We start from the raw sequence: 144,179 nt of genomic DNA on the forward strand, positions 1-144,179 counted from the left end.
TCTGGCTCAGGGAACCGCCTTAAAGGCATTTATAATCAAGAAAAATAATAATTTCCGTACGCCACTCAAATTTATATACAGTCGGACCAAGCTAACTCTGCATGGCATTTGCAAAGACAAAGTGTGGCAATGTCATCATCAATGTCCAATATTTATAAAAATAAATGAAGTTTTTAGTGCCACCCCCTTACCTAATTGATTCTGTTCAAGCCGGTGCTAAGTCAGCATAGACGTACTTTGCTCTATACATAATCAATTTAACTGCCATTAACGACATCCCTCAAAATTCAACTTCAATTCCATCAACATTTTGCTTATCTTCAGTGATCTGCGAAGTAGCAGAGCATTAGATCCATGGAAATAGCGAGTAATATCAGCAGCGCCCGACAGTGTAATTCCAACGCCGAACAAAGTGCTAATTAGTTATTGATTTTGTCGTTTCGGCAAGGCCTGCCATGCAATGTTCCGTTCATTACAGTTAACTATATTAATGTTAAATTTAATCAGTTTCATAAACTGACTGATGAATGGTAATCTTTTTTTACAAGTTTTACACTACACTCTTTTCAATGTTGATTATTTTTATGTTATTTCTACTCAGAATCACGAGCTGTTTCGATCCTAATTAGGAGAAAAAAAGTGTCCTACAAAATGTCATACAAAGTCTATGAAAAATGGTAATGGAATGGAAATAAAAATCTTGCGACATTTTTGTCCTATTAGGACCGAAAGTGCTCGTGATCCTGTCTTTTGTATAATTTTCATATAATTTTAGATAAAATAGCACATATGGCTCATCCAATGAAAAGCGATCACTGTAGGCTATGGAGTTATTAAATTTATTTAGTAAATATAAAAAAGTTACGATCAATTTTAGTTACCAAGATTTTATTTGCAGTTTTTTTTATTTGTCTAGATTATGGTAAAACAATTTTTTTTAATTTGTGCTCAAAAAATATACCAACTCTGAATATAGTTTGCCTCTTTAAAGGGGCCCACTGACTATCAGTCCGCCGGACGATATCGGCCTGCCAGTTGTTCGGAACTGTCTATTTTTTGTTCTAACTGACAGGCCGATATCGTCCGGCGGACTGATAGTCAGTGGGCCCCTTTACCTTCTGTCCCTGATGAATTGAAAATATTTAATAATATTCATAAATGGCTGCCTTTATAGTCGTCGAAGCGCAAATAATGCGAAACGATACTTTGTACGGTTTTAATTAGGATTGTGACTGACTTCTGATACTGTCAAGGGAATTTATTAGTAGGAAATTGTAAACGCTATCTATCTATTTGTTAGAGATCAATTTTGTTACAAGTAATGATATTACTATTGCCAGTATAGTGATTCGAATGAAATAAATTGATTGAATATGGAATTAAACTTAATCATTATCATTAAGGCGCCGTGAGATCAGGTTCTTCTCTCACTCTTACTGAGCGTGAGCGTGAGCGAAACGGCTGTATGGGCCCGGGATCGCGGATATCATTGTTAGTTTTTTTAAAAGTTATCGATGAGTTCGGTCAAATGGTGGTCAATGCTCATTTTTAGAAGTAATTTTCATACTTTTAGCTTTCGTGTAAAAATTGTTACAAATTTTTAATGGCGCGTTTTAGACCGCGTTTTACCCGTTTTAGAACTTTTTTTCTATCTAGTGAAAGTTGTTTAATCAGCTATTCATATTTTTGGCTACCGTATTATGACCAAAAAAAAGCGCCACGATTTTCAAACTCTGCTAGCTGAATCAACTACACGTTAAGAATAGTCGTAATGTTTTGGACTCGTACCTAGCCTACCTGAAGTGTCTACGTTTTCGTAGAAAACTATAGAAATATTGTAAAGAAAGAACGCTGCCAAACCGACACAAAGAGCAAAACGGCGTTAATGAAACAAAACTAAAATATTTATGGCACCACAGACTTCTTTAAAATATTGAAATGAGAAGCAGTTTGCGCGCACTCGAGACCGTCTGGGCAGACTCTCTGATACATATTAATGAGCTGTATGCAATTTAAATTATTTGCAACAGTTTAATATCGGAGTTTTAGCTAAAGTTAAAACGAAGACGGGATAGCGGTTACATCAGTAGTATCTGTACTGCCAGATAATGCCCTGAATCCTGAATGTAATTATTTTTATTTTTATAAAAACTATTATAAGTTACTTTAGATCACTTCTATATCGCTTTTTAAAGGGAAAAACACAATGAGATACACAATGAAATTTACAGTTGCTTTCCCCATAAAAATGAATTTGAATGTGGACACCTACTTAGTTCGTTTTCCGCTCGTTCATTCTTTCTATTGCTTTTTCGGTTACTTTATATCAAATGGTTTTAAAACCCCTATCAGTAGAGTTACAAAATTGTCCCCTGATATAATGAACCCATTTCCTAAAAAAAAATTTATTCGTTTTGCGTTTTACCGAGCAGGCTTAATCTAATTGACAGGCTATAAATTTGATCTGGCTTTGAATTTCTTCGCTTTTGACACTGACAGATCATAATGCAGATCAAATTGATAACCTGTTATTACAAACAGAATAATCTTCCAAGTCGAGGCATACTCAAGCGATGCGTGCATATTTTGCTGCAATCGTAGAAATTCGCCCATATTTAATTTAATATTAATTCTGTTAACTAAAAAAACTGTGTTCCATTTTAGTATGAAATATTGTTTTCCTGGCAATATTGTTAGTTCAAGCGTGTTTGGCGTCCTGCAAACAATTTGCCCCAGTAACAGTATATATAGGTACTTGCTGGAAGCTGACCCGCAATTTTCTACCTACTGGGCAGAAATTATCGACTACTGTGTTTAACTAGGTACCCTAGTAGAGAGGGCCTTCATCCTAAAAATATAATAACTTTTTGGATGTCTGTGTCTCAAACACACAAAAACGTCTGATGGGATTTTGATGAAATTTGCCGATTAAAATAGTAACTATGTCATGGTAAAAAATATTTATATTACGATAGTCTTCAGCACACTTCACTGAGCTCGAGACGGGACATGTTAACATTCCATATATTACATACTTTACATTGACAATTAAGCTTACACATTCTTACTTTCTCATTAGAAAAACGTGTTGGGCTCTAAATTAAATGAACTGAAATGCGTTTAAATATTTGCTTAACATATGTACAGATAAGATGGTAGAGTCAATAGTACTATGTCCAGATAATGTCAATTGAAATTGTAAATATTTAGCCTTTAATAACTACCTTATAAATTACATTTCATTATAGTTATTTAAGTAGTATTAAGATAATATCAATACCTTATACTAAATAGTAGGCATGCAAAATACTATAACACCTATTTACATTAAATGACATATTTACATAATCAATTACAACAATTTATTAAATATTTACATTGAAAATAGAGCCAAGAATGTAATCAATAAACAACAAATAATAAATTGTTACAATATTAATAAAAATCTACATTTAAACATTCCTTAACGCTATAAAAATTGTGCTCGCTTATAAATATTATAATTGCCAGTCTAAATTTAATAAGTGGCATGTCTCTTAACGATTGTGGCAGTTTATTATATATTGTGTATGTCATCCCATCGACGTTCGACATTATTTCGATAAAGAGCCAACTTGTTTTTTGTACCGAGAAGTTTATTTAACCGATTAGCTCTAGCATTTGGATTTACTTGAGCTATAAAAGTAAAGTATTGTTAATATTTATTTACAAAAATGCATATTTCTGCTAAATATGTATGCCATGAAGAGTTTTAAGTTTTTTAAACATTGGCTTACACGATTGTCGTGTACCAATACCGCTTAATGTTCTGATGCACTTTTCTGGGCTTTGAATATTCTATCAATGTCAACAGATTTACCCCAGATTATAACGCCATTTCGTAACACAGATAACACATAGCTGTGATAGGCGTTTAAAGCGGTGTCTAGGAATGCGATTTGTTTATCTAATATCTAGGAGTGCGTTCATAAATCGGTTCACTTTTTTAGTGCATACAAGGTAAATATGTTTCTTCCAGTTACAGTGTTTGTCAAGAGTTAATCCCAAAAAGACAGTCGAATTAACTATTTCTGCTTTATTATTATTGTACATTACATTTAAAGATAATGCTTGGCTCTTATTTGTTCTAAATTGTACAGCTTTTTATTTTATTTTATTTATTATTTTACAGGACCTTTATATTGTTGTACATATCGGCCCTATTAAGTCCGCTTCTTATAGTTTCAGAGCTTACAACCATAAAATCCATATGCTTAAGTGAATATTTAAAATGATTATAATCTATTTATTAAGCATAACTTCAGCCAATCTATACACCGTTTGCGCCGTGTCCGATGTTGGGTTACTAAGAATGTGTATGAAGGTACCGATGTCATATGCCCATATGGCATTAGATTGGCTGATGTTATGAGTGCCTCCGCTATTGTACAGCTTTGGTTTTACCAATATTAATTTTAAGATCATATATATTCAATAAATTGGTTGATGGCTCAGGCTATGGCTCTAATAGTTTCATTTATTTCATTTTCAAAGGTAGGTATTCCCGTTCGTACATTTAAACAATATATATAGACGTGTCATCAGCAAATAATATACATTTGTGTGTTGTTACATCGGGAAGATCATTAATATCTAAGATGAAAGTCCTTAGCGATAAATAAACAACGCGGCTGGTCCCTGTAGGCTCGTGTGAAACAAAGCGGACGCCTACAGATATTTACGCTATTACGTCGATAGTGAGGGTGGACTCATACATTTTACAGCGCTCTGCCTAGTAGGGTGACCAAGATAAACGGCGACTTTTTACTAGCGAGGGCAACGCTAGCGTGTTTTTAAAGATCCGTCACATGACCGAATGAGAGACCGTGACATTCACCGCAGCACAAACCGCAACACATAAAAATCCAACAATACGACGCTAGCTATAATATTTTTGCAGCATTAAACTTTTGATTAAGTATATCAAGTTCATTATTTTTTATCACCATCAGCAATCAGCATACGATATTTAGTTGACTCATTATAAATATGAATCAGCTTATATTTTTAAGAGCACCTACAATTTAGAGACATGTGTACGTGACCCGACATTTATTTACTTGACTAGTTCTAAATGGTGTCTTTGGAAACAATGTATGTCAAGCTACAATCATGTACTTATCTACTAACTTTTGGTCACCCTAGAGTCCTATTGTACGCCTGTCAGCCTTTATCTCAGGCCCAGCCGAAGGCCCTCGGGCCTCGGCTTAGCGACGATAGCTGACTGACACCAGCGTTACAACTTTAATAGAAATAACGTATTCACACATCCGACGTTAACATTATGGAATGGAACCCTTGTTTATCAAACTTGTGACCTGCCTCATTTTGACAGTTGTCATTTTCGTTTCATTCAATATGAATGGCGACTGTTTTAACATTGTTGCGACACAACTGACTTTTTATCAATAAACAAAAACTATATTGATTTCTAACTCTCTAGATATATGATGAACTAGCTGTTACCCGCGACTTCGTACGCGTGGATTTGCATGTTGGTGGTTATATAAGTCATAACATGACATAAATAAAATGGATATGTTGCATGTATGATGGGTGTGTTGTTGGGTATGTTGCATGAGCATAGAACATTATGCAGCAAAAGATATCAGTAGGGACGGTTAAGTGGTTAAAAATTATACAATGCATGAAATTTGTCTTTCATAATTTACGAAGTTTCAAGCCCCTACTAACTAAAAAAAAATGTTCTCGATACCCACTCAACCCTCTTAGAAGATTTTCAAGTCCACTACTTATTTAAAAAAAATGTTCGCTCCCGATGCAAACTTAATTATACAAACTTCAAAAACGGTGAAATCAGTTTTCGTCTATTTTAATATAATGCCCTTTTACCAAGTTTCAAGCTCCTACCTTAAAAGAAAACTTGTACCACATATATAAACTTAAATACCCCTTTTTAACCCCCTTAGGGGTTGAATTTCTAAGAACTTTGAAATAACTTTTTTTGTTATCTTATTATATATATAGTTTAGAGCGTACTGCCAAAGTTTTTACACGAGTGGTCTATGGGTCAGTTTTACGCAGCGGGCGTACAATGCACTAAGAGTGCAATACAATAACGCATTCAGGGCCCTGATGCGGCTCCCTCGTTATTGCAGCGCGTCGGGCATGTTTGCAGATGCGGCCGTCGACGATTTTTATGCTATAATACGCAAAAAGTCGGCGTCCGTTATACGACGTGTGCGAGGGAGCGGCAACAGGATCCTGCAGATGATAGCGGACAGGCTGGACTCGCCCGTTCTCGGCCGCTTCATGGATCTGCATGTCATAAGAAGGAGTTCACGGGATGCATGAAGCGGCGGAGGGGGTGGCCGCATCTTATATGTTTTTGTTTTTTTGTTTTTGTAATTTTAATTTAATTTAAATTTAGTTTAGTTTTCCTTTCCTTTTAATAATATTCTAACATAGTTCTTAAGTAAAGAGTTACTAACCATATTATGGAACCTATGTTTTCTGAATTAAATGATTTTTATTTTTATTTATTTATTTTATACAATGCTTTTCTAAGAAGTTTCAAAGCATTTGTAATAGATTCAAAGTTTCAACCCCTTTTTAACCCTTTTAAGAGATGAATATTTTAAAACGCTTACATATATTACTTTTCTTGTATTCTAATAATATGCCTTTATAGAAAATTTTTAGTGCCGCACTCAAAACAAGGTTTGATCTCCTTACAAACTTTCAACCCCTTTTTCACCACCTTAGGGGATCAATTATCAAAATCGCTGAAATTACTTTTCTTGTATTCTACTAATATGCCCTTATACCAATACTCAAGTCCCGCACTCACAAAAATATTTGATCTCCAAACAAACTTTCAACCCCTTTTTCACCACTTTGGGGGATGAATTTTTAAAAACGCTGAAATTTGTTTCTTGTTTTTTTAAATATAAAACCGTTTTGCGAAGTTTCAAGTTCCTAGCTTAAAATAAAATTTGAACCCCAAGACAAACTTTCACCCCCTTCTTAACCCCCTTAGGGGTTGAATTTCCAAGCACGCCGAAATTCCTTTTTGTAATCGGCTATTATGCCTTTCCAAGAAGTTTCAAAGGATTAAAACTTTCAACCCCTTTTTAACCCTGTTAGGGGATGAGTTTTAAACAGGCGCTGAAATTAATTTTCCTATATACTAATAATATGCCCATATACAAAGATTCAAGTCCCGCACTTGAAAATTTTTTTGTCCATACAAACTTTCAACCCCTTTTTCACCACCTTAGGGGATGAATTTTCAAAAACGCTGAAATTACTTTTCTTGTATTTTAATAATATATCTTTTCCCGACGTTTCAAATTCCCAGCTTAAAATAAAACTTGAACCCCATACAAATTTTCATCCCCTTTTTAACCCACTTAGGGGTTGAATTTCTCAAAATCCCTTCTTATTTCTTGTACACAATATAAATGTAACCTATTGTACAAATTTCAACTTTCTAGTTTTTATGGTTTCGCCTCTGCGTTGATGAGTCAGTCAGTCAGTCAGTCAGTCAGGACACGTACATTTATATATATATAGATTAACTGTACCTATTAGAAAATCATGAAATATAATGTACAATAAACTTCAGAGATAACTGACCCCTCCTACACATAAACTTGTTTGAAGAGGGTCAATTATCTCTGCAGCTACTATACATAAAAATACCTTTTTGGGGTTCTGTCCCAAAAAGGTACAAAAGGAACCCTTATGGTGCGACTCCGTCCGTCCATCTGTCTGTCACATCGCTAAATATCTCGAGAACTACTACTTAAGCTATCGATTTGAAATTTGGAATAGTCATGAAGAACGCTCTCCCAAATATATTGAAAGTGTAATGCTTTAATATTTTTTTTATTTTTACTTTTACTTTTACAATTGCCAAAATCTGACTGTATGGAATGTTATTTAATTTTTTATCTTTTATCACTTTTACAATGTTATTATTCGATGATTATTATTATTATTATCTTATTTTATTTCTTTACACAAATTACGGTAGATATATTATAATGAAATGTTTTAATAGGTATTAGATAGTAAGTTAAACATTGTTGTTGTGCCCTAACAGGGTGTCATGAATTTACTAACTTTATTTGTAACACCTTATTTTATGTATCATGACAGTGCAATAAATGAAATATGAAATATGAAATATTAATTATGGAAAATGCCCATAAAGAGGGGGCAAAATTTCAAAGTCTAGTTGCTAGGTCGAGTGGGATATCATTTGAAAAAGTTCAAACGGAATATTACAAAACATTTTTTTATTTTTTTCCATGGTGAAAACAAATTGACTTATGAAGGAAAATGTAAAAAAATATACCATTCCCCTTATCTCCGAAGTTTATATTTGTTGATGTCAAAGCAATTTATTTAATGCATTTTTGTAAACTGTACATGCTCGTTCATTTTCATAAAAATTGTCTATTAAGCTGATTTAGAATAAACTTCATAAATATCTTGATAATATTTCATTCCACTAACAGAGCATAATGGAATATGCAGTATCCAATAAAAGGTTCGGTCCCTAGTAAAAAATGCATGCGCAATAAGCGAGCGATCCAATATGTATTGTGCCCGCATTCTGAAAATTTCCTTGATACAGCTCACCGGCTCGGCTTACTAATAGCCCACTTGTGTAGGAATTTAAACACTTCATGGCTCTGCTTTATTACTTAGATATAATTATTTCATAGATATAGGTCGTGTGGTATACATAACTAATTATTAAAATACTTCAATAAAATCCAAATATCTATGCTCAACCTCAACATTTTAGCTAATAAAAGGCACGTATTTAACCGGACAGCTAAGTATTGGAATTTGGGTAGCTTAAAAATAAATAAATAGATAACCTAAAGATAATACCTACCTACCTATGTTGTTACCTACATATTTATACCTGTTCATACCTATGTACCATTTCTTTAAGTAGTGTGCAATAAAGCTTTTTTTATTGTTTTATTTGTATGTATTTCCATCTCGGGACCATGGCGAGGGGTAGGCGGTCAAACCCGATAAGTCTACATATTTTGTCACTTTAATGAGAACTCTACTGTACACACCCCACATATAGTTCTAATTTAAAAAACCCATTTGCACGACTTATCGGGTTTTACCGCTCACCCCTCGAATTTGGGGTCCCGGACCTTTGGGAGGCGTACGAGGGGCCGAAGCCAACAGCGCAGAGGCCTTTTAAGACAAGTTTGATGTTAAGAGTTTTGAACTGTTTTTGTTGTTTTGTGTTTTGTTTTGAGTTTTGTTGGGTCAATATAAGTCTAAGTTTGATGTTACGTAAATACACCAGCTAGAACCCGTTCACGGGTACAAATCGGTCCGTAAATCGGTGTCAGCTGTCGTAGGGGGCTATTCTAAATACAGTGGAGAAGAGTGCCGGTTATGGTGTTGAAGTTGGCTGAGAGGTCCGGTCACCTGCCATAACAATGTTTCTACGTTATCGAGGCAGGCGGTGACTCGCCGCTAACTAGATGTGCCCTTGAAACTGCCGTCGTAAAGACGACCAGGAGCAACACCGGTGTGAGCGGCTCAGGGGTGTCGAGCGGTGTACGCCGCTTTCTACCCTGGCTGTTAACAGCCACTGTGCCAACTCGCGTCATATGCATCTTTCACTTCCACCCCTGAAGCATATAGTTCTAGCAACTCTCTGGACGGCCAATGAAGGCAAGCCAGTGGGTTTATTATTATTATTATTTTATTCATCATCTTTCTTAGGCTAGGGTTTTTATAATATGAATATAAAAGCAAAAATATAAAAAAACTTACGAAACAACACAAAAAATATACATATAAACACATTTTGCAAAACACCGAACCCAGGTTGCTGCCAACAGCGGGGCAGGGCCCTAGCTGCCGGTAGTCAGGGCCGCAGAGTGAGGAACCGACTATACGCGCCCTGACCCTTGATCCAACCACTCAACGAGAGTATCTGTAGGTGTTGGTCGAGACTCTTCGCTATGAGACCGTTCGCTGACACGACCATCGTGATCGTCGAATCAACGTCCCACATGGCGGTTATCTCGTGAGCCAAGTCTAGCCTTCTCGGCCTTCACGAGATTCTCAACATGGGGGATGGTGATGTCGACGAGCACGGCCCTCCGTTGCGATCGATCTATCAGCACGATGTCAGGCTTCTTGGCTACAATAGTCCTGTCAATGATGATAGAGCGATCCCAATAGAGCGTGGCACGACCATTTTCGAGAACTGGCACAGGTGAGTACTTGTAGTACGGTACTCCGCGGTCCACAAGGCCGTATAGAAGAGGAAGTTGCTGGTGAATAATCCTGGCTACGAGATTATGTCTGTGCAAGTACTCGCCGTTAGCAAGATGAGAACAACCGGAGATGATATGCTGAGTGACTGACCGGGACGGCGGCATGCCCGACAAATGTCGACCGTACTGTCCGGATCAGGTTATATTTCCGGTAGTTGTTCGTCATCATTAACTTCGTCCGCAATTTTTCATGGGCGGCACTATTATTTAGATCCTCAAGCAAACAATGAATACCAATGTATTTGGTCAAAAATCAACAACTAAGTCCGAATGATGGACTACTAGTGCACTCTGCTACGAAGATCGTCTTATAGAAAAGTTTTTTTTTCTGGATGACATGGGTTTAGATGTAAATCTTTAATTGGAAATAATAGGCAGGATACTAAACTACAATTATAGTACACAATTTTATTTTTTTCATCGAGTTTTACATTTTTATAAGAATTTCCGCCAGTTAGTAAAAAAACCGCTTTTCATGTTATTTTATTTTAATTCCAGTATTATTTCGAAATAGAATTATATTGCACACAATTGTATATGGGAGACCATTCTAAAGGTTAATTAAAATATGAAATGTTTTTTATTAAATATTCTGATAATATTTGCTATCAAAATAATAGCATAGAATTCTGATACGCTAGACTTATATTGACCGGGATATAGACCGTGATTACCTTTTGTATTATTTGTGAGCTCCCGATATTTCGACGCAGTTACATGCATCATGTTCACGGGTGATGATGCATGTAACTGCGTCGAAATATCGGGAGCTCACAAATAATACAAAAGGTAATCACGGTCTATATCCCGGTCAATATAAGTCTAGTGAAACTAACCGTGAATCATTCAAAACTCTAATTCTGATACGGTTAACAATATTAGATGAATTAGATCCTCCTTCTTCGAATCGAATCGAATCGCTTGGCCGTTTCGAATTCGGTCGAAGCGACCCAGCCACACGTGTTTTGACTAAGGTGTAGAGTTTGTGAAGTTAGGACGTGTAGAATAAAAAGCTTGGCTGTACATGAGATCTGATAACTTTTTGACAGATACACAATTTTACACGCAAATGTTTTTGGTGGAATTAAAATATACTTGATATGATAACTATATAGGGAACAAATCAAATAATTTTTATGAAATAAGTATTTTGATTTGCGTTTTTAAGTAGTCACACTACTATATATAAATTATAAACTAAAATAGATCATCCATTAAAAAAAAATTGACCAAGTCCACCGGTCACTTTTTATTTAATTAGTGTATGATATCTATTTCAGTTTATAATATACTTTTTTTTTAACGTTTAATGTATATTTATTTTCACGTCACAATAAATAAAACAGTAAATAGAAAGTCCATGCATAGATCGTGATCGGCAACGCAGGCTTCGTCAAGTGGACACAAAAGCAAATCAGCAACAGGCTTCGTCATCTACTTACAAATGATGTAATCCGCAACAACTTAATATACTTGATAGTTACACATAATGAACGGTCAGCAAAACTATTAGCTTAGCTTAGCATTTGTATGCAGGGGTGCTAAGCTAATAGTTTTGCTGACTGTACATTTCACACAGTAGCAAGAAAATCGGAATCAGTATGGCAGCAACTATTAAAGGTTTCTAGTAGTGATGTACCGACTATTGATTTGGCCGACTAGCCGACTAGCCGACTAATCGGCGCTCGGATGGCCGATTAGTCGGCCGACTAGTCGGCCAAATTCATAAATCATTATTTCTCTTTAAAGTTTACATTCAGATGGTCACTGCAGCAGCTTTGTCTAAGTTAGGATGCATTTGTAAAACAATTTTCTAGCTCCTTTCGTCGTTTTAGCTTTTTGCGCGTAATTTAATGCATTTTATTTCACATTTTAAGCAATTAAATTACAATTTAACCAAGGAAATGCATATGCTACAAGATATTACGGCATTTAATATTCTAATAAAAATGCATAAAGTTTGTATTTGAAGGAAAAATACAAAATTTATGCATGAATAAGCCAATTGCCATTTGAGCATTTTGAGCAAAATAGACTTTTCTTAAGAGACTCGCGTTTTGTGAGGTTGTTCTAGTAATTTAATTGAAGACGCCTCAAATAATAAAAATTACATAGGCACTGTAATAAAACGTTTGTAGTTGTCATTGAATAACAATATTCCATGCCATTGAATGACAATATTCGTATGCACCCTTAACAGGTATAAAGTATAATTAATTTAATTGAATAAAATGGAAATTTTATCAAATGTATTTGCTGTTTAATTAGTTTATGACCTGTTTTTCTGTAACTAATAAAAGGCCGACTAATCGGCCATTTTGGCCGACTAGTCGCCGACTAATCGCCGACTACAAATGTGGCCGGATAGTCGGCTTTCCCGACTAGTCGGCGACTAGTCGGTACATCCCTAGTTTCTAGATATTTCGACCCACGCTTGAATAGTGGTGAACAATGTAAAGCAGACATTAACAAGTAGGGTAGGGTGCAGATAAAAGTGACAAGCGAGGCGTTCTAACGACCGACGCTTCCGTCGATAGCGTAATGACCACACCGACTGTGATGTTGATGACGATTAAAAATGTCCGATGAGTTTTAAGCGATGCTTGCGAGTGCTGTGGTAAATGGCACTCCCGCTACTGCCATTATTTCTTAAAAGATTCAAAATGATTGGCTAGAAGTTTCTATTTAATTGCAGTTACTGAGATTAGTTTAGGAATGTAATTAGTTTGTACATCTAATTATCTTTTTTGTGTTTACAAGCTCAAATTTCAAGCGCTCTTGCTATTTCTGCTTGTTAAATGAACTCAGCCTTGCATTAATGAAGGTAATCTGTATAACTAAATGTAATTTATATTATTACACGTTCTTCTTTTAGAGCGAAGAGTATCATGTCAAAAGGTAAACTAAAATTGCAAAATCGGATCCAAATTAAACTTTTATAGGTCCCAGAACACAAAAAAGCACCATGCACATTATACGTCATTAAACAATCGCCAACCGCTGGCGCATTGTTGCATAAATAATGTTTTGTTCGCACGAGAGTAATTAAAAAATTTGGAAACGAAAACTGAGCCTGCGTTTATACATAATTGAGGCCAACAAGAAAGCTCTACCGAATGGATGAGGTAGGTTTTTAATGACTTTTGCAAGGAGGCAACTCTTACGAACAGGTTTTTACTATACCTATCACTTCAAGTAACATACATTATCTTTGGTAACTTTTTTTCAATTGATTATATTTAAAATGTACTTACCGTACAACCGTTTCCCGCATCTTGCCACATTAAAGGATATTCCGGTGCAAGGGTTGGTACTGGTAGCCTAGCGTGTGAATTTCAAACCAGAGGTCGCGGGTTTCCAACGCGCATGGTCCCTATAGGGGAGAGAAAAAACTAATACAAGTCACAATACCTATAGGACAAAAAATTTCAGTAACATTGGTGTTACTCGTTTTTCCAAATAGCCGGCGGCACATCTCCGTAATAAACGATGAACAAGATAAAACGTCTTACAATAACATTTTTAACCTCACACGTTCTTCCCGTTTGCTGCCTGATTTTAAGCTTTATCAACAAGACTCATGGCAGTTATTCCAAAATTTGTTGTTTGCTAAGATATGCGGTTTCTTAAAAATAACGTCTTGCAATATTATCTGAATGTTAAAAAATGGCACCGCTTAGTTTCCATGGCACGTCGCCTGCAGCCGGAATCATAAATTTACGCCAAAAAACTCATTTTCGTCTGCTATCGTGACTTCGTGACGTTTAAAATATGTTTGATTTTGGAGGAGTGACGTTTGGGGTTGGTCTTGAGACTAAATGAAAGACGTTATGTTACGTAAATATTTACGTATGTGATGGTTATTTGTATTTTAATATCTTTGTAGGGTTCCGTAGGGACCCTTATAGTTTCGCTATGTCCGTCTGTCTGCCCGTCCGCGGCTTTATTCCGTGATCGTTAGTAGTGCTAGAAAGCTGTAATTTGGCATAGATACATAAATCATGCATGGCGACAGAACGGTAAAATAAATCCTACAAGATAATACATTTTTAGGTTACCTCTGTTTTTTTTTTTTTCGCTTTAACCCAATGGTGTGGGGTATCGTTGGGTAGTTTTTTCAAAACGAATACGGATATTCAACAACCATTTTTTTGATAAAATTAATATTTCGGACATAATCGCTCCGAAAAAAAAAAGTGTGTCCCCACTAACTTTTGAACCATGGATCCAACGAATACGAAAAAATTCGTAATACAAAAGCTTAATAGATACTTTCAATGAAAACTACTATTAGTTATAGCCTTATCCGTCTGATAATAAGCAATTTATATCTGAATAGGTAACAGAGAATCGAATGACGGTCCGACTTCTTTTCAAAACAAAGTCGAATGAAAATTACCTTTTCCATGGTCAATAAAAATATATATACATGTATCAAATAGGTTTTAAATGCAGTGTGGCAGCCTATTTCACTATTCCAATTTAATTACTGTTCGTAATCTGTGAAACGGAACGAGATTATTATGAACATTGAGATATGTACAGTCAACCAATTTGATTCCTAGACCACTATAATAGAACATTGTCGCTTTAACTACTAGGTACATGACATACATCACTCAATAAGAGCCAACAGGAGGTGAGCCCGTTTTCAATTTTGAGATTTCAAGTTGAATATCGCCGTCGCGCTGACGGGGGCGGTACCGCGTAGCGAGGGACTATCCCAGTGTGTGTGGTGCACGCACACAGGCGCGCACGCATTTTGCGCCCCTCGCCGGCCCGCTACGCTATAGCTATAGCTATGCATACCACATACCACGCTATGCCCAGTTCTTTTCTTACAAATTTATTCTTCGATTATAGTCGTCACTGGCTTTAATTGACGTCAGTATTTTAAAAGTAAAACTCCCTTATACCTTGACTTTAAACAAAGTATTTTACTTATAACTTACTTGGTTCGTATGAATTAAGTGACATACCTAATTAAAAAAGAAAGCTATAACTCCCGCGGGAACAATATAGGCCTTTTCCCTTCAGTACACCTGCATGAAATAAGATCTTTTCGAGCAAGTGTGATGAAAAACAAATTTGCCGCTCTCCGGCTACACTTATAAACAATATACTTTCAGTGTTATTGAGGTACAAAACGTTAAAACCCGCGCGATCGCCAATTTTCCGTCGCAAGTTTCTCGCGGCGCGCCATATCTTTTGTTCTTTTTCTAATTTCCTCGCTTGTAATGTGTCTGTATAATTTTTTTTCGCGAATCGCTTACACTGTCAACAAACTTTCACTTTCGCGTATTCTGTGTAGTTGCTACAAACAAATTCTTTTTTTAGATAGAAAGAGATAGCAATACAATGGCGGGAAACAACGTGCCTCTCTCAATTAATAAGCTTCGAATAACGGTCAAGTCAAATTAATATGGTAATATTCAGACAGCTTTTCTTCTATCCTTGTGTCGTGACTGTACTGAGAAGGCTGCGCCTGTTCAAGTTGGCAATTAAACTTTGTTGCGTATTATAAGTAATAACAGAGTGGGTATTAAAAACTTGAAGTGAGTTTCTGAATAATTTGCGGTTTGTTGACAAACTGGGTATTACGGAAATTAATGAACTATGAACATGACACAGAGATGTGCAAATGTAATTACTGTAATCATTTTGTACTTAATGTTTCGTAATAGATTACCTATTTTAATTGGTACCTAATTAACAATTGTGTCAAGGTTAGGTACTAATTCATTCCATCCCGATACCTGTAGGTAAAAAAAACTAGGTATTATGTAGGTACCAGCTGTACCTAACCAAACGGTATTCCGTATTTACAATTTGTTATAATCAATGTCGTAGGTATTGATACATTCCGCAGTGATTTTGTGCGTGCGACCCATTCTAAAATAGGTACGATAATTGTACTATTTACGTTTGAGTACAGTCCAATAGTCTTCTCTTCACGGACGCTTTGTACCTTCTTCCAGGCACTCCTATCCTGTGCTATTTGCAGGCAAGCCTGGGTCTTAGGCCCTGCATGTGCCTTTATTGTTTCTATCCACCGGGTAGGCGTTCTTCCTCTACTTCTCTTACCTTTTACGTGACTGATCATTATCAATACCTTTAGACTATATTCCCGTCTTGCCACGTGTTCGAAGAATCGAACTATGCGCTGTGTGAAAAATAGTGGAGTATAGTGTTCGATCTTTCAGCCGGTTAAAGATTGATTCGTTTGTGCGGCGCGCGGGCTGTCAACTAGATCTCCAGCATTTTCCGCCAGTCCAATTGTAAAATAATAATAATTAGAGAAATGCGTTTTTTCATTAATCGAACACAACCCTAACTCCTAACGTATTCAGTATTCAGCAACTATTCTAAACACAGAAATTAATTTTGGTTTCGTTTGTTGATCCGCCTGCAACTGGCGCCCGGTGAAACCACATGAGCGTAATTAGTATCGGATAGTTAAATTCGAATATTCCCTTGTCATTATGCATAAATTGTTAATAATTTTAATTACGACTGACTATTACGCAGACAAAATCATTAAATTCGATGACCTAATTTTTAGGGAGGTGGAAGGCAGCATCAATATTACATGCCTCATTTTTAAGCAATTGTACATAGGTAGTAGATTAGTCTAGAATAATATTAATAGGTTGTGATCGACTGCCGAATTATAATATTTATTTTATCTCAGATTAGACTTCTTGTGTAAATAAGTAGTCTTATAACGAAAACATATACTATACAAAATTAGGTACCGTTTTCATTATAAATTAGGGTGTTCGATATTTCTATTTTTGGAAAGATGTCTTTTTGTCTGCATTTACCATTAAAAACTAAAAAAAGCTTTGAAGCATTATGCTAATAAGCAACGGCTAAGCCTATAAGCGTATCCATTATCTGATCTTCGCAAGTTCAAATTGAGAGCTTAATTCTCTGAAAATGCACAAACAAAACATCCTTTAAATAAATAGGTATCATAAAATCACCACTCGGCAGAATTCCAGCCTCCTGAATAAAAGTACCTCCAAGCATCTCTAATGTATACTTATTCTTATTTCAACTTCAACAAAGCGTTTTCAGCGATTACACCGTCTACTAATAGTTCTTTTTATTGCGACCACTTTGGGAGTTTGGGTGAATCCGCGCTCGAGACCATTGCACATTACGCGGTCTTATGCTGGTCTTAGTTTTAGTACTAATAATGACTTACCTACTACTAACTCTAACTTAGCACTCGGTTTAATGTATCCTATAGTAGCTGTATAAGTAATACATAGCTGTATCTATTAAAATGGTTAAGGATTATGATGATGAAATGTATGTTTTGTATTCAGGTACCCGTTTTATTAAAATATGTATTATTAATATATTAATATACCTGACATTATAATAATAGATTACAGATCGAAACACTGGAACAGATACATTTCAATATATTTTGTAATAAAAATGGTGTACCATTCTTTGTTGTTACTGATTGGAGTAAGTAGTTAGTTTCTAGGATTCGTACAAGATTTTTTATTGTACGCCGGGCAGAATTCCCAGCTTGTATCTAACGCGCTAACGCTCGATTAACTCTTCCACGCGGCCGAGTCCTTATAAACCTTTCCCGTTCTGGACAATCTCCGTTAGAGTAAGTACATACGGGTCCTAAGTTAAAACAACAAAGAAATAGAAATATAAATAGTTTATTGAAAAAAGTATTGTACAGAGGTTCATCTTATAGGCTAAGAGTTGTTAGTACAGGAAAGTGGGTTACAAATGCCTGAACTAGGAGTTCCTGTTTCAGGCAGCGAAGGACAAAATTTATCACGTTCTTAATATTATTCACTTAATTATAAATTATCAGTAGTGTTTGTGGTTGAGCACTCACAAACCAGATATTTTTTTCTAGTGTATACTAAACTCGCTTTATACCGCAACAAATGCATATTCCGTACCAGTTACCAAAATATAGACGATAATCAAATTGCCAGAGGCCAGTTAATGATCTACTACTTAGTAAAGCTCCCAGTTTCTCAAAACCTTTCATACACTTTTTAAACTATTAAATGGTTAAATCGAGTGAATAAAAGTCGAAGTTCTGAAAGTGACGGTGCTGAAGGAATACTACAGAATGATTTTTTCATTGTGATTGACATCTGTATATACAATATAATTTATGTATAAAAATGCCGGGGGATGGCAACAACCATTAACGATTTTCCAAAATTAAATTTTTAAGGAAAATTTATTTTTAAAATACAACATGTTTTGTTTATTCTTCAAAAAAAGAGATTTCAAACCTGATAGAAGTAAAAAAATTGTATTATTAAAGTAAAAATTTTTTTTGGTAGCAATCGTGATTTTTGCAATTATCATTTTTCTTAAATTTGATAAACAAAATGTTGTACACAGAAATACATATAAGAATTAGAGATTTACAACAGATATAAATTTCGTTTAATGCTATGATCATACGCACCACTACGCTACAAATAACCACTATTTCAATGAATCATGACAATAATATTTCCAAGAATAGGTTACAAATCATATGTATACCTACAGTATAGTAGGCAAATTTTTTGAGTAGCTACCTAAATGACCCTGCGCACAGTGTATACTGTATAGGTAAAAATAGGTAGGTTAGGAGTAAGGAGGTAGGTTGCTTAGTTAGAAGTTTGGGGCTAGGTTGATCTGTTTTATAATATTTATTAATTATTTAAATACCAAAGATAGATATAACTCCGTAATAGATAGATACAGTCTAAAATCACGAAAATTTGATTCTCGATCAGATTGCGCCACTACCTTTGGCCTACTCTCCTATAGAGGGCGTTGCCGGTTTCGTTTGTTATTTAACAATTTTAACGCATATCAGTGAAAGAACACGGGTCAAAATCATATAAAACTAATTAATGCAAATTCGTTTTAATTAGATAACCGACGCGACAGTGTGTCAGGCAAACAGTTCGTTTCCAGTAGGATACGGCTTTCTTACGTAAGTGCCACTTGTAATTTTATGCTCCTCTGATAATGCCGAGAACGCCTAGTACAGGCTAATACCAGACGTAAATTTCCTTTTTTGTTTGAACATAAAATACAAACTATTAACATGTAAGTGCAACTCATAGACACAGTATATAAAACGTGCCTTGTGTCCACACACGTAGCCATATTTTATTTAAGTATAAAATTAATTTAGTGAAAACAAATTTACACTGGAAATATTATCCTGAACCAAACTCTGAGTACCAAAACAGGTAATGAGTTAGAGGCAAATTCGAACCTACACTGACATGATTCAAATATTCTAATGTCAGTATATGTTCGAATTGGCCTGTTAGTTTTGATATTATGCGGTAGCGACACGTTATTCCCGCCATACATAGTAGCGGGTAAGTTTTTACGAGAGCTCAAAACTTTGATTTACGGTCGTTCTTAACTATGTCGCTAACTCGATTGTTTCTAAGTAGTAAATTTAACATGACTTTAACGGCATTAAGTTAGCAAAGGTTTTTGGGTTCGATTTTATGATAATATAAGTAATATATGTAAGTAAGATATGTACAGACATTGGAAAGTATACCATGCATAGTATGCATAAAATAAGAAAATTTGTTGACCGAGCGAAAGCAAAGATCTTCATTTAAGCTTGGTCAAAAATTCGCTCGTATGTCCGGATGTTCTCGTCTACAGGTAGCATTTTTCAATAGATATTTGTGAAATTTGGTGAGTAGGTTCGATGAATATAGGTATAAATATTTTTTTCTGTCGATTCACATTTTGATTTTTTTTTTGCGGCGGAGCTACGTGAGTGTAAGGTCTACAGCTCACAGAGGCACTAGTAATAAAAGTCTCGAAAAAGTCTTCGATGAAATTTACTGTAGGTAGCTTTTAGGGGTTTGCAAAAACGAACAAGGTGTATGTAGCTTAATCGCACTTAAACTATCGTGAGACATATTTCAAAATATTTATCAGTACGGTTTTTACTCACTATTTTTTAACATGTCGCCAAAAGCGACTAAAAATAATAGTGAGTAAAAACCGTACTGATAAATATTTTGTATGTAGCTTAATTTTGTTTTTGAGAATATTCATGTTTCCGAGTTTTCTCAGTCTAACAGTTCGTTATGCATAAATATAATGGTTTAAAAATAAATTACTTACCCTCATTGTTCTTATTTGAAGTAGAAAAGTCCGTATACAGCCTTTATTTGGGTGGTCGCACTCATCGCAGAATGTAGGTATTTATGTATAATACAGAATAAATGAAGCGTGTACAAGGGTCAGTAATTAGACGGGCTGCGTTGGCTGTGCGGCCAATAATTATTACTAATGTACACGCGCTATCGTTAGCGGCAAATGTTGCGCTTAGGGACGACGCACATTGCATTGCAGTTGGTCAAATTACATCCAAGAATAGCTAACAAGGATTATCATCGTCGTTCGTCGTCATCGTTTGAGATTTGAGGGCAGAAGGCGGAGCATCGTTTACCGAGCGAGAACGCTACACAAGGAGGTCGTGGATTCGGGCCCGGGCTAGGGCTATTTAATTCATTGTTCGTAACATATTACTAAAAATATTAGGTAAGTATTTGATACTTATTTGCTAAATACTCTTCGATAAATAAATGTTTCTAGTGTAGGTAGTTCCGATGTTAGTCGTTTTCTTAAATAATCATTTTTGGTTCAGGCTCCTCCGTAGAAAAAGCACCGCAGCAGCGGCAGCAGACCGTGACAAAAAGCCGGAAAGATGCTAAATAAAAGAAGATAAAACGGAGCTTATGAAGACAAAAATTGAAGTGACTTAAAAAATGTCCGAGCTAGAAAACGAGTAATACCTATACAAAGAGTTCGTTTAAGTATTAGAACCTAGAGTTATGTCTCGCATCTGGACTAGTTCTGTCCCTCAAGCACTATTTTAATAGTCATTTAGATTCATAATTATTTTATTATTATTTATCTCCACGGGACTTAAACGCGTAAAATAGTTTTAAAATGTACCTCCGACGTTTCGAGGACGGCGTTGTGTCTTCTCCGAGACCACGGGGACAACGCCGTCCTCGAAACGTCGGAGGTACATTTTAAAACTATTTTACGCGATTAAGTCCCGTGGAGATAAATAATAATGAGTAAAAATCGTGAAAGTTTAAATCAGTATAATTATTTTAAATTGTAAAAGCCTGCTTTGGAATAAATGTGTAAACCAGTGCTTCGATTTTGCAGGATATCATGAAATACACGTCATTTTACAATATTTATGCTAAAAAAAACGAATGCAAAAGATACATTTGAGTTTTGTAGACTGCGCCTCATATTTTCCCCTTACTTTTGTACTAAAGTGCAGTGTCCGCCAGCCCTAAGGCCAAATGTTGTGCTCCCTAATGGCAGCTCCAGTCCATTAGCTGCCCCTGTCTTATGGTCGCCAGCAATACACACTAATTACAAGCCGAGCCTTCAGGAAAACAATATAATATTAGTAGCTGCACAAGTAATATCTACGCCTAATAGCTTTATATGAGAACAATTCGAACTTGTTTGCTACCAGTGAAGCACTAGGTTTTTAAGAACATGTGCCAAACTGTATAAAATAAATTAAAAATATCGGTGATAGCGATACCTTAGCAACAGAGAGAACTAAATGCACGTTTATTGCAAGTAAATTAATTACAAAAATTTACCCGTTTTACTTATTTTCTTTTGAAACTGGTGCAAAAACGAATCTCAACGTGTCGTTTCATAAAAGAAAAAAAATAAATGGGCCCTCGGAATATGTTTTGCAACACCTGGAAGCCGGGAATAACTTTTCCCAACAAAATAGGTTAGAAGAAAGCGTTATTTTTGTGTTTAAAAACTTTCCATGGAGAGAAAAAAAATAACATAATAGCATGCTATTTTCTTGTTTTTCAATAATGGCGTTTGTTTCATGTCTTACAGAAAAATTAACACTTTATGCTTGCGGTGTCGCTTATATTATTACAAATTATGGACAAACACAGATTTCCACACTGTTCGAAACTGTAACATCCTTAAATCGACAAGGGAAAAAAAATCTCAAAAAAACTATGTTGTATCGTTTTTTTGTGTTATTATGTGGTTTCGATTTTTGTTAATCCTGTTTTCAATCCGGTATTATAGGTATCAGGTATAGGTATAGGGCCATTTTACTTAAAGTATAAATGCATACTATACTTTTTTCAGATTTGGGAATTTTTGTTATTAAAAAAAAAATCCTAAGACTTATTTTTATTCCGTTACCATTTTTCATAGACTTTGCATGACGGTAACGGAATGGAAGGGACGAAAATGTATGGAAATTATAGCACACTTTTTTTCTCCTATTAGGATCGAAAATCGAAAGAGACTATTCTTAGTAGAAATAACCTAAAAATACCCAAATAAAAAAAGTAGGTAGTGTATTAATAACTTTAAATAAAATGGCACACTGACAGTATTGACTGCACAGTCTATGGTCAAGGAATTTGATTTCTGTGCCACTTTATCACAATTTTACAATGACAGAAATACTTACGAGATTCCTAGCGACTTTTATACGGTAGATTGTTACTGTGACCAGGTATGAAGTGGCAAAGAAATCAAATTTCTTTAGGTAGGTGTTCTTTAGGGAAGGGGAAAGAGGGGTGAAACCAGATAGCAGGTAAAACCAGACAAATTTATATTTCACATTCGATCTATCGCTGACTGGTTACTTTGTTGAAGGTACTTAATTATGTTCTTTTGTGTTTTGTGTGTTTGATTCTTATTTCAATACCTTATCCAAGCAATACTAAAGTGGTCAAATAGTTTAATTACTCACACAACCTCGCTGGATCCAGTTAATTTGACGTTACGCATCGCTTTTGTTACAGCGGAAACTATAAAAATCCCATCAAAAACATTACATGAAAAAAAAAGTCTCGCTATTATTAGTATTAGTACCAGTAAGAGCACCCTAAATTCATGTACGTAAGTACCTTCGCCTCCGTTTCGTCGGAAAAAAAAATATGACGACAATAAAAGCCAATTAAATGATCTTATCGGTGCCGAGACATGGACGCTCACGAGGCTGTGAATAAAATACGAGTTGCAAGAGAGCCATTGTGCGCCCCATACATAAGGGCCGAGTAAGGAATATCGAGAATATCAAGATCCGCCACCGCACTAAGGTGCGAGACTTGGGTCACGTCATTATCTAGCTCAAGTGGAATTCCACTGAACGATGACATTGTGGGCGGGACATGTTGCCAGACAGGGTGATGGAAAGTGGACCGGATAGGTAGCCGCTTTCAAATTAAAGAAGCGCCTGGTGGACACCAGGCTCCTTGCTTTGTTAGCTCGTTGGGTCGAGTGTCGACTCGGAAGACCGCAGGATACTTCTGGATGAGACTGGCTCAGGATAGTCAGGACCATTTTATAGTACATTTCAGGAGGTTTACAACTTTAGAATCTTCTTCTCATTTTAACGCTTTCGCGGTTGCATCCTAAAGGCGCCCGGATTCCGCTTTGGAACCCCAATCCCAAAAATAGGCTCGACCACTAGTTTTTACAAAAACATGCTATCTGATCTTTCAACCTAGGGCCCGGTTACCTATCGCAACCTCGAGACATTTCTAGTCCAATGTTTCATTTGCCGAATTTTCATTTGTCTAAAAGCATTTTTTTTTTCAAAAACCGTCTCATTTTCAGAAACTTCACAAATCTAACCTAACCTTTGCTATGGGATACTGGTACATTGTTTAATTTAATTAGCGCAAAAATATTAATAGACAGCCAAATTTAATTATATTAAGCCTAATAACTAAATGCTGCTGTTTCATATTCAAAATGCCCGTAAAATAATATATGTTCTAATAATAGGGAGTCTCTTTGGATGGGCCTTACGCATGTTACATACCTATACATACCTAAAAATTATATTTAAGGAACCAGTGAGTGCAGAAATACAGCTAAACGTACATTTTGCCATCGCAATTGTACTCATTTACGTATACAGGTAAATATAAGTAGGTACATTTAAGGTACACATAGGTTTTAGATTTAATTTAGTTTTATTTTTAGGTTTATTTAGTTAATAAGTTATTCTGTATGTTTGTCATGTAGTTATACCTATCTGAAATAAATTATTATGTCATAATAGGTACACAAACAAGAAAAATGATGGCTCTCCCGTTCTATAATGTATGATTTAAAATTATATTGTCAAATAACGCCCCTGGTTTAGACATCAAGTGTAGTCTAATTCTGCTTAATTTTCGGAAACCATTTGTTTTATTTTTATGTTATGGAAAGGCAAATTCAATGAGGTAGGTAAGAGAAAAGTAAAATAAATATGAATTGGACTTAAAACACTGTGCTGAGGGCCTACTGAGAACCACGTTCGATGTGTTACCTCCCTGTCACACTTACGTACGAATTTACAAGTACGACAGAGAGGCAACACGTCGAACGTAGTTCGCGGTAGGCCCTCTGATTACCAAGCTGCGTCACAGATTCGTTCTAACGACACCATGGACTGTCAACGCAATTTCAATGTTCGCTCGCTAAGTTGCGCTCAGACTGCCTGTAAACTGCGACTAACTGAATAAAACCAAAACAGAATAATAACAGCGGGTACGATGCTAAAAACCGTATTTACTTACGACATTTTTAACTAAGGACTGCTAAATATAGTTGAGGCTCGGTTGTCGTCAGTTTCAGTGCAATGTTTTGGTAGCTTTGCTTTATAAAAGGAAAAGTTACATTGATAGATGTCGGCACCAAACTATAGATATAGGCTCTTGCTGCGTACTCGAGCGACTTACCATTTTTTTAAATTTTCTATTTAAATGCCACTACTAACTAGGTATATTTTATAATGATTCTTATACCTATAATACGGCTCGTTATCTATTTGCATTATTAGGATGCCCTGTGTAGGTAATTTTTAAATTAGAAAAAAAATGAAAACAATGAAAGTCGAAATAGTGCCACATTAGCTTAATCTTAATAAGTATGTACGTAGTAGGTACTTACTTACCATTAAGTACGGGTTTCAATAACATTCTATACGACACTTTGAAACAGTGCCAGGCAGACTAATCGAAAGCAGGGGTGCGAACCTCCTCCTTTCGGGCATTCTCGGCTCCGCTCGGCTCAGCATTGCTCCGAGCAATTATTAGGGTTGACACAACTTGATGTCCCTTGGCATGCACGACCACAGATAAGATAATGACATGAATTTTGGCAACCCTAAAAAGCCGAAAGGGATAGTGCCATACATTAGAAAGGGACAGCATGATTCGTCCCTGAACCACTGTCAAATTTCGGTTTTATATGAAGTGTCCTTCCTATACGGTAGTAGGTACTTACTATTATTAATTCTGTGTCGAAAGGAAGGAATGTATCGCTGAACACTGGAAACGTACGACGTTTTGGAGTGAATAGCGGATGTATGACAGCGGATATCTTTTCAAGGATTCCTTTTGAGAGGCTGATCCGATGATCAATGCTTTGTGGGCTTTTGAATGCTAATCGTTATTTCTGTAGCTGTTGAACTTATGCTCTTCTGATAGAGGTTTTGATTATAGACAGACAGAGTTTTAGTGCATCAGCAGCTCTGCAACATTAACGTTGCTGCAGTCGCCATCCAAATGTCACCTTTACTGAAGCAAGAAGTTTGTCTCATTCTAGGCTTAAAACGACCTAATTATCTGTACGGCAAACTGCTTGGATTCTATTCCGTCCAGCCATTTTAGCGTAATTAATATACAAACATCCTAATATAAATACCACTATAAGCAGTCGGGCTTTTTGTACAATTTTGTCAGCAAAGTGCGCTTAGAACTAAAGAGTGCTTTTTATCAAAGCTTCAAGCAGTGTGTGTGTGGTTTGCATTACGCTAATGACACTCCATTTGCTCAACTTAGCCCTCAGTGATGATTTACTAATGTACCGTTTTGTAGTAGGTATTCCGCAGTAAAACCGTTGAAACTAACAGAGTAGGGGAGATCTGGGCTGGAAGTTCCCGGGGTAAGGTGATCCGACGGTAATAATTTTGTAAGGAAGAAAGATCAGAGTGTCTAGCCAACGTGCCAATCGTTTACGCTCCGTAGCGTAGCGTAATCATTTATCACGCTTCCATATTAGTGTGACAGAGACAGTTGCGTTTCGTTCGCTTCGGAGCGTAAACGATTGGCACGTTGGTTAGGCACCCTGTAAATTTGAAGTGCGTAATAAATTTCAGTTAACGCGCAGCTTTGCGGCCATTTTGGTTACATTGGGAACGATGGTTGTGTCATGTGTGTCTGTTTTCAGGGGTTGTCAAAATGTTACATTTGTAAATATTTTTGTGTTTAAGCTAATTGGTACATACATATACCTACATGGTCTATAGACATGTCTATTATGGACCGATTCATGTAATACTTTAACTTTACTGTAGTGTAACATGTTGTAACTGTAGTGACACTAGTAAGATTATTATTTAAGTCGGTATTTGTAGATTCTTCGTATATAAACTTAATTTGGGTTGAGAAGTTCCCTTCTGAAGGGGCTAGTTGTTCCCAAGAACTACAGTTACATTGAGCTCATTTCACATTTGTACAAAAAAAAACTTACTTACGACGATGCATTGTGTTGTAGGTTTATCATCATGTATAGAATTACATTTTTTGTTTAAATAGTTAAAAAAAAGAAAAGTGTGTGGTTTGCTCACTTAATTACGATGGTGAACGATTTATCAACATGTGCATGCGTTTATTTATTATGTGCGTCGGGTTGGTCTTGCTTAATAGTCACTGTATAGTCATGTGTCAGGTAAAAAGTTATGTAAAGTCCTTTTGTATGGTACTAAATACCTTTTTATTTTTTGTATAGCGCTCGGATAACACATTCATTTACACACATTATGTACCGTATAATGCAATTATCGTGAAAAAGTTGTCAATGTAAAGTAACTTGCGTTTTCGAAAACTGTAAACAACTGCAAGATTAACCTTTCTTAATTTTAAAGTGTGTTCATATTGGATACATTTGGGATTAAATACTACTTACCTACCTACTCATTACTATACAAATACATATACCACTCATACCTACTGTGAATGTACCTATGACTGTGTAGTTATCTAACTGTGTCACTTTAGGTCTTATAGCTCTTCTAAAATACAATAACGAAAGTACAATAATGAAGTATTTGCAACTGGCACGCTTAGTTATTTCTTTATTTACTTTAAAATTGTGGCGAATAAACGGCCTGATTAAGAACCTCATGTTTAATTCTACGAAGTATCTGTAATACAGAAACGAACTTTAGTCGTTTTCTGTCCGAAATCTACGAAATCGAAAAACACGCTCCGTAGCGATCGAAACGCAACTGTCACTGTCGCACTAATATGGAAGAGTGATAGAGAGACACAAAGCGTTTCGTTGTCGAAGCGATATCGATTGTCACCTTGGCTAGGCCTGGCTGTACAAATCAAATTTCGATATCCCAATTTAGTACGCCAGAATTTCTGGAACAGTAACCTAACCACGTTTCCTGTGATAGAATTTGTAATGCCGTGCGCTGGTAAAATTGTTTCATTCCGTCGTTTCGACGAAGCTACAGTTCTGTTAAATACATTATATGAATACGTAATATTAATTGACATTTCATTGAACTTATCAACTGGTTAGCAGGCTAATTCGAGTTTTACTTAGGTATTAGATCTGTTTCCAAAATGATACTGATCAGTCAGTCACTGTGAAAAGTGACGTTTTTGGCTGAAAAAATTTAATGTTCCTTTTGACACTGACAGATCAGTATCTTATCACTCTTATCAGTATCATATTGGGCCTGACACTCTATGATAGATAAAGATAGTCTTATTGCGATTCCTACAAGAGGAAAAAGAAAATAGTGCCATGCATTGTCCTTATCACCGACCGGGTGGCATCATAGGTAGGAGGCGATGGCGAAATACCGAAATTTATAACAGTGAAAGAGAAAAATCCTATGCTGCCCAAATTTTATATGAATATTCTTTCTCTTACCCCCGGTCGCTCGGTGGCGCATCTATAACTACTTGTATATACTATGTCTATGCATATTGGAAACAGCTCTATTAGGTAGCTAAAACTCGAATAGGCCTGTATTCATGTATGCATGAATCATCATTTTGTACCAACACACTTTGAATTTGTAAAAGTAGGTGACCTTGTGGATAAAAAGCGGTATTTTTTCCGACAACCTTGTATACCTAATACTTAGTAACTAATAGGTAATTAGAGTTATTATTTAGTTTTGTACGACTTACACGAATTTTATTTTGAGTGGCATTGCGTTACGTGAGTCACCGGCAAAAAGCCAAAATTGTGGCTATAATTTTGTTAAAATTGAATTACAAAGAAAACCATTCCAACATAAGGGTGACCCGTTTTACGCCCGGCATTCGTTCCGCGCAGTAAACTTTAAATGACTTTCATTATTTTGGTATTTAATGTCGAATTTTGTGTATCTTCAAGCAATTAAATGTTGCTTTAAGAAAGTTGAGAATGGAATACTTCACTTAATGTTTATTCTAAAATAGAGTGTTTATCAGATTTACTCATTTAGAGAGCGATTTGATAAATACAAGGTTGTTACGGTGTAATTTGTAATGTGTATGCACTGATGTACTCTACCTAGGTATAGTTTCAATAGCTAAAACCTAAAATTATGTGTGTGGTATGTAACTAGGTATATGTATTGTATTGTATATCCTCATAAGGTTACATAGGTACATTCCGTTCGTAAATTTTAGAACTCCAAATTTCAAACTTATATTTTCTTTTAAATAATTTGAAGTCAAATGCATGTTAAATGTTATTTGTTTTACAATAATGGTTAATAATTTAATTTTTGTTATTTGTGGGTACGCGCAAATTCGCACTGTTATTTTTGTGTCCTAATGAGTATAATCAATCCTTTAAAAATTATCTTTGTTACAGATATTGCGATAGAGAAGAACGCAGAGCGCCTTGGTCGAATAAAACTGCATAAAAGGTAACAACTTCCACTACCCACGTCACATAAATCTTGCAAGACCAAGAAATAAAAGTAGGTACCTACTTGGGACAGTTTAAGTGCAATTTTTTTTTAAACTTAATTGTTTTTTTTTTTGCTCTTATAGTGCTTTTAGCTTTTCATGAAAAGAAAATATTTTTCAAATAACATAAATATTTCTACTTTTATTTAACTACCCACGTCAATGGTGAAAAGTAAAACATGTAAACTAATTAATTTACCTTTATTCCTTTATTATCCATAGCAAAGAGAATATATAGAATATAGGGGTACTGTCATGGTAAATTCTGTAGTTACACTAAATTTACTGCCATCTACGGCTTACACACGATTAAAACTAAAAATAAAAATATCAAAAAATGTTTATATATTATATATGGATACCTAAATGATTTTTTTAAATTGTATTTATTAATTTTATATGATTTTGACCAGTTCTTTCACTGATATGTGTTAAAATTGTCAAATAACAAACGAAACATAATATTGTCTTCGGTTACCGCGATAGTTACTCATGAAATAAAACTATTTATGAAAACGGATTATATCGCCCGTTGACCACGAACGCTGTAAAGAGTTTGAAACGTCGGGATGTATTATAAATTCAATATACGCGATATAATCCGTTTTCATAGTTTTATTTCATGAACAAACGAAACAGTCAACGCTATCTAGCCGAGAATAGGCCAAAGGTTGGTATTGGTGGTAGCGCCATCTGTGCGAGAATCAAATTTTCTTGATTTCCGAGGCACGTTTTTTTCTTAGACTGTATTTATCTAATACGGAGTTACATAGGTCTTTGTCCATAGTCATGATCTTGCTTAACCTCGCGTAATTGGGAGGCGCACTGTATGACTGTAAGCTTCGGGCAGATCTCGCTACGGGCGACGGGACTTTCAGGTCAATTCGAACGTGCACCTGACATCAGTTAGTTGTCATTCGCGCGGGCGTCTCGCTCGCACTAATACATGTGTGGACAAGTTTGAGAGAAATGAACGCGCGAAAGACAGCTAACTGATATGATTCCAATATTATTCAAATATTAGTTTAATGTCAGGTGCACGGTCGAATTGGCCTTTTTGTTTAAGTTTTGTGTCACGTGTGTGGTTGCAGTTTTTAACCGACTTCAATTTCATAGAAGGAGGAGGTTCTGTATTCGGTTGTGGCTATTTTTTTTTTTTTTTTATGTATGTTCACCGATTATTCCGAGACCCGTCGTCCGATTTGAGTAATTATTTTTTTGTTCGAAAGGAGCTACTTCCAAGTTGGTCCAATATTAATCTAGTTCTGATCTGATGATGGGATCCCTGAGGAATTGAGGGAACTCCTCAATTTTTAAAGGCACATGTATGGTGATTTGGGTGTTTTCATAAGCAACTTGAGCATTTTCTCTCGAAAACGACCAATTTGATGAAGTGGACCTGATGATGATGATTGTTTTGAAGATAGTGATGATGATTTTTTTAATGTAGGATGTTCAGCGATTACTCCGAGATCCGTGGTCCGACTTGAACAATTCTTTTTTTGTTTGAAAGGAACTACCTCCAAAGTAGTCCCACATTAATCTGGTGCTGTTCTGATGATGGGATCCATGAGGAATTGAGGGAACTCCTCAATTTTTAAAGGTACATGTATGGTGATTTGGTCGTTTTCTTAAGCAACTTGATCATTTTTTCTCGAAAACCACCAACTTGATGAAGTGGAGCTGATGATGATGATTGTTTTGATGATAATGATTTCAGCGATTACTCCGGCACCCATGATCCGATTTGAGTTATTCTTTTTCTGTTTGAAAGAAGTTACCTCTCCAAGGTGTTTTCGTAATATTTTTGGTTTTGATCTGATGATGGAATCCGTGAGGAATTGAGGGAACTCCTCAATTTAAAAAGGCACGTGTATGGTAATTTCAGTGTTTTCTAAAGTAACTCAAGCATTTCCTCACCAAAACCACCAATTTGATGTAGTGCAACTGTAGCCTAACCACGAGTTTGGCACTAAATATTCTTCGTAACTTACTTTGTACACTAATACGCCAGTACGAGCGAGATGCATAAACAGTAAGTTACGCACACGATAGCGAATATATCAATGTCAAACTCGTGGTAAGGTTACTGATAACTTCCCTCGTTTGTGTATTATGATTTTTGAAGTAGGTAGTGTTAGAAACAACCAAAGAGACTGAGAGGTGAAGGTAGAGGGTATTAGTGTTTGGGGGGTTTGAGGTTGGGGGTTGAGGGAAGGTGAGTTGATGGGTCGGGGACTGAGGGGTTGGGAGTTAAGGGATTGAGGGTTAGGGTTAGGAGTTAAGGGGTCTGGGGTTAGGGGTCGGGGAATGGCGGTTGAAGGGTTGGTGGTTTAGAGTCGAGGGGTTCAGTGATCAGGGGTTGATGTGCTGTGAGGTTGAGTGATCGGGGGGTTTGAGGGATTGGGTCAGTGGCGGGGCGGAGAATGGATTTAGTGACAGGAATGATTTCCCAGACGGACTCGAGGAAAATTCTGATTATTTAATAAAGTTTACGAATTTACAGATAAACACGATTATGTTTTTCATTCATGCGTCACGCTCTTAACAATGTCTTAAAACTAAAAATGGAAAAATAAAAACTTTTATAAAAAAAAGATAAACCGACTTCAAAAAGGATGAAATAAAATATTATCCTTTTTAGGGTTCCGTGTTTAAGTATATGCGTTACCAACTGATATGTTTGAAGTCGGTGCCAAGCCAAGTACTCCAAGTAGTAACAATACCAGTCAAAAATAATCAGCTTAATGTCTATAAATCCCATTACAACTGTACAAATATTATAAACGTGAAAGCAATTATGTCTGCCTCTTTGCTACCTTTTCATGGCTAAACAACTGAACCGCTTTAGCTGAAATTTTGCATGAAGGTTCCTTGAATTGTTTTATATTTTGAAATGTAGTCCTCTGGATAAGCGACAGAAAATAACTCAGTCCCAATCCCACACTTGCGTGCTATGACTGTTTAAGAACAAGTAAGAAATGCTCTTTAAAAAAATACGACGACAAAACGTATTAGATTTACACTAACGTGCCGACAAGCATGGTACGAACTGCGCCAAGAAGGTTCAACCGTGTGTTCTGTTCTGAGGTCTAAAGAAAGTTCGTTTATTGTCGTCGTGTAACGCTGCGTCTTACATAGGCGAACACTCGCGAACGCGAAGCGAAGCGACGCGGCACGGCGCGGCCGGCCCAAGGCGTTCGCGTTCGCAACAAGATCGCCCACGTAGGACACTTCTATATAGGTATCAAAGGATTAATTAAGGCGCCGTGCCGCGCCGCTTCGCATTCGCGTGTTGTTCGCCTACGTAGTAAGGTGCGTTAGGTAATCCAACGTACATACTTATATAGCCGCATCTTTATCGAATTGCACCAAAATCACTATGAATATATGGTTTAAAATTTGGCTTGGCACCGACTTCAAACATATCAGTTGGTAACGCATATACTTAAACACGGAACCCTAAAAAGGATAATATTTTATTTCATCCTTTTTGAAGTCGGTTTATCTTTTTTTTATAAAAGTTTTTATTTCACGATTATTTTTGCTTATTAACGTAAAATGTAATCAGTACTGCACGTGAACAAGCAAAGCTTCGAGATAGAAATGAATTAACGCCTACAAAAAGGTATTTGATATGAAGGTTCCCCTAATCACTGTTTATTTAAATTTTCGATGCCCACGTGCAGTTTTTGCTTTTAGTAAAATTTTGGTTTGTTGACACTGGATATACAATTGTATGCGTGCCCTATGACACTCTCAGAGATACAAAGCCGTGATGCGTACGGAATACATGGGTGGCCAAGCCAAGGCCTAAATTATCTTGTCTTCGTCTCTTAGATTTAAAAATATTATGTTTTACTAATGTAGTTATGTCCAGACCAACTTGCAAACCTATTCGCACCAATATTATAGCGCTGAAGGAGGGTAAAAAGGAAAAAACCTTTGGATACCTACCCTCAACGCTACCTTATATCAGGTCTGACAGCAGCCTAGCGACCCCATTCTTGTTCGTGCGCGCGCAGCATTCGCACCTAGTATTAAAATAAGTTTGTGTAAGTTTTGAAAAATATTTTTCTTTTTCAAAATGCAGTCTATATAACCGGGCTTTGTTATTTGACTTAGTTTTAATAAGGGCGCGATAAAATGTAACTTTTCCTTCTAATTGTAGTAATTGTCAAATCCCTATTAAATCAGTACAAACGTTTCTTTTCTAGATTACTATAATATACTGCGGTGAAAGTAGGTAGATGTATAATGTACAGTATCTAATTAAAAAAACGGTGCTTGTGTCACATATTTCAGTCGATTATGTTCTAACGTTGTTTATTTCCTCTTTAAATTTACCCTGAGTGCGTACCTATCTCCCTTAATTCGAATTTATTTTACTGGCGTGCTTCCTCGGCAACGTAATTAAATCGCAGTTTTAGCGTAAAGCTGGATTTAATATCGGTCTACATTTAGCGACAATGAATTCAACTTGACTTTATCTGAAATTAATCTGACTATGCACTATAACAGCACCCATTAATACCTTTGCACTGAAAACGCAATATTACATATATTTATGTCTAAATATATTATAAAATATTTGGGATGATGCTGGCTTTTTATCTCGCTCGCTGTCGTCAAAAGTTTACTTGAATACAAAGTTCTTCGACGTCTAAAACAACTCATTGGTATTATTTTCATACCCCGGTTTGACTAGTGAAAAAATGCACCCGTGTTAGTTATTCGATGACATGTCTCTGCTGAGCCCATCGATCGGGTGCCCTCGAGATATTGATCGGAATTTGTGAGGGGTACGCGAAGACCCACGGTCTCAGATACAACTCCAAGAAAAGTGAGCTTCTCGTGTTTAAGGCGGGTTCAAAAAAGCCGTCGTACATACCACCACGAAAACTTGGAGGAACTGAGTTAAAAAAATGTCACTCATCTTAAGTTGCTGGGGCACTGGGTCATCGAGGACCTGACGACCTTGATGTAGAGCGGGAGCGTAGGGCATTGGCGGTGAGAGGCAACATGTTGGCTCGCAGGTTTGCACGTTGCACGAAGAACGTCAAAATAACTCTTTTTAGGGCATTTTATCAGTCTTTCTATACGTGCAGCCTCAGTGTACGCAGAGATCTCTCAATGCCTTACGCATTCAGTATAATAACGGTTTCAGAGTGTTGTTGGGGTTGCCTCGATTCTGCAGTGCGTCGGGGATGTTTGCCGAAGCTCGCGTGGATGGCTTCCAAGCTTCCATAATGCGCAAGAGAGTGGCCTACCTGATGCGCCGTGTTAGGGATAGCCCCAGCAGCCTTCTGAACACTGTTATTGATAATTTAGATTGTTCAATAGTTGTTAAATGGAACGCTATTCACATGGATAATAGAGGTGCTGTTGGGCTTATTTAGTTAGTTAAGAAATAGATCTAGTTTAAATTAATTTTTGTATTATATGGATAAATTACTTGCATTTTCACTAGACTTATATTGACCGGAATATAGACCGTGATTACCTATTGTATTATTTATAAGCTCCCGATCAGCCGTCAACAGTCAAAACCCGTCAACATGATGCATGTAACTGCGTCGAAATATCGGGAGCTCATAAATAATACAAAAGGTAATCACGGTCTACATCCCGGTCAATATAAGTCTAGTGAAACTAACCGTGAATCATTCAAAACTCTACTTGCATTTTAAATTACGACATTATAAATTGGGGCATCATTATTATAACGTTGCAATTTTCAAATTATTTTAAATCAAATTAGTACCGGACATTTTATTTAGTTATATTTCATTTTTGTTTTGTTCTTATGTTATGATTTGACAAGGCTTTAAATTAATTCTTTATTATTAATAGTGTAATGTAATAATTCATTGTTAATTATTGTATTGTATGGATCTTGTTATCCGAATTAAATAAAAAATAAAAAATGAAATATCGACTTAATCGGAATGAAGTAATTTCTAAATTGTAATTACAAACGTGACTCCTCCTCGATCTAAAAGTTATTAATTAAAAGCTTTTATTACTTACTGGAAAACCTTTTAAAATAGGTATACTAAATACCTATCAATTCAGTTCAATCTAAACTAGGCCATTGAGGCATTGTACCAAGGATGCTGGCAGCATTTCCTCGTTGTGTCGCAATGCTGATACATTGTGCAAGGAAGCCGCCAGCTCTTTGGTCACCAGTTACGTCAACCAGACGCTTCGCGATTTCTGCAAACAACTTGTGCGCGCTGGGACGCCATGGACCTAGAGTTTCAACTCCAAATAGTACAAAATGGTACTCTCTACCGACGCTCATATTTATTACGTTTTAAATTTCCGGCGCTTTCTGCCGCTTCGCTCGCTTTTACATTAGTCCGTTGGTCCATCCCAAGCTCCAAGAAACTAAGGACACCCCATCAGGCCTCTTGCCATCATCCCTGATAATGCCAGTCGGATCAAGAAGATTAGCCACATTGATGGTGGCAAGAGACCGACGGATTATGTCATGAAGCGACTCATGTCTTGAAAAACGGCCTGCACTTTTTTGACAAGATAATCCACGGTGTCCCAGTCGGTCCAGGTCCATGCCTGCCTGCCTGCCTCCAAACCGAATAGGGAGATTAGGGAGGGATGCTTGAGACCAAGAAGGCTCAATAAGCTGAATGTTTAGAATCGTTTCTAAACTAATTTTGATCAAATCATCTATAGGCGACAATAAATTTATAAATTTTGGATGTTTCCGGAACACAAATGTAAGATTTAGGGACAAAAAGGCATAATTTAAGATTATAATATTTAAAAAATACATGAAAAGGTGATGGTGGTACGTGATAATGTTAAAGTTTATCGAAAGCGACAGACTACATTTGCCCCCCTCAGACTGGAGTATGAATTTATTTTGCATATAATTATCTATCTAAATAAGATCAGGCTTAGTTTTTGTCATCATGTTCACAAAATAAAGATACTCCAACTGGTACGTGTTTAACCTTGCTGTCTGAAACTCTTCCGAAAAGGTAAAACCGTTGACATAAAAGTTTAAAAGCAATAAAAGCGTCTATTCCTGAAACAGCTGATAAGAGCTTTTTTATTTCAACGTCCGACGTTAAGCTTGGTAGCTTCAAACGGTTATCGGGACATCGTAAAATATACGGCTTTATTTTCATTGATAATAATCAGTTGAGAAATGGTTTTACGTTTATTGAAAAATTAAAATCACAAAATCTTGTTGATTATGACGGACACCGGTACAGAAATGAATTTATAAGACACCTTGTTGTTTACCTGTCTGTCACCGGAATTATTCTGAGAGGCAATTTGAGAGAACAAAGTGAGGAAGTGTCATTAACGTCTTGTTAACAATAATCATGACATTTCCACACTTTGCAGAGCTCCAACTCTACAACAAGTTTTTTATTTAATTAAGTACCTATTTATAATTACGATAGTCGTATGATCATAATAGTGTAACGCAATGAATTGTACAATTCTGTGCGAGCCACTTTATCATTAAATAGCATAATAGCATTAACATTATCATTAATTATAAAGCGTTACTTTTTTAGATGATTAAAATAATAAACATATTGAACCCAGTTTAACCATACATTTATATAGGTACATGAGAGTGTGACGCACGGATAATAAAAATTTTCCCTTTCATATGAATATTTTTTCAGTGCTAAAGCAACGTCTCCCGGGGACGAAAAGGATGCGGCAAAGATCCTGGTGTACCGGAATAACGGTAAGATAGTTAATTTAAATAATACTTATACCGTTTTTTTATAGCAACATTCTAACTGGCTCGGTGCAGAATCTGATTACCCTGTTTAGTTTCGTAGTCTTTTGGTCTACTAAATTTATGCGTAGGTAGACTTATATTGACCGGGATATAGACCGTGATTACCTTTTGTATTATTTGTGAGCTCCCGATATTTCGACGCAGTTACATGCATCATAAATCATGTGTCGAAATATCGGGAGCTCACAAATAATACAAAAGGTAATCACGGTCTATATCCCGGTCAATATAAGTCTAGTGAAACTAACCGTGAATCATTCAAAACTCTTATGCGTAGGTGTATTTTTATTTGAACTATCTTCTGCCTGCGACCTTGTTGATATAAAATTTTATCTTGATTGCTGTAATTCTTGAAACTTTTAATTTAACATTTCCGTTTTATCTATTACAAGATTTAATTTTTATAACATAAAAAAACATTTGAACGCTTTTAACTCCGTATACATCAAACCGATACTCGTCGGTAGATACTTAACTTGAGTCGGACCAAGATAACTATGCACGGACTTTGAAATGACAAAGTGTGGCATTGTAATCATAAAGAAATCAATATTTCTATGAAAAATGTGACACTTAACGTGACACGTCCACACTTAGTCCTATGAATGTCGGTGCAATTAGCTTAGATGGAATCTAGCATTTCTAGCCTTTGGCTGCGACTTCGTCCGTTCAGGATATAGTAATCGCACTCCCATACAAATTGTGAACACCGTTTCCAAAATATTTCAGCTACTTTTGCATCCCACCGATATATAGATAAATATACAAATGTTTGCGTGCAGTTTATTTATTTAATTAAATCATGATTAAGCTCGGGATTATCACGTGCGGTTATGTTATTTTATATTTTTATTCGATAATAACTCTTTGTTTAAATTAATTTTTAATAAGCAGAAACGTCTGCGAACGATGCTACTAAGCTTAGAAGATTTGCTGACTGCTGGCGGCTCAATTGGCACCCGAGGCAGTAATTTTTCCACTTTTAAATTTATTCTAAGCTTCTTTGTTTATTATGTGATGATGAATGATTCAAATTATTTTTTATAAAACACACTGATGATGTTTGTGTGTCAAATCGAAATGCATATGGGGAAAATCAAAAACAAGACGGTTTGTTCTTAGAAATCGCGAGGCCTTTTTTAAATAGAAAATAATAGATAAACTTTATGTAGAAGATTTGTTTCGAAAACTGCTTTAGGTAATAAAAAACTAAAATTTGAAAGACCTAGTCTTTTCCATTAGTCATAGACACTTGTTTCGCAATAACCACAATATAACATGTGCCAGCGAAATTACTGAGAGTAACATTATAATTATCAATATCAAGTCAATAAATAACGCAATGTTAAAATTTGAAATCCGAACGTCGCTTTTGATGTTTGCATCATAATCGTTTAACTGCCATTTTTGCTAAAGGACCTGTCCTGTTACTAAATATGATACTGTTGACTGAACTGAGCATTCAACAATAAAATAAAACGGTCCAGGTGTATTCCTGTAAAAACTAAATGCCTAACTTAAAATTTAAAAGTTGTTAGTATGTTTTAAACTGAAAAAAGGTTGTTTACTGAAACTACGAGTATTGCAACGTGCACGGGATGAGTGACACTATTATAGTAAGTCTGTCATGCTACGCAGTGGGCATATCTCTTCTTTAGCGACTGAGTAAAATACACATTTATTCAATGTGTGATTTACTCTTTTACCTTAACCAAATTAAATTAATGTTTTTAGGGTTCCGTACCCAAAGGGTAAAAACGGGACCCTATTACTAAGACTCCGCTGTCCGTCTGTCTGTCCGTCTGTCTGTCACCAGGCTGTATCTCATGAACCGTGATAGCTAGACAGGATGTATTTCTGTTTCCGCTATAACAACAAATACTAAACCCTCGGTGGGCGAGTCCGACTCGCACTTGTCCGGTTTTTTTTTTTACATATCGACGGTGGAAATTTCAAATATCGTAAGGGACATATGGCCGTATGTCCCTTAGGACATTTGAAATTTCCACGGTCGATATTAATAGGCAATAACAAAACATCAAGGTCTCTATCACTTAGCGACTTACTTTGAAGATGATTTCAAATACTGCATGCGAACTGAACTAATTTGAAACAACATGGCGTATTATTTCACGATCACCAAGTATGCCACGTTAGAGCAGCTACATATATTCGTGATATAAAGTGAAACTCCGAAGGGAACAAGTTTTCTACGTTTAAAGTTAAGAGCGCCTTACAAATGTTTTTGGCAAAAAATATCTTCGCAACTTCGACTCGTCGCTCCAGACTTTGCGGGAAACATAATTTAATATTTAATTACTTTTAACATACTCGTAACGAAAACAAATGATATGATCTTGTTTCATAAAGTCATGTAAGTAGTTTATTGTTCCTTTTTAGGGTCCGTAGTCAGCTAGGAACCCTTATAGGTTAACTGGAAGAGATCCCTCAAAGGGATATGTTCGCCTTTGTACATCTTATTATTTGTACCATGTAATTTTTAATATGTATATTTGTACAATAAAGAGTTTACTACTACTACTACTTAACTATAGTTTCGCCATGTTAATCTGTCTGGCTGTCTGACTGTCCGGCCGCGGTTTTGCTTATTTATCTTTTGTGCTAGAAATCTTCAGTTTGGAGTGGATATATAAATCAATCTTGCCAACGAAGTGGGAAAATAAAAACTAGAAAAAAATGTAGGGTACCTTCCCTTAGGGTTCCTTTACGTGTAGGGGGGTATAGTGGGGATGATTTTTTTTTGCTCAACCCTATAGTGCTGGGTGTCATTAGCTTTTTCAAAACGAATAGGGATCTCTAACAATAATTTTTTGATAAAGAGAATATTTTCGGAAGAAAATCGTTACGAAAGAAAAAAAAGTGACGCCGTGACGCATGGTACGGAACCCTACACTGAGCATGGCCCGGTATGCTCTTGGCCGGTTTTTGTTATTATCTCGATAGGATGTTTCAAATCTGTCCCTAATTATGGCAAATAAAAATTAAGGTAAAGGTACTTTAAAATATAGATAGAACGATAATATTAACATCAGCCAGTACCATCATCAACAAATAATATGTGTAAACAGTGTAATAAAAAAGCTACCGAAAATACTTTTAAGGGTAAGGACGTGGTTTATCTCCAGGATAAGATATGTTCCTGAATTATTCACTGTTAAAGCTAGCCGAGTGAATTATTTGGCGCGGACGTGGAGGAACTTGGCGAATTTATAACATGCACACTTTTGTTACAGCGCGGGTTTGCTTGTGGTATAAAAGTGTGTACTGTGTACCGTAAAGTTAAGATTATCACGTCTACTTAGTATTTGTGGTAGGTAGGTAGGTATAAATATAATATCCTGGTAGGCTTGTGCGTAGTGGGGGATGTAAAAGAGTTGATTGCACTCGACGTACCTACCTAGCAAATTAATTATCAAATTTATACCTACTGAATCCAGACGCCCAGATATTCGTCAACGTAATGCTGCGATAACTCCTGTCATAGCTGACCAATTGACAATGGAGACGAAGGGCACTCAGATTATTCTTTATTTCGGAACCTAACCAGTTGCTAGTGACTTTTGAGTCTGACTGTACTTACTGTAAAGTGTAGTTTAATGAATACTTATAAATATTTTTTTTTGCCCCATATTTCTTTAGAATCGCAACTTCGTTCACTCGTTCATTGAAATCTTAAAGTTATATTTTTGCCCATTTCAAAATGTCATTTTACAATGAATAAGTACCTAAAGGAATTAGTAGCTATCGTTATTATTAAACTGACTAAACATATTTTTCAAATGTAGTGAATGAGCTTAAAGCCTATAATTATTGCCTATGCATTCCTCCTTGCATTAGGTTAATAAGGGCGGCTGGTTATTTTATGTTTATAATTACAAAATACTATATTTAAGTTCTTGACCTCGAAAGCTCACCGGGTCATAGTCAAACATTTGAAAAACCATAAAATTTTCGGATCTTTTTTTTGATTAAAAAAGAAATCCTACGACGGACATTGTTAAGGCGTGGTTTAAGGCTAGTCACTAAGGAAAGTTATAACCAGACAACATTTTTTAATTTTTAATCAAAGCGAGTCCAATTTGTAAAATATATATAAGTTTATAAACGTAAAAGTCCTGACTGACTCACTTAAATCAACCATGAATCATGTATTTTTCACAATAGGTACCTAGTTTTTATAACGTTAGTATCCACTAAGAAATGATGAAATGAGGGTCCAAAATTTGTATGGGGAAACCAGATCAGTTTCGACTATTTTGTTCTAAACTTCACATGAGTATTTCTAACAATAAATGAGTAAATACGTGTTTCAGGGTTTTTGAAAATTCAACCCCTAAAAGGGGGAAATGTGGTTACAGTCTAAAATTCGAAATGGGTATTGTTTCTTTGGTTTATCCGGTCGCTGGTTACGAAAACAACAACGATTTTAAAATCCAACGCAGCAGACGTGAAATACCATCTTGTCTGCTGGAGCGCGGTGGGGTTGGAATGACAAAATATCAATATTATGTTTGTCGTTTTTATGGTTTTCTGGGACGTTATGGTCCGAGAGCTGGTGGAAATTTGGAGTAGGTCCTTGAGGCAAGCTGAAAATTTGCCTGATGCTTCTCCTATCTTACCCTACCTCAGCACTACAAGTCTGGCTGCAGGGTAGCGGGTCTAAACCAACCTACAAATTTTTAAAGAATTTTTTTTTTGGTGCCCAAAAAAGGTTCTTGAGGCAATCAGTAATTTCTACAAGTGAAAATTGAATATCTAAATAGTCATAAAAAAATTATGCCAGACGATTAGGCCGGGTCTTTAACCTTGCCAGACGCGTGCAAAATATTTTTTGAAAAAATTCAAAAAAGGTTCTTGAGGCAATCTGTAATTTTTACAGGTTAAAGTTAAGTATCTAAATAGTCATAAAAAAAATAAGCCAGACGATTTGGTCGGGGCCTTCTACCTGCCAGACGATCTAGAAAGTTACGTATGGCACTTACTCGTACGCAAAATTAAGTTTGTTCTCCTGTAGAAATGTATGCTAATACAAAGTTATTTTTGTAGTGCAGTAAATTAAAGGTAAAAGGTACAAATTTGGATGTACGATGTGATTATGATTATGAATATGTGTATATTTATGATAAATTAGTTAACGTAATATGACTGAATTTATAATAATGTATTGTAATGTATTGTAGCGACTAAAAATAATAGTGAGTAAAAACCGTACTTATCTAAATATTTTGAATGTATTGTAATTTAAAAAAATACATGTATATGTAAAATAATACAATTTAAATACAGAATAGTAATGTGTTCTAATTATTATAATGTGTAAATTTTTTATTTAATTAATAAATGCTTAAACAATACAAATAATAATGAAATAATAATACAAATAAGATGATGATGATGATGATTGTTTCATGTCCAGATGTGATAGGTTATTAAGTGCGTGGGGTGTTAAAAGGGGGCGAGAATTTTATTATTTTTGCACTACAACGCACGGTTTAGAAGCTACAGCCATATATTATTTTCTTTTTTTTTATTGTTTTTAAAAATTTGGTTATTTTTGCGCTACTACGCACAGTTTAAGAGATACAGCCCTATAAAGCTTTTTTTTCTTATTTGTGATTTAAAAAAAATAGTAATTAGGGGTTTCCTGATGGGAAGCAAAAATTTCATAATTTTTGCGCTACGGCGCACGGTTTAGCAGATACAGCCCTATAACTTTTTTGTTGTTTTTTTTTGTGTTTTTTATATATCACTTATGGGTTCCTTGAAATGGAACGAAAATTTGATTATTTTTGCGCTACGACGCACGGTTTTGGAGATACAGCCCTATAAAGTTTTTTTTGTTGTTTTTTTTTATTTATTTTTTATTGTTTTTTATTTATCACATGGGTTTTTTCAAAGGGGAACGAAAATTTGATTACTTTTGCGCTACGACGCACGGTTTAGGAGTACAGCCCTATAAAGATTTTGTTTATTTTTGCGTTTTTTTTTAAAATATTAATTAAGGGTTGCTTACGCGGGAAAGAAACTGATTATTTTTGCATTACGACTGAAAAAAAAAATTCAGCTGTTTAGCCTGTTCGCATGAACACAGATGCCATGTTTACATTAAAATTAAAAAAAAAAAAAACTTCCCGGCCTAGGCCTTCAATTTCGTATGCAATTCCTTTACAGTTCTCTCGAGTTGCTCCGCCCGAAACATGATACTTTGAAGCCTGTTTTGATGCACATGAGGACAATATCTGTGCCTCCAGTGTAAAAGTCGAGTTTGTCCAAATTACAAATTTTGGCAGTAAGAGGTTTATTTCATAAAACTACACCTTTTGTGTTGACACTCACAGCCTTACGACTTCTAATTGCTGAGATATCGATTGTGCAAAAGGGTTAAAGTTTGCCAAAATGCTATACTATTATGTTCAAAACGATTTATTTTCATATTATCTCGTTTAAAAAATCGGTATTTAAAAATCGTGTTACGAACGATGGTTAAAGTAAAGTTTAATCTTAGTGAATAAACTACATTTCAAGGAACATTCGGTGTAAAGAAATTAAAATTCACTTAGATCTTTTTCAACTACCGGGTCTAGTTCGTGAATAACGGTAAAAATTAAGTTTTTTATTATTTACAGACAATTTTTAGGACGTCATGATGTGTAAAGGGGTATAAATTTATTTACTTTGGTCGTTTTTCACAATCTAGTTTAGCTAAATTGAGTTAATGAATAGGATTCGCGGGGTGCCGAAGAGGGGTCGGCGGCGCGTACGCCGCTCGGCTCCCGAGACTCCCGAGAGTCCCGCTCGTGACTTCATGACGCATGCCAGCTTTTATAACTTCAGTGTGCTATAAAAAACTGAATTCACTGCGAGAAAATTAAACGAAAAAAAAAGGAAAATTCTTGTTCATAAGTAGAGGTAAGTGAATTCAAATATTAAAAAGAAAGTCCTGTAGAAGAAAAGACAACTGGAATGAGACTGATTATGAAATAATTGGGAAACAAAACAAAAAAGGAAAACAAAGATGGGGAAGAAAAACCAAAAAGTACAACTGCCCTGTTGTACTGAACCATTAGCAATTTCAGCAGAAAAATTAAAGATACCTATTCACTCTTTAATTACATGAATATTATTATTTTTGATTTGGTTTTTTTACCATCGTACTAAAAAAATGCTATTTTGAATTCCCGAAATGGTTTCTTTACACAATACAAAAGTTAAAAAAGATTTTAGCAACACTAGAGAAAGTGCAGTTTAACCTTTTCACACATTTATTGTTTTTGTGAAAAGGGATATAAGTTTTTTTTGACAGCCAATATTTCTGTTACTTTCACAAAAGTCAGTTCAATTTAAATGAAAATTTATAATTCATTACCTAAACTATCTAGTCTAAACTAAAAGCAAAACCCCAATTTTTTTAGAAAGAATCCAGAGAAAACACGGTTAGAAACGTTTTTCGGCCATACTGAAAAATGACACTTTTTGAGTTTAACCCTTTTACACTGGAGGCACAGATATTTCATTGCATGTTTGAAAAAAGAAAATTAAACGATTAAAAACGATTATCGTTCCAAAAACTTGTTATTTAACTGTCCAGCGAATAAAATAATTTAAATAAGTTATAGTGACGTCACAAAGTTTATGACTCCCCGTTCCCTTTGTCACAACATGTCACATTTTCTTGACACCCTCCCCCCCCCCCCCCCTAAACGTGTGATGATATTAATTTCATTTCATTTATTCATTTATTTCAATCAACTTAGGATCATAATATATTACATTATAACATTACATAAAATTATTATATTACAGTTAAGATTAAAATTAAAGTTAAATTAGACTAAAATTATATTAAACCCCTAAAATAAATAATTAATTATTTAATTAATTATTTATTATTTAATTATATTATATGACCCCTAAAGATGAAACAAAATACATGAACACAGCCATGCACGCCATGGTACATTAAAATTAAATAAAAAGGCCTTCGTCATAACTAATGCGCTTCAAATACCTCTCTTCTTTAAGATGCTCCCAGAATTATCTGCTTACCCAAGTTTCTTCTTCTTCTAAATTCTATAACGATTCTTTTACCTTCCAAGCGATTCGGTTGTGGAATGCTCTGCCGTCGAAGCTAAGACGAGCTAAATCACTCCCCATTTTTAAGGCTCAGCTCAAAATCCACTATCTGTCCCTTCCTCAAACTCGTTAATTATTAGATTCTGTCTGTCTATCTGTATTGTGTGATATGTTTATGTATGTATGTATGAATATATATATATATATATATATATATATATATTGTATATATTACATTTATGTATGTATTGATATTGTTATATATTTAGTTGTGCTGATATTTTTTTTTTTCCTGTACTCGTTCTCCATTTATTTTTGCTACCCTTATACATATTTCTTCCTTGCGCTAATTTCTACTACCTGAAGGTTGTCTGGAAGAGATCGCTTTTAAGCGATAAGACCGCCTGTTGCTGCTTAGTTTTTTATGTTAATTTGCTGTATTTAATCATGTTTCATTGTGCACAATAAAGAATATTATTATTATTATTATTATTAATGAACTACCCATGGATCTACAATAGAGATACAGCTGGACACATTGTCGCTAATTTCATAATATGTAATATGCCCACACCCTATTCATACCCATAATTCTATACGCATAATTATCATAAATATACACATCTTCATACTCACAATCACATCGTACATCCAAATTTATACCTTTCTATCTTTAATTTTCTGAACTACAAAAATAACTTTGTATTAGCATACATTTATACAGGATAACAAACTTTATTTTGCGTGCGAGTAAGTGCCATACGTAACTTTCTAGATCGTCTGGCAGGTAGAAGGCCCCGACTAAATCGTCTGGCTTATTTTTTTTATGACTATTTAGATACTTAACTTTAAACTGTAAAAATTACAGATTGCCTCAAGGACCTTTTTAGAATTTTTTGATAAAATATTTTGCACGCGTCTGGCGAGGTTAAAGACCCGGCCAAATCGTCTGGCATATTTTTTTATGACTATTTAGATATTCAATTTCCACTTGTAGAAATTACAGATTGCCTCAAGAACCTTTTTTGGGCACCAAAAAAAAATTCTTTAAAAAATTATAGGTTGGTTTAGACCCGCTACCCTGCAGCCAGACTTGTAGTGCTGAGGTAGGGTAAGATAGGAGAAGCATCAGGCCAATTTTCAGCTTGCCTCAAGGACCTACTCCAAATTTCTACCAGCTCTCCGTCTATTAATTAGAAAAATGAATCGATTTAGATAGGTTACACTCGAAAGTGACAAACAAGCCTCCTCTCCCTCTAACATTTAAAACCGTCCACTCAATCCGCCAGGACTACCCACTCATAAACTTGTCCTTAAAGTGGGTGCTCCAGTGATGTTACTGCGCAATCTGTATCCTCCTTAGTTGTGCAACGGGACCAGGTTGCGTATAAAAGCGTTACACAAAAATATGGTAGGGGCCACTGTCATTACTGGTTGCGCTAGGGGTGAATCAATGTACATACCACGCATACCTCTAAGGTCTGTTTTGCAATGACCATTAATAAATCTCAGGGTCAGTCTTTAAAAACCGCAGGGATAGATCTAAGGGGGACTGCTTCCCACACGGACAGTTTTACGTGGCTTGCTCCAGAGTGAGTTCTTCGAGCAGCTTGGCCATATTAGCACCTCAAGGCAAAACCACTAATGTTGTGTATAAGGAGTACTATAGGTACAGTCAGGGAATTTTAATGTATGTCACTTTTGAACTCTATGTAATGACAAGTTCAAAAGTGACAAACATTTAAATTCCCTGACTGTACAAAAGGCCAAGAGAAGCTAAGCTAGGGTGATATAAATTGGTATGGCTTTTTAAATAACAATAACAATGGCTTAGTATTCTTCTGCGCGTGCGAAGCCGCGGGCAAAAGCTAGTTATTAATAAATGTGCAGAAAGAGTCTTAAAATTCCATCAACATAAAATATAAAACAGCGCTCTTTCAGTTACGTAAAAGTAAAAAAAAACTTTTTTTAATTCACTGCTATTAAAGACTCGAGCCATTCAGCCACCGCTTGAAAACTTTTTTCAAAATCTCCGCGCAGTTCGCGGACGCAACGTTAGATAATGCGGTGAGTTGCGTCCTTAACTGAAAGGGTGTAAAGTTGAGATTGGTGGGTTTGAATAGCAGCGGTGTGTGAGTTTCGATATAGATTAGCAGTTCGGAAGCGAGTAACTTTGCCCACGCGAACCACAGAGTTGGGAAAGTTTGGAGTGCATCGTTCTAGTCGAGTTTCTGGCGGTGCTCTAGAACTAAACTGGGTGGAAATGAAGTTACCCGGCATTCTGTTTTTGAAAAAGTTGAATTTTTTTTTGCGTTTGCTTGTGTCTTAATTTAGATGAGTTTATTGGCTTGATAGGAGCGAAAAGAAATAATTTCTAATACAACACAGTAACGTTTGCGATAAGTAATAGGGATAATGAGTTGATGACTAATGATGACACCATGTTGAATTTTATAACAATCAGCTTAAGTTTGCAGTGACAAAGTTCTCGCAAAGTCTATCTGAGCCTTTATGCGGGAGCTACTTTAGCACACTTTGTCATTGCTAAGTTGCTGTAAACTTGATTTATTTATTTATTTTATTTAATAATTTTTATTCAGGCAACAAGGCCCATATTACAAATACCTTACAGACTAACATACCTATATATATGCATTTTATAAATTTAAAAACTAAACACTATCTAACAACAGTTATATATATATATTATTACAATAACTGAAATTAAACTAAAACTACTACTTAAATAACTAACTTAGCCCAACAGCACTCCTGTTGTCCATGTGCATGGCATTTCATTTTTAACTATTGGACAATCTAACCTGTCCATAACAGTATTCAGAAGGCTGCTGGGGCTGTCCCTAACACGGCGCGTCAGGGAGGCCACTCTCTTGCGCATTATGGCAGGCATTATTAGACTAACTATCCTAGATATCGTTGAGCTGAGATATTCAAATTTTATTATAAAGTTATAAATGTATAATTAATTATTTATTTCTCAGGTATACCACTTTATAGTGAGGCACGTCGTAACTATTCCACTAGGTAAGTAGCAAGCTTAAAATGTAGTCATATAGTATGTAGAGTCACCTGCAATAATATGTTATTCTTCGAGGGCCGCAAAAATATGTGACACGCTCTCATGGCTCTGCAAATAAGATCGTGTCAGATATTTTTGCGGCCTTTGATGCATAACATATTATTGCAGGTGACTGTACTATTACCATGTGTATACCTAATCTTCATGTTATCTTACAATGTCATTGTCATTGATTGGAAATGAAAAATATGGTCAAATCAATCAACCTTAATATTTTTTCATTTCTCATGCTATGAAAGTGGGTCGTTGTTGTTCTAAAAGGTGTGCAGAAAATGATATGTTTCTATTAGCAATTAAAATTTTGGTTTTAAATGGATTTGTTGTACAAGTTACATTCAGATAATTAGTTCCCCATTCCATGAATAACGATATTTTTACCTAAATTGTTATTTCAGAGTACGCTCAAGAAATACTATTTAGCCATGTTTTTTTAATGTTGTACATGTATTTTACTTTCCTCGTATTCGAAATGAAAAGTAGTGTTTAACTCGGGTGAAAGGCACCATTTCAGTCTCGGACTATTTGCGCTCTCACTGCCGTGCGTTCGTGCGCCAAACTACCATGACGGAAATGGATGCCTTTCATCCCTTTTGGTTAACAATCTATTTTTTCGTAAAGTATCGTTCACCCAAATATTCTTTCACCAGTTCTGTAGTCATTTTTGCTAAAACCACACAAAACCACACGAAACATTTGGAGTATTTAATAATAATCATTATTAGGATTTTGCACCAAAAAAAATAAGTAAGTTTTTCCTAAACCAAAACTGTTTATAATTTCCATTTTTACATACTTATGTTCTGGACAGAAAACTGTTCTTAACAATTTGTAGCATTTATCTCGGTAAAAGCCAACTTGCGTTGAATAATATAAGAGAATATAATAAGATTCTTCGAGTAGGTACTTCTCGAAACTTACAGCCTTCAAAAACTTTCCTACTACACTTTGGGAATGCCAGGAATAAAAAAATAAACCTCGTCGAACGATGACGAAGTTAACTTAATTTGGAGTTCTTAATTCTACTACGAGAAGGCTGTGATAATTATTATGCAAAAGCATGTCCTGTTGACTAAGCTCAACATCGGCTAAATTTTGTGCGCGAGAATGTCAACTTCGTAACCAGATAGAGTTAATAACCGTTACTAATTTATTTATCAATTCGGCAAATAAAGCTACAAATCCTATACTGCAGGCATAATATATATGCTGGCTGTCACATAATTGATAGGATAGATGTCAAATTGTCAATAATGTGTGTTTCACTTCAGAAGCGAAGGTACAACAGTTACAAATTCAGCCTTAGATACTTACTTGAAATACAGTTACACATATTTCTAGGATATGTATTACATAAATAAATAATAGGAAAGAGGTTTCAATCTATTGTATACTCAGCAATTAACTTTTCCGATATTATCTATGTAGTGCGCTAAATTACCCGAAGGTAACCATGATTTTGACTTCCTCTTTACTGCTTTGCCGATAATGTTATTCTATTTACCCTAAGGCGGATGTTGGAAACACGCGTTGTCTGTTCCGTGAAATTTCGTTATGTGGGTAAGCACAACAAAAGTTAGTTCACGCTCGAAGCAATAACAGTGATTTTGCATGCTGCGAACGGCGAATAAACGCTTGTCCATCTTAGGCCCACTTGCACCATCCTACTAACCTGAGATTCAGCGGTTAAACCGTTAACCTAGTGTCAAATTGTACTGGTAACCATGGTAACTACAGGCTTAACCGGTTAACCCGGGTTAGTAGAATGGTGCAAGTGGGCCTTATAAAGAATATCCCAACCTACCAGTTCCTTATTTGCAGGATATGAGATCTTTAGTCTGGAAAACAAGTTTAACAGTAGAATAAAAAAGCTATACACAAACCTCTTTTTAGGGTTCCGTAGGGTTCGGTTTCCGTAGGGTTCGGTAAGGTACGTGTTTTAATTATATAAGTTAAAATGAATAAAAAAATAATTCCGACTTATTCATATACCAACAAGGTTGTTGTTATAGTAATTTTTAGGGCTCCGTACCCAAAGGGTAAAGACGGGACCCTATTTAATTACTAAGACTCCTCTGTCTGTCTGTCTGTCACCAGGCTGTATCTCATGAACCGTGATAGCTAGACAGTTGAAATTTGAACACAGTTGAAATCACAGATGATGTATTTCTGTTGCCGCTATAACAACAAATACTAAAAACAGAATAAAATAAATATTTAAGTGGGGCTCCCATACAATAAACGTGATTTTCTGGCCATTTTTGCGTAATGGTACGTAACTCTTCGTGCGCGAGTTCGACTCGCACTTGGCCGGGTTTTGTATCGGGATTATATTAAGAAAAACACAGTGTAAAGCGCTCTAAAAATATAAAATTCATTTGATTTGCAGTTTTTACAAGATGTATAAAACTCCACGAGGAAACATATATATTATTAATTTGTTACTATAACATAAATTTTATATGTTTAAAAAACTTGACAAACATAATATTAGTAGTGTGACTACTTAAGAAACACAAGTCAAAATATTTAACAAAATAACTGGATTCATCCGGTCAATATAAGTCTGGTGAAACTAACCGTGAATCATTAAAAACTCTTATAACTTGATTTGTTCCCAAAGTTGTGTGAACATAATAAATATTAAAATGTATATAAGTAACCGTAGGTATAATTTGTTTTTGCTTAATGCCGCTCTATAACTCACACAAATAGTTACGGTGATTCAATATTATTCAAATTCCTTGACTAAACAAAAAAACTAACAATTTAATTATCCAGGCAAACATTTCACCAGTTAACTGCGCATAAATTTAGCATAGATTAATGATATTACCGCGAAACAGAGGGCTCGTGCCGCGGCATTAATGCCATGTGCGAATTTATGGCGACGTGTATGACGCACGGCCGGATAACTGAATAGTTTGTGTCTGGAGCTGGTCAAATTTTTATCGTTTAGTGCCTATAGATGGTACTTTTTGAATACAGTTTACAGTTCACATAACCTCTAGTACGAGTATATTATAAACAATAAATAAAAAGACAAAAAATATAATCTTGTGATTAATTATCATTATACTTACATAGTTCGTTTCTAACAAGTACCTACATATCCCTAAATATTGATTTCCACTATCTTGTTTCTAACTACTATTTTATATTCTATAAGTACTATTTTGTTTCAGAATCATTTCACACAGAAAAACTAGACGAAAAGGGAATATTAATGGTAAGCTTATTTTCTATGATCTTTTTTGATAGAAAATTATATTACGAATTTATTACTGTCTCGTTCGTCGAAAGCTGCACCTGACAGAGATATACGTAGGTTATCCATCTATTGGTCTTAGTTTAAATCATTTAACGTACAATTTGTGTTGTTGGGTTTGACTTGTAAGTCGTAAAAAAGTTTTTTATTTTATGAAATTAGTCGGCCAAATATCTGTACCTTAATTAAATAAACTATTTTAAAAGAACGTCATTTCTTTTTTATTTCAGTCTTCCGCTTCAGGCGAGATTTAGTATCCAGCAATATTATTATAACACACAATTTTAACGAGAAGATCGTGAAACCCGGGGACGACGTAAGTAATTATGTTTAGAATAATTCCCTTTGGGTAATTTGGTACATGCTCGGGGTACACACAGGATTAATCAAAGTTTAACGTTTAATTTTAGACTAACTCACGCTAGACCGGGCCGGGCCCAGGCCGAGGTATTTGACATGTCATTTTATATGACGGCTGATCGGTGATCACGTGGTGCTTTCCATAGAAAACGAAGCGCCGGAATCTCCGGCCCGGCCCCGGCCCGGTCTAGCCTAGCGTGAGTCATCCTTAACACTGAAATAGTTTATTACTAAAATTTAGGAATGGAACGTAAGAGGATAGCATGAAACGGAACGTAAGGGAGAGAAAAGGATAACAAGAAGTGTGAAAGGGACGGGGAGAACGATTTGAATGGTGAGCGAACGTGCGTCAGGGGGTTAAAATATTCTTATAAATTAATTTTGCTTATTTATATAAAACAAGTTAAGTGTTAATATATTGGTTTTTATTCAGAGGCCTAACATAAACATAAGTTAATCGGGGCATATATATTTAAAAAATAAAGAGCGAAAAACACGCATTGTGTATGAAACCATTTGGGCATCTTATGTTTATTTATTCCAAAATGTTATTTTCACACCACCTATTCGAAAAGGGAACTTTTCATTCCTGCTAGGAGGGATCAAAGTGGCACTTTTGTGTTCAAGGACATTTTGTTGGCAGTATGAAATATTGACACAAAGACATATGAAATTAGTATGCATATAATCGATTACAATTTCTTTATAATCAATTACGTGCATACAATTTTTCTAACTTAAATAATATTTTGTTGTAATTGTAAACAATAAATGTAACTAACGTATTTTAAATTAATTAATATCATATTTAAATTAAGTAAATTAATTAATTAGCGTAATATTTACAAAGAAATGTAAAAAAACTTTAGTTTAATAATTTAATTTTTATTTTGACATTTTACGTCTCCTTAAACGCAGCCATACTTGTCTATGCAATTTAAAAAGTTTATATTTAAAAAGTTTTGTACAAATATTTCACAAAGCATTATGCGGTTCTGTATTCTGTATAAATTTGGAATACTTAGTTTAAATCAATAATAATAGGCCTTTTCATCTGTGTCAGATGTTTTAAGCAGCATCCCGGTAACGACACTAATAATAATAAATATAAGGGTATCAGTCTTTATAGTGTTCTTCCGAAGATTTGGTTCAAAGGGGTAAGAGCTAATCTGTTATCAGAAAAATCTACAAAAATAATGTACTTGATTTTCATTGTATCATTTTAGTTGGTTGCTGCTGTTTTTGAAAAGGTATTAGGTACATAATTATGAGCTGTAGGTACTTTTAATTTGTCAGTACAGTCACGTCTGAATACGAATAATATCGATACGGACAAAGTGCCAGAAGTATGTACCTATACTAAGGTCGTGTATACATATTTTTGGCACTTTGTCCGTATCGATCTTTGCTTAAAATAATAATGTTTTAAACCTAATATATGTATGTAATTTCCTCATAGGTGATATGAAAAGCAGTATGTGTCACATGGTAGCAAAATTATTTTCACCTTGGGCGTTAACACTTGAATCCCTCACTACGCTCAGGATTATATGTTAGAATAGGGATTCTATGTTAGAATAGAATCCTGAGCGTAGCGAGGGCGCTACGCTCAGGATTCTATTATAGAATCCTTCGCTTCGTTTAGGATTCAATTATACGCCCTCGCTGTAAATATGTCATTTTGCTCCCTTGTGACCCAATCTACTATTTTAGGTCTGTTTACAATGCACAGCAACGGCTGAGAGGCCACCTCGGTTTGTATGGGACAAAGACGGAGTCGTTATATCCCCAAACACAGAACAAAGGTAAATTAAATAAATTTTCGCTTCATAACATTGCACCACGATTATATTAGAAAAAAAAAATGTTTTTTAAAAACACATTTAAGTATCAAAGATATATAGGTATCAAGGCACTAGGTATTAAAAGGAAATTTGGTAAAAAGTTTGGGGCTGTGCCTGATTGTTCCTAAAATAAAAGACTCACAAATCAGTTTAAATTGCCATCGTTTATTTTATGGTCCTTGTTTGCACTTCCACTATACAAAATTATGCTTACCAAGCGTAAATGAATTAGTAACTATAAAAAATACCTACTAAAATCACTATAATTGTGCCTATGAAGAGTTTTATTTAGGGTCCCGTCACGTCATCAGATCCTACTAGTCCTCCTGTTCCTACTAGAATTCATACCTACTAGAAATAAGATTTTTTGAAATTGGTCGGTTTCATTTCATTTCATATAACACAAATAAGGTCCTAAATGTCGAATTACTGTTTAATTAATCAGTATCTTATTTACTCTGATTGCTTTCATAGGATTTCTTTTATATTTATATATACAATTAACCTCTGCAAAAGAAAACTACGTGTGAATAATACATATCAATTATAAATCGTTTCAGATACACTATAGGCCAGATGATGTCTCCCAACGGGGTCGGTGTGGTGTCACACTTGAATATAACACGGTCTAGAGTGGAGGATGGAGGACTGTACTCTTGCAGAGCAGTGGAAGGGGAATCCAGTGTCGGTCATTCAGCTAGGATTGACGTTTATGGTAAGAGTATTGATTGTTTTTCTTACCCACGTTATGGGTTGGACTGTAGCAAAGGGGGGCTCGGACTTCGAAAATTTTTGATGGGGATTGGTGTCATTATGACACCTATTTATTATTGTTTAATCGTAGAGAATACGCTAAAATAAGCATGTTGTGCAGAAAAAACTTTTCTGTAAAATCAAAAATGGCCGAGATATTCAACTTCAAAGTTGACCCCAAATAGATGCCTCCTACATACATTAAATCAATAGGTAGGTAGGTTAGGTTCGTTAGGTAGCTTCAAATGCCCGAAGGGCAAACCGCCCAGAAATAGGAGCCCCGCGAAGCGGGGCTCCGTCTAGTTAAGTTATAAAGTAAATGTTATTTTTTTTTTAAGAAACAGTCCGACGAACTGCAGCTAACTAGACGGAGCCCCGCTTCGCGGGGCTCCTATTTCTGGGCGGTTTGCCCTTCGGGCATTTGAAGCTACCTAACGAACCTAACCTACCTACTGATTTAGTGTAATTTTGGATTCCCATGTTCTCTATGAGATAGAATCATAAAAAATTGGTGTCATACTGACACGAACCACATTAAAAAATTTCTAAGTCCAAAAAAACTGTGTCCATTTAGGAGCCAATATCTCGGTCATTATCAAGTTTAGAGAAAAGTTGCCCATACAAAACATGCTTATTTTAGCGTCCTCTATACGATAGAAGTCCGAGCCCCCCCTTTGCTACAGTCCAACCACGTTATGCTTTATCTCTAGTCGTCCCCTCTTTAAGGTGGTTCGATTTTGTATGGAAACCACCTTAAGGTTAATAAGTTGAATAAAATATGTGACATTTTCAAGCGTCGCGGTTATTATAATCAAAGATAGATATAACTTCGTAATAGATGGATACAGTCTAAGGAAAAAACGTGCCTCGAAAATCAAGAAAATTTTATTCTCGTTCAGAGGGCGCTACTAGCTTTGGCCTACTGTCGTATAGATGGCGTTGACGGTTTCGTTTGTTATACTTAACGCATATAAGTGAAAGAACATGGGTCAAAATCATAAAAATAATTAATGCAAATAAAAAAAATCATTTATCCATATTTAAATACATTTTATCGTATTTTTATAAATCTTCATTTTTAGTTTTAAAGTGTGTCGACAGATGGCAGTGAATTTACTGGGGTTACAAAATTTACTATGACAGTACCGCTCTAGTATAAGTTACTCTATGTTATAATAATTATACAATATTTTATATTATACACAGTATAATAAGAATAAGAACAAGAAATAAAAAAATATAACAGAAAAGTTGTGTCATGATTTTAATAAAAAATGTATGCACACAAATAATGGTAATCTGTGTCTACTCCTTGGGAAAGAAGGCAAAATTAAATGTTACATTTAAATAGTTATGTGCGTTTGTAACTACGCATACGTCGGAATTTTAAGTCAATGAAACAAAACAATACCTTAACAGCATAGTCATACGAAGCATTAAGGAGTTTTACTTTAACGACTTTCACGTTTTTAGGTCCACCGTATATCAGGTCTTTACCGCCAATAAAAGTTCAGAGCGGAGAGCCCTTGAAGTTACGGTGCCCCTACTATGGGTTTCCAATAAGGTAAGTTATGTGTTTTGATTCTCTAATTTAAAATGAATTAAAAAAAACACAGACTTATTCTTATACCAACAAGGTTGTTCTTAATAGTAGTTTTTTGTATTTAGGCCATCCTTTTCACCCAGTAGGTTAGATAATTTTTAGATTCCATTATCCCTCTAGTCTCTAAATAAGTTCTTTAGGGAGTTAAGAGAATAAATTCTTCCAAGCGGGCTCATCGAAGGCCAAGGTCCGCTCGGGTACTAATCTTATCAATTGGCGTAGGCACTAGTTTAAAAAAAAGCCACTGCCATCTGGCCTTCCAGCAGTTCCAGCCCAGAGGGATACGAAATGACATTTCGTATGTACATTAAGTTCCGAATATCTCATTAGTACGAGCTGAAGTTTGAACCGGCAACCTCCGGGTTGAAAGTAGTAGCACGTAGCCACTAGGCCGCCAGCGCTTAAAGATAAAAAAATATATATTACTATGAAATATATTTCATGTTTATAATAATAATTAATAAACAATATTTGGTTATTTTAAACATTATTTAATTATTTCCTTCAGTAAAATCGACTGGGAATACAGAGGCAAAAGAATATTAAGTTCAATTATATCACAACATCCACGATATAAGAGATCAAGCGAAACACATAGAAAGCTATTGCGAAAGCACACTCAACAGAAGTTAAGTGTAGAACAAAAGAATACAGGATTTACACATCGTGAAACTTTTCGTAAAAAGCGGCAGTTATTTGAACCTAATGAAGACGGAGTTCTAAGTATACCAAAAGTATTGAAGGAGAGCAACGGAGAATCCTATACATGTATTGTACACAGTCCTTCAGGTGAAATGGCAAGACGGTAAGTCGATGGGCAGTTTTGTAAGATTAAGAACTTTTTACACTATTTAACTGCGGGATAATTTTATTTTTAAACATGAATCTTTAATTTTATTATGCAGCTAAGTAATACGGTTTCACAGTGCTAAATGAACGTTATTATAATGACTGTGGTTTTACTGATAATGCTAATAAATAAAGTAAAATATAGCAAACCATAAATAACTTACAATAAACAATAGAGCAAACTATAAATAATTAACATAATCCTGCTTATTTCGCAAAAGTTACGTTAAATGATACTAATAGTGGCGAGACTGCAACTCGTTAGAATTAAAGGAACTTGCTATAATATTAATAATTAGTATTAGTTAAAATATAGTCATGTTTTTATACAATTCTTAACCGTTAAGTAGAAAGGCTACAATTTTGATATAAATTTAAATAAAATTGTTGTGGGAAGGACACTTTATTTTGAACTCCCGTTACTTTAGTTTTTCGTTTCATTATGTCGTCATTTGTAAATATGTGTGTTACAGTAAGTAAGTTGTCGTCAGCATTAAGTAGACCTATGCACAAACATTTAAATTAAAATTAAATTAAATAATCATTTATTGCAGATCATAACAATCCATAGATTTTGTTAGTTTTTCTTAAGCTAAGTACCTAATAACTAGTGTTAGTAGTGTTGGTGTATTTAAGTGCACCTAACTGGTATAATCTACAACAAAATGGGTATGATCTTAAATTTCCTTTTCTTCTATTGGTATGTTCCTTTTATACGACGGTTATACGACGACATCGGCGACTTAAAAGATAAGATCAACGCAACTTTTTCTGCTTACTATATGAACAGCAATTTTTCAATCGATTTTAAATTATTTTAGGTCATTTGAAATTCAAGTTGTCGAAGCTCCTGAGTTGGACGAGCTGCGAGTGGGCACAGGACTGAAAGAAGGACAGATTGTACAAATCACCTGCAACATCATCAGCGGTGATCCCCCAATCTACTTCTCCTGGTTGAAGGACGGCAAGAAAATGCCAGCCAGTCTTAAGGTTAGCGTCGTATATATTTTTTTCTGTACATTTTAGCAGCGCCCGGAATTTTCGTGGCATTATCGTAGAGAATTCTCTCTTATCCACTGTATATATCAATACGTTTAATTTCAAAAATAGTAACTTAGCTATTGTGTCATGTGATAATGATAACTGAAATTAGAATCATGTTTTTAAATTAAAATTATGTAAGAACATATGTAATTTTAATAAGTATGAGTAGCACATCGTAACTGGTGAATTTCCGATATGACGTGGAACTCCGGTAGCCGTTTAAGAAGTGTAACTCTCTTATGGTAGATGTCGCTAGGGTCCCCTAGACCCATATGGTAGAGTTTCGCTGGCTATGAATGAGGTCTTGGTGGCTCAGTTGGCAGAGCGCTGGAGTATCGACCCAGAGACCGTGAGTTCAAGTCCCACCCAAGACAGTAATTTTTCCACATTTTATTCTAAGATTAAAATTATGTCTAAATACCGTTTTTAACATTGATGTGTTATACAAGTGTGAATCCTATTAAGTCAGTACACTTCATCATTTTATTGTTCTCTTGAACCTCTTTATCTGGAGCCGCATATATTAGCTATATTCGGCCCACCTCCCCTTCCCCCTATTTGAGGTGGGTTTAGACCTAGCCAATTTCCGCGATGTATTCCACACTGTTATCTCTTCATACACTGTTGGTATTGCAGTATGACAATTGGCCTTTAGTTACTATAAGGCATGGCGTTAGTTCCTGAATCCTCTACCGGGAGATATGTATGAGCAGTGTTGGCCGAAACGTTAATGCAATTAACCATTAACCAGTACAAATTGAACCGTAAGACCGTTACGGTAGAATGGATGAAAGTAGGCGCGGAAATTATAGCAAACGTAAACAGGATACCTAGTACCTACCTAGACAAAAAAGCAACTGCAACTTAGTAATAGTTATTGTAAGAGTTAAGTAGCATTTTCTTGCGTTGTTCTGGGTGCTTAGCCAACATGCCAATCGTTGACGCTCCGTAGCGTAGCGTAATTATCTCTAGCACTCTTTCATATTAGTGCGACAGTGACAGTTGCGTTTCATTCGCAACGTAGCGGTAACGATCAGCATGTTTTGGGTACGCACCCAGTTTAGCAAATTATTAAAAACTGACCAAGTGTTATTGAGACTCGCACTCCGACGGTTCTGGAGCATAGCATTAAATAATTTAAAAAAGTTTTAACATGTTCCTTAAGTTTTACATAACTTTTACAACTATTTACTTATAGATCACTGTTATAAAATCCGCGCCAGCTTTCGTTACATAGTCTACCAGCTATAAATGGTCTAATAAATATTTAGTTTTCTTTTTATAACATTTAAAAAAAAAAATTTAACTGTTTATTTTTCATAAGGAACAAGAATTACAATATTCTTAGCTCTAATCTTATATTTTTAAGATTATATGGGATTACATCCTTCCATCCTTAATAATAAGTTAACTTATACTTATATATAACTTATATATAACTTATATGTTTTAAAGCAACATTCTGTGGTTCTATGAAATTGGTAACAATGTAGGTCACTCTACTAATCTCGTTTTCACCCTATTCTGTACTATTTCGATTGGGTTTGCGACTACTAGTTAGATTACGAATCTGATACGCGTAATAACTAAAGTTGGATACATACTATAATCGTTACTAGTCTGTTGAGTAATTGCTTTTGGGTTATGCGGAAGTTTACTAGTTAATAGAATCAAGGTTAACTTTGCTCACCTCTCACATTACATTGTTTTTATAGTGATATGTTTTCATCAGATTGAACCGTAACAAATATCCGCAATTCACACAATTATTTAAGTAATGAAGAGCTACAGACCAAACTTAGCGGAGTCTTTACATTTCGTAGTTCTTGTATTTAATGATTTAAAAAAACATTATTTTAAGATAGGTACTTTGAGTATTTTTTATTACTAAGTAGAACGTTGAAGATTAAGGCACTTGACTGTTAATGGCCGTTTGATGTTGATGAAACACTACGAGTTTTTGTCACGGAAAAGTTTTCTTCGTAGGTTTTTGTTACGCTGTCGCTCCCAAATGGACCTGTCAATGCCTATCCCATGCCTATCCCTAATAGATATGGACGGAATATGACAAGCTAGTTCGGATACATAATTGGACACGGCTCGCTAATCACAACTGATTGATTAGTAGGTAAACCCGTGTTTATCGTCCTCCAAATTCGATGATTTCGACAATTCAGATAGGCATATGTACGCCGTATACACAACTATTTTAGCGCGCGGTTGTTTTATGCAATAAACGCAGCGTTGACTATGTGAGGTGTGCAATAAAGGGTACCTATTGTATTGTATTGTATTGTACTGTATATCTATAAATGAAAAGAAACGGGATTTCTTTTATATTACCTATTGTTATTTGTAACATGAGCATTTTGATTGCTAGCCAGCGTTATCAATTTGCTTTCCATAAATGTATCTAGTTTAATCTCTTCAGTTTTTGATTAGGATTGTGCTGACGGTCAGCCAAAATAAATATTGGCAGCGTTGAATTTCCTATTTATCCAAAATGCTAATGTTAAATAAATATATAGGTTCGTTCGAAGCTTATAAATATTATTATGATGTTTATACTGAAGCTGCATTTCGGTAATATGGTTAATAACAATATTTTTTAGAACAAACAATTCCATAGTTCGAAAGCTTTTTATAAGTGATTTTTTCTGTCCATCCAGGTACCAACAAGCCTCTTGCTCAGTAATTAACTTTACTATACTATAATTACAGACTGAATATTTTGTTTTACAGATAACCGAGAGAAGCTCAGAACTATTCAGCGTTTTAATCATCAAGAGAGTGTCTTTGGAGCACTGTGGAAAATACACCTGCATCGCTACCAATCACGTCGGGAAAGTGAATCAGACAGCCGACCTTTACATAAATGGTGAGCATCCACTTTCAAGCCATGATCGGTGTAATGATTAATATAATTACCTATATATAAAAAAAAGATGTTATAATGGCATTTGATATATTATATGTTATAAATTTATTTCGAAGGAGTCTATATTTAGGCGTTGATATTTTGGAAGGTATTTTAGTCTACTTACAGCCCTCGCTCATAATAAGGCTTGTTTGTAAACATTAAGTTCCTAAATTAGAACAGAAGTTTTGAGATAATAGTTATTTTCAATTAAGTTTGTACAATAAAATTGTTAATACTTATATAAATTACTCATTTCTATTGTACTCATTGCCTTTAAGACTTAACGAAGGATTAACGCTTCAAGCATTGTAGGCTATGGGCTACTGCTTAGCTCAGCTCAGCAATCGTACTCTGAATTTTATCACTTAATCTTTTGTTGCCTTTTCAAACATCACAGTGGCCCCAAAGTGGATAGACGAGCCAACCAACACGTCGCTTCTACTCGGCCAGAGAGGAGTGGTGTACTGTAACGCTAACGGCTATCCTACTCCGCAGATACACTGGATGAAAAGAGATGGTTAGTATATTCTAGGTTACAATTTACATTACGTTCATTAAATTATCCCGGATAAGATAAGGAGGCCTATTAGGTGCAACTTATATTGAGTCAAACTCTATTGCCATTGAGTTCCGTTTTACATAATGAAACGCAACGATATTGAAATGTATCTTTTTATTTTTATAATATATATTTTGGTGATTTGTGTCTATTATAATGAGAAGCTACGAAGATATTACGTATTTTTTGTCCTTTTATGATTCAAGTTATTTTTGTAAAAAAAAATGATTGGGCTGAAACGTCAATGGCATGGAATGAAAAAAAAAACCGCCCAAGTGCGAGTCGGACTCGCGCACCGAGGGTTCCGTACTTTTTAGTATTTGTTGTTATAGCGGCAACAGAAATACATTATCTCTGAAAATTTCAACTGTCTAGCTATCACGGTTCATGAGATACGGCCTGGTGACAGACAGACGGACAGACGGACAGCGGAGTCTTAGTAATAGGGTCCCGTTTTTACCCTTTGGGTACGGAAGCCTAAAAAAACAAATGTCACCGTTTGAAAAATACTATAACCTGCCAAATGCAACCTCTTAAGCATAAAATCTGTGCCTCTACCCGAGCAGATAACGCAAAAGAGCCACACCGTTAATGTCGTTTTAGATATACATAATATGTTTTTGGTTTAAGGTTTTTCATGAATGTTAGTTATAAGACGTTCCACTTCGTTGTTTGACATGTTAAATTGAAGATTATTCTTGTAAACGAATTTGCTGTTCAAGTAATATTAATAACTTACAGCTACTCTTGGTATTTGGAGACCCGTCCTCGACCTGGCCGGCGGCGGCATCATGAGCTATCCCAATGGCACGCTCATCATCGAGGTGGTCTCTCTGGCTGACGAGGGCGTGTACGCCTGCAATGTCGAAAATGGTGTCGGGGACAGTTTAAACAAAAACCTGTGGATCAGCGTTAATAGTAAGTACCTTAGTTTTTAAAAGTTACAAGCTTAGTAACAAGCTGTCTGTAATGAACATTTTCTTTTACTTATACTGTTGTTATTGTTGTTTTTTTATATGTGTGTATTGTGGCAAACGAATAAATGGTTTATCTATCTATCTATCTATTATGTAACACTTTACTTGCAAACTTCCAGAACCAGTGCATTTCGAGTCCATGGGCTCGAATGTGACGACCAAGGTGGGCCTGCCGGTGACCCTGACGTGTCGTCCGCTAGGTGACAATCCCATCCGGGTCAAATGGAGCCTCAACGGAAACCCTGTAGATTTCACTTCTTCCAGGTATCTTTCATTTTTTATACTATTATGAAGCCTCTATACCAATACAAATATCGCTCTCGATCCCGGTTATTAATTGAGGTCAAAAAATTACCAAGTCCATCTCGGTTTACTTAAATTATGGCGTCAAAATAAGAACTCAGAAAAAAAATTCTTAAGGAAATTAAATGTTTCAAATAGTCGCAAAACATGTTTTCAACGCCATCTATCAAACAAGTAACAAACTTTGTGCGTGAAGTTGCTTTCGAAGGCAAACTAACCCTCTTGCAACCATACGCTACCCCATCCACCCCTATCATAGTAATTACGTTAAACTAACATAGATGACTCTTTTCAACAAAAACAATGCTTTATTTAACCGATACAAGCCATGCCTAGTGCGTGGTTCACTGCAATGTGCCTCTGTGAAATTGTGTTCATTGTTAAATAAAGATATTTTTTTTTTTTTTTTTTAAGAACAAGTTTGGGAACAAATCAAATTATTTTATTAAATATTTTGATTTGTGTTTTTTTTTAAGTAGTCACACTACTATATATAAATTAAAAACTGTAATAGATGTCATATATTAAAGAAAAAGTGACGAAGCCCTCCACTGGAGACCTGACATCTATTACAGTTTTTATTATTTTTTACTTTAATTATATCTACTATAATAGTATTTTGTGCAACAGGTATATAATAAGGGTTCTTAAAATTCAAGGGTCGAAGTTACAAAACGAAACGAAGTTGAGATTTATTAAGACAGACCCGAGAATTTTAAGACCTAATTATGTACCGCTGCACACAATAATTATTGTTTCTAAGACAGCAGCAAACACCTAAAATTATAAATAAAATCAAAGTAAATAATTGTTTGTAGATCTTTGCCTAGAAGTTCGAATATAATAAAAAAACGGCACAAGTGCGAGTCGGACTCGCGTTCCAAGGGTTCCTTCCGTACATTACACAATTTTTAACAATGTATTTTTTATGTGAAACGTGAGTGAAATGTCTTTCGGATCAAAAACTAAGTAATTAAGTCCTAATACTCACGCTAGACTGTACATTTCTAATAGGTTTTCCTGTCATATATATGTACAGAACTATTTTATGTATTTTTTTTTCAACTTTTTAGACCCAGTAGGTTCGGAGATAAGGGGGGGGGGTCATTTTTTGCCTATATCCTTAAAAAAATTAAAAATTCATTTGTTTACGTCACATGTTCGTCTTTGGGTCACAAAACTAATATGTTAATATGTATACCAAATTTCAACTTAATTGGTCCAGTAGTTTCGGAGAAAATAGGCTGTAGCAGACGGACAGACTGACAGACAGACAGACAGACGCACGAGTGATCCTATAAGGGTTCCGTTTTTTTTCCTTTTGAGCTACGGAACCCTAAAAAAACAACAGTTGCATAATATTGTATGAATATTCCTAAGAACATTGTCCTATTGTCTATTGTCTTTATTTATGTTACTGTACATTTATTGTAAACTATGTGAGGTCTGGTGTGCAATAAAGAGAATAAATCATAATGTGTTGTAACACTGCTGTTAGGATCCTAAGAACACTGCGCCAGGGCCCGCCGCGCCGCGCTTTTTCTGAAGTTGATCTAGATCTCACTGGCAGTGTGGCAGTCATTTAATCTACAAATACGAGTGCTGGAGTAGAAAAAATAAATAAATAAAAATAATTCATTGGTCAAACCGTTTATTTTATAAGGTGTGTTAGGGTAAAATGGAATATTTTTTTATGAGATGTCGGAATTACACTTTGCAATGTTAGATTATTTTATTGATTACTTATTTCAGAATATCGGCATCTGAAACCAAAACCCACAACGGTATCAAGAGCATCATCACTCTCAACTTTGTAGAGAGCAGAGACGGAGGTAACTACGAGTGCAGAGCCAGTAACCCCTATGGAGTAGCAGCGTACAATATACATCTAAGGATACTGGGTGAGTTGTTTTTGAAATCATAATTTAATGAATTGGTTGAAAGAGCTTGCCACAACTATTATTAATGGTAACTGTGCACATCATGCAGACACAGTCCGTAAATGAAAAATTGTACACCTTACGGCACATCATAGTGATACAATAATGATGTATATTATATATAAGTACTTATGTTGAACAAATAATTGCTTTTGACTTTTGACAATTTGGAAGGTCAAAATAGTTAGAAATTCTCTTTTTAAAGGCCGGCAACGAACTTCCAACTCCTCTGGTGTCATTCGTCTACAAGTTTCCCTCCAATATCATAAAAAAAACCAAGTGCCTGATTATAAGGCACCCTTTTAGTGAAATAATACTTTTTTTCATTATAAAATATTACCCGTACCCGCGCTACATAATTACTCGCAAGTAGCCAGCTTGATTGAACAAATAGGCAAGCTTGCCACGTTTCTAAATTATCTAGTTAGCTGCTATAAATCACTCAAATGCGAGATATTTGATAAGAAAATATTTAAATATTTAATTTAAACTTCAAATTATTTCCAAACCAAACTTTATCTATGTACATTAGTTCAGCGGTTTGAGCGTGAAGAGGTAACAGAGGCACAGACAGACTAGCTAGCTAGCTAGATATAGGTACTCTTATATGTTTAACTGTTTGTTTTATTTTTTACATATTTCAGAACCTCCGACTCCCCCACTGGACTTACAAGTGGACTCGGTGACGAGTGACTCGGCCAAGTTGTCGTGGCGTGACACCATTAGTTCGCACGTCCAGTACTACAACGTTCAGTACGCCACCAGCGACTTCATGCTTTGGGATACCGCTAAGAGCATTAACATTACGAGGTATTTATTACTACCACGGTGCCAAACAGGGGCCAGAGGGCTGTCTGAGTGGACACAAGGCAACAGATAATCTCAGAGCTAATTGTATCCTGGCTGTCGTTGCCTCGGGACAGCAATAAAGGATACTTGCAAGGGTACCACGTCAAAGGCACTAGCATTCGTCCGCCATTGGCATACGGCTAGTTTGCAGCTTAGGGTGGTATTAAAAAAAAAGCCGGCGGGTCTCGCACATTCTGTTATAAATGGGCCCAGCAGTGGGCCCATTTCATCTGTCCAATTTCTATATCCAGGGACAAATTTCTTTGAAGGAGGCCCATTCCACTAATCCAATATCTTGGTTAAACTTTTTATTATATACTATTTGCGTAGCCATTTTGAATTTAATGTCATTCGTAATATTTGATCAAACGTCGGTATTTCTACTAGAAATTGGGTGACTTCATCAAATGTACTAGAAATTTTCTAGTATGTTTGATGAAGTCACCCAATTTATTTTATCAAATGCACATTGGATAATAGATATTGGACAGATGGAATACCACCCTTATATATAATAGAAAGTTCTTATTACTTTAAAGCTGAAAATTTACAATTAGTAAGGCATGCCATCAAACTATACTGTTACTGGGTGTTTATAAGTATTGGGCATTTCGTAAAATGCAATAGTTGCTCGTGACTTATTATAACGAAGCACCAGACATATTTTACTTATTTAAATATTTACTGATAACATAACTTTTTTCAGACAAGACAACGACATTCGTCAGAGCATAGAGCTCCGAGACTTGATGCCGGCCGTGGACTACAGGGTGCGAGTGGCTTCGGGTAACCAGGTCGACCTCAGCCCTTTCACGCAACCCGCACATTTTACTACGCAACAGAAAGGTAACATTCCTTTCTATAATCGTCGAGGAAATTTTTCAAGTGCTCAGAAAAAAACAATTGCAACGATTCAGACTTAACGCTTCATTTCTTTTAATATTAAGTGTGTTCTAAATGTCATCAAAATAAGATGTAAATCGGAATCGGTATGTTAGCCCTAGACATATAAAAATTAGCCCAAACACAAAATTATTTTCCATTTGCGATCTTGTTTTAATAATTCATTCTTAGTTGGACATTTGGTGAGTTGCCCAAAATAGTTAGGAGGCCAGTTTATCCACACTTCACACAGTACGCTAAAATATATTCATCGTCACCAGCTCCATCATCCACGCCATTGGGAGTCCAAGTCCAAGCAACAGATAACCCCGGAGAGCTGATTGTGTCCTGGCTGCCGCCGCCCAGGGATAGCCATAATGGACACTTGCAAGGCTACCACGTCAAAGCGGTGCCAAGGGTCGGCGCTGATATCGGTAGGTATATAATATATAAGTATTAACAAAGTGCAGAAAAATAGGCTTCCATAAAAATGTATTTTTCTTACACTCCAACTGAGACACGTACAGTTTTTACTAATAAGATACTGGGTATTAATTAACGCAGTCGATTGTACGACGCATCGCGTCATGTGATGGACGTCATTAATAGTAAGGGCCAACACACAATCACACGATACGACGTCGTGCCTGACACAGAATATTAAAGAACGTAAACTTTGCATTTAAATTTCAATACTAAAAGTTATGTATTTTTTCTTCAGGAAATGATGATACTCAGACAAAAATTCTTAAAGTGATGTCAAGAAAAGGAAAACAAGAAACGACGTTGAGTGGGCTGTTAAAAAATACAAGGTTAGAATTTGTCAATGAATAGAATAAAAATAAGAATAATTTCATTTATTCATGGCAAACTACATTTCATACAAACGTATTACAAAAAAAGTATATTTAAAACATCAAGTATACAGTGTGGAAAGATAAGTCGGGCCCTGGAGGGAAACTACCTTAAATCCTTAAGCTGGCTCATTTTACTTAAAGGAAACATTCCGTTATTTTTAAAAAGAAATAAAACTGCATTCAAAGATTTTCTAAAACTCGTTTGCCTCGCCCGGGACTCGAACTAACTAAAACTAGAAAAACAAACACTCCGTATTTTATTATACTAATCGATAGTATTATTATTCAGGATAAAATTTCTCTAACAAACATTTGGTCTTAAAAATAAAAATAATCTAACATTAACTTTTTACTATCAATTTGTTTGAATTGTTAGAAATGAGCCCCCTCGTTCCGGCTACACAAAATTAGTCGCCGTTGAAATTCATTTCTTGTAGCCTTCAGCAAAGTGTTGTGATGTATGTGCCCCTAATAACATTTTCTACCGCAACCCTTAGCTCTTGAACGGTTTCATAGCAAGTTTAGAGGTATTACTACCATTAAACGATTTTCTTATCGAAGAACTCAACGAGGTACTTCGCGATAAATTAGCAAGCGTGTACTTCATACGAAGTCTTTGAATGTTGGAGAGAACTGAGAAGAAGAACTGTTACGTGTCTTTTACTTGTTGAAAGTGAACAGTAACCAAATGTTTGTTAGGAAATTTTATCCTGAATAATAATACTATCTATTAGTATAATAAAATAGGGTGTTTGTTTTTTTTTTTTAATTTTAGTTGGTTCGAGTCCCGGGCGAGGCAAGCGAGTTTTAGAAAATCTTTGAATGCAGTTTTGTTTCTTTTTAAAAATAAAGTAATGTCTCCTTTAAGTAAAATGAGCCAGCTTAAGGATTTAAGGTAGTTTCCCTCCAGGGCCCGACTTATCTTTCCACACTGTATAGTTTACCACGAAATGGTCCCGCCTCAACATAATGCTTAACCCTAACGTCAGCGCTGGTCTTCCGCCGAGACCATATTTTGTGGGCCACGAACGCCAGAACACGGTCTTATCTATCAATAAAAAAATCATCGACAAAATGTTCGTTTTATCTAGCTTATTTTGAGCACTAACTATTTTATCTAGTTTGGTGTTTATTGCTGTATTTTATCATTTACAGATATGCTGTTTCAGTGAGTGCTTTCAATTCTGCCGGTAACGGCCCACTTTCGTTGCCCGTTTATCAAACTACAAGAGAAGGAGGTACGTGTTGAGTTAATGTCTTGCCTATTAATGCATTAAACTATTTATTTATAATATTTACTTAATTTGTAACTGTGATGAATCTCAATCTAGAGTCCAGTGTATTCTTAGTACACGCCTTTTTAGGGTTCCGTACCCAAAGGGTAAAAACGGGACCCTATTACTAAGACTCCGCTGTCCGTCTGTCCGCCTGTCACCAGGCTGTATCTCATAAACGGTGATAGCTAGACAGTTGAAATTTTCACAGATGATGTATTTCTGTTGCCGCTATAACAACAAATACTAAAAAGTACGGAACCCTCGGTGTGCGAGTCCGACTCGCACTTGGCCGGTTTTTTTTAACAAAGCCGCATTCAGTGTTAAATATTGATATATTATATTATACGCTAAATATCCCGTTTTAGGAAATATCTTAATAAGCATAAATAAAGGATAAAAAAAATTGTCCTAGCACATCAGTGTCACAATAACTACTGTACCTACCTATCATTAAAAGTGCTTGCCTTACAATTCCAGCTCCCGAGCAACCACCGACCGGGGTAGAGTGTCGCGGTGTATCATCCACGTCCCTCCGCGTGTCGTGGCAACCCATCACCACTCATGGCGCTTCTCTGCTGGGCTATTCCATCTTTTATACCACTGAAGGTTAATCTAACATTAATTTGCTGCATCAAAGCTTCGTTTGATACCCTTGACTTGAAATTACACATAGGGATGCTACTAACAGACGCACGTTTTACAGTTTAATTTTATATAACCAATTTTCAGATGGATCATGGCAAAACATGACTTCACCTCACACAGAGGTTTACCTGCAGGCGCTGTTGAAGTACAACAACTACACTATCAAAGTAGCCGGTTTCTCCAGCTACGGCATGGGACCATTTTCATACCCTGTCGTTTGCACTACCTTACAGGATGGTAAGTTTTCATATAATATTCTTAGGTACTGACTATGTGTGAAGCCTATTTTAACTGTTGCAGGGTACCCCTGCTTTGCAACCATAATTATCTGTGCAGAGTCATTTCAAGGTATCGGTATCATATAAGTTTATTGAAATATTTCAGTACCCGGACCTCCGCCAGAAGTAAAAGTACTGGTATCATCGCAGACATCTCTTCTCGTGAGCTGGAAGCGACCGATACATCCCAACGGCGAGATCACGCATTATACTGTCCATGTCAAACCGGTTTCCAGGTAGGTACTCAGATTTATTAAATAAAGCGTTATTGACCGTCATCCAAATAACCATACGATCCATCTAATGGTGATAAAATGGGTGACAGATTGAACATTCTAATCGCGGCAGCAATCCGGCAGCGACATCAACGCAATTTTTCAAGGAAATTGAAAGTGACCGACTCTACATAGCTAGAAAATAGATCTAAAAGTAATTGTAATAAAATTTAACGACAAGTTGAGTAACCATTCATATTATAGAATTCGATACCTACTGCACGGATCCACGTTACGGCGTAGGAGAGGTTACATGGGTAAATGTGTTGCTTACATTCAAAAACCATCTGAAGTATGTAAACCTCATTGTTTTATTTTCAGTACGAGTTCCCCGCAAAATTATCGAGTAGAAGCGACACAAGAGTCTAACTTGTCAAGACACTTGACATTCCCAATATCAGGATTAGCCACCGGGAAACAGTACGAAGTGTTTGTGAATGCCCATACTGTGGCCGGCGAAGGAGCGGCCAGCAAAAGGGTGCACGCAGAATTATCATCTAAAGGTGAGCTAATATAATGCAATAGATGTATAATATCGATTGTCTACTGTCTAAAGCAACTATAATGACCTTTCAAGCTAAAAAAAGAAACGACACAATTTGATTGAAGCGACTAGATAGTTTTAAGTTTATATTATAAGTTTGAACCGCCCAAAGGCTTGCAACTCGTCTTACCGTTTACTAGGTAGGTATTATTAATATAAAACCAGAATTAGTGACATAAAATGTTTACGATAGGTGTTAGTCAATATGTATCAGTTAGTGGATCTGGTCCACTCTTAAATTTACTGCAATGAATGATATTTTGAGTTTTGACACCTGCTTCATTAGTAGTACAATATTGTTTTTAGTTGTTGCTGGAGTGGCATCTCTCGGAGGTCCAATATCAGTGGGAGTGGGCAGCTCGCTGCTGCTGGTGTGCCAGTGCGTGGGCGTGCCGCCGCCGCGCACCGTGTGGTACCACAAGCACAACATCATCACGCACCATCCGCGCTTCACCAGGAACCATGATGATAGCCTGCTCATCAACAGTAAGACTTGTTCAATAAGAACGAAAAATTTAAAGCCATTCTCTCAAATGTAATCATTCTAATTTGTTTAACTACAATATAATAAACTCACACGCGTATCAAACTCAACATGTCAGAATTTAACCATTGAAAACATAGTCATTTTTTTCCTGTCGCTAATTACACAAATCCAAAAATAAGTATTCGTGTAAGCTATGACTATGACTAAATTCATTAAGTTCTGATCAAAACGTGATCGGTCGGTTTACAAGAAGCACACTCCTTGTCCCTTCTCATATCACTTGCCGAGACTATATACTTACCTCATATCTTACAATAATTGCTTACAAAAATTTCAATTCCTCTTTTTTTATATTATCAGACATAGACCAGTCACTAAGCGGCAACTACACGTGCCTGGCGAAGAACCTGTACGGATCGGACTCGGTGTCGTACGGCGTGTCAGTCCTGCCGACCCCGGAACCGCCGGCGGTACGTGCCGAGTCGCACAAACACGGGCTGCGGCTGCTGTGGGATGCACCAAGGACGGCTAGCAGACCGCAGAAAATAAGTAAGATAAAAATAAAAGCGCCTAAGACGAAAGTGGAAGACCTCGCGAAACCGCCTATCCATACAAACGTAGGTCCCATTTACCTCTCTGAATGCCAATAAGTTGTTGTATCAACCACAGCTTGCCCCTTCGTTTGATTTTTTAAATTTTTTGATTTTAATTATTTTACTCTTTAGGAGCATTTAAAAAATTGTATGGAATTAGTTTTTATTCGCTCCTAATTCTTATAATAATCCAGTCTGCAAATTCAAACGAAGGGGCGTAGCTTTAGTGTGTTCATGAAGTTATATCTGTGTAGCTCTTATATACTCTGGAGAAAATATCTGCTGTTCATTTGGCTGATTATCTTTAAATATGTGACGTTCCACGGGAAAAGGTACCTTATGGCGGTCGTCGCTACGTCACGTAGCACCGCATTAGTATTGGAGCGCCGTTAATAATAGCGTAAGTGCCAACCGCCATAAGGTTACGTACTTATGTACCTACTATGTAATTATCGTCATTTCACAAATTTTGGACTCGTGGCTACTAAGCTTTTTACGTCCATCAGCTGATCTGATGTGTTGATATTGCGCAATATTATGACCTAATACATTAGTCCCTATAAGGGCCAGGTGCACCAACCACAGTTAACAGACTGATCAACGTCACGCCGCAGAGATCTATGAAATTTATACAATAAAATTTAACGAACGCTTTAACGGTGACAGAGGGTTTGGTGCAACCGACCTACCTAAACTAACCTAACCATTTCGTTCTTGACGAGACTTATTTATATCAAAGTTGTTATATAACTCATAGTACTAAAACTGTAGGTGTATTTTTATCAGATCTTCGTTTGCTTTAAATTTCTTTCCTTAAATACTGATCCGAACCCTAATAAATACCTAATGATTAAAACTGACCTAATTAGTGATTAAATAATTAGTAAGTTCAATAATTGTGGGATCACTTAATGTTACTGGAATGCTATTCACAGCTTACAACTTATCTTGGAAAGAAGCGAACGGGTCCTGGCAGGACGCGTGGTCAGAGAAGGGAACCATCATCCAAGGCGCCCAGGAGTACACGCTGCAGGGTCTGAAGTGCGGCACGAAGTATTCGCTGCGGATGACTGCAGCCAACAGCGTGGGCGCCAGTCAGCCGGCTTACATCGATGCCACTACCCTAGGAGGAGGTACGAAACATTAAACGTGTTGTCTACATTACATCACCCGAAATTATTGATAAAAATAAGCTTCTCTTTTTTCCTGGGCTTGAGAATTTAGTTGCAAGCTAAAATAAATACCTCCTATTAAAGTTGCTCTGTCTGTACCTACTAAACTGACTGTACTAATATATGTGAATAGTGTTACTCGGTAGTTACTGTACTGCATGTTACTGACCCTTTATACATCTGTTTCACTTCAAGCCTTATTGATCTGTCTTGATGATTTGTATTGTATTTCTTTATTTCTGCTTTTCAGTACCAGTTGCTCCAACCAGCACTGAATGGTTTTGGAGTAATTCCTCCCATATTTTCATACAGTTAAATGGCTGGGACGACAATGGTTGTGAAATAATTAAATGGGAGGTGGAATACAGAGAATTTACAAGTAAAGTTTGGAAGAAGACCGAGAACCGACTCGTAAGTTCTATTTTTTCACTTTAAACAAAAATATTGCAGCGTATAATGTAATATAGTGTGAACAATAATTAGTGTTTAATTAAGTCTGATATATTTGCATGCCGTTATTCGGCCGAATTATGTGACACATAAAAACTATGTAACACCTGTTAACTACCGTAATTCACGCAAATAAATGTTATCTTATTTTATCTTATCTTAACAAACTAGTTGTTTGATCACACTATAATAGACTTACGATTGATAGGTACTCACTGATGACGTTAGTCGTCTAATTTACAATTATGAGTTGGGCTGATTAAATGTATAAAATAGAGAAGGCATGTCATGTTGGTATGAATCTGTTACTAAATGTTTCCTTTTGTTTGTTTCAGCCATCATTGGACCAGGTTTGGAATCACTATGCCGCTTCTTCAGTGCTTAACCAGCCGAACTCTTTTGTGATAGCCGATCTTAGCCCAGCACAATGGTACCAGATCAAAATCACTGTTGAAAATTCCGCCGGTGCAACCACCTCAGTATTTTCTTTTGCTACCACTACTTTATTGGGAGGTAATACATAGCATAATACATTATTTGTTGTGTTTCTTATAACCGCTCCAATGCGTGATCATCTTAACTAGTACAGCCGCGCTTTCTTTGTTGTGGTACAAAAGTTTGCATGAGAATTACGGGTGTAATTATATGTACCTATATTGCCAAGTGGTAATGTTTTAATTAAAAGTATCTACATAAAATTGTGTATTGCATTTGTTCGTAGTTATAAAAGTTATTAGTGTTATAACAAAAAGCAATAATATTAGTTGCTAGAATCGTAACTAATACAGTAAGCGTGAATTTATTACAAAACTAAATGTGTTTCCACATATTTAATTCACAGAAAAATATTTAATTACCTATTTAATTAATTTTATTTGTTTCAGAATCTATAGGACCGCCTACGGATCTCCTAGACCTCAACATGTTGGTCATCATCTGTAGCTCTATTTTATTAACAATTTGTACTTTCACCTGCATCTACATACTTGTCAAAAGACACAAGTAAGTTGATACACTTAGATGAAACTTTACGCCCTAGTTTTTTTTTTAAATGTGTGGGTTTCATATATGAAAATACCAATCCATGCATTGCCTTTCTATAAAAACTTTTACGATTTTATTACAACTTTAGCTACTTCTCCCGCTACTCTATAATAAGTATTTACCTTATAATCATTTCACAGCACCTAGTACCTACTCGTAATAATCCCACCAATACGTTATATGAAAAATGATTACGTTGTTTTGGTATAATGGTTTTATCACTTAAGCGTTCCTTTTATTCTGCAGCCACCAGCGCCTGACCGAGTACCGAAACTCTTTGACGGCTGAGTGCAAGTCTGAGCGCAGCAACGTTACCGTTAACACACCGCAGAGCGTCCCCACTGAAATAAACAACAGGGTTTACAGTACTCCAGTACATTTGACTGCTGATAGCAAGCATGGTATGTTGGATCTCCAATAATAATTCTAAACTTACATTTGGCGCGGAATGACGAAAATATAAATGCCGTTGTTGAATTAGTATATTATAAAACGGGGGTGAAATATGCTTGATAATGATTAAACTTTATTTTGTAGAACTGTACGAAATAAGTCCGTACGCGCAGTTCGCTATCGGCTTCAGAACCTTCGGGCATGTGGACAACCAAGAAGTCCCAAGTAGAGTGCATCTACCGAGCAACAGCAAATCGCGATATGATAGCGGTGAGTAGTTCATCATTGTGTGCAGAAAGTGATACGTTTCTGCACTACAGCATTTTATTTTCCAAGTACGATTTTTTTCATTTGTTTAAGATACGCAATTGAAATTTATTTTTAAATGCATATGTTATACAATTTACGTTCTGATATTTAACTCGCTATTCCATAAATAACGATACTTTTACCCAAATTGTTAATTGAAAGTACCCTCAAGAAATACTATAAAATTTATACTTTCATGTTTGAAAAAGTTGAAAAATAAACCATGTATTTTACTTTCATCGTATTCGAAATGAAAAGTAGAGTGTCTCAGGTAAAAGGCATCATTTCATCCCTTGGTTAACAATCTACTATTTTCTAAATCAGCCCGGTCGCCTTCAAGAAATAGGGGAACATGCATTAAAAAAAGATCTCGATGAATTGAGAACCTCCTCTGACAACTTACAGTTTGTTAAAAATGTATTTTATTTTACAGAAACTAGTTTTCAAATGCGCTCGGAATCTGAAGAAAGTGATTGCGTATCACGGACAACTACATTAAAAAGCTTTCCAAGAAGTGAGTCTCAATTTATAAGCAGCAAACAAAATGATAACGAATGGCGTTATTCATAAACGCGTTACTGGACTGAATTAGCTATGAATCGTTTGCCTTTATCCGTCATTTTGACTTATGTATTTGTAAAAAAGGGATAAAATATAATTTTTAATACAGTTGCTCAAAAAGTGCTACTTTTCGTAGCTTTTTAGCGTGCGGAAAGTTGGTTTTCGCGAACTAGTGCTTTTTACTTCTCCAATTTTTTTAAATTTTTACTTGTTCCAATTTATGACTACTTATTGATGAGTGTTAATATTAGTTTCATTTAAACGTCGTAATCAACATAAATACCTATTGTTATTGTAAGAATACGAATAATATGTATATTTCATATTTTATTACTTACCTCTTCATCATTATAAGTATTATATTACGTTTATTTTTTAATGTTGAAAAACCGTTCTTAATAAGTTGTCTGAATGGAACGGAACGCCTGTCAAAGAAGAGGCGTATTTTCTTACTGCAAGAATGTTTTAAGTTTCCAAAGGCAATAATCATAAATAACGATATTTAGGTAATAATAGTACAATGTTTTAATATTTACAATTGTTTCTGTCTTATTTCAAATAACATTTGAAAAAAAACAAATTGACGTGCGTTCAATAATAATAACAAAATCAATTCTAGTCGAATAAAAGCTAGAAAACCACTTCTTCATAATGTCAATGTCAATGATGTCACAGAATTAATAATATAAAAGTTTCGAATTCCGTTCCTTACTTGTTGCTTTTCTTATTTTTTCCCAACTGTATTAAAAACGTCGTTCGATACACGTGCGGAAATATCATTTTTGATGATGAAGTGATGGCATACTTTCCGCACTAGCATCGAAATGTACTATTAACTAAATCAGGCCCGTAAAGTATTATGAATAAGGGGCCATATATATTCAGTACACATATTATTTGAAATTGATAATTTAAAGAACTACTTTTAAATTCGTAAGGCTGTGTCGACTACTAGCCGCCAGCGACCGACGAAAGCTGATTACTATGTTCGTAAATGTATGTGCGTGGTCTGGCGCACCCGCCACATGCGACATCCACTCGTGGCAGACCAAGGTCCTCCGTGTCGTGGACGGCGTTCGGCATACGATCATACTCGTAGCGTAAGAACGCATTCCCATGTAGGTATTCAATACGAATGAGCCCGATAGAGCCCCTCTACGCTTGACAGCGAATGTCTGACCGCGCCATATTTGGCGTAGCACTTGCAGTGTAGATTTATTTAGTACCTAATGTACCTATTGATGGACTATGCTATTATCCACCTCTGTTGGTTTTCTTTTAATACTATCATTTAATGAATGTTTTTTTTTTCTAGAAGGCTGCAGAGTTCCGCATCATAGGTAGCCGACGCCTGCATGACACTCAGACTAGTTATCAAAATACATATTATACCCCAAAGGGTTGTGTTGCCAAACTCCCAAGGAGTTTTTTATATTAGGTCATCATCATCATCATAATAACTCTTAAGAGCCTGGCTCTTGTCGGTGGAGTAACCGCCACTCCGTTCTTCTTTCTGCCGTTGTTTTGAGCTCCTGATACGTCACTACGTTGCTTTTCTCTTTGGCTTGGTCCAAAAACGCACGTCTCGGTCTTCCTCTGCCTCTCCTTTTCATATTAGGTACTTTCATAAAATAAAGGTGTTTTAAGGTGCAGTGAGTCCACGTCCTTCTCCGAACGTAGCTCACTGAGCACTGAGCAGACGGATGTTCCCGGGATTGCGAATATCATTGTTATTGAATACTAGTTACTACTAATATATTACTTTTAGTTATTTTTAACAAAAAAAGTTATTAATTCGATCATAAGTAACATTACGCATTTTTAGAAGCAATTCTCATGTTAGCTTTTGTCCTAAAAGAGTTACAAATTTTGAATGGGGTGTTTTAGACCTCATCATCATCATCATATATTTGAGAATTAGATCTTGCCGGTGGAGTGATTTCCATGCATGTCGGTCCTCTGCCTTCTCTTTGACAGCCCGATACGACACGACGTTGAGTTTTTCCTTTATTTGATCTACGAGTGTACGTTCTCCTTGGTCTCCTCCGTTTTAGACCTATGTTCGCAATTTTTTCCTAAGTAGTAACTTTGTCGCCTTTTGTAACGGGGTTCGTTTGCGTCAAATCCGGTTGTAATCCAAGTTTGTGACCTCGAGCGCCGAACGCAACTTTGTCAAAACTCGAAAAAACTTTTTTTTTTGTTTATTTGGGCGATTATAACCCTAAAGGACTAGTTTTTGATAGTACCTTTTCAAGACGTTCACACAAAACAGAACAGAAAAGACAGTGAAAAAAATCAGAACTACCGGATTTGACGCAAACGCTTGTATAAAGGTTTCGAATCGATGAAGTCACTGGAAAAAGGGCTTAACGATTGCCTTATTCATATTGTTTAGTAACCGTATTATGATCTAAAAAAGCGCTATGATTTTTCAAAAACTGCTGGCTGGAAACTACTGCACTCTTAAGAAAATTATGTAAAAAAAATTTAAACCTATAATTTTTCGGGTTATTTCTAATTAGAATCACGAGGAATATTGATTCAAATAAATAAAAAAAAGTGTGCCCAAATGCGGGTTTTCCAAACAAAATGTATGTGTCAAGTTTGTGACGGTCCATACAAAATGTATGTGAAAATGCGTCACAAAACTGACACAAAATTTCGGACACTATTAAAATCTGTAATATTCGTGATTGTGAGTATAGAAATATTCCTAAATTTGCCTGTTCTAAAAAGAAGTAAATAAATGGATCTAAAAATGCCCAAATACGCTCGATTACGCTGTTTAAATTTTTGTAAAAAAAAATTTAAAACCTCTTAACCTGTATATGAGGCTAAAAACCGGCTTAGTGCGAGTCGGACTCGCGCACGAAGGGTTCCGTACCATTACGCAAAAAAAAAACGGCAAAAAAATCACTTGTTGTAAGGGAGCCCCACTTAAATATTTACTTTATTCTGTTTTTAGTATTTGTTGTTATAGCGGCAACAGAAATACATAATCTGTGAAAATTTCAACTGTCTAGCTATAACAGTTCATGACATACAGCCTGGTGACAGACGGACAGATAGACGGACGGACAACGGAGTCTTAGTAATAAGGTCCCTTTTTTACCCTTTTGGTACGGAACCCTAAAATGCGCTTTTTTCTTAGCACGTGGAATAGTTCTGTCAATGAAACAACTATCTCTGCGTGGCTATATGTGTAAGCTGTCAGTTTTAGCCCCATTTGCAAGGGGACAAATACAGCAAAATTTAGAAGCTCACATTTGAGTTTAAAGAAGAGACGCCTTCCACATAGATTTTCGTACAGTGACCCGCCCGTTGCTATCTCTATTGCACGCGCAATTGCTGTCAAACTCGCACAGTGACTTTGACAACCGGCATCATGGGCGGGACAGCTATATAATAATGCGCATGCAATAGAGATAGCAACAGGCGAATACGGTAATGTACGAAAATCTATGTGGAAAGCGTCTCTGCTTTAGTACAAATATTAACCCACAATATACCACCAAAAATATTAAGACGCGTACAGTAGTGCAAAACACTGTACCGCATTTGTCTTTCCAATGCAATCTAGTCAAAAATAGAAATACCGTGTAAGAAACTGATTTTTTAATACAGTTGCTCAAAAAGTGCTACTTTTCGTGGCTGTTTAGCGTGCGGAAAGTTGGTTTTCGCGAACTAGTGCTTTTTACTTTTAATTTTTTTGAATTTTTACTTGTTCCAATTCATGACTACTTATTGATGAGTGACATATTAGTTTCCTTTAAACGTCGTAATCAACATAAAAACCTACTGTTAATGTAAGAATACGAAAAATATGCATATTTCATATTTTATTACTTACCTCTTCATCATTATAAGTATTATAACACAATTTTTTTTTAATGTTGAAAAACCGTTCTTAATAAGTTGTCTGAATGGAACGGAACGCCTGTCAAAGAAGAGGCGTATTTTCTTATTGCAAGAATGTTTTAAGTTTCCAAAGGAAACATTCGATATTGTTTTTATAAATATACGATACAAAAATAATCGTAAATAACGATATTTAGGTAATAATAGTACAATGTTGTAATATTTACAGTTGTTTCTATCTTATAGAACATGCATTTGAAAAAAATACTTTCATTGAAGTGGGTTCAATAATAATAACAAAATCTATTCTAGTCGAATAAAAGCTAGAAAAACACCTCTTCATAATGTCAATGTCAATGATGTCAGTGTCACAGAATTAATAATATAATAGTTTCGAATTCCATTCCTTACTTGTTGCTTTTCTTATTTTTTCGCAACTGTATTAAAAAACGTCGTTCGATACACGTACTTTCCGCACTAGCATCTAAATGTACTATTCTGGAAAGTAATTTGTAAGAGGTGGAATCAAATGTAAATATTTAAAATAATTAGTTAGGTAATTTTTTATATTAATCTTAGTTGTTATTAAACTATAGTGTAACATACGAACCAAAACAAAAATATCATAGTAGTCCGTATACACTTTTGTGTTGATTGCTCTCAACTTTAGATTGATATTTTACAACAACTTCTATTTGGTTTTATTTAAAAACCTATTAAAGAATTAGCTATTAAGAAATATTATTAAAAGGAGTACTTTTTTACATATATGTTCTTAGTAAAGAAGGAGATAACGATTTTATTATAGCTGATCTTTCTAACACGGCTGCAAACAGCGTAAATTACGATCTGTCATTGTGAAAGTCTTTGTTTCATTTAAATTACTAAGCTACTGGACAGTAGGTTTTGTACTTATAGGTATGTATGTATAATACAAAATGGCAGCGTTACATAGAAAATGAGAATACTCGTAGTTTATTTATTTAGTCGTATCGTGTGGCATATTACAATCCATGATCGCTTTACAAATTTTAAAATTTATATTTAGATTCTTCACCCAATGGGCTGCGTTTTCGCTTAGCTTAAGTAGGTCCAGAGGATTTCCTGTGTACTTTCTTTTTGGGCACTCGCGGACTACCATACGTGTATAGAAAACAAATGAACGTACAATATGTGGTTAGATATCATCAAATACTAAAAACTTTTCAAACAAAATCAAACACACTATTTTGGGAACTGAATGATAGTAAATATCTTTCAAACGTAAATTTAAGAAACAACAGTTTTATTTAAATTATCTTTAAACTAGCAAACGGTGGGCGTTTTCTTTTTTTAGCGATTTTGCCAATAAAACTGTATACGGACTCACTTTTTTAGTATTTTTTTCTGTAATATTCATGAAATCAACTTTTGTGTTCAATTATTTAAAATTGTAGTAGCAATATTTACTTAGCGATTGTTTCCTTGGATGAAGGGGTTTTTAAAAGTGTAAGAAAGGGTCTTTGGCATATTACAATATTATTATTATCTAACTGAGATGCATTGTAATCATACGTTGCTATTGATGTATTTATTTAAGTAGTCGATGAACATATTATCTTCAAAAAGACTGATTGTTTAACATTATTTTCTTATATTTAATGTATAGAAATAAAATTTCGAAAATAAAAATATTAATGTTAGAATTCATACATGTTAGTTTTATTTTTAATTCGATTGATCATAATCACCCAAATAACAAAAGACGAACAAGCGTAATAATACAGAACTTTCGACTAGGTTACCCAAAGCTTAAACCCCGCTAGATGGCGTCACTTTCGCAAATTTTCAGGTTTTATTTTTTTGTGGAATAGTGTTGGTATCTGTATACTTAAAAGTATGTTTAGCGCACTCTTTACATAAATATTGAACTATTATAATAAACATTGAATACTTCATTAGTGCAAAAAACACTTTTAAAGTCGACAGAGTGTTTCTGTCATGCTATTTCCTACTATTACTCACACATGCAAACAGTGTTTCCGTGATGCTTGTAGTAGACAATTTCATGCAGTGTAAGTATGCTGCAATGGCGTTGCGGTATGTTCGTGGAAATACGTGCAAGAGGATTCGGGTTCGAGACTGGTACGTCAGGGGTACTTTTTTTTGTCCTTTTTGTGTTATGTTTCTTATGTCTTTTAGTCTTCGAATTCTTGTCCGATTCCGATATAACCGAAATATATTTCAGTGATATCGGAAACGGCTCTAACGATTTCGATGAAATTTGCTGTAAGGGGTTCGATCTAGCTAGGTCTTATCTCTGGGAAAACGAGCATTTTTGAGTTTTTACTTATGTTTTCTTTTTCTCCCATATATTCAGTATTATTAATAAATTAGTTTATAACGTTTTATAAAAATATGTGACGTTTTGAACTAAAAGGTACCACATTGTCGGCTGTCGATTAGGTTGATCTCATTTTGAAGCTTTATGGAAATATGACAACAATAAGTAGGTACCCGTTTGGTTGAAAACGCCACATATATTGAAAACCTGACTTTCACGAATCTCACCTTTTTGGGTTCTTCAAACTCAGAAAGGATGGAGAATACTGACGATTCTTAGTAGCACTAGCCCAAGGAAGTCCAGGTTTGTAAGTGTCAGGTATCAGTTTTTTTTAAAGCGCTAAATATAGTTCTACAAGTAAAGCAATCCCTTACTGCCCAGCCTCTATAGTATTTTTCAAACTGGAAGGGTACGATGATAGATTTCATCTCCATACAATTTATAACCTAATAATGCCAAATGTTGCAAAATTATATTGAATTGAGATCTATCATCGTACCCTTGCAGTTTGAAATAGTTATTTACGATACAAGTGCGGAAAAGAGAAAATTCGAAAAGAGTGGCGACAGATTAAAACACGACCGCAGAGAGTGTTTTAAATCGACACGAGTTGCGAATTACCTATTCGCACGTGTATCGTACAACGTTTTACAGTACATATGGCCCTTTAAACTTTCGACATATGCATGAAAAGTGCTCTTTACGCACTAGGGCGAGAAAGTTGCACCATATGTACTGTAAAATACTTTTTAGTACATATGGTGCTACATATACGTTACCGCCCTAGTGCGGTAATTAGTACAATACGTGCATATGTCGAAAATGTAAAGGGCCATAATTATGTACTGTAAAACGTTGTACAATACACGTGCGAAAAGGTAATTCGCAACTCGTGTCGATGAAAACACTTCCTTCGGTCGTGTTTCAATTTATCGCCACTCGTTGCCAATTTCCTACTTTTCTCACTTGTATCGTAATGTACTAATAATAAAGTAGTAATTGTAAAATAAAATTAAAACTTTTTTTATATATATTTTTTTGGATTCAAGTAGGTACAGTGAGTAACAACATTGCATGGCCTTCTAATTATAACTATTATAGAAAACGGGATATTTATCATGTTTATTTATATTATTTATTTCTCGATATTTTGGCCGGTCTTGCAAGACCAGTCGTTGTGGAGATCCCTGGGGAGGCCTATGTCCAGCAGTGGATGGCTTGTTGGTGTAGATGGATTCACACAACAAATGAAATAACATTTTTTCATATTTGTTATCCGTGTCCCTGTACCTGAAAGAAAAATTATATCATGATAGCACAAATTCTCTAATGTTATAGGAAGAAAGATGATGCAACAATATGGATTCTAATAAAGTTATCATTTACTTACCTAGTAATAATTGTGTTTTTCATTCATAGACAAAATTCCATAATTTTCATCCAAATGTTTTATTTTACTTTATTGCAGTGAGGATGTCCTGATTTTTTCTGGCTAATGAAGGAAAACATTTTATTTCCAAGAATGCCTCTTCATTTTGCACAATACCTAAAAAAAACCTAGAGTTAGTGACACATTGACTATTCGGCAACCAAAACAGTAATAATTACATTATATAGGTATTGTTCACTGCTTGCATTACGGAAGAAGTGAGAATTATTTTCTAAAAAGATCGGCACGAGAAAATTACAATGTACAATGAAGGAATGAAACTGTACCTACCTTACGAAACTTCACCATCATGAATTCCGCTTCAATTGAGTCTGAATTTTTCTGGATTTTCGCGGACCAGAACACCGATGATTTTTGTAACTTGATTTAGACGTTGCTATCATTTTCAATTTATACAAACAAATTGATGTCACAATAAACATGACCCTATGTGTCAGTGTCAACACTGTCAAATAAAAATGCACTAAACATGACGGCACTGCAAATCCTGCCAGGTCGGCCAGGCAACGTCGCCAACGTCATAGAGTGGCAACGCCGCACGCAACGTATTTGTACACGACATTTGTGACACACACATACGTAAAATTGATGAAAAAATTACGTTGATTTATGTATGATTTCTGTATGAAACAAAGTTTTTCTATTAATTTAGCGCAAACGAATATTCGAAAGTAGATAAATGAGCAAATATTTCTGTAGTAATAGTGTGTAGTGCCTTAATTAAAGCAGATTGAATTTTGTATGAAAATCGAACCACCTTAATATCTATTAGTTGATATAATAATTATACATTTTGAAGAAAAGAAAAGGTATGGCTACAAACTCGAACGCGAAAACATAACGAAGGAAGAAATAAGGAAAAATGGGCCGTGTACTTTTCAGGATGAACCTATGGTACAGATTTTTTTTACCTAGGTATAGGCCAATCAAATTCGATCCAAAAAAAAGCGTTTTGAGGTATAAATTGCCAGCAAGCTGGAAATTATTTCAATACCTTCATTTGGTCCTAAATGCGTATAATCCGAGTTTGCTCCATCTCAGGAGGTACTTATGGATACATTTTGGGAGCCTTAGGCGATACAAAATACCTTGGATTGACAAAACCACTCGGTACTCGTAGAAGGAACCCACCATCAACTACAATGTCACTACCAGCAAGGTTATTGTGGATCAGACACTGGTGAAAAAAATAATCGGATTTTAACACGATTATACCAAGATGGCAGTCACTTTCGTTAAAACTAGTGCCTACGCCAATTCTTGGGAATAGTTGCCAAGCGGACCCCAGGCTCCCATGAGCCGTGTCATTGCGCCGGGATAACGCGAGGAAGATGATGATACAAAAAAAAGTGGCGGCCATTTTTTACAATCTTTGACTACGAATTCTTATTAAGATTCCTTTCGGATCCTTAGATATCAATTTTTATCATGTTTAGAGCAAATTTTCCGTTGGACGTACCGTTTTCGATCTACAAGCAAAAGACTGACAAAAAGAGCAGAATTTAATGCACATTAGGGATGAAGCAGACTCGGATTACACGCATTTAGGACCAAATGAAGGTATTAAAACGATTTCCAGCTTGCTGGGAATTAATTCTTGGAAAAAATCTAATTTGATTGGCCTAGTAGTGTCAGAAAAAATTAAATAATAAATAAATATATATTACAGGCCATTCCTATACAGATTTACTAAGTCCTACAGAAGCTCAAGTAAGCTTGTGTTGTGGGTACTCAGACAACGATATATTTAATATACAAATATATAAATACATTAAAAAAATACCTATGCTCATCACACAAATAAATGCCCTTACCGGGATTCGAACCCAGGACCATCGGCTTCACAGGCAAGGTTACCTACTACTACCCACTAGGCCAGACCAGTGGTCAAATATAAAAAAATGGAATTATAAAGAAAGAAAGTGTTACATGTAAATGTTAATGTTATAAATGTACATATTTTGAGGTTACACCAACTATCAGTATGACCTAATTAAGTATATATTAAACAATACGAGGTGTACCAGTGAAACCTACGAGTATTTATCTGTATAATTACCACGATCTCTAGTATGTTAATATCTCAATTAGAAGTCTCTATCTAGAACTTTTATTTTAAAGAAACGATAATATTATCTACGTGTGTCTGTATGTAGATCATAGTGGCCATTACGTTAAACTTTTATTGACTGGAGTTGTCACGTTTTTCGTTAAAAATCCCATTATTTTAAGAGGTATTGTCCCCCTAAAGCATGAAATGCCTAACAAGACTTTTTAAGAGTTAGGAATTAAAATAATTTTCAATAGGCCAAAAGCCTTGCCTTGCCTTGTGCCTTGTACTAACAATAATATGGATTTTTTAATCGAAATAAAAATATTGTATTGAATTGAATTGAAAAGTGGTTATTATCCAAACAAAATGTCTTTATCGAGCAAAGTTTGAAGTTTATTACGCCTATAGAATCTCAGTTAGAAAGTTTCCATATAAAACAGTTCCTAACTACCAATTTGTTCGGGTAGGCAGTGATCTGGAAAATTGGCAGAAAACTTAGCCCGGCCCGATGAGGAGGCGACTTAAAATATTGTTTAGACCTTGTTTTAAGACTTGTAAGCTTTTAAAATTGCAAATGAAACCAGCAATTACTTTAGCAAATGTTTTTGTCATTTTACTAAACTAAAATTAAGTTGGGTAGGACATGTTGCCAGGCAGAGTGAAAGCAAAAAGGTTTAAATGTTAACGGATTTGAAAGCCATTGTTTTCAGAGCTTGGGTCAGAAGTGAGCTGGCTCAAAGCTGGAAGAAATTAGGTTGAATAGACCCAGCACTAGTTTGATAACAGGCTGATGATGATTATTCTACGCCTCGCATGTGTTTTCATTATATGTATTTTCATAATGATACGCAAATTATAGGACCATGAAACTTATACGTACCATCACTTGTTTCATTGTTTTTAAATGTAATGCGTATAAGGAGCAAGAATTTAAAAATCCTATTTTTTAAGGACGTAGGTTCAGACCGAATCCAATTTGCCGCCCTAGCGCCTTTGTGCCATTCAAATGTAAATTATACGCGTTTTTGCATTTTCCAGCTCAAGGATATGATTGCTTGAATATTTTAAAATATAAGAGACAGTGCACGCTTAGAGTGCTCGGCATGTGATCATATCAGAGGTTGATATGAAGTTGTCTCCAAAACTCAAATTCTCGTAAGTGTATTCATAATTTTATTTTGAAATGACAATTTGGCTAAGCCATCTGACGACCCAACCCACGAAGGAAACTAAGGCCTGAATACTTGGAATATTTAAGTTCGGTTTCCTAACGTTTCTTTTTCTTCCCCGAACCATTTGCTTGGTAAATATCAACTAATAAGACGAGCATTTGGATGACCTGCAATACTAATAATCCTACCAGAGTACTGCTTTATTATTTATCAAGTTGGTCCCAAATTGGCTTTCGTACCGCACAAATTTGTCAAATGTTTGACAACTCCTTGTTTGCATCGCTACAGAATTGTGAACAGAACTACAAGACAAACTTTAACAAGCAATTAAACTGTACCCTCCACAGATTAATTATTTGTTTGCCCAACTAACTGAGAGCTGGATTGGTGTTATGTAACTAGGAGTTCTCGACTTTAAATCAGATAGTGCCGCGAAGTGTTGATATCACTGCTTTTCCTTGGAATAATTGTATGTAAATATTATTCAACTTAATGAGATACTTAGGCCTACCTAAGTACCCAACTAACAACATGTACCTAGTAAGTACCATACTTTATAAATATTTGAAATGAAATATTTTTTATTATTTAAAATATTTATAAAGTTAACGTTTTTTAAAGATTCGTCTGAATGACTAATATACAGTTATACAATTCAATTCAATTATTTATTTTTAATCATTTTGATCCATATAGTGTTAGTAGGTACAACAAAACTTAAAATTAATTAAGGTTAGTGACATACAATTACAATTTACAAAACACACACATAAATTATAAAATAACAAATAAAATAAATAAAATCTAGGCAATCTAGATGCACCATTTCTCAACATCTGTTGCTGCCACATGTAGACTGTTCCAGTGTTTGAGTAATAGTGCATCTATCTTACCTGCCAACGTTTTCAGGTTATTCGACATAATTATATCTTTGGCAATGCTTATGATTTTTAGGCAGTATAGGAAGAAAACCATTTGCCTAAGCATCACAATCCGAATCGACGAGATGTTTTTAGGATTCAAAGGGTACTTACCTATAAACAAATTGACATTTTACGAGGATACAAAAATGCAGGCAGTTCTTTCAACCGTTAGCCATTTTGTGCGAGATGAGCTGATTCTTTAGATCATACTAAACAACATTCGACATTTTTTTATGGGAAGGCCATTTTATTGTGATTTTGTAGGTTGATCTCATATTAAAAGTTGTTCAGTAAGTATAACCAAAGACTTAAAATAATTAATGATATAAGAGGTGTAGAGTATAAAAGAAATTCGTCTCTCGAATTTATCTAATAGAATACCTGGAGTAAATGGTACAAAATTAGTACAAACAGCACAGGTTAGATAGTAAGGTGACGTTGTAATTTGTGTCTCTGTCTTTCCTATTTTCTAAAGGTATCCAACTTTTATCTATAACATTAGCATTTATTTAGATTAATAAATGTACATTATGTATTAAGGATGACTCACGTTAGACCGGGCCGTGTCCGGGCCGGAGCTTCCGGCGCTTCGTTTTATATGGAAAGCATCACGTGATCACCTGTCATGTCATAGAAAAGTAAGCGCCGGAAGCTCCGGCCCGAACACGGCCCGGTCTAACGTGAGTCATTCTTTATTTCATCTTAAAATAATGTTCCATCAAACCAATACAATAAAATGACCATAAAAAATACCATCAATAAAAATACCTATTACTTATAAATCCTTACAATAAACGTAAATAACAATAAACCTAAACTAACCCATACAAACTAGTCAAACAACCCACCCCGCATCGCTCCCGACGCAAAAGTGCCCATCACGCTTGCTGCGTTTCCGCGTTAAACTGCGATGGACAACCTCTGCGCCAGAAACGACCCGGAGCGGGGGTCGAGACCCCTCTCCCGCAGGCGACGCCCCAGCTCCCCGAGAAAAGTTTTCTCTTCAATCTACACTATTCCATCGATATGTTTTGATCTAAGTCATGTAGTCTTTGAGTAACATTATCTAGTAGGAACCAGTCAGAATCTCTATAAGCAACTTTATATCGTCGTAGTTGCGGTAGTTCTGTCGTGTTGGGCGTCAGGAAACAATTGGACTTGCCCTGGGATTATTCCAATAGCTCGATTAACCGCCTCAGAAATACCACCTAATAATCTTCTAGAATTAGTGATGTACCGTTGTTGGAAAATTTCCCACGGTTGGGAAAAAATATTTTTAAAATATGCCTTGCCTGTATCATCTTTTTTCACTGCAGGTATGAAGCTAACGGTAGTGCATATATTTATGACTAATAATGTTAGGATATTGTGTTATTGCAGTTATTGCTGAGACTAATAAGACCAAACTCTGAGTTAACTAGCTGTGAGCTGCTGTGAGCTAAATGCACACATTATTATCGCGGTTAAATTGTTAGAATATCGTAGTTTGAAATACATTTCAGCACAACAAAATTCGATTTTGCTCACTGTTTACATTAAGATTCTTAATTTGGCTTACGCAATGTTACTATTTTTTTTAAATATTCGTTTTAGGAACGGAACTTGAATAGTCTTAAGAAATCATCGGCTTTATTTTAAATTAAATTTGACGAAATAAGAACCCTCCTCGTATGAGTATGAATTAGAAATAATTAACACATATCAATCTGAAAGACAGCTATCTTGAATTTCTAATTTTTTTATTCAATCGCGTCGAAAACGTCTATGAATCCACTCTCTACATATTATTATAGTTTTTAGTGAATTGTGAGTTCTCAGTTCGGGGTGAATAACTACTAGTGGTTGTTAGGCGCTCAAAAGCCATATGACGTCAAGTTTTAACAATAAGATGGCCATGCCGTGACAATAACAGAAGCAGTGGATATTTACCACTTACCAAATTAATTATGGGTAACTATTATATTTCGTAATTTTTTTTCCTCGTGAAAATGTTTCGTATTGCATAATATCAAAATGTGTGTGTATGGTGTCAGGACCTATTTCGGAGATTTAGGAGGTAGACTTATTTCGGATGCTCTGCTGATATTTTTTTTAACAGGTGTTCTCGCCAAGCAACTTTTGTATAGGTACGCATTGTTCAGTTATCAAATATATTTAACCGTCTCTTTTAGCCTAGTCGGTAGTGACCTTGCCTATGAAGCTTTAGGTCCCGGGTTCGAATCCCGGTAAGGGCATTTATTTGTGTATTTATTACGAATATTTGTTACTGAGTTATGGATGTTTTCTATCTATTTAAATGTGTGCGTATTAATATATTTATGTATGTATACATATATACCTATAATATACCTATAATATACCTAGTACCTATAGTATCTATAAACTTTGCTTAGTATGGCGCCCGGTCGATATGTGTAAGATTGTCCCCAACTCTATTTACATACTAAGAGCGAGAAAGAAACCCCGTCATGTGACTTATGGAGGGCCTTAGGGAGGGACAACGTGATTTGCTCAAATATCGATCAAATATCGGTTTTGTTACACAGTGTACTATAATTCTAGTGTGACTACATAATCGGTTGTTGTTACTGTATACAAAATGGCCGCATTCCCAACACCGCATCCGCAACTTGCTAATCTTCCAACTTGGATTGCCAACGTCGTACCTTAAACTTCGAGGCATTACTATGCATTGGTTTAGTCTTATTTAACTTTGCCTCAATAGCATTTAGTTTACACGTCTTTGATATAGTTGAATTAATAATTCTATAATAACATTTTATTTATATATCTATATATATAAACGTAAAAGTCCTGAACGACTGACTCACTTAAATCAACGCCCAGCCCAAACCGTTGGACCTAGAGAGCTAATTTTTGTTACAATAGGTAGCTTTTATAACGTTAGTATCCACTAAGAAGGGGTTTTTCAAAATTCATCCCCTAAGGTGGTGAAAAAGGGGTTGAAAGTTTGTATGGAGATCATAAATTTTTTTGAGTGTGGGACTTGAAACTTCGTATAAAGGCATATTATTAGAATACAAGAAAAGTAATTTCAGCGTTCTTAAAAATTCATTCCTTAAAAGGGTTAAAAAGGGGTTGAAAGTTTGTATAGGGTCCAAATTATATTTTAAGCTAAAGAGTTTGAAACTTCGTAAAAAGGTATTTCATTAAAAGAGAAGAAAGCTAATTTCAACGTTTTTGAAAATTCATCCCTTAAGGTGGTAAAAATGGGGTTGAAAGTTTGTATGGAGATCAAATATTTTTTTGAGTGCGGGAATTGAATCTTTGTATAAAGGCATATTATTAGAATACAAGAAAAGTAATTTAAGCGTTTTCAAATATTCATTCCCTAAAAGGGGTTGAAAGTGAATCTATTACAAATGCTTTAAAACTTCTTAGAAATAAGATTCCAAAAAAGTTATTTCAACGTTCTTAAAAATTCAACCCCTAAAGGGGTTATAAACGGGATGTAAGTTTATATGTGGTACAAATTTTCTTTTAAGCTAGGAACTTGAAACTTGGTAAAAAGGGCATTATATTAAAATAGACAAACACCGTTTTTGAAAAGTTTGTATTAATAGTTTCGGGAGCGAATATTTTTTTAAATAGTGGACTTCTAAATCTTCTAAGAGGGTCGAGAGGTATCAATATCGGGAACAATTTTTTTCAGTTAGGGTCTTGAAACTTCGTAGTTTGTGAAAGACAAATTTCATGCGTCGTATAATTATTAACAAATGATTAACCGTCCCTACCGATATATTTTGCTGCATAATGTTCTATATTATGCTCATGTAGAATATATAACCACCAACATACAAATCCACGAGTACGAAGTCGCGGGCAACAGCTAGTATATCTATAATATTACTTTCAACACATGCTAACGTTCTTCTTTCGACCTGGGATCGGTGTCCAAAGGGAAATTCGATCATTTCTTTTAATAATATACTCCGTTGGCTCAGCAAATAAAGGATCTCACTTTAGACAGGCCGGGCCCGGGCCGAGGCGTCCGACATGTCATTTTCTATGACGGCTGATCAGTAATCACGTGGTGTCTTCCATAGAAAGCGAAGCGCCGGAAGGGCCCGGCCCGGCCCCGGTCTAGCGTGAGTCATCCTTAAGACTTTGTCTCCGATACGAGACGGCGCCACTTTTTTCGGTCCCTTGCCTTCTCGCCAAATTAAATGTTGACTAGGAGTTCCCGCTGATCCGCATCCACTGTGTCACTACAGCTATAAGTGGGGTACAATTCTATTTTTATTTCTATTCTATTTTCAAAGTATTTATAGTATAATACTATAAATACAAAAAAAAAGTACATTCTGCCAGGTATATTCTTGTCGCGGCATCACAGCTGGTGTTGCGTGAAAGGACGTCTCCACGCGGCCGCCACCCGGCGCCGGGCGAAGAAATACTGTCAGTGTGGAAAAGGAGGCCGCCAATTCAGGAGGCCGAGATTTTTAATGATAAGAAGGAAAAGGCCTGTGGTAAATAAAAGTCACATTTACATATCCAATGTGTATAATGAGTTTTTAATATTTATTTTCAATTCAATTCAATACTTTATTCATAAAATACAATTTTACAAGTCAGGTACATGCTAAATACTTAGTTTTAAGTCTTCTTAATTATATAGATATTTACATAGTTCAAAGGGCAAGGCAAGGCTGAGCTAGCGAACCAGTTGTTTTTTTTTTCAATACTTAATAATAATAAGTTTTACCCACTTAGTACAATGCTAGGTCTCGTAAAAGGCATCGACTGTGTAGTATGCATCAGACGCCAATTTAGATTTGAGTTTTTTATAAAAACATAGGTCGCTAGTTATTTGCTTCAGCTCTAGCGGGATTTTGTTATAAACTTTAGGTCCTACCGTATGTATACACTTTTAGACTTGGCAAGCGCGTTTTAGGTGGATTAAGTTCAATAGGCCTTCTAAAACTCGCACCTCGGGCGTTGCCACGAGTCGGAAACTGTTTTAAGTTGCGTCTAACGTATTTCGCCACTTCGAAAATGTATAGGCACGGTAGGGTAAGAATTCTTGTCTGTTTAAACAGTTCCTTTCCATAAAACTTTAATGGTGCTACTAAAATTTTAAGTTTATACGGTCCACCCTTACAAATTTCACCCGCTTTTATTGGCACATTGCTCGTACTTACTATCCATGGTTTCTCGTTGTACAAGATAATGTTTAATTTGAATTCACTTGATCCATAAGTGAGCCTATAAACTGTTTAAACTTATCGAAAGGTAATTTTACTAGAAAGTCAAGTTAGCATCTCTTTAAGAAACGTTAAGATGATTTGTTGCTATAGGATGTATTGAGTTAAGATTAATAACTCGGATTCAAACTGCACCAGCGTTACTGTGCAGCATTGCTACAGGCAATTTCAAAGTCAGTCAGTAGCAACGCTGCTGCAGTAACGCTGGTGCAGCCTGAATCCTAATGTCACCTTTAGGTATATAGTAAAAAAGATGCGTTATGTGACATTACAAATTGTATCAAACGCAAAAAAGTGATTAAGCTTGCTTGTTCATTAATGTATTTATAACTGTTTTCATAACTGCTGTTTATGTTTCTATTTTATATTTTTTAACACATTTCTTTATTTTGCAGTTTCAAGGGTGCACTTTCTGTTCCGGGTCATACAATTGCTGCCACGAGACTTCACCAGGACTCAAAGCAAAACTGACAAACAAGTCCATACTTCATGCTTCGCAAATTACATCCAAATCAAATGTTACTGTAAGTAAAAAGTGAAACCTAATTTCAACAAGGTAATTACGTTGGTCGTCACCGCTCGAGGGTACACCCTGTTTTCAAAGTAACAATAAACCCGAAAGGTATCATAAATTGAAATACTTAATTTTATTAAAAGGTGATTTAGCCCTCTAGTCCTTAGGTCGAGACGGGAATCAAATGTATCGCTCGAGTAGTGGAATACGGTGGCCCTATAAAATAGAGGGCAGAGGATTATTGGTTACATAACTATAAGTAAACATTTTTCCCCTCACTAGCTCGGAAAGCCGTCTTTTATCCTTTAAAACAAGCGGGGAAAAACGCATTTTATCCACTAGTGGGGAAAGTAATTTGACCTTGGATGGAGCGTGTTTAAGTAGCTTGACAGATAACAAAACGTAAAACGCTCATAATAATAGTTTGTTCGATATTAATTATCACTAGTGGCTCTGTGAGCTATAGACCTCGCGAGCATAGCTTAAGATGGATGTGTCTAGGATGGTTTAAATAAGAGGGTAGAATAGCTATAGACAATAGGTACTTTTTTTCATACAATTTCCATTTCGGGAGAAAACGGTTTCGACTAACTAAATCTTAACAAATCACTTTGATTTTGATGTTGATCGCTTCAGCATAATATTTTCTAGGTTTATAAATTTCGCTTTGAAAATTATTGTGGCTTTTTAGTAGGTACATTACCATTAGTTGAACCCTATGAAACTATTGATACTGGATAGGAATGGAATCGATTGGCATAAAAAATAGCATGTGAAAAATAAAAGTTTTCATTTCATACAATTTGTATGGGAAAAGTTTTCCTCGATTTGTGGCTTTCCTAGGCGAAGTTTTTTATGTTCCCATACAAGCTTTTGATCGTGGATAGGAATGGGATCGATTGACATCAAAAAAACATGGGAAAAGGCTATTAGGGAGTCTAGGGACACAGCCGCAGTGGTTGACGTGAAACGTGGCGTGGAAAAGTTATTGCGAAGACTGCATAGGGCCGCTTAGGGACCTCATAGCGTAAAGCAGGCACCCTGTATGTAAGACTTGAATGTTGAGCTTTGCCCTACCCTACAGTGAAAAGCTTGTAGGTAAGAGAAAAAGGGCGCCGCAGGCATTTGTCAAAAATGATCCTTTTCTTGCATCCTGTAGGTACCTATGTTTTTTCCAAAATCGACAAAAAAATTCTATTTAATCATAGAATTTGGTCACAAAATTTCACGAGAATCGGTTGAGAATTGCGACCTGTAGAGGAGAACATCCGGACATACAAAAGCAAAATGGGCGAGTCAAACCGTAGACCTCCGCTACGCTTCGGTCAATTAAATAAATGGTTTGAGAATCTAATAAAAAATACCAGATTTAGCCTTATTTAATGATTTTAAGTCATAAACCTTAAAATTCCATAATAAACGTTTGTTTTTTAATAATTATGTTAAATATAATTCTGAACGCACAAGTTAAGTCGATGCAATTTCAAAACGCATCATTGACATTTCATACGTCAGAAATGTCAACATTGTCAACAAAAATTTTACTTAATAACTTCTCACGTAAAAGTACAGAATTTCCAGAGTTTTTTGTTATAATATCGTTAAAAAAATGAGTGATTCCAGTTGATGAAGATGATCTAACGCCTGTGGATGTTGCATTTTCCTCGCTATAGTGAGGGGAAAAGTTATGTATTTTACTTCTCGTGTTTCAATTCCACTCGCGAGTAAAATACAACTGCACCCTTGTATAACAAATAACTATTTCCGTTTTGGTTTGCAGGAATGCGCATGCACTAAAAACCAAAACTGCAATGGCAAGTTGATTCACCAAGCTGGGATACAGAACCTGTGTAGATTTACTGTTGATGCGTACTTTACCTGAAAAAAGTAATGTACATGATTATGGTATTTAACTAATATACAAGTGTACGTTCTTACCTGTTTTAATAATAGCTACGTAAGTCATAAAACTTGAAATAATTTCCATTTTCCTATTATAGAGTTAAAATGGGGTTAAAAATATTTTTTCAAATTAAGCATTTTAAACTTCAAAAAAGGAATAAACATATGTATTGGAATACAAGAAAAATAATTTGTGTTTTGGAAAATTTTTCCTCTCAGAGGGTTTAGAGGATGTTGAAAATTTGTACCTATTGAAAATAAACACTTTTTAAAAAGCATTGTAAAAGACAAAGGTCATGATTGTGTTGGATAAATATTAACCTTTTCACCTCAGCAGCTCGAACAAGCCTACTTTCGTCACTCCCTGGAGTGAGGAAAGTGCGACTTTCCTCACTCCAGGGAGTGAAACAATGTAGCTTTTTAATTTAGTGAAGGCCATGAACTTCATACTTTTATTACATTTTTTTTATGGTATGGTACGGTACGGTACGGTAGGGTCCGGTCCGGTCCGGTCCGGTCCGGTCCGGTCCGGTCCGGTCCGGTCCGGTCCGGTGTCGTCTCGTATCGTATCGTATCGTATCGTATCGTATCTTATCGTATCGTACATATTATAATACTTTTTCTGTTTATTCTGTGTAATTCGATACACATTTTAACCTTTAATATGTTCTCACTACTGAGGTGAAAAATTATGTGTGCAACACGAGAGCAAAGTTATTTTACATCTCGTGTTTTTGAGTCCCTCGCTACGCTCAAGATTCTACCTTGGAATCACTCGCTTCGCTCGTGATTCAATTATAGAATCTTTCGCTTTCTCGGGACCCAAAATAAACACTCGCAAGAAAAACCAACTTTCCTCTCTTGTTGCACAAATAACTATTTCGCTGCCATTGACTTGATATAAAGTCAGTAGGTACATTTCGTGGATTATTTACGTGCAATTTGTGGCGTGGCGTACATCGACGTAGCGGCGAAATGGTTAACCCGGCTGCTATTAGACCGCGGGCCAGGAACAGATTTCCATGACCAATCGCCTCCCGGGCGAAAACTCGTATAGTGGTTAACAGCTATGTATGATGAACCCTCGTGAACGTCAGCTGCCGCTCCGTTTGTGGGTTGAGGAATGGCAGCAAAAAAATAGTCTATAAAAATAAATTTAGTCATCGCCTCCCGCTTGATACTTTGTCAGATGAAATATATCGCTGTGGAAAGACCGTCAGCTGGTCGCATGAACATGTAAAAAAGAAAATTCATTTCAGTCATCGGCGTCATCGCCTCCCGTTTGATACTTTGTCAGATGGTAGTTTAGATGCTATTGTTAATAAAACAAATCGTCAGCCGGTTGTATCGCGGTGGAAAGACCGTGTTACGCGTTTCGGTGGCTGCCATTCTTCAACCCACCAACGGAGCGGCAGCTGATGTTCACGAGGGTTCATCATACATAGCCGTTAACCGCTATACGAGTTTTCGCCAGGGAGTCGATAACTGACGAAATTTGCGCCTGGCTCGCGGTCCATATTCTTTGCTACACAATGTTCATGTAGAATTATAACTCAACATAAAAATCCACGTGAATTCTTGGGCAATGCTAGTTTCATGATAATCGAGAGTAGAAACACAAACCAGAGAATCTGACGCGTAACGTATTCTGTTTGTAGCTAACGAAGTACGAATACCAAATGAGCAGAGTCAAGAATTCTCGACGCAATCCCGGGAACACTGCTCAAGTATTAATCAATAAATAAATAAATAATAAAAATGTTATTTATTTAGGTATCAATCCATTACATTAAGATGATAATTATTATTATTCTAATTTATACATTAAAATCGATATTAAATTTAACTATTCTAAACTAAACTAATTATTACCTAATCTAACGCTAATTATAGTATTAATGATAGTGGTTTAAATAACTTTAATTCGCTAAGCTAAGATCATTAATGACGATTGCTTTCCAATTATTTAACTACTTATGGAAACATTTAGCAACCCAGAATACAACTTCGTAGCGAATAATAAAGTGTGAGATCCAGGAATTATTAGAAGTTACTAAATTGAAATTATCGTATATGATTTACTTAACTAAATTAATTGAGACCTAATCTAAAAAAAATATTTATATTTTAATAAAAATACTTTTATTGATTAGAGAAAAATAATTAAATGTTTAATTTTAATAGCTAGGTGAATTCATCGTATAGCCAGATTTTCTGAAGAAGTGTAAATGTGTAACAACTAAAACTTTTTCATTCAGCAGATAGTGTTTCTTGGTGGTAGGTATTCGTTTTGTCCAAGAATGCTCCTGGATGATTTAAGCTTCCAGTGATTACGGCTCACCGAAGCGAAAAGAACAACAACTAATTCTACTTGTCTGCGTACACAATACACATTGGCGTAATGAATAGGGAAGCCACAGCTTTAAATTACCTTTTATGTTTCAGCTAAAAAGTTATTTGGCTACCAGACCCTTCTACAGTATCGATGAGTACTTTGGGAACAATTTATGTGACTAAGATTGCTTTTGACGTTTCGTATAGTTACATTATACATTTATTAAATAGCTTTATTTTGTTACTACTTCACTAGTTTCACTTCTGTGTATTTTTATTTGTATTAAATATCTCAATGTTGTTAAAAATAGTAATTATCTTTAATTGTGACATTTTTATCTGTTAGTTACTCAGAACATTTATGGACATTTACTGAGCCTCTCACCGTGGTCTTCCTCAGACTCCTGAGACCGTGCCGCGAAAGATTCGACTTTTTTTCGGGAAGGCATGATAACCAGGGGTCGTAGCACGGTACGCTTATCACCATGCCTGTCACGTTCTAACAAGTATGTTAGTGCGAAAGTGACGGACTTAGTGATAGGGGAACCATGCTGCGCGGGCTGGTATAAAATGCGAGTCCCAAATCGTTTGACAATTACTCCGCAAACGACAGAGAAAAATGTTTTTTTTTTTTCAAAGTGGGTACACCTTCGTGGCCATTATTAAGGCTTAATGGAGGCGATACGTATGAATATGTATGCGATATACTTATAGTTGGCCGGGGATTTACTCGACAGCTTAGTAAAGTTTTCATCAAAATTCGTTCAGCCGTTTTCACATGATGCGCGGTTAAATAAACAAACAGACACCTTAGCTTTATTATATGAATAGACTACTTATATACAATTTTGCATGACACTTGTATCTTCTTAAAGCAAATAAAGAATCTAAATCAAATATCAGTTTGTTCTTGAAGACGCTAACTTTGTTGTTTGATGTTATGCTTAACTTTCCCGATCGCGATCTTTATTTAAATATCCGAAGCCATATTGGCAATTGTACTAAATCGGGAACAGGAAATTAAGAATTGGGCATTGATATTTATCTAAGGACGTTATCAAATCTTAATTAACATTAAAAGTGTTTCAAATAAACTCTGATATTAATTGACGGTTGATGGGCTCCTAATATTATCAAGATGAGATTGCTCTCTTGATAAAAATGACTGGGATTGGCCGATTGATATTTAATGCTAGTTTGATTAAACAATCTCCTACTGTTTATATGTACGTTTTGATGTGCCCTAATTTTCTATGATCTTTTGAAACAAATAGGTATAAAGGAGGTAGGACGCTAATTGAATGTTAGTAATTTTCGAGTTAAGAATGAAAACTTCAAAAACAACAAAAATTAGAAGGAAAAAATCGAAGTTTACTGTTTTAATTATGCGATGAAATTAATGTATGGTCTGTTGAATGTATGTATATATGTATGTACTTAATCAGTTACAGATCTCTCTTATTGCAACTACGCCGTCAGTTATCAAACCGAAATTACCTCCGGGCCCTTACCCTAAGTTAGTTTTGATAACTACGTCCATAACTATCTCGCAGCAAACGAGAAAACTATAGGCGTAAACAAATATACGGAGTTACGGATATAAAATATCTAATAATACATAATAATAATATACGTTCTCGCAGTTAACTAATGTATATGGAGGTTAGGACCTCTAGTGAATGAACACTTAAGCAATTATCCAAGTTTCAAAAATCATTTCTAAGCATTTATAAATAATTGGAATAATTAACTACAATTTAATCAATACTCATGTCTGCGATTTTTTATTACTTTCAGTTTTTGACTTATAGGTTAATTTATCAAAAACTACCCAAAAATCTAATCAATGAAGATAAAAACTAGATGACACCGCAAAACCCAGTGAATGACCATTATCTAGATCTTTTCAATCAGCATTAAAAAAATTACACAAAAACCGTTTCCAGCTCTATTTTAGTAGGTATAGCAAAAGCGTTCATATCTTTTTATCGCCTCCATATCGATTCCAAATAGATTAGAATGTAATAAAATGATGGTTATTCACCAATAACACAGAAACCTGTTACATATTAGAAAAAGAGAATCAATCTTTAAAACAAGAAACAACGTGCATATTTTGATGAAATAAGGTCAGGCTCAGCAAATAATGCTTAAAATAATAAATTTGTCATTGCATTGTTCATACATAGAATTAGTAGAAATCTAATAAATGAACAAGCCAAAGCTTGTATTGTTTATTGCAGAATCATAAAAGAAACAAGCTCTATACAATGTTCTCAAACCAGTAAAGTTGAGAACATTTGATAAGCCGGTAATGGAACTAAAAAATAAAGACTTAATCGCATAATACGCCGACAAAGTGTACATTTATAGAAGGACTTCATCTTACCAAACAACTAAACTTTGTACGGGTAAACATTAAATAAGCACTTCATATATTGCTCCAAAGGTACACTGTTCTTATCTGGGATCAAATCTTTCACAAGAAAGTCTAAACCGTGAAATTATTTAATTTAACTGTAGGCTGTACTCCTTAAACTAACCAACATTTTCTCAGCGATTTTAAAATGAAGTCTTTACAATTCCTATTTTCATAAAAAAATAATATTACCTTTAATGTACGCTATCATCAGTGACATTGACGTTGCTTGTCATGCTTTAAACTAAACAAAATTCGCAATTGTACATTGCGTCTTAGAATAAACTTTAGTGTTCTAAAAATCAAAATAAAAGTTATTTTTAAAAGTTGCTGAGCAAAATAATATTTGTTAGTTTGAGGAGTACCTACAGTCTACAGTTTAAATTTTTGCTCGTGTTACGGACCACACCCGATGTATAATAAATAATAAATAAATAATAAAAAACAATAAATAAATAATAAATAAATATTATAGGACATTCTTACACAGATTGACTAAGTCCCACGGTAAGCCCAAGGATGCTTGTGTTGTGGGTACTCAGACAACGATATATATAATATATAAATACATACATAGAAAACACCCATGACTCAGGAACAAACATCTGTGCTCATCACAAAAATAAATGCCCTTCCTTATAAGGGATTCGAACCCAGGACCATCGGCTTTTCAGAAAATCGTTTCATTACCGATCGATCCATTATAGAGAGAATTTAGCACATCCACTCGTTTCAACAAACAGACAAACAAACAGATCCACTTTTAGCCGAAGATAAATAGAAACCGTATATATTTCAATTTTAAATAAGGATAACAACAAAACCTGTCAAAAACTCATTCAAAACGAACGTGTGTCTATTATACGCGTCTACAATAGTGCCGGCAAACTTTTTAGACCACGTCCTATTACGCACGGAAACGTATTGTAGGTAGCGTTAAAATTATGCCCGTGCTAGCTCGTGATGTCATTGTCGCGAACCATTGATTTTATACATGGATTTGTAAAGCTCACGTGAATTAGTTTTTCATCGCTCCTGTTTGGAATACTTATTGCCAAATTTACGAACTCACTGAAAAAAATAATTTTATTGTTAAATAAAACTATGAAAACGGATTATATCGCGTATATTGAATTTATAATACATCCCGACGTTTCGAACTCTTCTTTTTTTTTTTTCCTCAGTCACCCGTTGACCACGAACGCTGTAAAGAGTTCGAAACGTCGGGATGTATTATAAATTCAATATACGCGATATAATCCGTTTTCATAGTTTTATTTCATGAGTAACTATCGCGGTAACTGAAGACAATATAATTCTATTGTTAATTACGTAATTTTCATTTACTGATTCAAAAAGCCTGTGATAAGATACATTTATTGATAAAATTGTAGAAATTTTACACATCAATTCAATATGGATTATTTTACCATACTATATTATACAATGACAACCATATTATTATAAATCAATTTATATTACACTAGCTGTTGCCCGCGACTTCGTACGCGTGGATTTGTATGTTGGTGGTTATATATTTTACATGAACATTATGCAGCAAAAGATATCAGTAGGGACGGTTAATCATTTGTTACAACAACGCATGAAATTTGTCTTAACAAGACTTTCGTGTTAAGAGATTTCCTGGCTCCGAAACTTCACGAATCGTATGGTTACAACAACAACACATGGTTTCAGCAAGACGGGGCCACCTGCCATACAAGTAACGTGACCCTGGAAGTTTTGCGTGAAATGTTTCCTCAAAAAATGATATCGAGGCGAGGTGACATTGCTTGGCCTCCCAGGAGCCCTGACTTAACTTCGGCAGACTTCTTTTTGTGGGGTTACTTGAAGAGTAAAGTGTACTCCAATAATCCGACAACCGCAGCAGAATTAAAGGAGAATATTCGTCAAGAAATCCAATCAATATCACCGCAACTTCTAACGAGTCTTTCAAAATTTACGAGCAAGACTGGAAGAGTGCCGCAACCGCTACGGACGACATCTTCATGATTTAATTTTTAAAACGTAAAATTTATTTCTTTATCCCAAATACTAATTATAATTTTTATTTAAAAACATAAAAATTGATTTTTTATTTTTTAATGCATTTATCACTGGCCCACCCTGTACCAAGTTTCATGTTCCTAGCTTAAACGAAAACTTGTACTACATATAAACTTACATCCCCTTTTTAACCCTCTTTGGGGTTGAATTATTAAGGACGTTGAAATAACTTTTTTTTGTAATATTATACAATGCCTTTCTAAGAAGTTTCAAAGCATTTGTAATGGACCCAAACTTTCAACCCCTTTTTAACCCTTTTAGGGGATGAATATTTAAAAACGCTTAAATTACTATTCTTGTATTCTAATAATATGCCTTTATACAAAGACTGAAGTCCTGTACTCAAAAAAAGATTTGATCTCCATACAAATATTCAACCTCTTTTTACCACTTTACGGGATAAAAACGCTGAAATTAGTTTTGTTGGTTTTTAATATAATACCCTTTCACAAAGTTTTAAGTTCCTAGCTTATTAATGTTCTTGTTTTTTAATAGTATGTATTTTACCCAAGGTTCGAAATCATAGCTTAAAATAAAACTTGAACCCCATATAAACTTTGAAACCTCATTTCATCCCCTTAGGGGATGAATTTTGAAAAACGCCTTCTTAGTGGATACTAACGTTATAAAAACTACCTATTGTGAAAAACATAGGTCCAACGGTTTGGGCTGGGCGTTGATTTAAGTGAGTCAGTCAGTCAGTCAGCCAGTCAGGACTTTTACGTTTATATATATAGATTACAATGTTCAATTTGTCTTCGTAGTTCTATGATTACAATTTTGATTATCATGATAACAATTGTGTTAATTAAATAACTATTATTTTTATGAAAAAAAAATAGGAACTAAACAACCTTACCTAAAACAATATTTAAATCGAATCGGTGGCTCTTAACTTCCTCCATCATTTGATCCCTACTGACCGCGATACCTTAATAAGTATTTAGAATTGAATTTTTATCCCATATTTTTAGTATATTTTCTATAGAAGTGCTATACGCGTGCGCCCGTGAGGGACAGAACATACGCAATGCGACAATATTAAAAACACGTTTTATTTTAACATTCCTGACAACATACCAAAAACAACCTACATACGTATATTGGTCGGGTTATTTGTTACCCGCCATAAACCATATCAAATTTACGGTGGCGAATAAAAAAAAGTGAGACTGTGACAAGGACAAACAATAATAACGCTTTCTCTGCTACTCCTACTGAAAGTTCCATAAGAGCATCTCATTCGGTCATCTCCCGGCTCTACCATTTCACATCTATACTATTGTACCTCTATGGTTGTATTGTATTGTAGTTCGGGCGATTTTCCGCAACTCGACGACTGGCGCCTATTTTGGCGTGACATGGGGGTGGGCTAGTCCTGCCAGCCCAGCTCCTCGAGGAAACCTATCAAACCTTTGATGTTGAGTAGGACCTCGGGGAGGTCTCTCGGGGATCCGAGATGTTTTGCCCTGTATGGGGCCACTCCGCTGCACTCCAGCACCACGTGAGAGGCTGTTTCTTCTGTCTCCATGCATCCTCTGCATAGGGGACTGTCTGTGACACCTGTTATAAAAAGATGTTTGTTAAATAGTCCATGACATGTTATGACACTGGTTACCATGCTCAGTCGGGTCTTTCCTAATTGAAGGAGCACCCTTGTGAGCTTTCCGTTGATGCCAGGCATGGCTTGTTTGGCCTGTCTGCATCCAGTCTGGTTTAGCCAATGTTCTGTGTTTAGTTTCCCTGTACGTGCCAGCAGCATTGAACGTACCTTGCTAAACGGTATCGGGAGGATCGGTTCTGGGCCAATCGCTCCCGCACTCGATCCTTGCCTGGCAAGCTCGTCCGCAGCATCGTTACCCCGGGATCCGCTGTGTCCTTTGATCCATTGTAGGGTGATCTTATTGTTATGACATACCTCCATTAGTCGTTCGTGGCATTCGTGTAAAAGTTTGGATGTGACTATATGGCTTTTTAGAGCCATCAAGACTGCTCTCCTGTCGGAGAGTATGCGGATGGAGGATCCTACTACCTTCCTTGCAGTGATGGCAGCCGCCGCGTTTATGATGCCCATGCACTCAGCCTGGAATACCGAGTTATGGGCTCCTAGCGGAGTGGTGATTGACATGTTCAGGTCTTCTGAGAAGGTGTTGGTTTTATTTAATATTTATAAACAAAAATCAATCACAATAATTTAATTAAACGCAAATCGATAGTTAATTAAATCGAGTTATCATTGAAATGTAGCAACACTAAGTTACATTATTTTTACTGTGGCAATACTTATATACCCTCTCTTTGAACATGAACAGACCTGTACTTGCTTCCCAGTGTTTATAAAAGATAAATCAATATAATTATCTAATCCGCATATAATCTTTTATTCCACGGCCCTTAAATTACAATAGGTTATGTGTCCAGCATTTTAAAAGTAGTATGGTCATTGTAAAAGTGTAAATATTAAAATCAGTGTAAAGGGAAAGTGTCATAGCAAAAAAAAATTTATAACCGTTAACAATGGACAAGTTTAAACAAAAACGGAACATTAAGCCTTTTGATGGTGAAAAATATAGTATATGGAAATTTCGAATGCGATCGTTGCTCAGTGAATTAAATGTGATTGATGTAATTGACAACGGAATTCCCGCAGTTCAAGACGAGGACTGGATGAGCAACAATCGAATGGCGAAGAACATCATTCGCTACTCGGGAGCGGTGGCAGGCGAACGCACCGCACGCGCTAATCTTATAACCTGCTATTTGTTTATCGCGTTTCGAATTTCATTAAAACATATACATTTCACGACTATAATATGAGTACCAGTTGTGCAACGTGTGATGAAGTGATAACCGACGGTGTTAAGTGTCCAAATTGCAAAGGATTATTCCACTTTGGATGCGTCGGGGTTCGTGAGGCCGTTCACAGGAAATGGGACGCCGAAAAGAAAAAGTCATGGCGGTGCTCTAACTGTAATATCGCCCTTTCGTCCCCCTCAGTTATCCAGGAGGCATCTCTCAGCACCATACTTCACGAGCTACGAGAGACTCGGAGTGACCTCAAGAACGAAATATCGGAAGTGAAAAACGATGTGCGAGACGTCCATGATAAGTTGGCTACATTTGACCAGCGTTTACTAAACCTAGAATCGCTAAAAGTAGAACATGATGGTCTTAGTAAACAGGTACAAGAGATGACGTCTACTATTTCTGAGCTTCGTTGCCAAATTTCACAGAAGGAACAGCATGATCGAATCAATAATATCGAAATTTCCGGAATTCCGTTTAAGAAAAATGAAAATTTAAATAATTTACTACACGCCATATGTACAAAAGTAGGTTTCACATTATTGTCCGGAGATGTTGATACCATCCATCGAGTACGTCGGTTCAAGGACTCCAAGCCTGGACCCAACCAAACAACAAAAAATGACGGTGGCGCGGATACCTCGCAACATGTACCGCACACAAATATACCAAACATCATTGTTCGTTTTACACAGCGCAGGCGAAAAAACGAGCTGATGTCGGCTGTACGGGCCCGGCGGGGCCTCACTACAGCTGATCTGGACTTCGATGGGCCTGCCAGGACTGTGTACATCAGTGAGCATCTGTCGCCAGAGAACAAACTTCTACTTCGCAAAGTGAGAGCCATCAGCAAAGAATGCGGCTACAAACATGTTTTCGTGAGGGAATGCAAAATCCTAGTTATAAAAAAAGATGACCAAAAGCCGGTTCTAATCTCCAAAGAAAGTGATCTTTCGAAAATATCCAGATGACTTTTACGTCTATTAATTAGTTTTTTGGTTTTGTGTACTCATGTTTCGATTTTTATTGTTGCTAAGACGAGTTTGTTTTATTGTAACTTCAACCTTATGTTACTTATCCACAAATACAATAATCTATTTGAGACAATAGTTGTTTATCACGAGCGCTCGGGAGGAGCGATATTACTTGTTGCTATGTTATGTAGGTACTTATGCGTGCAAGTGCATCTGTTTAAAATAACTAAGATTTTTTCCCGTTACAGGCGCAGCTGACTTAAATATATCGATTTACTACCAAAATGTGAGGGGATTGAGGACAAAATCAAATGAGTTTTTTAGTAACGTACTTAGTAGTTCCTATGATATTATATGTTTGACCGAAACCTGGCTTAATGAATCTTTTTACAGTTCAGAATATTTCGACCCCAGTTTTATAGTATTTCGAAAGGACCGAGACCCGATGGTGAGTGGCCTGGCCCGTGGAGGAGGGGTTGCGGTGGCGGTCCGGGGCGCGATGCGACCCGAGCTGCGGCCTGAGCTAGCGGCGCCGCCGCCGGCCGACGAGCTGTGGGTGAGCATACCTACCGGACCGGCGCACGCGCCCGCTCCCGCGTCATGTCCCCCTTCTCGCGGTACCTATCTTCACATTATTTGCACTTACATTCCGCATGGACAAAACCATGTCAACTTACTAACTAGCTTATTAAATAGAATATATGACGAATGTGACAAGCATCCAAATGATACTTTCCTAATTGTTGGCGATTTTAATGTTACAAATGCTACGTGGTTTCGAGACCCAGTTTCTGTAGGTATAGGTATTATTGCGAATAACGATTATCCTGCGACGTTGGTTGCCGATTTTATGAGCTTATCACAACTTTATCAATTTAATTTTGTTCAAAATAAAAATAATCGAGTTCTCGACTTAATTTTCAGTAACAAAGTATGTGAGGTCTCTTCATGCTCGCGACCGCTTACTTCGGAGGATGGTCACCACCCCGCTCTCAACATAAATACAATCATATCCTATATTGAACCCTTATCTCCTAATAGGAACGCTTTCAAAAAGATGTTCCATCTGTCAAATTTCGATGCCATAAAATCAGAGTTGGAGGACGTAAATTGGTGTGAGGAATTTTCGAAACTCAGTGGCATAGAGGCACAAGTAGATTACTTTTATGAAATTATTAACAAACTTATTGCTCTTTACGTTCCATCTAAAAAACTATGTTCCTCTAATCGTTATCCACCCTGGTTTTCCCGTCCTTTAATTAAACTATTGTCCGAAAAGAGAAGATATCATAAGAAATGGAAGCAATATGGCCAGCAGTCTGATTATGATTATTTTTCCTCTCTCCGAAGCCGCTCTAAGCATTTAGAAAAAGTATGTTATGAAAGTTACATTCGGGATGTGGAAAATAAAATAAAATTGAACCCTAAATATTTTTGGACTTACGTAAAATCAAAACAGGGCTCTTCAGATTATCCACATAAGTTTGTTTATAAGGAACGAGATGTTACCGATAGCTTAGAAATTTGTAACCTATTTAATAAATACTTTAACTCCGTTTTTGTAAAATCCAGTAACTCTGATACCATAATTACAAACGAGAATCCCAATTCACCCTTAAATATTAATTCAATAAAAATCAATTCTGATACTGTTTTTCAGCAACTTAAATCAATTAATGTAAATAAAGGGGCGGGGGCGGATGGAATACATCCTCTTTTTATTAATAAATGCGCAAAGGAACTGACAATCCCAGTAACGTATATTTTTACAAAATCATTAGCTTCGGGGACTTTTCCTGACCGCTGGAAACAAGCTCTAATAACGCCTATACCCAAAAACAATAAAAAAGATGATGTATCCCAATACCGACCAATCTCAAAATTATGTATATTTGGCAAAATATTAGAAAAAATAGTTGTTAATGACCTATCTTTTGCAGTTCGCAACTTTTTGTCTCCAAATCAACACGGATTTTTCAAAGGTCGTTGTGTCGAGTCCAACTTAGTCTCCTTTACAGATTTTTTACTAACCGCACTAAATAATAAATGCCAAGTCGATGTCGTGTACACGGACTTCTCTAAGGCTTTTGATAAAATTAGTCACAGAATCTTATTAGAGAAGCTCTGGAGTGCCGGAATACATGGCGACTTGTTCCGATGGATCAAGTCATACATCACAAATCGCTCACAAGCCGTTTCGATCAAAGGTTTCATGTCAGATTTTCTTTACATTCCTTCAGGTGTCCCTCAAGGGTCGCATCTCGGTCCATTACTGTTTACACTTTATATAAATAATATTGGTGATGTACTTGGCAGCAGTCATCACCTGTTATATGCTGATGATGCAAAAATTTTTAAGATTATTAACACAGTCAATGATTGTTGCGAGCTTCAAGCCGATATTAATTCTCTGTCTGACTATTGTGAGAGTAATCAACTATTTCTTAATCCTGATAAGTGCAATATAATCACATTTACACGTAACAAAAATCCAATAACATATAATTATATATTAAATAATCACCACATAATCAGGGTTGACAAAGTCCGTGACCTTGGGGTTTTAATAGATAATAAACTTACTTTTAATAATCACATAGATATCGTTGTTCAAAGGGCTTACAAACAACTTGGTTTTATATTAAGGGTTTGTAGGCCTTTTCAAAACGAAATTACATACATGATATTATACTACAGTTTAGTCAGATCAATCCTAGATTTTGCGTGTATCATTTGGAACCCTTTCTTTAAGTGTCATATCAATAGGATAGAACGTGTACAAAGGAAATTTCTCAAGTCTATCGACTTCCGTATGGGACGGAGTCGAAACTCATATAAAAATAGTCTTGTTCACTATGGATTGCTGACACTTGAAGATCGTCGAGCACAGTTTGATATAATGTTTCTCTACAAAATCATTAACAGCTTTATTGACTCCCCCTCACTTCTTGGTACGTTGTTATTTAAGATACCTCGACGCACTGCACGCCATAAGAAATTATTTTCTATTCCTTTCTCTCGTACGAGATATTGCTCAAATTCTTATTTCAACCGTTGTCTCAATTATTATAATATAAATGTATCCCACATTGATCTTTTTTCGTATAAAACCTGTGAAAGTTTTAAAAAACAAATTATTACTCACTTCAAATCGAAATTGTAAACAATAACAAACTGTTTATTTAAGTAGGTATAATTAAACTTTTGTAACAACTTCTATAATTTAACATTGTAATAGGTAACTTATGCACAAATAATTTATAACTTTCTTTGTGTACCCCGTGTGGTTGTATGTACGAGTAAGCAACCTGTCCGTGCATACATATACATGGATGAATGAATATAGATACACTTCAAGTTACTGATAAGTTTGTTAATTAATGATAACTTTATTTTCCGCTTACTGCTCCTACACTAGCTACTTTAGATTAGAAATTATTTAATTAAGGTAGGGCACTCAAGGTCTATTAACACATTGCTTATTATTACATCATTTTTGTATATGACTGTTTGTTGCCTAAATAAATTAAAAAAAAAAAAAAAAAAAAAAAAACATCCTAGTTGAGTATTTATCTGATTCGTATATTGGATTTGTAAATGACACAATTACAGCCAAAGAAGTGTTTACAAATCTTGATTTGTTATATGAACGTAAAAGTTTAGCAACTCAATTGGCTTTAAGAAAAAAACTGTTATGTTTTAAGCTACAGGGTGACATGTCCCTAGTAAAACATTTTACTATATTTGATGATTTAATCACGGAGTTGATTGCGGCCGGGGCAAAATTAGACGAAACGGACAAGGTTGCGCATTTGTTGCTGACCCTGCCTGGATCCTATGACGGCGTTATAACGGCTATTGAAACTTTGACGGAAGATAACCTGACTTTGGTTTTTGTCAAAACCAGGCTGTTAAATCATGAAGTTAAATTGAAAAATGATGGAGGTGATACAAGCCTAAAAGTGTTACATGTTGAGAAGAAAGGTGAAACAAGCAAAAAACGGAAATTTAGCGATGAAAATCCTAATCATAACTACCCTCGACAAAATAATAAAAGGTTCAAAGGAAAGTTTAAATCGAATTTTGTTAAATGTCATCACTGTGGTCGCAAAGGGCATACTAAGAATGATTGTTATTACTTCAAGAGGAACAAAAACCAGCAAAATAACTCGGACAGGCCGAGAACAGTTCAAAATGTTCAATTAAATCAAGCGTCGACGTCAGATGATTTCTCTGGATTTGCATTTATGGCCGGCGAGCACCTGCAAGAAAATAACGCAAATAAAGTGACGTTTTTATTGGACTCCGGTGCAGCGGAACATCTTATAAACAGGGATGATCTTTTAAATACTTGCGAAACATTAAGTACACCTGTAAAAATGTCTATTGCTAAAACTAATATATTTATTTCAGCAACAAAACGAGGCCATATTAATGTCGTTAGCAATGTCGGTGTCCCTGGTGTTTTGGAGAACGTACTGTTCAGCCCGGAGGTGCCACACAACTTGCTGTCAGTCTCGAAGATGCAAAAGGCTGGCTTCACAATAATATTCTATCCAGATGGGACCTGCCACATCTCGAGGGATGGTGAGGTCATCATGACAGGTAAACCTTCGCGCAATTTAATTGTCGTAGATTTTGATTTGCCTGCCAGAATAAATCAGTCTGATTCCCAAGTATGTCAAAGCAGTAATGATTCTTACAAATTATGGCATGAACGTTTAGGTCATATAAGTAAAACTAAATTCCTTGAAATGAAAGGGAATAATATGGTTGAAGACATGCAACAAATTGAAAAAGTTGTTCCAAATGACAATTTGTGCGAAGCTTGCATAAATGGGAAACAGACGCGACTACCCTTTAATAAGGTTAAGGATAAAAGTTATGTTAAACGACCTTTATTCATTGTGCACTCGGATGTCTGCGGTCCTATTACTCCACCGACAAATGACAACAAAAATTATTTTGTTTTGTTTGTTGATCAGTATACACATTATTGTGTTGTATATACATTAACGTATAAATCAGACGTTTTCTCAGCGTTTAAGGACTTTGTTGCAAAAAGTGAAGCAAAGTTTAACCTCAAATTAGTAAATTTGTATTGTGACAACGGTGGAGAATATTTATCTACCGACATGAAAGATTTTTGCAAGGAAAAGGGTATAACTTATCATTTAACAGTACCTAGGACTCCACAGTTAAATGGTGTGTCTGAACGCATGGTGCGGACAATAACTGAAAAGGCTCGTTCTATGTTAACTGGTGCTAAATTGAATAAATGTTTGTGGGGTGAGGCAGTTCAAACTGCTGTACACTTAATCAATATAACACCAACAAGGGCTTTAAAACAAACTAAAACACCATATGAGATGTGGCACGACAAAAAACCTAGTATCAAAACCCTTAAAGTGTTTGGTTCAACTGTGTTTGTCCATAATAAAACCGGTAAAACTAAATTTGATGATAAATCTTGGAAAGGCATATTGGTAGGGTACGAGCCAAACGGTTATAAGGTATGGAACACAGAATGCGAAAAGTGTGTTACTGTCAGGGATGTTGTGGTGGATGAGACGAATTTTCTTGTGTCCAGGCCAAGGCCAGAAGGGAGTAAAGTTGAATATTCCCAGGACAAAACTGATAGTGCCCTTGTGCCAAAATCAGTATCGCAAAAGTCTCAAGATACACACGTTCCTAAATCAACGTATTCGAAAGTTGATGAGCAAGGCAGGCTAAGTAAAATTCGCAGATTAAATTCCAATGAACCACTTGAAACTGAGATAAACTCTGATACATCGGAGACACCTGTAAATAGTGATGAGTCGAACCTAAGTGCACCTAGGCGAAGTGATAGGCTTAAAGGTCGTACACCTGTGTCATATAATGAAATTGATGATGATTATTTGTATAGTGTACAGTCAATCACAAGTAAAGTACCGAAAACATTTCATGAAATTAAAACCCTTGATGATAGGCCTCAGTGGGAGAAGGCAGTTAGGGATGAATTAAACTCATTAAAAATTAATGACACGTGGACACTTGTACCACGACCCGCGAATAAAAACATAGTCGATTGTAAATGGATTTTTACGATTAAAAGTGACGGATTTGGAAAGCCTTTACGGTATAAAGCTCGTCTTGTAGCTCGAGGTTTTAGCCAAGAATACTTGACTGATTATAATGAAACTTTTGCACCTGTTGCTAGAATAGCTAGTTTTCGATTTATAATTAGCTTCGCTAATCAAAATAACTTGTTGATTCATCACATGGATGTTAAGACAGCGTTTTTAAATGGAACTCTAAAAGAAGAAATATATATGAAAGTTCCAGACGGTGTTTTAAATAAAAATAATTACGTGTGTAAATTAAACAAAGCTTTGTATGGGCTTAAACAGGCTGCGAGGTGTTGGTTCGAGGTCTTCGAGAAATCACTTAAAGAAAAAGGCTTTCAAAATTCGTCAGTCGATAGATGTATATATATTTTAGATAAAGGAGACATCAATAAAAATATATACGTTGTATTGTATGTTGACGATTTGGTCATAGTGTGTGCCGATATTCAAATAATAAATGATTTTAAAAATTACTTAAAAACTAAGTTTGAAATGACTGATCTTGAGGACATTCAATTCTTTCTCGGTATAAAAGTAACACGGTACAGTGACACTATTACCTTAGACCAAAGTGCATACATTCAAACTATACTTAGTAAATTTAACATGAGTGAATGTAATCCCGTGTCTACCCCCACTGAAGCAAAACTAAACTATGAGGCATTAAACTCAAAAACAAATTATGATGCCCCTTGTCGTAACCTTATAGGATGTTTAATGTATCTCATGTTATGTACACGACCTGATTTGAGTGCTTCAGTAAATATACTAAGTCGGTATACAAATAATAATAATCAAGAATTGTGGCAATGTCTAAAAAGGGTACTTAGGTATATAAAAGGTACTATGGATTTAAAATTAACCTACAAAAGAGGTAGCTATCAAAACCTTTTAAGTGGGTATGCCGACTCTGATTGGGAAGGCAGTGATACTAGTGACAGAAGAAGTACTACTGGTTATGTATTTCAATTATTTGAGCGATGCACAATTACTTGGTGTACAAAGAGACAGCTTTCAGTAGCAGCATCGTCTACTGAAGCTGAATATATGGCTTTATATGAAGCAGTTAAAGAAGCAATGTGGCTTAAGTCTCTTGCAAACAGTATTAATTTAAAAATAACTGACCCAATCATTATATTTGAAGATAACAACGGATGCATAAATATAGCTAATAATCCAACTTGCCACAAAAGGTCAAAACATATTGACATCAAATATCATTTCTCAAGGGAACAAGTTCAGAAAAATGTAATAAAATTAATTCATGTTCCCACAGGTGATCAATTGGCCGATGTATTGACGAAGCCGTTGCCTGCAGTAACTTTTCAAAAGATGAGAAGCAGGATGGGTTTTGAATAAGCTATTATTGTAATGATTGAAAACTGTGCTTAAATGATTTTCTATAATGATAATGTAATAAAAATACAGAGTAAATCAAAATGTCATAGTTTAATACGATTAATTAATTTGATACACATGGTCTGATTAGGTTTTTCTGGGTTTCCCTAATCCTTGCAACGAATGTTGGATCATAATGTAATTCCCAGCATACACTCGGAAGTAATATACGGTCTCTGAATTGATGCTACATGAATTTATGTAAATAGGTGATTATTTTTTGAGGGGGCGTGTTGGTTTTATTTAATATTTATAAACAAAAATCAATCACAATAATTTAATTAAACGCAAATCGATAGTTAATTAAATCGAGTTATCATTGAAATGTAGCAACACTAAGTTACATTATTTTTACTGTGGCAATACTTATATACCCTCTCTTTGAACATGAACAGACCTGTACTTGCTTCCCAGTGTTTATAAAAGATAAATCAATATAATTATCTAATCCGCATATAATCTTTTATTCCACGGCCCTTAAATTACAATAGAAGGTTCCAGAGCCCGATCCGCTGTCTGTTTTGGACCCATCAGTGAAGATTCTGAGCTCCCGAGGATTGACCGAGGACCTCTATGGTTTATCCATTGTGAAATATTTATGGTACTTCTTTTTTCTAATCCTAACATCTTGCAGCCGAAAGTGAAAATGCACATTTATTTACACGGCATTACAGTTTACACCAATACGCCGAAAATATTTCACACATTCACATTATATCGCGTACAGTGTATTTAATATACATCATGACGTCGTGTTACTTTCAGTACTCATTGTCACGCGGTAGACTCTACGTACCCTTAAAAGAACGGCCGGCCCATTCTGTGGAATAAGTAAGAGATGGGTATGTTAGGATGGGAAGAGCGAAATCAAACTAGGTACCTACCGTACCTACCCTAGGACCGAAGTAAGTGATAGAATTATGTTTCAAGCCAAACACCGAATATGTTAAAAGAAGAAGAAGACAGTATAATTATATTCAACGGCAGTCGACGAAACTTTTTCGCTCCCAGGCCGGGAGGCCGCCCTGGTTAATCACGTCATTTGCCGGGAGATCCGCGACAGCGCACCGCGATTAAATTTAATGCTCCGTCGTATGGAGAATGGACCTTAATTACACCCCTTTGCAATGAATATTATGTCTTCTGCCTCTGCGAAATAACAGGTGCGATTTAGTTCTATATTTAAGTAGATGGTTCCTTGCAAAACACATGCTTTTACTGTAATACTAACGTGTGTTACGTAATTATATAAAACGTAATTAACCCATTAATCCAGTTTTTTAGTAATTTTATAAACATCTTGTTGAAATTATCTATTTCCTACTTAAAAGTACATAATGACAGCCATGTAAGCCTTTACAAATGAAAATGAAAATGAAAATGAAATTTTATTGATAACAATCGTTACAGGTCTGTTTATGTTTTATACATATTAAACCTACAATCTACATACACGTGGTAAAGTTGAGGTTTTTTAGGCAGACAGTCTTAATGACAATTATATTTACAATTCATTACATATATGTTTATTTGTTACATTCATCTAACTATATTATATTTAGAATTTATAATTATTTATACGTTTCATGTATTCATTTATATATTTCAAATTCATAATTTATCATTATATTATAAGGTAAGTGGCATGTCAAAAAATTCATTGTAGTCATAGAACATATTAGTAAGGAGCCACTTGTTTAGCCTAGATTTAAAACATTACGAAGACTATTCATATTCATTTATAGGATACACATTTCTTTGAAATATAGTGCCTACCTACTTGATTTGTACTGTACTGTTATAAAAATATTTTGCGCAACATGAGCTACTTTGTGAGATTTGGGAAATCATTCAAAAAGATACCTTATCTGCTAACGAGCTTAAGTTTCATTTTGTATGGTTTCAGGTTGGTTTCAGGAAACATTATAAAATCATCTTATATGACAGCACACGTCTCACATTTACATCAGGGTAGAATACAAGACTGCTAGTTTCATAATGACTGAGAAAAAACCATGTTGAGCGATAAGGGAGATAGCGGTATATAATACGTCGGAGTAAGTTGATTATGGAGAATAGCGGGAATTGCATTAGTGTGTTTAGGTAGGTGGTACATTAAGATTAAATGGAACAAAATATTGAACTAGTTATTTACTATTATTGTCAAAATATTCCAATATAAAATGTAACGAATTATATATTTATATTACAAACCTTAAAAGCAATTTCTACCATTCGGTTTTTCTTCTTCACTGGCTACCGAATAATTAATAATCTTGAACACTTTTATAAACAACGTCATAAAACAGTTTTAGTTGTAATTGTAACAAAAATGTAATTACAACACTTAGTATTTATTACAACACATATAAAACAGCCACGCAGTTGGAGTAATCAACATCTCCGAATTAGGCGAACTTAAGGACGACTCATGTTGGCCGGTCCGGGGCGGACCGGAGCGAGCCGACACAGGGGCTCTCATCTGGCCCCGTAGACAACATGCCAATCGCTAACGCTCCGTAGCGAACGAAACGCAACTGTCACTGTCACACTAATATACAAGAGCGATAGAGAGACACAAAGCGATTCGATGGCGAAGCGATAGCGATTGTCACCTTGGCTAGGCCGCCAGGACCGCCACCCTCGTCGGGCCGTTGCGGGGCCGGGGCGTCAGGGCCACCCGACACTAGTTTATTACGTTGTATTTCCGAGCCCGAGACTGCCTGGCCGGGCTGGGTCGGGCTGTCCTAGCTAGCCGACCGGGCCGTCCGAGCAACGGACTGTTCATGAGAATGTCACAAATGTCAATTATAATTAAATGCCGTGCCGTGCCGCCGTCAAGCATCTACCCACTTATATTTATTATTTTGTAAGGTGGCCGAACAGGCTTTAGGTTACTTTTCGTTCATGTCGTCTCAGATGGTCAGAATGTACCAAAGGGTAACCCAAGGACTTGGATTTATTTTTTTGACAAAAAGTGCAAATTAACCAAGGGGGCGGAGCCTGGAGGGGGGTGAGGGGGTGAGGGGGGGAAACTGTTGGAGCCACCCAGATCCAGACGCTGCGGAAGGGCAGCCCTTCCGCACTACACTCGACTCTGCAGCTTCGGCTTACTGCTCGCCGTGTCGTCGTCGGGTCAAGTGACCGTGCTGTCAGGCGAGGGCGGAAATGCTGCCCTCCCTCCGCGCCTCCGTTTTTGGAATTGCTCTCTAGAGGTAGGACAGACAAGACCACTGGATAGTAGGGTGCTCTGATTCGGTTTTAGATGACCTTGACATTTTGGATACCGAGATTCTGGTGACCTTGAGATTTTGGTACATGCTTATTTTAACGTACTCTATACGGTACAATCATAAAAAGGTAGTGCCAATATGACTTCGCAACAACTTTTTTTTTTTCAGTTATTCAAAATCTTCAAATTTTGGAGTGCAATACCTCTCCTCTCCTATATTTTTAAATTTTAGAAAAAAGTTTCATGTAAAACTTGCTTATTTTGACGTATTCTGTAAGATACAATCTAAGTGTAAGTAAAAGGAGGAAAATCTCTATATATGAAAAGTGTCCACCAAAAAACAGTAAATAGGCGGCGCCACCATATACCGAAGTACCATACACCTGGTATTTATTTTATATAAGTGTGCGCCCGTGCGACCGTGAGGGACAGAACATACACAATGCGACAAAATTAAAAACACGTTTTAAAATTCCTGACAACATACCAAAAACAACCTACGTAATTTGGTCGGGTTATTTGTTGCCCCTCCCTCATTTCATCTCTTCATTAGAGTTATGCTATATGCTTTGCTATATATATATCAATATGAAACTATGAACTACGAAACAGCGCTTGATCGATCGTAGAATCAAAATAGGTTCTTTGTATCCCGGGTACCTTTTTGACCAATGAGGAGTTAACATGTAGGCGACCATCATGATTAAGCTAGACCGCGTTTCTGTTTATTGTGTCATTTGCCTAGAAAGTCGTTTACCAAAATGATTTTTAAACAACAGATAGTGTTTTATGATTTCTAAATGAATAAAAAATCCATACTGCCTTCAATGATCAGTTAGCAAATACGTTCATAATGTACATTCTGAAATGGCATATTCTACAATCAGAATACAGAATCTCGTTAGACGTTGGATGCCTCATTGCGGATTCCCTTTGACTCCTCTCCAGGGCCCAGACACATGTGTCTGAACTGAGTGAATTATAATAAGTACCTACATCAATTTTCTTCATTTTAATCTGTAGCTACACCACACATTAAAATCTGCTCAGAATGCTTCAGAAGAAAATTGATGTACCTAATGTTAAGTATTCTTATAAATGTTATGTCAATTTATAGATGTGTGGCTTTTATTATAAGCATGTGGTACTGGAGGTAAAACACCATCATCGACCTAAACAACTCACGTAGTAATTGGAAGTGCGAAACGTATTCCTCTCATAAATTACTGTTACGAGTTACAACAGCATCAGGGGCTTGTTTTATATGCTCCCAGACAACAAATCAGCTCAGTAATCTGGTGAAAGTCAAAACTCGGGACGCGGATCGCAGGTGGAATAAATTAATGCCAAGACCTTGCGAAAACGTGGGGGCTAATATTAACAACAATTACCTATCGGATGTGGTATTTAATTTAAGCTCTTAGCGCCACTTGCACTATCCCATTAACCCGGGGTTAAACGGTTAAAACTGGAGTTACCGTGGTTACTGGTGGTGTGGTTAACCCCGGGTTAGTGGGATGGTGCAAGTGGCGCTTAGTTATTATGGGTTAGGTTAGCTTCTCTAATAGGTATAGGTACTACAACATTGTACCGAGTGCAATACAAAAAAGGCTCGCATTAAGTGACGCCATTTTACATGCGTTATGAAAGAAAATCTCACAATAGGCTAAGTACATAAATTCCACAGAATAAAGAATGTAATAGTATCTATTTCAGACCAACTTGGGCTAAGCTAATGTACGGAACAACGAGACTGTATGAACTTGAGTCAATGGCAAGACTCTTAGTACAGCTTGGTATGGATTCAATAGCGAGACGGCTGGCACACATAGGGTCGGTTGCACCAAACCGTCTGTCACCGTTTTACCGTTCGCTAAATTGTATTGTATGGAAAGTTTCATAGTTCTCTGCTGCTTGACGTTAATCAGTCTGTTAATTATGGTTGGTGCAACTGGCCCATAATCTACTCGACTAGTACACAACATTATGTGACCTTGGGCGGGCGTACCAAAAAACAGGTATCTTTTAAGGCCTTTAGTAATGCAAAACTTCATTTAAAATGCAGCGTCGACATAAAACAGCTTCCATTATCAAAAATATTCAAACTTTCAATACCTCATCCAGGCACGCGAGGCTCCGGCATATTGCGGCTTAATTTGCATGTCGTTACGGCGTCTCGACTCATCCATAATTCACGTAATGAGACGCGACAGAGAACCAGTGGACTGGACTTTATTCAAGACGATCACTTGTTTTAGATTAGTAAAAAAATTATATTTTAAAGACAAATACCAAAACACTTTTATACAGTTGGCAAATATAACGGTAAACAAGAGTGTTGGTAGAAAGCATTTTTCCAAAAAAGTCAAATTTAATACTGTTCCAAGATATTATCTTTACATTTTGCAAAACAAAGTCTTTAAAAACATGTTCAATATCATGATGTTCTACGAAATGTTATTAAAAGGTGTATTATTATAGGTAAATCATATCTACCATATTATAGTACGGAACCTACCAACTTTGGAACGTTGTTTAGTATTTTTATTCTCTTTTTACTTTCAGTTTTCTTAGTACCTTATCACTAAAAGATACAAAAAATGTCACCACTACTCCATTTATTCCTTATCCTTCATACCGAAGGAGAGAAATCAAAGGCGTTTGTATTGCAGAAAAGCTGCCATTACATTATTTGGGACGAGTGCTGATAAACCGACGAATTTTGAAGACACATTAAATTCTGTATATACATGTTTAACTTTTTCGGGCAAATTTGATTTATACTTTATACATTGCATTGCATTTGTGATTAGGGTTGATTTTAGAATAAGGTACTTTGCGTATTCTTAAAGTTAAGTTTGTTTCCTGGAAGTTATTTAACGTGAATTTGGGTCTACATCATCAGTTCATCAGTTCACACCTAATCGATTTAGGCTTTCATGTCAATGCAATGTGATTATCAACATTACATGTAATATTGAGTTTGTTGATTCCAACTGGTTTTTGTTAAAAATTACTTGCAAGGACGATATTTTTATCCTGTTAAATAAAAAAAGAAAGTAAGCATACGACAATTAATTTACTTTTTTTTTTAAAGTCAATTATAAGTAATCTAGATTTTTATGCAATTTTAACCTATTTATAGAAAAAAATATATCAATTGAGTAATCTATCTGAAATTACCAAGCAGATTGTACAAAACAAATGCTATTTCTTAGTAACTTGTGACGGCTAAATACTAGATTTGTTTGACGCTTTTATTTAGTCTATTAGAAAAGTCGTAATAAAACTCACAAAAAATCAAAAATACATGTATATACATGATTTGAAGACACATAATATATATCGACACGTAGGTAGATACCAAATTGATAGTTGTTATAATAAATTACTTGTTTCTTCATTTATTTATTTATGCTTAATTTTTAAACTATTTTTACCTCCTTTTTAAAGGTTTGCATCTGGATCTGTAGACTAGTGACTTACTGGGAATTATCTGAAAAAAATAATCTATGCTTCTGCGTTTCTGTCAGAGCTAGGACCGAGTAAAAATGTTCCAGCTCCATAGTTCTTTAATACACATTGTCATAAAGAATGGTTAAGTATTGGAAACGTTGCTATTTTTACGTGTTTGGTAATTCTGATCCTTAACCACCTACGCAAGGTCTCTCAGACCTTTGCAAATACAAAATAATGAATAACTCAACACGTGTTCATTGCACGGACCTCTGTGGCCTTGTACCTTTCCCTGTCGCCGTCACAGTGCCGGCCATGTGATCGACGCCTTCGGACGTGTGTCTCTGTGAATTTGGTGATTTAAGACTGTCGTCGGTGGTCTCAGCGACCTTCCCTAGGTGGTTGGTTATATACTATATCTCGCTGGTCTCCGAGACCTTGCCTAGGAAGTTACGTTTATATTTATGAGCTTGTAATTTATTATTATTATTAATGTTATAACGCATATTACGTTTTTTCTTTGTTAAAAAACTTCCTAGGGATATAACCATTGAAAGTTGGTTACGAGAAGGGTCGTCCGACGAAGATGGCTTGCCGGATAATGAAGGCAGCGATTTAGAATAATAAAGAATAAAGCTGCGAATCGGATTTATTTAGCAATCAAGGATAACGAAGAGTCAGAGTAAATAAATAAATAACTAAATAAATAAATATTATAGGACATTCTTACACAGATTGACTATGTCCCACAGTAAGCTCAAGAAGGCTTGTGTTGTGGGTACTTAGACAACGATATATATAATATACAAATACATAGAAAACACCCAAGACAGGAACAAATACCTGTGCTCATCACACAAATAAGAAATAGACCGAAATGCATCTCCGATACCAGTCACATTGGCAGTGCAGCATTAAATAGGTATCACAAACAGTCCTTCACTATAAATATTTTTTTATAGTAAAAGCTAGTGAGTCTTGGTCGCTAATTTTTGGTACATGAACTGTTTTCAGTGGGATCTCGTTTCTTATTTTAAGCTGCCCTTTGTAATGCCTGCACTCCACTAATAGGGCATCCCCTATTAGTGGAGTACAGGGTGAAAGTTACAAATTTCTTAATTTTTATGATCCTTGTATATAAATCATATAGGCTTCATACCAAATATTAGCTCTCTAGGCCATCGGGAAGTGCCCTGAGTACACTAGTTCTGTATAAGTATTTAGAACTGCACCCCCTTTATAAAGGGGTGCAGTTTTAGGACGGCAAGTGGGGGGAAGGGGGGGGGGAGGTACATCTTTTTATGTAAACCCTAGGCTCATCAGGACATCGAGAAGTGTCCTAGTTTTACTTGTTATGTATTCAGAACTGCACCCCCTTTTATAGAGGTGGGAGTGGGAGGGTAAAAGTTACAGATTTATTAGTTTTACTGTTCTATGTAGGTATCTAAAACCTAGACTACATGGGAAATTTCAGCTTTCTAGGAATATTATTACAGATACAGATAGACTAGTTTTATTTTTAGTATATATAAATGACCTTCCGTGTATTGTAAAAGATCATTGTGAAATTGTGTTATTCGCAGATGACACATCTTTAATTTTTAAAGTTAGTCGAAATATTGAAGACTATACAGACATAAATAGTACCATGAATATGGTCTCAAATTGGTTCACAATTAATAATTTGCTGTTGAATTCCAAAAAAACTAAGTGGATTAGATTCACATTACCTAATATAAAAATTACTAGTGGGAGTATATTTATAAATAATGAATGTCTAGAAATGGTGGATAAGACTCTCTTCTTAGGTTTGACCATAGATAAAAATTTGCAATGGAGTCCCCATATATCTTCTCTAGGAAACCGATTGAGTTCGGCAGCATACGCAGTCAGAAGGATTAGGCAACTAACTAACGTGGAAACAGCCCGAATGGTGTATTTTAGCTATTTCCACAGCCTAATATCATATTTTATTATGCAATTCTAGTCTGGGGTAAAGCTGCCGATATACAAACCATTTTTGTATTGCAAAAAAGAGCAGTGCGGAACATATATAATTTAGGGTCACGTGTTTCATTACGATAACGTTTCAGAGAAATAAATATACTAACAATGCATCACAATACATATATGACTGCATATTATATGCTCTAAAAAATTTAGAAACCTTTCAGAAAATGCACAGTGCTAGAAATAATCACAAAATAGCAATAACTAGATCTCGTGTTAAGAGAGTGAAGAAATTTTTTCTAGGACAGTGTATACAGTTTTACAATAAGTTACCAAGGGAGGCACTGGATTTACCATTTCCTGGACTTAAAAAAATATGTTAAATCTGGTCTACTGCATAAGGCAATTACACAGTCGAAGAGTATATTAATGATAAAGATGCATGGCCTTCTATAAGTAAATGAATGAATTATGAAATGTATTTGTATTGAAATGTATTTGTATTGTATTTGAAATTTTAATTATTGAATTTTGTATTTTGTAATGATAAAACATGTAACATGTATACTAAGATATGGACTATATGTAGGTTTTCTCAGAGTCGTGGGCCTTGACGCTGCTATCACAATACACGTCTGGCAGTTTCCTAAAGTATCTCCTAGTAGATAAAGTATATTAAGCTAAAGAAAGACTGGGCGCCAGCACACATAAAGCGTGCAAAAGAAGGAAAATTAATATGAGATGAAATAAACTATTGTTTGAGCTCAGTTACACATTTAATTATAAACCTTAAATAAAGACGACGGGCAGTAGGCCTGATACAGAATTTACATACTTATGGTAAATTATGCTAGGGTGAACTATGCTATAATAAGACGTTAAACGTGATAAAGTCTATGAAGTTCTGTTTCTATGCTTAGCACTTCGCACTTGAAATCAAATCTAGGAGGCCACTATTATATGTTCCTTGCTAGGTTAATTAAGTCTTAAAAGACCACTAAGAGAAATTGAATTGAAATTATCAAAAATTCTGGTTGACGTAACTGGTGACCTCTGGTTGACGTAACTGGTGACCGAAGAGCTGGCGGCTTCTGGTTGACGTAACTGGTGACCGAAGAGCTGGCGGCTTTCTCGCACAACGTATCAGCATTGCGATACAGCGGGGAAATGCCGCCAGCATCCTTGGTACAATGCCTCAAGGGCCTATTTTAAATTTAAGCTAGTTATTAATTTCGTTTACTGTATATATCTTATTATCATTAAATAAATGGTTTGAGAGAAATTAGAGTTGACCACACCTGAAACACGTGTTGCTACGGAGACAGCAGAACTGTGGCCACATGCCGTTCCAGTGGCGCGCAGCAGACGGCAGGAGTGGCGACGATACGACGGTTGCGTACCCAGCCAGCCGTTCTACTGGTACGCCACAGCCGCGATGAACAGCATGGATTGTGACTCCACAACTTCTGACACAATACTGCAAGAGCAGGCTGTGCTAGCACGTTCCAGAAGACAAAGCCAGGTGTGCAGGGGCGAAAGGAAGGACCCGGAGGGAAGGATCAGCATTCAAGCTACAAACAAAATTACACATTGAAGCACATGAATACAGAATACAGAACTTTATTGGTAAAAGCAAATTTTACAGGTCACATTTTACATTTACAAAAAAATATATGTACATATGTTCGTTAATATAATGAATTAGATATTTCATAACATTTTAAAACAAAAACACTTTTAGATTTAAATATAGTTAACATTAATATATTTTTTTAACTACCATGCAGAAGTCAACGACCTCATCGAGTATTTATAAATTCGTCAATGCTGTAGAATCGCCTCGGGGCAAGTAGCCGGGGACGTCGCTCACTACTAGAACGTTTACAGTTCTGTATGTTTTGCCTAACGTACATACATGCGGCCAGTATGTATACACAGGGTAGGGTAAGGATCTTGTGTTTCCTAAACAACTGTTGTGCCGGATGGTCCACCGGCTTTCCATCAATTACACGAATGGCGCGTTTTTGCATTTTGAACGCTCTGTTCCTCTCCGCAGCCGTGCCGTAGCCCACAGTTCCACTCCCTGAACTAAAATCGAGTGAAAATAACCATAGTAAGCCATCTTTAGGTTTTCGATTGATAGACTGCCGGCTAACCGGGACAGGGAGTAACAGGCTGAGGCCAGTCTGTCACAGATCATTGAAATATGAGACGCCCAAGTCAGCCCAGAGTCGATCATGTATCCCAAGTACTTAGCAGTATCAACTTGTGGTATTATTGTGTATTTACTATATTAAGTTTATTTTTTATTGAATTCCTTAGTTGAAAATGTATAATATTGGTCTTTTCAGGGTTCTTTTCATGTTAGCAAAAGTGCTTGCCCATGTGCACCTTGATTTCATCTCCCTCAAAAACAGACCAGACAATCATTAAAACTCTTATATTTACTACTCACGAGAAAACTATTAAATTTGACCTATTTAACATTACAGCCAAAGATAGATATAACTCCGTAATAGATGGATACAGTCTAAGGAAAAACGTGACTCGAAACTCAAGAAAATTTGATTCTCGATCAGATGGCGCCACTACCTTCGGCCTTCTCTCGGATAGATGGCATTGACGGTTTCGTTTGTTATTTAACAATTGTAACGCATATCAGTGAAAGAACATGGGTCAAAATAATATAAAAAACGATAGTGTACATATACAGCTGGGTATAGTATGGTAATTCTTTGGTGAATATTGCTGAACATTACTGTAAATAGGCCAAATAGTGTATTTAAGTAAATAAATATGGTCCGCGCACGAGCTGCTGTGTGTAGTGATTCCCAAGCGTAAATAAGTCTATCTCAATATTCTCTTTGAGCGTGATCTTCGTCTAATGCCATCCCTCGCCGGTTTTCATTAAAACTAGCTTGTTTTGTCACTGTCCGTCGTCTACTTTATTAGTTTCATCCCTTTACGGAAGTTTGTTTTGCTTGCAAAGTTATTAAAACGACCAGTACTGTAGAGCTAAATAATAATTTGCTAATACTATAATGGGTGACATTTTTTAAGTGATACAAGATGTATGTACGCGATTGTTTTTATTTCTATTATCAACTTTCACTATAGTAGAAGCTCTGAAATCACAAAAAACTTCGAATTGAACTTTTGTATGAAACATCTATTATATAGTACATTGTGCAAGTAGGGGGGTAAGCGAGATTTTGTAAACTGGAGTTTACAATATTCTTACCCCCGGAGTTACACACAATGTTTTCCATTTCATTTGCGAAGAAACAACAAAGTGTTAAGCGAAATTATCATTAAATACGGTGACATTTCAAACATTCGTCCGCCATATCAATGAGGATATAATAAGATAGAGCGGTACTGTCATAGTAAATTTTGTAACCACTGTAAATTCACTGCCATCTATCCACATACTTAAAAACTAAAAATGAAGATTTATAAAAATACGTTAAAATGTATTTAAATATGGATAAATGATTTTTTTTATTTGCATTAATTATTTTTATATTATTTTAACCCATGTTCTTTCACTGGTATGCGTTAAAATTATAAATAACAAACGAAACAGTCAATGCCCTCTATACGAGAGTAGGCCAAAACTAGTGGCGCCATCTGATCGAGAATCAAATTTTCGTGATTTTCGAGGCACGTTTTTTCCTTAGACTATCCATCTATTACGGAGTTATATCTATCTTTGGCCATATTGTCATTTCTTGACAGGTTAGGCATCGAAGGCACAGACCTTCGGCATTTTGCCACGATTAAAAATTGTGTAAAAATATTTTAAACGGCTATTAAATTAATTCCAGGATTTATATAATTTAAAGGAGGCAAATATCAAAAAGACTAAAGAAAGCTAGTAAACTTTCAGAAATGCAACGAAATAAATATCGAATGCATGCACCAAAAACATCAAACGCAAGATTGGTCCCGACTTAATAGTTTCATTTCTATATTAACAAATATCTGAATTCCGTTTTTATCAGTAACAGAATTCTCTACTAATACGTCTAGTCTACGATTCTTTTACAAAAACCAAATTAAAAACTACAAACATGTGACCTTTCAAATTCAATGTTGTCTAAAATAGCTAGACTCGGCAGAAAATTATCACAGAGAGGCATTACGCGGTGGTTCTATTTACAATGTGATGTGTGTCGTTGTTCACTCCTTTAATACTAAGAGTATAAAGCCGATTTTAGTTGGTTTTCGGTGAAAATGAACGAATAGGTAGTAGAGCGGAGAATAACCGGGTACGCTTGCTGTAAACCGCAATCTGCCGACATTCAGGTGCTTTGAGTGATAAGTTTGGATGGGAATGGCTTTTATATTGTAATGAAGCAAGGCACGCTTCAGATTTTCTATTAATAGTAGGATTAAAATTTGCCATTGCCAATGCCAGAATCCCTGACTTCTTCGCAGTGGTACGCGCGCCTATTGCTTCTTTTTGGGAGGGGATGCGCCGCTCGCAAAACACCATCCTTATGTCGGTGTATCGCAACATTAGTTGTCACATGTTTGGGCACTGGCTTTCCTTGCACCAAAACGGGAACAAAAAATAGTGGAATACTATTTTAATTGTTTAACTTTTATTTTAAGTGTTTTGTTTTTAGTTAAGTATTCCTTTTGGCATTGTAACTTTTAAATTGTATGTTGATATGGGTGTACAACTGTACGCGTTGCCTGAAATAAAACTTTATTTATTATTTTATTTATTTTATTTTATTACTTTAACTCTACTAAAAAAGGTTGGTTCAGTTATATTATTATACACTGTATATATACTTAATATACAGCCACTCAAGCCAGTTTGTACATGCGTTACTCAACTTTGGGCATATGGATAACGATATAAGACACAAGCAGGAAGATATGATTATAAAAAGCCAATATCATTAGTTGCAGCATTTACATAAATTGTAGTTGAGAAGCGCTCTGTTTGGTTTTAGACCCTTTTCGAGAAGAGCCTGTTCCACACCAATCTAGCACTTTATCTGAATTTGAGCAGATCGCGCCGTAAAATATCGGCGCCGCCCGCCGAATGTAAAGGAGGTAGTCCTCGCATTACCATATCGTTTGACGTCTCGAGCCAATTTTATTGCTTTTGTTATCGCGCCCAGCAATGGAATTTAAACAGCCTCACTGAACTTGTTGTCAATTGGATTTTTCGGGATACGTGGGCAGTATTGTGGAAAACCATATTAGCTTGCATGGTATCTTCTTGATATTAACTAGAGACGTCCTGTCGGTTATCTGGGATCTTGTATCTTTCAAAATGTAAATTAAATTAAAACACAATTAGCTCACCAAACGAAAACCAAAACTTGCCAATCGGGGGAAATAATTAGTGTATAAGCATATTTTGGCTATTAAACTACATACTAAAAGTACCGGAGGGTGGTGGAGAAGCTAACGCCGTTAGCCTAACGGGTGGGAGGGGGGGTTAAAGGTCCCTTTTTATAGTTTTAATGTTGACTAAATAACTCTTAATTTTATAGAGAACCCCACTATCTCCTAAAAGTGTCGATCGTTGGTGCCACTACGCTAGGCATAATAATTATATTTTTTTAATTTGAAATAACAATGACACGCTGATAGTTATACCTACAGGTCGCATATAATGTCCAACCTGCCAATTTGAAAACAATTTCATAATTTCATGGTATTCAATTGCAGTCTTGTGGTAAAAAGCAATTTTTCTCACTGTTTTCAAAAAATAAAGAGTTTTAAGTTTTAGTTGCTAGCTAGTTGACTACGGAACTGAAAATAGGGGTGTTTTGCAATACCTATATTAAAATATTATTAACTTACTTGCACGCAAACGACCGATGAAAAACAATATTTTCAATATTGTCACAAAATATGGATTATCTTTTCTTAGCAAGTGGGACGTGCCGACCAGATATCTTTGTCACATTATCACTGAGTAAGTTTATTCAATCCGTTCACCCGCGCGGAATTGATATCGCATTTTTATTTACTTTGTTGAACGACACAATTTTATTGACGAAACAAATGTATTAAGTTTCCAGTAACCATTTTGGTATTGAAAGTCTGGTAATTAATGACCAGCTCAAAATATCTAGAAGATTTACAGAAGACACCTCATCATCATCTTCATCTTACATTTATAACAAATGCAGCTTCCTATAGGTAGGTATTTCACCTGGTATAAAACGAAAACGAGTCATTATCTAGATTCAAATCTTCCCAGAACATTCGTAAGAAAGTTTCCATATTGACTGGCGCTGGCAATTAAAAGCCTTTTAAAAGTTTTGGAGAGTAAAATTAATCTTCTGGTACCTACTAAACTCTTCCTAAGATTTTAGCACGTAATGGAAGTAAGATGTATTTTAAGATGTATTTAATTAGGTACAGTAAACTTCAGATTAATTTAAACATTAAGATGTAATTAAGTAACACTTTTGTTGGTTCCAGAGATGGACTCACGCTTGACCGCTTCTTATTTTTACTTTATATGTATGTATATTCAGTTTAATTTTTTTTTTTTTCAAAAGGCCAAACTATGCGGGTTCGAAAACAGAGCCACTGTGTATCTAAAAATATCGATAATTAATATTTAATCAAGCGTAAATAAGATAATTACGTTATTTCGGTGGCTTTCACTAGGGAGGAACGTCAACATGGCGTCCAATGAATTCTAAATGGGAACAACCAATTACCGTGAAACTATGTTGTCTCATTAAAGTTTGTTAGTTTCACTGAGTTTCAGCAGTTTCATTAGGAATTTGGTTTAAGGTAAACAATTTTATTTGAAGTTAGACCAAGATAAATCTACAACGATATTGATAGCACACGCAGTGCAAGTGTTATAAAATACGTCATAATCTCATAGAAGTTTCATGCTTAAAAAAAATAAAACTTGCACTGCGTGTGCTATCAAAATAGTTGCAGACTAATTATCTTGGTCTGACTCTAGTTTTTATTTCACATGATCGAAATATCATAGACTATCGACGTCAATGTGGTTTTTTTTTTTCAAAATTATGTTATCCCGCTTTGGGCCAGCATAATATAGACTATAGCCTAATCCCTCTCCTAAATGAGAGAAGGCATATATTGTGCCCGATAGTGAGACGTACTCGTATATATAGGTTAAATTATTATTTTATGCTCTCACGTTAATAAGGGTAGTTTTCATAATAATTTAATACCTAAGTACCGGAGATTACATCTTGATGGCTGGCACGGTCGACATGTGTCGGGGACGTTCAGGCGAATCGCTTGTGTTGTATATAATCATTTCCGGTTATTCTCATCTCGCTTGAGTATTTGCACAGACATTATCTCCTTGCCCGGATTATGCACCACTTCTACCAGTAACTATTGCTTGCTTATATGTATATAGCATTTGTGCCAGTTTTGAAATGATCGTACCATGTTCTTAAATTATAGTTATATTCATTACGGATAAAACTATGGTAACCAATAAGCCTAGCTTATATTCTGCTGATACGTCGATTGCAGCACAAGAGCACAAATAAACACAAGATCAAGTTAATCGGGATTTTAGTTAGAGAGCACGAGATAAAGGTCGAATGGTTATTTTACGTTAGTCATTTCAGCGTACGTTATCATAGTGAAGTGCTTCGTCCAGCATTTCAGATACTCTTTATGGCTGAAACAAGTTGAAAACTAGTAATTGCTCTGTGACCCTAACCAACAGTGGCATTAAAGGTAAGGTTGTTTTATTATAAAATACCAGTCTCCACCCACGCATTTTCCTGGGTAAAAGTGAAAGTAACCCATTTCGAATTAGATTCTGATTCTCATTGGAAAATATAAATTTATCATGGATAAAATTTAAGTATACCACATAAGAAATAAATGCATGACATCGCAAAAACATTAAAAAGTCATTTTGAAATGAACAAATATGACAAGAATTACATTCGAGCAAACCGCTTCAATGAAATTGGCAAAAGGCCATGATGGCATTGGTTTTAAATTTTTAACTCTTCCACGTTACACTGCGAACCGAATTGATGACACTATTAATATTTCAGCTAACAACGAGTTAGATGGAATGGGAATGGGATTTGAATTTACCCTATGGACTGATTTTGGCGCATAGCCATTATCATATAAATTTATGGGCGCTTATTTCTGTTTTGCTTTTAATAGTTACTCCCTAAATAATTGCATACAATGTTGGCCAAATATCGGTTCACTTGTGATAAGACGTTGCTTGTGCTTAACTCTGTGACATATTTCTTGTAGACAAATAGTGATGGTAAGTATATTATTACGAGAATATTTATTGTTATTCAAAATATATTTTTTATGTAGAATATGTTTTGAAATTTTATATCATTGAAGGAGTTTTTAAATCGCAATAATATTAAGGAATATTTATTAAGTAGCAATTTACAGTTACGCCAGCATGCTTGGGGGAACGTGGTCAAAGAACCCATCAGCGGCGGTGGACTTCGCGGGGATCTCTGCTGCCGCGGCGTCTGGGATGCACAGAGGGAGGCGTTACTTGATATCCGTGTAGTAGACACCGACGCTCCCTCTTATATCTCACGTCCGGTAGCATACGTCCTAAATCCGCCGAAGAAAAGAAAAAAGAAAATACACGAACGCCTGTGAAAAGCGTCACGCAACTTTCACTCCCCTCGTCACATCCGTCGATGGAGTCTTCGCTCCACAAATATCCACCTTCATCAAAAATCTCAGTAAAGTCATCGCTGACCGGTGTGACTGATCCCTTAGTGTAGTAATGGGCTGGCTACGATCCAAAATTATGATTTCGATAATCCGAGCCACCAGCATGTGTATCCGTGGGACACGGCACAGATTCAAATCCATCCAACATTTCTTCGGTTTCAATGACGGTGCTGCCCTACCCAACCCGTCTACCTCTACCCTATACTAGCGTCGTTTTCTTGTTGTTGGTCATTTCTGTTTTTTTATTAGTTTAAATATTTGATAAATAAATAGATTTACAGTTTGACTAAATTGAAACTTTCCTTTGTTAAGTACTTAATTTATTTGCGATAGCAAAAATCTTGCCCCGCTTAGCGACAAAAAGGGTTATAGTAGTAGTAGTAGTAAGGTGAGTTCGGCTAAGTTTCGGACGATTTTAGGTGGGTTGAGATGATGTTGTTTTTTTTTTTTTCTCAGCTTTTGGATAGGGTACGGACATGATTTAAGTACAGAATTGATAATAATGAAATGCTCTATATAATAGAATTTTATTATCTTTCTAAACGTCATAGTGAGCGTGTAATGAGTGTTTAAATATAGGAAACAAAATAAATTGACAACATTCTTTTTTTACCTGGTGGTGTAAGAACGGACGGGCCTATAAGTTCGGCCCTATTGCCGGTACCATAAAGTTTACCATTGCAAAAAAACCGGTTTTACTCACCGATTCATATATAGAAGAATTGGCCTAGCAGTAATTCGGGCTATCATATCCGACCCATTTTTTCTTTTTTGCATTTTTTCCGTCCGATCTTACACCATGCGCTCAATTTTCAAGAAATTATGGTTGTCAAACTTTTAGGTGTGGGGTCAATGAACCCATGTGGGTCAATGAACCACGTAGGTTCATTGACACCTTAAGCGCGGTAGGTTGAAAGAGGGTGATAAAATAGGACATAAGGATAAAATAATATGAAAGTGGAGGAATTAATACGACCAAAACTTAATCAATTGCAGTAATATCAGTCTATAGGTACTTAATAAACTTTCCAACGCCATCTCACATAACTACGAGCATGATTTCGTGTGAGAAAACATCTCTCGATCTTACAAACAGGCCAATTCGCTTTGATAAGCACACATTTTAAACCAAGTAAGAATTGATTAATCATCACAACAATAATATTTCAAGAAACCATTATATTTCTTTAACATTATTAAAATAATAATAATAATCAACAAACAAATAAACCTACCTCTTCATAATTACAGCAGATAGGTAAATAAAAATATTTATAATTATTTATTCATAAAGAGATCAGTTACCTACTTAAGTGTGCAATATTAGACGCTTAGATTGTAATTTGCGGTTATGTAAAAAAAAACACCACTATATACGTCTGTTAGAGAAATTTATTCAAGCATCGTGGTGACACGTATAAAGTTTGAGCATTCCTGAGAATTTAAGATCGGATGATTTGCATCCGATCTTTTACCACTTCGGGTAAGACCGGATCTTGGCCTACAGGCATCGTATCAGAATTCCAAATATACAGATTTGTCACAAATTTAATAAAAATAACATGCAATCTGTAAAAGAAACAAATAACGCTTAAACTTACCAGTTATTCCAAAAAAACTAGCGGAGGGTATATCCGGATGGAAAATAAAAACAATTTTTTTGAACTTTTCTACTTAATGGCGCAAAACACGCGTCTAGTCTGTCCGAGCACCAAGTGCGGACTGAAGAGGGGTGCGGAACAAAATGGCGCATCGCATCACCTTGCCAGCATTAAAAAAATACCCCACAATAGGCGGAAATTTGAATCATACGATCTTACCCGATGTCCGTAACTTTGCCGAACTCACCTTAGTAGTAAAACTCTTTATTGTACAAAAAGAAACATAAAACAGTAAAAACACACATCACTTGTTCAAAGGCGAACTTATCCCTTTCAGGGATCTCTTCCAGTTGTGGTTATGTTTTCGACCTTTATTCCATCTCTATGTTCGTTCCCTCGTCAGTACTAAATGTTTGAAACGAGAGAGAGAGAGAGAGAGAGAGAGAGACCAAAAATTAAGTCCGGTAAGCAGAAAATACCCTTTTCGAATGTCCTTATTTTTGTAATTATAAATTATTTTGTATTAATTATAGTATCATGCATAAAAAGTCAGGAATCGTTTAACATGTTCGAATAATTACTAACCGTAATCGAATTTCAATAAATACATGTATTACTTACCTACATGAAAACTTAACATGACAACGAGAGAGTTTTAACTCATGTAGCTGCCAACCTACCGAGTTACGGTGTTTTCAGCAAATGTCGTGTGCAGATGACATCGGCCAACAGGGTTGCATCAGTGTGTAATGAGAAAATAACTCTATTTATATGCACACATGGTGTGTATTGCGGTGGACTTGATAGCATGCATGAGACTGGGTGAAGAGGCGAATGGGCTTGGCAGTTGGTGTGAGTGAAATATTGTGGTGAGCAGTTATTGTTTATAGCTAACAGGAAATTAAATGTGATATAAAACCTACGAATAACGACGAACTTTTATAATAAACTAGCTTCTGTCCGCGACTTCGTCTGCGTGGGATGATGATAATAAAAACTATCCTATGCCCTTTTTTCGTTGAGACCCTCCATACCAAATCAAATCTCAATAGCAAATTTAATCTAAATCGGTTTATTTCCAAAGGTTCCGTATGTCACCCAACAACAATGTTTTTTAGGTCCGACTCACGCTTGACTGTAGTAGATTTCTAGGTACCTATAGTGTACCTCGTTTACTTCTAATAAAAATCTATGTACTTACCTATCCCTATCCCTAGAATAGCTAGCGTGAGCTACGCTCAAAAATAATACCTATTGAATTGAGATAACTAATAGAAACTTGTTTGAAGGGGTCAGTTATGTCTGCAGATTACAAGTGTACAAATGTAGTGCATAATTATTTTCCATCGTATTTTCACGGAAACGTACGAACGTGTTTTGCTATATATGTAAGTTGACTGACGTACAAGTAGCATGACAAATACGAACGTTTCCGAGGAAATACGATGGAAAACAATTATGCACTACATCTGTACCTCATTGTACCTTTAATAAAAATAAGTGTACCTGTCCCAAAAAAGTTACATCTAATAGGTACTTACTAAATAGGTCCCCGCCATATTGAAATATAAAGGTGAATTGAATGTATCATCTAAACTAAAGCAATTATTTAGTTTAGCAATCATACTTAAATCAAGGCGTGTGACGACGTATTCATACTTACCATATGCTTTTTAATTATTTAAACATCAAACAACTACGTTGATTATAAAATGAATCCGACAGACATGCAAAATAAAGCGAAACAGTAAGGGAATTAACAAAAACCGGGGCAGGGGACGCGAGCTGAATCTAGAAATCAGTGCTTTATAAAGCTTTGGCGAGCAAAAAACTAGGTCACCCCTGTACCTCCGCTAGGGACACATTGTCCATCGGTACTATAATTTGACAATGGGTTTCGATTTTGGTATTCTGGCATTTCGATTTTACCTTTGTAACTTTTCTGATTAAAGTTAGTCAGATTATTTAATAGAATTAGAATTTAAATAATTAATGAGACTGATAACATTGGAAACAAATTCATACATTATAATAACCAACAATATTATTTAAAACATTTTAATTACATTTACCTAATATTCAGAATGCACCGGTTTACATACGCATGTAGATAGTACCTATGTTTGATAGCTGTAATACTTACTCAAATGGCAATTGAGCTATGTGTAACTTAATTATGCATTTTCAAATAAGACTGTATTTTTGGAATCATATAAAAAATATAAATAAAAGGTTAGGTATTTTATAGTTTGAATCCCATCAATAGCTACGCCATCAATTCGACGAGCGCAGCGCTGCTCAATACGTTGTGCAGGCGTGTACGGCAGCAGCCTCCCAATTAGCGGGCCGGCTTTGTTCACAGTGCTCGCCACTGTCAAACATTAAGGCCGTTCCATCGGTTTGCCGCTGTCTTTGTCACATTTCGCAAGAAAGAACGGGAAAGAACATACGCGCCAAGTGTCAATTTTGATCGAATTTTGTCGGTTTTTATTTATTTTAAAAACGTTACCTTACAATATCGAAATTCTAAAGCTATGAAATTACTATTTATGTTAAGATTGTTTTTTCTTTTTTTTTGTTTATAGTATTACATAATAAATAACCGAGTAAAGTAGGATTAAAAGTCCGAGTTAGAGGTTACTTTGGGAATTAATTGTATCGAGCGAAGTGTCATAATTCGTGTATCGGAAGCTATGTTGTTAAAGATAATATAGTCAAGAACTACATATATTTTTTCCACGTCTACGAATATCAACGCCTCTTAGAAAAACAGGATCATATAAGGACATTTTTCGCCTTCTGGCTCAGGGAACCGCCTTCATGTCTAGCTGTAGTCCGCGTACTAACTACTATAATGTACTGGTCATCGAAATAATCGTCATTTTCACGAAACCCTGTAAACCTGACGGAGTTGAATCGCAGTTCTTTACAATATGCGTGTGCTTACGTTCAGAAACTAGATCACATTTCGTAGAATAGGCTAGCTTCCTGACCGGTCGGGTTTTGACGACCGGTCTGGCCTAGTGGGTAGTGACCCTGCCTATGAAGCCGATGGTCCTGGGTTCGAATCCCGGTAATGGCATTTGTTTGTGTGATGAGCACAAATACTTGTTCTTGAGTCATGGATGTTTTCTATGTATTTAAGTATTTATCTGATATATGTATGTATATTCAGTTATAAATATAGTTGTTTACGTGCCCACAACACAAGCCTTGCTAAGCTTACTGTGGGGCTTAGTCAATCTGTGTTGTCCTATATATATATTTTTATTCCTATAGAAAAAAGTTACGAAATCAAAGATACGAATATGATATGATGTGATATGTAATCACTATGTTGCACCGCCTACAAATTATCTGCTTTGCCCGAAGGTTGACTGGTAGAGAATGCCTCATAGCATTAAGTCCGTCTTTTGTACGATTGTATTTTCTTTTGTGCAATAAAGATTAAATAAATAAATAAATAAATAATATGCAATGAAAAATAAGTTCAAAGCATGGTTTTGCGGTCTTGTTTTTGTTATCAGCCTTATTATTGTAGTTATGACAGCATTTTATAAGCACTCTGAACACTAATCATAAACACTTTTTTAAATTTATCCAATCAAATCAGTTTACATTTACCCGCATATGACGTCATAATTAGCGTAGCAAAATCTAATTTCACGCCACACTGACGTCATAAAAACATTTGCGAATAGCGAGCTGGTGAAATTCATCGCTCTGCTTGACCGGGAGTGAGATAACCAGGTTGTTGCGGTGTATGCAGCGTTTGTGACTGTGTTAGTAATGGGACGAGTACTTAATTAAAGTGTAATTATTTTCGTTTCTTGTAAGCCTTTGGCAGCTCATGGCATATTACCAAATTTTGGTTATATATTTTTTTTTTTTTCAATATAATTTATCCCGAATTGAATTGCGCTTACTCCCTGTCTGGAAAGCGCCTTTAAACTTCGAATTACAATTGTTGTTCGATGGACAACACAACTTTAGTGTGTCAAATTATCGTTACTTTAGTGTGCCAGATCGACTGATCGATTTAGCGACAAACGACATAACTCTAGTGTAGTACATACTCGACTGTAACGTATGCGGAGTGAAATCTGGATAAAATTTTGAACATGTAAAAATGAATCAAATAATTTTACTGAAATTATACCAAACTGCCAATTATATAATATGGGCATTGAATTCTTTCTCTTAAAAAAGTGGTCAATCTAGAAGACCACCATCGCGAAACTGTATTTAATTTTTTCAGTACTATTTCCCTATGGCCGAAAGCGAAGATAGTGGAACATTTTGTGGAAGCGGGTTAGAGGTGAAGGTATGTTTATAATATTTTAACATCCTTTTTCTCTAAAAAAAACTACTGCTAGAAAGTCTGGCTTAGGGAAACATTCCAGCATTAACCAATTTCCTGGGAGAGATCGATTGAAGAAAATGACAGCCCGCAGAGTCACAAAATCTTACAGAGAGGTCATGAGATAATTCAAATGTGGCAGTAAAACTGTTTAAAAATATCTTGAAGGTATAGGCATCGGCAAACATTCAAAAAAAGTTAAGGTCACCGTCTCCGAAAATAAATAAAAATACTTTGAAAATATGGGTACGTCATACCGACAAAAATGTACAAAAACAGCTGTTTTTGCGTAATGGGATTTATGGGGGACTAATCATGTCACTTAAAATGGAAATTTATGGCAAGGTAACTATTATTTTGAGAACACCAATGGTCCAACGGACGAGAATGTGAAGTATGTCGAGCATACGAAGTTTCCCAAAAAAGTTTTCCTAAATAGTAACTAAAAAATATGCCAACATTTGTGTTTTCGACACCGATGGCTTTAAAGTACCACAACTTCCGTTAAGAATCACTTATTTGAGTAAACTTAATCATGCATTTAACGTTGATAAATACATTATTAAAATACATGAAAATTTAAGAAAAATTACCTTGTTGTTTTTATTTAATGCGACATTGAATTTTGTCCAGATTTCACTCCGCATACGTTATACATACGACACAAATCTACTGCGTCACATTATAGATGCACCGAACGATTTAGCGACAAACGCTTGTACAACACAACTCTAGTACGACAAATTATAGATGGGCTGATCGATTAAGCGACAAACGCTGTATAACACAATTATAATGCGACAAATTATACATCAATAAGCTTTTGTCGCTAAATCGATCAGTCAATCTACTGGGTGTTTCCTGCAACAGGAGCATAAAATTAAGCTGTAGGCTGTACTCCTCAAACTGATCGACATTTGTTCAGCAACTTTTAAAAATACATAACTACTATTTGATTTCTATTACACTTTAAAGTTTATTCTAAGACGCAATGTTGTATTGCAAAATTTGTTATGTTTAAAGGGTGACAAGCAACGTCAAACACACAGATGGAAGCGTACATTGAAAATAATGTTTAATTAGTATGAAAAAGATGTAATCTACGAATTTCATAATTTTAGAAAGTTGCTGAACAAAATTATTGGTCAGTTTGAGGCGTACAGCCTCCAGTTTAATTTATTGCTCCTGTTACAGGAAACACCGGTATAATTTGTCGATCTATGGTTGTGCTGTACAAGCGTTCCGTTGGACAACATTTTATCGCGATACCAATCTTTAGGACAAACGTTCATCGTGAAACCGATTTATCGAGCATGAAGTCGCGATTACTGTTTTTCGAACTAATGTACCATTCTGTCGAGAAACAGTTTATCGCGATTCCGATCTTTCGAACAAATGTTCGTCGCGGAGCCGTTCGGTCGAACAACAGTTTATCGCAATTATCTGTCGCACAATGGTTCATGCACGAGTGTAAATAATTCGAGATTCAAAGTCGCACTCACAGTAAATATCTGTAATGATTTTCTATATTGATCAAAATTGACAAAATTGAAACGCACAGAACACGCGGTACGTTTTGGTCGAATAGTGAAGGAAGCACGACAGCTGCACATATTGTATCAGCCCGTATGCGCTCGTGATAGCAGCAGCGAGAAATTCGGCCTCGTGCTCGTATCGCTGCGCTCGGCAGCGTTGCGTGCTACGGGTAGACAAGTTTATTATGACTGGAAAACAATTACCTACACCAAAATGCGGAAGGGCAAAGTTGTACAGTCGCCATCAGATATATCGGAGCAGCCAAGGTGCTCAAAAGATATCTGAACACGCACTTTAACTTTCTTTGTCTTTCTCGCTCTTTGACTGTCCATCTCTCAGCACCATACAGTAATATAGGGAACACAGGCCTCTTAATAAAAACCAAAATAGCACTTAACTTGTTTTATTTTACTAAGCAAAACTAGGCAAAAATATCTGAACACGTACTTTAACCCTTAACTACCTACGTCCGATTTCTATAGCATAACCACCTACGAAAGGTCTGGTAGACCACTATTTGAAATGGGTCTAAAATATTTATAAGAATTATGTTAGAGGGACAATTAAATAATATTTACCTATCTATTGGTTGAAGGCATTTATTAACAAATACCGATACAACATTAATCAATAACATATAGCTTAAACTTAACATATAACATTTTTCTTACTTTTAACAAAAAAATCATTGTAAATTCTTTGGGACAAGGGATCACAAATATTATTTGCATGATATATTTTTTTATTAATAAATCTTAAAGAACAATAATCAGTCTAGCTAATCAGCTATAATTTTTATATAAAAACGTATTATTATTATAAAATTGCAAGCTATTCAAATAGCCATTTTTCGCGGCAGCCAATGCACAGCCAATAAATACAATACTTAAACATTTTATTCAATACTTTATTATATCTGTCCTAGAAAGCTGAACTTTCCCATGTAGTCTATGTTTTAGATACCTACATAGAACAGTAAAACTAATAAATCTGTAACTCTCACCCTCCCACCTCTAAAAAAGGGGGTAGAGTTCTGAATATATTACAAGTAAAACTAGGACACTTCTCGATGTCCTGATGAGCCTACGGTTTACATAAAACGCTGTACCGTAATGGTGAGCGAGCGAACGTGCATTAAGGTGTTAAAATATTCTTTTAAATTAGTTTTGTTTAGTAAAATAAAACAAGTGCTATTTTGGTTTTAATTAAGAGGCCTAACATAATCCCACATAATTATATTCTTCGTCTTCTCCATCGAATTACTCGTGGTCGTGGTCACGTTGAACGACGAACGGTTTTACGCGAGTTCTACCTGGCAGATGCTTCTCGGGCACATGTGTTAAGTGTTGGTAGGTAAGGGTTTTTATCTGATCCGTCCAACGCATTGGGGAACGTCCTCTTGACCTACAGCCATTGACCCGTACCTAAACAATAAGTCTCTCCATGGCCTGCTCTCCATGTCGCGTCACATGTCCGAAATATCTGAGGATACGCGCTCTGACCGTAGCTGAGAGCTATTTCACCTTGAGTTCTTCAAGTATGAAGTTGAGACGTTTTTACGGTGTTGTGTCACTTGTGTTCAAGATACTAGCAGCATTCGTCTCCAACACCACATTTCCGAGTGCATCGGTTCTTTGTCATTCTCGCTCTTTGACTGTCCATGTCTCAGCACCATACATTAATATAGAGAACACTAGAGACCGCACTAATTGAACTTTAGTGGCCTTGGTGATATTTATGTCCTGCCATATTCTCTTCAACTTCTCCATGGCAGATCTTGTAAATACCTAATAGCAATTTGTCTTTAATTTCGTCTTTCGATCCTCCAAAATTAGTCACAAGTGATCCTAGTATATGTATGACTGTACGATTTCACAATTTATATATATATGTACAAGGCGTCCCGAGACTATGCGACATGAAGTACCTTAAATATCGTAGATAGGATATTTTGCTGAAAGAAAACTTTTTCATTTTTAAAAGTTAGTAATACTGCATTCAAATATTTTCTAAAAATTACTTGCTTCGTCTGGGAATAGTACCGACTTAAATGTGAAAAAAAAATCATCCGTATTTTTATGATGCCAATCGAAAAAATGGACAATAAATAATAATTCTACTTAAGTAAAATAGTATCTTAAAAGAAAGGATTTTTTCAACCAGTAGCGTCATTTTTGACACTGACAGATCGGTATCGTATCGTCGTCGTAAAACTTTTTCTTATTTATTTAATTATATTGGTTAAAACTTGGAAATTAAAAAGCAAAAGAGTTCAACAGTGATCAAATATTTTCTCAGGGTGGCAGACCTAAAACTAAGTATTTTTGTAGACTTTTTACTCGGAAACAATAAAATATGCCCAACACGCTTATATAATTACATACATTTACGTACAGTAAGCTGCAGAGATAACTTGTTTGCAGAGGGGTCAGGGTCAGTTATCTCTGCAGCTTACTGTACATTGCTAGCATTCAATATACTTTTTCTATTAGCTTTGCACTATCACAGGGGTTCCCCAACTTTTTTGTAGTATGATCCCTTTGTAAATGAAGATACCAGGGCGTAACTGTATCATACAGCGTAGCTGGCGAAGTGCTTTATATATGCAAACATAACCCGTTCTCTTATCTGTTAAATTTTATAAGCTACCTGTACTTAAAATATATACATATAGTCAACCGATCCCTGTTTAGGTAGGAAACACGATAACCCAAAACAAGACATAACCACATCGATTTTGGTAGAACGTTACATTTCATGTAATGAAACTTCGCTATTATGATGAATGTAATCTCTAAATTAAATAAAAATATTATAGTAACAAAACTTATAAACTAAACGTAACTAAAATATACTACCTATCCTAAACCTTAACTAAAATAATAATTCACCCCTCGGTAAGGTGCCGTAGATGCTGGCAGCATTACCCCGCTGAATTGCAATACTAATGCGCTGTGCGAGGAAGCTGCCAGCCCTACGATCCCCAGTCACATCCACAGTTGACTATAATTATATCACACATATCTCTAAATTGAACATTATATGATACTACCAGCCCGATTCGAACTTGACACTGATATATCTAACCCATATCGTTTCTAGACCTAATATTTGACGTATCTTAAAGTTCGAATCGGGCTGTAAAAGTATTACGATAGTGTAGTGTAGGATATCAGCACATATGTGTTACACGAGTTCCATGAGTAATAGCTACAAATAATATAACTGTCTTGTATCCGCCTCTGCGCACTAGTGTCAACCTATATCGATGCAAATGGCGCCGGGAACAGCTGTGACGAACCGCACGCCGCCATTACAGTCCGAGCCCATTGCGTATACTGTCGGGGTGAGGGCCCAGTGTAAGCTACCCAATAAATACCTTATGGCTGTCTCAATCAACGACTGTTAAATAACTCAATAATCAAAACTTGAATGCACTAGATCTCTACTTCTGCCGTCCTATCACTAAAACCTATCTAACCCACAAATTGTTTTGAGATATTTCCAAAAAACGTTCAAACCCATATCTCTAGAAAAGGTTTACATTTATTCCAGATTTCTTATAAATATGCAAAAATTTAAACTAAATGTATGCTTTCAGTATTTAATACCCATTTTGCCAAATATTGTTTTAATTCACATTTTTGTGTTTTAGTGTTGTAAATAATTAATAAATATGTACGATATTACTCCTAAACCACCGTTAAGTATATCTTAGCCGTTCTTTAGAATTGTATGATTTATAAAAAATAACTTAATAACGGCCAAGTCATTTTACGTGTTTATAGTATCGTAATTATGCATTGTGTACTTAACAAAACATAGCTTAGTAACCGCAAAATTACTAAACGATTTTATAGTATTTGTATCTGTTAAAATATTACCTTAAAAACCTTTGGAATAAATTCGTCATTGAATTGTTACCGTGTTTTAGCTACTTGACTGTCTTGTAGCCACTAGAGCTCTATTCATTACCTCATAAGTGGCATACGCACTTGAAGGATGAATGGTGTATAGAGTGATGTGATGGGGATTTTGCCTAGCCTGACCCGAGCGTTTTTGTACATTTTTTTACTATTTTATGAGCGTTGGAAAAATCTGAGCCCATACTATCACTAAACGCAAAATTACGAATAAGTAGCTAAATTAATAATAAGTAAAACCGGACAAGTGCGAGTCGGACTCGCTAACCGAAAGTTCCGCACTTTTTAGTATTTGTTGTTGTAGCGGCAACAGAAATACATCATCTGTGAAAATTTCAACTGTCTAGCTATCCCGGTTCATGAGATACAGCCTGCTGACAGACAGACGGACAGACGGACAGTGGAGTCTTAGTAATAGGGTCCCGTTTTAACCCTTTGGGTACGGAACCCTAAAAATTAAATGCATTAATAGTCCCCAGCAAGCTCAGTTCTTCATACAAACGTGGTTACGCTCTCATTTTTTAGCGACTAGCTAGATTGCTCTGAAACTTACTTTGTACTTACAATAGGATAAGGTATATCTAGTCCTGTAATTAGTTTATCCAGATACCATATACCATACCACCATACCTACCTATGCTTCAGATACCATTGTTAAAAAAATACAGCGAATTTAATAAAAAAAAAATTTTCATACAAAACTTGTTTTTGCTCTATTTCGATTGTTTTATAAACTGGAGCTATATAAACTAATTACAGGACTAGATATACCTCATGTCATTGTATGTGCAAAATTTCATTATAATCCAACACGTAGTTTTAATATGAGAACGAAACTCCGTTTGCATGGGAAGGTGAAAAACGGCCGAGCTTGCTGGGGACTCAAGTTTTTTGGGCAAAATATTGGAAAATCAAAACAAACTGCACTTTTTCTGTCGACGTAAATTAATTAAATCGTGTGTCGAGTGCCATGCATAGAGTATAATTATTTTCAAATAATATCAAAATAATAAATAATATTATTTTTTGTAGTTTTCTTAAAAAATAGCAATTATTTCCAGCCCTAAATATTTTACCTTACTCTGAACCCATTCCTTGCTAAAGTACCTACACCTAGCTGCATTACAGCTGTGACTTCGTAGCATGCATTTAGTATGTACTACATGCTACGAAGCTGCATGCTACGTACTTATACGAAATATCATTTGATATTTACCAGTCGCTTTTCGGTGAAAGAAAACATCGTGAGGAAACCGGACTAATCCCAATAAGGTCTAGTTTACCCTCTGGATTGAAAGGTGAGTTGGCAGACGCTTTTGTAAAAACTAATAGTGCCTAAGCCAATCCTTGAGATTAGTTGCGCAAGCGAACCCCAGGCTCCCATGAGCCGTGGCCAAATGCCGGGATAACGCGAGGAAGATGATGAGTACATTTAGTATGTAGCTGTAAAATTTTGACATGGTTAAGTTGAATATAGAGAGTATAATGTTCTGATCAGTGTTAAAGCATAGGTGTCAAAGGCTAATGGTATATAGCGGAAGTGCTTCGTAATGATTATGATAATTTCATAATAATTTCATAATATTTCTTTGCTTATTAATCATGTGGTACAACAGATGTTACATTAGGGTACGTTCACACATGAATCCTGTCAGGGCACAGCAAGTATTTCTTAAAACTAAACTATAACTAGGTACATAAATTAATGTGTTGTGATTAGCGCTGAACGGACATAGACATGGACCCTTAATTCTAGAGGGATTCGGGTTGTTTAATTCACGTATATTTGCTTCCTTTACGACTTACGTAATGCATGGTCAGCGTCCATTGTGGCTTGTGATTGGAACAGCTACGAATATTTTTATGGCCAAGATAAGAAAATGTTCCCGCTATCAAGCGCCCCACGCCACTACGATGAGCCAAATAGTCTGCGAGTTGATTGGGTAATTCCAACATGGCTTGCCAATGACAGAAACTTCCACGCCGATGCCTGGGTCCAACAACGCTTCAATAAGTCTCGAGACGGACTGTGATGGGCTATCGCGCGCTGAGATAATTTCAAAGTATTTTTCATTGTGCGATTTAGTTAGTGTAAGCACGCGTGTACACGTAATGCCTAGATATTTTAATGCACGCGTGCAATATTTTTTTTATTTTATTTTTATTTAATCAGGTAAATACACATAATATACAACTTAATTACAAAAGTACCGTTAAACCAGTAAGGTTTGTCTCGGTACACCATCCGCAGTAGATTTGATACAATAATAAAATATAACAACAACATAGGAAAGTTCATAACATGCTCAATTTAAGTAATCTATTATTTAAATTACAACAATCCGACACCGTTGCACTGAATAACTTGGTTGTCTGATTAAACAAATATAGGTAATCGAAAAAATTCAAAAAATAATCAAGCTGGCGGGAAAATTGAAAAATCATGATATTAAAAACATATGATTTTTGATTAACTAGTTCAACTTTGTTGACTATGTATATTACAT

General features: G+C 35.8%; 3 protein-coding genes across 3 annotated transcripts; all 3 read left to right on the forward strand.

The window, feature by feature from the left end:
- The first annotated feature begins 28,015 nt into the window (after nt 1-28,015).
- On the forward strand, nt 28,016-76,814 carry LOC134749597 (cell adhesion molecule Dscam2-like). Its single transcript, XM_063684609.1, has 35 exons — nt 28,016-28,028; nt 29,265-29,319; nt 37,030-37,094; nt 48,248-48,290; nt 51,528-51,571; nt 51,841-51,926; nt 53,684-53,775; nt 54,375-54,529; nt 56,041-56,131; nt 56,679-56,975; nt 57,841-58,009; nt 60,806-60,941; nt 61,381-61,500; nt 62,284-62,460; nt 62,639-62,783; nt 64,575-64,723; nt 65,407-65,572; nt 66,318-66,457; nt 66,775-66,927; nt 67,215-67,305; nt 68,506-68,588; nt 69,105-69,233; nt 69,357-69,509; nt 69,657-69,786; nt 70,147-70,328; nt 70,676-70,855; nt 71,217-71,405; nt 72,385-72,582; nt 72,872-73,032; nt 73,407-73,584; nt 73,956-74,073; nt 74,362-74,516; nt 74,653-74,778; nt 75,251-75,331; nt 76,694-76,814. Exons 1-35 carry the CDS (start codon nt 28,016-28,018, stop codon nt 76,720-76,722), a joined length of 4,479 nt encoding a protein of 1,492 aa, XP_063540679.1. The 3' UTR covers nt 76,723-76,814.
- Nucleotides 76,815-89,033: 12,219 nt separating this feature from the next.
- On the forward strand, nt 89,034-94,788 carry LOC134752674 (uncharacterized). Its single transcript, XM_063688354.1, has 4 exons — nt 89,034-89,107; nt 91,490-91,647; nt 92,778-92,906; nt 94,677-94,788. The coding sequence occupies exons 1-4, from the start codon at nt 89,104-89,106 to the stop codon at nt 94,776-94,778; spliced, it is 393 nt and encodes a 130-aa protein (XP_063544424.1). The 5' UTR covers nt 89,034-89,103; the 3' UTR covers nt 94,779-94,788.
- Nucleotides 94,789-104,431: 9,643 nt separating this feature from the next.
- Nucleotides 104,432-105,394, forward strand: LOC134749603 (uncharacterized). Its single transcript, XM_063684622.1, has one exon. The coding sequence runs from the start codon at nt 104,432-104,434 to the stop codon at nt 105,392-105,394; it is 963 nt and encodes a 320-aa protein (XP_063540692.1).
- The last annotated feature ends 38,785 nt before the right edge of the window (nt 105,395-144,179 follow it).

This window comes from Cydia strobilella, chromosome 2, assembly GCF_947568885.1.
Source record: "Cydia strobilella chromosome 2, ilCydStro3.1, whole genome shotgun sequence".
Lineage (NCBI taxonomy): Eukaryota > Metazoa > Arthropoda > Insecta > Lepidoptera > Tortricidae > Cydia > Cydia strobilella.

Excerpts from the sequence above, each read along its gene's own strand:
- LOC134749597 (XM_063684609.1), top strand. Across the intron at positions 61,501-62,283 it reads ACACTGGATGAAAAGAGATG|CTACTCTTGGTATTTGGAGA; the intron begins GTTAGTATATTC and ends AATAACTTACAG. Across the intron at positions 74,074-74,361 it reads ATACTTGTCAAAAGACACAA|CCACCAGCGCCTGACCGAGT; the intron begins GTAAGTTGATAC and ends TTTATTCTGCAG.
- LOC134752674 (XM_063688354.1), top strand. Across the intron at positions 91,648-92,777 it reads TAAGAAGGAAAAGGCCTGTG|TTTCAAGGGTGCACTTTCTG; the intron begins GTAAATAAAAGT and ends TTTATTTTGCAG. Across the intron at positions 92,907-94,676 it reads CATCCAAATCAAATGTTACT|GAATGCGCATGCACTAAAAA; the intron begins GTAAGTAAAAAG and ends TTTGGTTTGCAG.
- LOC134749603 (XM_063684622.1), top strand. The coding sequence starts at position 104,432 with ATGAGTACCAGTTGTGCAACGTGTGATGAAGTGATAACCGACGGTGTT.